The sequence below is a fragment of the Diplotaxodon limnothrissa genome, linkage group LG17 (genome assembly GCF_057381915.1).
Source record: "Diplotaxodon limnothrissa isolate DT_005_m linkage group LG17, D_limnothrissa_male_GT1.1, whole genome shotgun sequence".
In the NCBI taxonomy this organism is placed as follows: Eukaryota; Metazoa; Chordata; class Actinopteri; order Cichliformes; family Cichlidae; genus Diplotaxodon; species Diplotaxodon limnothrissa.
The window spans coordinates 14,102,945-14,247,123 of record NC_140612.1 but is presented as its reverse complement, the minus strand read 5'-3'; the positions used below and the strand labels follow the sequence as shown (position 1 = coordinate 14,247,123).

At 40.9% G+C, this 144,179-nt stretch overlaps 4 protein-coding genes and 1 pseudogene across 5 annotated transcripts; 2 read left to right on the top strand and 3 right to left on the bottom strand.

Moving 5' to 3' along the window:
- Positions 1 to 16,372: 16,372 nt before the first annotated feature.
- LOC146614725 (uncharacterized) lies at positions 16,373 to 24,289 on the bottom strand. Its single transcript, XM_085376647.1, has 6 exons — positions 23,443 to 24,289; positions 22,334 to 23,079; positions 21,482 to 21,859; positions 19,535 to 21,229; positions 18,587 to 18,617; positions 16,373 to 16,467 (listed from the first exon to the last, which is right to left on the bottom strand). The coding sequence occupies exons 1-6, from the start codon at positions 24,287 to 24,289 to the stop codon at positions 16,373 to 16,375; spliced, it is 3,792 nt and encodes a 1,263-aa protein (XP_085232773.1).
- Positions 24,290 to 39,841: 15,552 nt separating this feature from the next.
- LOC146614724 (uncharacterized) lies at positions 39,842 to 42,681 on the bottom strand (annotated as a pseudogene).
- Positions 42,682 to 51,271: 8,590 nt separating this feature from the next.
- LOC146614723 (MARVEL domain-containing protein 3) lies at positions 51,272 to 59,249 on the top strand. Its single transcript, XM_085376334.1, has 4 exons — positions 51,272 to 51,334; positions 51,740 to 51,833; positions 56,826 to 56,938; positions 58,062 to 59,249. The coding sequence occupies exons 2-4, from the start codon at positions 51,742 to 51,744 to the stop codon at positions 58,718 to 58,720; spliced, it is 864 nt and encodes a 287-aa protein (XP_085232460.1). The 5' UTR covers positions 51,272 to 51,334; positions 51,740 to 51,741; the 3' UTR covers positions 58,721 to 59,249.
- Positions 59,250 to 61,378: 2,129 nt separating this feature from the next.
- On the bottom strand, positions 61,379 to 83,662 carry LOC146614722 (PH domain leucine-rich repeat-containing protein phosphatase 1-like). The gene is made up of 17 exons (XM_085375877.1): positions 81,796 to 83,662; positions 75,468 to 75,664; positions 74,657 to 74,782; positions 72,618 to 72,766; positions 70,172 to 70,318; positions 68,167 to 68,394; positions 67,626 to 67,828; positions 67,484 to 67,544; positions 67,287 to 67,382; positions 65,792 to 65,947; positions 65,473 to 65,673; positions 65,037 to 65,199; positions 64,591 to 64,721; positions 64,384 to 64,500; positions 64,080 to 64,274; positions 63,757 to 63,994; positions 61,379 to 63,162 (listed from the first exon to the last, which is right to left on the bottom strand). The coding sequence occupies exons 1-17, from the start codon at positions 83,369 to 83,371 to the stop codon at positions 62,017 to 62,019; spliced, it is 5,130 nt and encodes a 1,709-aa protein (XP_085232003.1). The 5' UTR covers positions 83,372 to 83,662; the 3' UTR covers positions 61,379 to 62,016.
- Positions 83,663 to 85,230: 1,568 nt separating this feature from the next.
- Positions 85,231 to 140,762, top strand: LOC146614721 (tensin-3-like). Of its 2 annotated transcripts, XM_085375630.1 has the most exons (27): positions 85,231 to 85,340; positions 89,849 to 90,022; positions 90,607 to 90,657; positions 90,741 to 90,863; positions 90,973 to 91,037; positions 92,436 to 92,519; positions 92,779 to 92,891; positions 93,771 to 93,831; positions 93,927 to 94,002; positions 94,599 to 94,728; positions 94,957 to 95,022; positions 99,429 to 99,533; positions 104,193 to 105,140; positions 109,043 to 109,170; positions 110,337 to 110,445; positions 110,532 to 110,600; positions 133,505 to 133,652; positions 134,214 to 134,647; positions 136,370 to 136,453; positions 136,601 to 136,729; positions 136,968 to 137,063; positions 137,296 to 137,373; positions 138,444 to 138,521; positions 138,614 to 138,782; positions 138,878 to 138,946; positions 139,748 to 139,777; positions 140,148 to 140,762. In XM_085375630.1, exons 2-27 carry the CDS (start codon positions 89,873 to 89,875, stop codon positions 140,287 to 140,289), a joined length of 3,735 nt encoding a protein of 1,244 aa, XP_085231756.1. In that variant the 5' UTR covers positions 85,231 to 85,340; positions 89,849 to 89,872; the 3' UTR covers positions 140,290 to 140,762. The 2 variants fall into 2 exon arrangements, with proteins under 2 accessions (XP_085231756.1, XP_085231759.1); XM_085375633.1 differs by lacking the exon at positions 110,532 to 110,600.
- The last annotated feature ends 3,417 nt before the right edge of the window (positions 140,763 to 144,179 follow it).

Here is a 144,179-nt window from a genome sequence, read left to right as displayed (position 1 = left end):
AAAGGACAAGCTGGTGAACTCTGGAGTGGACCATCACCTCACTACCTGGATCCTGGACTACCTCACCGACCGACCACAGTATGTGAGGACTCAGGGCTGTGTGTCGGACAGGGTCGTCTGCAGTACGGGGGCCCCACAGGGAACGGTTCTGGCTCCGTTCCTCTTCACCATCTACACTGCAGACTTCTCCCACAATTCCACCCAGTGCTTCCTGCAGAAGTTCTCTGATGACTCTGCAATAGTCGGCCTCATCACTGATGGGGACGACAAGGAGTACAGAGGTCTGACCCAAGACTTTGTGGACTGGTGCCAGCTGAACTACCTCCAGATCAACGCCAGTAAAACCAAGGAACTGGTGGTAGACTTCCGCAGGCACAAGCATTCTCCACTGCAACCACTGAACATCCAAGGTATGGACATTGAGGCTGTGGACAGCTACAGGTACCTTGGTGTTCATCTGAACAATAGACTGGACTGGACTCATAACTCAGACGCCCTCTACAGGAAAGGGCAGAGCAGGCTGTACCTGCTGCGGAGACTCAGGTCGTTTGGAGTGGAGGGCCCACTCCTGAAGACCTTCTATGACTCTGTTGTGGCTTCTGCTATCTTTTATGGCGTGGTCTGCTGGGGCGGCAGCATCTCTGCTGGGGACAGGAAGAGACTGAACAGGGTGATCCGAAGGGCCAGCTCTGTTCTAGGATGCCCTCTGGACCCAGTGGAGGTGGTGAGTGACAGGAGAACGGCGGCTAAGCTGTCATCCCTGATGGACAACATCTCCCACCCCATGCAGCAGACTGTGACAGCACTGAGCAGCTCCTTCAGTGGGAGACTGCGGCACCCACGGTGTGGGACGGAGAGATTTCGCAGGTCTTTCCTCCCCACTGCTGTCAGACTCCATAATAAAGACTTTAACTGATCAAGCACACACATCCATACATATGCAATAATACTAAGTGCAATAATCCTTTCTGTCATCGTTGTATTTTTACTCAGTTGTATATAGTATTTGTATTTGTATTCTATTTTTATCTTATTGTATATTTATTTTATTTTATTCTACTGTATATAGTATTTTATTTTATTCTATTCTGTACAGTTGTGTACTGTATTTATTCTTATTGTATTCTAATTTTTGCCTCATAACTTTTGCACTGTCCACTCCTGCTGTGACAAAACAAATTTCCCACGTGTGGGACTAATAAAGGTTATCTTATCTTATTCTCTTTCAAAAAAGATAATCTTTCACAGTGCAACTTTCTTTCAAACAAAGGACACAAATCCAACATATGCCCTGCTCCACAAAACAAGAAAACCTTGGTCACAACTGAACCACTCTCTTGCCTCAACACTGGCCCAATCTTCCCTTCCACCTTGGCCACTGCAGCAAAACTACTCTGCTTAGCCTTAGGGTAAAACTGAGACTTACCATTCCTAGCCTCCTTTCTGATGGCTGTCGGAGGATCCTGTATATCTCCAAACAATGGGTCACTTGCGATCTTAACTTGCCTTTCGACAAACTCAACAACATCGCAAAAAACCACTTTACGTTGAAACCTCTCCTGCAGATCGCAGACAACATTCCTCCACTTATCCCTGAGCTTATAAGGCAACTTTTTTATAACTGCTTGCATATTAGCAGAGACATCCAACTCATGCAAGGACTCAACGTCTCCCATTGCATTACAACATTGCCTTAATAAAAACCCATATTCCTGCAAAGCCTTCACATCATCAGATTTTATAGGTGGCCATTTACTGACCCTTTCAATGTAGGCAGCAGCAATTTTCAGCGAATTGCCAAAGTTCTCCTGGAGCAAAGATTTAGCTTTAGCATATCCATACTCAGCAGGCATATACTGACAGCTTCTGACCATTTCTCTTGGATGGCCTCTAGTGTATTGCTCGAGAAAATATAAACAATCCTTAGCACTGTGAGCTTGACTCTCCACCATGTGCTCAAAAGCTCTCATAAATGTTTGATATTGTAAAGGATCACCATCAAAGAACTGAATGTCACGCCTTGGTAACAAAAGCAGAGACTGCTGCTCAGCCAATAAAGTTGTAATTTCATTCTGTTTCTTCAAAACTGTGACTAGATGATCATGACCCTCACCACCTTGCACTGTATGTGTAAGAGGTTTTGATTGTGCGTGAGACTGCGACATCATCTGAGTAGTTGAAACTGCACCTGGAAATACTTGTGGCTTCGTCTCTGACTGTTCCAATGAAACGACCTTAGGCTGAGAAATATTTTTAACCTTGGGCCTTACATCCAATACATGCGCTTGATGATCACTTGCATCAACACCCTGATATGGTCGCTCTGGCAACACAGGTTTGAACGTCGGAGCATTAGGATTTAAGACACCTAAACGCCCCTGCTCTCGTTCTAAATACGAATTCATTCCATCAGATTCACCATTAACAGCACTTGAGACTCAGGACATTTCAGAAGCTTTTAAAACATTCACCTTTGCTGCTGAGGCTGCTATTTCAGTTTCTAAGTCAAGCAGCTCTTTTCTTTTCTTAAGCTGTATTTCTTGTTCTTCCAAAGCATGCTTTTCTTTCAACAACCTCTGTCGAACAAGAAGGGCAGCCATGTCAGCTTCTGCCATTATGCGTGCTGACAAGGCAGATGAAACCATTGAGCCACTGAGTGATGATTTGCTTTTCCTACAACTTTTGTTTGCAACATTAGAGATGCTATCACTTGGATTAACATCATCTATCGCAGTACCTTTACCAACATTCCCTGCGTGCCTAGAAGCACCAGAACCATTTCCAGCAGGTAATACATCAGAGGAATCAACACCAGGTGGATTTAACTGTGGCAAATCAAGCTCAGACACCTGGTTTTTGCTCTGAGGGTTTCCCTTTGCATCTTGAAGCCATTTCTTTATCTCTTCCATAAACTCGGTATTATGTGCTTGCACACTTATGAACCAAGCAATTTACTTTTTCTTGCTCTTCTTGAGGAAGCAAAGGAAGCAAGGTTTCATGCAGATGAGTTGCCTCATTAAGCAACACAGACAAATTCTCTAACTGAGCCTGAACAGTGGAAACATTATCTTCAGATTGCTTTAACTCTTTAATAACCTTTATGACCTTTTTAATTTTATTAATCTTAGTGTGATGTTCTGTTTGAAGCCTTTCAATCTGATTCTCCAAAGCATTAGCAGTTGGTTTTGGCTGTCTTTTCTTTCCATCCACATCACCACATTGTATTAATTGGTGTGTCTCCATTTTTTTCAAAACATTACAAAATCCAAACGCTGAACTGCACCTATGCCACGCAGCCTCATTCCAACACATCAACTTGATGACATTCCCTTCAATAAACCTTGGACACACACAATTAACAGGAGCAATATCCCCTCTATCTGCCTATTAAACCTAACTAACTCAACCTAGTCTTCCGTACATACTAGCGGTGGGTATTTATGTACCTCCATACCGTCAGCTGTGAGGAAGACAAACTGGATGCGTCTAACAGCATCACCATCAACACAGGAGCACCACAGGGATGTGTCCTCTCGCCACTGACCTAAGTTGAAGAGCCCCCGAGTTGGCTTGATTTCTATATTGCTTAGAATTAAGATTATTTTTATTTTTCCAATTAATGAGGACTTTTTTTTTTTTTTGGCAATGCATAGTGCAGTGAAAACCATGTGGGCTATATTCTTTTCTAATCTAAGTTGCCCAACAAACACACTAAAGGGGAAGTTGGAATGTTACATTTCAGACACTTTGATAAGTCTTCACATATCTCACTCCAACAATTCTGAGCTGGTGGACAGAATCAAAGAGTGTGGATGTAATTGTCCGGTGTATTGGCTTGACAGTGTGAGCAGTTGTTGGAGGACAAAAAGACCATTTTGAACATCCGATAACCTGTATAGTGTACTCTATGTAATATTTTGTATTGAATTAACTGAAGACCGGGCTTTGTAATTAAATGAAAGGTTTTTATGCATACCTAAGTGTAACCATGATTTACATCAGCCATTGGAATGTGCTTGGTGCATTGGTAATCCTCTGTGGCATCCAATTAAACTCCCAGAATGCTAATGGGCAGACAAAGGCAGTCTTCGCTTTATCCTTCTCCTCCATTTCAATTTGGTAGTATCCTGACTTGAGGTCTAGCACTGAGAACCACTTTGATCCTGCAAGTGCGGAGAAGGTGTCTTCCAGTTTAGGCAGAGCATAAGCATCTTTGATTGTTTGCAGATTGAGTTTGCGGTAGTCAATACAAAGACGTACACTGCGGTTCTTTTTGTGCGCAACCACAATTGGAGAGGCAAATGGTGAGTCGGATTCTCTGATAACTCCGGAGTCAAGAAGTTCTTGCAGGTGTTTCCTTACAGCATCAAGATCTTGAGGATGAATTGGTCGTGGTCTTTGCTTGAAAGTGGTTGGATCAGACAATTTGATTTGGTGTTTAACTTTGTCGGTCCTGCCAAAATCCAGATTGTGTTTGGCAAATACTTCAGGAATACTGTTGAGCTTTTAAACAATGTGTTTTCTCCAGTCTGAAGTTAAAGGGGAATCTCCAAAGTTGTATTGTGGTTGAGATGGAGGTAACGACTCTGTAGACTGGTCTGAATAATGGATGTGACTTCCTGGAAGGCACTGATTTCTGCAAAGATAGCTCAAGCTGGAATGTGGATTTCATGGTCAGACTCATTACTCACTACAACAGTCAGAAAACATGGCCAACGTTGAGGTAAGTCCACAAGGCAGGTTTTTACCATGAGTCCACCAGGCAGAGAACTGGAGGTGGGGTGTTCCAGAATAACTGCTATCTCACCTTGGAATAGCCTTGTGATAAGGCATCCCTCAAGGACAGTGGTTTGGCCGGGAGTAATGGTATGTGGTTGGTCTGACTTTAAGATTACAGGAGCATACTGGTCATTTAAATTCTGGACATGGCGGAGAATTTTATAAACTGCAATGTAACCGGAACCAGTTGGCAGGAATGACTGCTCAGGGTGGGTATCACAGTGTTTGCTGTAAGCAACATCAAGAGTGTTGGTGCCAACAAGTATCATTGGGTATGATTGCTGGACATCAGGCACGACAAGGACAAGTGTATCTACATCAATGGATGAACCAAGAAAATCAGCTGGGAACGTCATGTTAATCTCAATGTATCCCAGGTAAGGTACGGCTTGTCCATTTGCTCCTTCTACTTCCAACAGATCATTTAGTGGTTTCATTGGGTGGTCTGAAAGATAAGTATTATAGAAGGCATAAGGAATGGTAGTAACCTGAGAGCCAGTATCAAGAAGACAGTTGAAATGGTTGCCCTTGATTTGAATTTGTCCTGTGCTTTTGGTCCCCACAAGCCCTTTTGGCAGCAATGGAAATTTGTTGTTCATTATGGTATCCCAGAACGGTTGCACAGTGACCAAGGCCCTGACTTTGAATCCAGAATCATCCGAGAGCTTTGTGAAATGGCTGGGATCCACAAAATAAGAACCACTCCATACCATCCAAGAAGCAATCCTGTTGAACGGTTTAACCAAACATTACTGGATATGCTAAGAACACTGACAGCTCAACAGAAATGTCATTAGAAAGATTTTGTAAAGCCCCTGGTGCATGCATACAATTGCACAAGAAATTATGTTACAGGTTTCTCACCATATGAGCTCATGTTTGGTCGCCAACCTCGCTTACCGGTGGACTTAGCCTTTGGACTACCCCTTGCCAAAGAAGGATCAACATCCCACACACAATATGTGGAAAAACTAAAGTCCCACCTGGAAGAAAGTTACAAGCTGGCCATTGAAAACTCAGAAAAAGTGATGAAACGTAACAAAAACAGATTTGATAAGAATATCACTGCATCACAGCTGAATGTTGGAGACAGAGTTCTTGTGAGGAACGTGCGGGTAAGAGGCAAACACAAGCTTGCAGATAAATGGGAGTCATCTGTGTACATTGTAGTGAAGAAAGCCGGCAATCTTCCTGTGTATACAGTTCGACCCGAAGGCCAAGACAAGCCCCTGAGGACTTTACATCGAGACCTCCTACTGCCCTGTGGGTATTTACCACCTTCTGAAAATGAAATGCTTACTAAGCAAAAGGGGAAAATGCCTGTGTTACCTGTGTCTCCTGTACATGCTGCTGCTGCTGCTGCTGATGATGACAATGACAAAGGGGAACTCATCTCATACCTACCCGTTCCTTTCTTTGCTGAACCTGTCACATTCACAACAACCATTGACTTACCCAATACTCCGCAATCTGTTCAAGTTATCGACCAGCCAGATGACCCTGTAGTATTGGCTACAGAGGAAGCGAACACAGAGGAACCTATACCTGTACCTGTTGAAGAGGAACAAGTTATTGATAACGAAACCTTGGAAGCTGGCTTTGAGCCAGTTGAGCTTGCAGAAACCTCTCATGATGAAGAAAGTCTATCTTCTGATCCAGTTATTCCAGAACCATCCAGTAATAACTTGTCACAACACTCACCTACTGAATCAGAGCCTCTGAGTCCTGAGGCAGAACCGCCCTTAAGGCACTCAACCTGCACCAGGAATCCTCCTGATCGGCTGCAGTACATCAAGCCTGGTAAGCCTCTGTTAAAGAGTGTTCAGACCTTTCTGCATGAGTTAAGTTCTGTCTTCTCCTTCGCTCTTCAAGACGATGAAGAAGAGGATACGATGCCTTCACACCTCAGCCAACCAGTCATTCACTGCCAGCCTAGTCCATGTACAAGGACGTCCATGGGATTGAGGGGGGGGGGGGGGAGTGTAACCATGGTACCATCTGACCCCACAAGACAGAAACCTGTCTTTGGGGGGGGGGGGGGGGGGGGGGGGGGAGTGTAACCATGGTACCATCTGACCCCACAAGACAGAAACCTGTCTTTGAGTGAAGATTTAAGGTGACAGGAAATATAAATAATATAAATAAATGCAGCTTGAATCTTTACTGAAGCTCAGTATTTGAAACAGAGTTCATTCACTGTTGTAATAATGATTGAAATTATAACTTTAATATTGGCCATATTATATGTACATTACCAAAGGGAGATGACTTTAGTCTCATGAACAACATTAGCTAATTGTTATTTACTAGCTAATCTTAAATGACTGTTCAGTACAGAAGTGAAGCCCAATAATCATGATTTCACAGTCCCTTGGTCTCAGCCTCAGATGCTTATCAAATCAAAGCTCATGTAGAAACAAACAAACAAATGAACAAAAGATTTTTCCTTCATTTCTGTCAAACAAAGCTGTATGAAACGTTTCCAGCTGTTAGTGTCATGGTTGCTAGGCAACCTGGGCAGACGGAGGCTAGACCGTCCCATTTCACAAGCCTCGCACTTCCGGCCTTAGCGGTCTTTGCGTATGCGGCCCTGGTGGACCGTTAAGGCTGCGTACTTTAAGGCTGCAGACCCTGAATTGGGATACAGCCCTGGTTGGCGTTCTTGTCAGATATTGACAAATTACAGACTACATACCAGTTGACAGCGTGCAATAACCCGGCCGATTCATTCACCTTTACACCCTCTCTCAATCGACTCAACGGTGAGTTATTTGTTTGTTTTGTTTTGTCACAATTAATGAAAATACGGAGCCGCGGTCGCGCATTCTAAAACGCCGGTAAGCTAATGCTAGGCTAGTGACAGTAAGTGCAATTACTGGTTTGATTTATTGAATATTGTTGTTTTTGTTTATTTCACTATGGCCGAATGTTGAATTAACGTATCAAGAGTTGAGCGAGTGATTTTATTTTTGTAGTTTTGTCCGTTTTGGATGTTTTTTGTTACTTTTCTGATTAAATGCCAAAACGGCCTATGAGACTTTTGAATTGAGTTGAACTCCCTTTAGATTATTGAACTTGTTGCGCAACACCTGTGATTAAATGTGTTAATTGATTAATTTTGGATAATGTTTATTAGCTTTGATGGGACCCATGAGAATGTTTTTGTATAATAGTATTTTGAATGAAATTCATTATAAGATGACTATAATATGTTATGATTTGTTTGGTTATTGGTTTATTGATTGTTGTATAAAATATGGCATTATTTGACTTTGTTATTTATGGATTTATGGATTTTGTTTTATCATGGCAGTTGTGACCAGGAGATATTTTATTTTGTATTCTTATGATCACAGTTATAATTAGAAGTATCAATCATTAATCATTTACCATTGTGGAATCTGATGACAGTATAATCTTTGTTTTATATCTATGGTAATCTGAGTAAAGATTAATGTATGCAGGTTATCATCATTGTAATCAAGTCTCAAATGGTATCCACAGCATTGTATTCACCGTCCATAACTGGAGGGTCCAGCAGGACCTTGTTCTAATTCATTTGCAGGCCTACATCAGAACATGCACATAGAGAGTTATGTAAACACGCACGTTCACCCTTATTTACACAGGGAGGTCATGTCAGGACATTCTCTAGTTGGACACACAGGCTCACAGAACTGCACAACATGACATGTCACACACTTGTTTTTCTCTAAAGTATCATCTGATGTTTGTATAAGGAGAACTTTGGACTATGGGGAGACTGTTATCATTTCCAGTAAGGTCTAACTGTGTGATGTCATCATGGGTTATATAAGGATGGGGAACGGTCCACTCTTTGGAGATTGTTGCTGTACGTCAGTCTTCCCATACTTCTGGTTCAGAAGTGTGTAATAAAGATCACTATTCTGACATCTACTGAGACCATGCAGTCGTTTGTCTTCTCCTCAAAACTCGAATCATGACATTTCTGGTGCCGAAAACCCGGTTTGGGGGGAGACTAATGGAGCCTGGCTGACGGTCTAGTGGTGTCAGACGGACGGCCGGGAGGCCGACTGAGTGATGGGCCCCGAAATAAGAGAGGTAAGCACCGCCTGTTGAGTAATGTCCAAAGGTGCTGAATTGGAGGAATTAAGCTAAATTAAATGTTCACTCAGTGGGGCTTCTGTTCTGTCCGGGGTGATCTTGGGGTAATTAGTGTTAAAGGTAGGGAATAGTGAACTGAGTAAATGTATTGCTGTTTATTTTGAGAGTGAACTGTTGAGTTAAGAGGTTATGTGTTTAAGTCTATACGGGTCAGCTCTGGAATGTGGATGTGCTGCTAATGTTTGCTTTGCTGTGTTAAGAATGTGTGAGGAGGGTGCAGTAGAAAACAGACAAGTGACATGAAAACAAGTAATAATAACAAATAACTAATTTGGGGACAGTTTGACAGAGCTCACTAACTGGCCACTAGGGAGCTCTTGGTAGGGATACACAAGTGGAGTAACATTGCCCAAAGGGTGAATAAAACAAATTGTGGCAATAATAGTGATTTAATGATCAGAGAAATCCTGAACATGATACTTGTCTGTTGTCCTGAATCTTTTATTACTCTTATGATTTGTAGGTGGTTGTAAATAAGCTGTTTACTTTAACAGGTTTGCTTTTTAGCTGAATTGCAAAATATAACTAGAACGATTAATTGAGACTAATCGCAACTAACCTGAAACTGAGGAGGTTCTATATAAGGAAGAATTAAAACAGGTATAAAGTGCATTTGATCTTTAATTGCAGGTGTGACCATGAAGATTTTTGGTACAGATTGCAGGTTGTTGCTCATTATTGAAGTGTGCTCATAAAGGCAAAAGCTATATAGGGGGTCTATGATTTGGTTTGTGTTTTAATAATTTAGGTATGGCAAAATTAAAGGTTTCTAGACAATTTAGGGAACGAGTGAGAAGCATAAATAGATGATCAGAAACTGAGTACTAGACTTAAACTTAAGTTAGAATTAAGAATGCCCAATTTGTTTGAGGTCTGTTGTTCACTTTTATACACACATTGCAAATGTGCTTATAAGGAGCTGGCACTTAGTCTGTGAAGGTCAAAAGCTTCATCCGACAACGGATCGGATTGATATATTGGAGCTATTGACTTCACGTGCAGAGGGTTAAGTGCATGCACGCTTACACACATAGGCATAGCATAGGATTGGAATAAACAAAGTCAACAACATTAGGTTAGGAGAGCCAGCGCAGGAGAGGTGTTGGCTTTCTGTCTCTTGCAGAGAAGGGAACAGACACCAGACGGGGACACGGAGATATGGGGACCCTTCACAGCAACTGGGGTCAAGTGTCATGGCCTTGGGGCTCCTTGAGAAGATGGATCCCATAACCACAACAATAACCAAGAAGGGGTTGGCGAAAACTAGGAACACCAGAGACCAACGAGGTTCGAGAGGCTTTTGGCAAAAAGGGGGACACGGCGGTGACAACGGACATCAAACACACAGATCTTTGTTTGAAAGTGGGGCAGAATAATCCCCAGATCTGTGTAACGACTGAAGGGTGGTCTACCCCGGAAGTCGAAGAAAGAAGAATCCGAGGACGTTTCTTCACTCCAAGAGGAGGTGGTAAAGGGGCCTGAAGCGTGACAGGCTGAAACTCGAGTCTGAAGCTAAAAGAACAGCTGGGTTGTGGGAAAATTGGAAAACAACGGAGGTGTTGGGGTTGATAAGTGTCATAACGTGTTTGTTTGGTTTGGAGACAAATCCTGGTGTGAGTTGGGCTGGCAAGCCAGCCCAAAGAGGAGGAATGTGACCAGGAGATATTTTATTTTGTATTCTTATGATCACAGTTATAATTAGAAGTATCAATCATTAATCATTTACCATTGTGGAATCTGATGACAGTATAATCTTTGTTTTATATCTATGGTAATCTGAGTAAAGATTAATGTATGCAGGTTATCATCATTGTAATCAAGTCTCAAATGGTATCCACAGCATTGTATTCACCGTCCATAACTGGAGGGTCCAGCAGGACCTTGTTCTAATTCATTTGCAGGCCTACATCAGAACATGCACATAGAGAGTTATGTAAACACGCACGTTCACCCTTATTTACACAGGGAGGTCATGTCAGAACATTCTCTAGTTGGACACACAGGCTCACAGAACTGCACAACATGACATGTCACACACTTGTTTTTCTCTAAAGTATCATCTGATGTTTGTATAAGGAGAACTTTGGACTATGGGGAGACTGTTATCATTTCCAGTAAGGTCTAACTGTGTGATGTCATCATGGGTTATATAAGGATGGGGAACGGTCCACTCTTTGGAGATTGCTGCTGTACGTCAGTCTTCCCATACTTCTGGTTCAGAAGTGTGTAATAAAGATCACTATTCTGACATCTACTGAGACCATGCAGTCGTTTGTTTTCTCCTCAAAACTCGAATCATGACACAGTCGAACGCTGTTAAAATTTAATATTGAATTTTAACAGCCTGTTGGCTAAGAAGTAGTGTTGAAACCATATCCTGGGTAGGGTGAACGCAGTGGCGTCTCTAGAAAATCTTTTTTGGGGTGGCCAGGTAGGGGCACAGATTTGGAGAAGGGTGGCAGATGTAATTGGCAGATAATGTTAAACAAAAATTCTACCAACCGTTAACCATAATTCAATAATCCTATAAACCTAATAACTGGATGCGCTTTTAACTTTTATTAGAATGAGATTTTCACCACTACAGTGAAAAGTGTTTAGATACTGTGTTGATAAAGTACAAGAGATACAATCAGTGCTTTGTCAGTTTATTCAGCATTCAAGGACAAGTATTTTTACTGACATATAGTGCACATATGTTTTGGGCTAAAACATTTTTGAACATTAAACTACAAACATTTTTAACATACAATTGGCAAATTAGCCAATGCAATGCAAAACTTATTTAAACTTATTAAAATATACTGAACTTTTAATAAGACTCTGTTACATGTTAAGAAGACAAGAAGTACAAAAACATTTGTGAACAGCAGCACTTGTAGTTGCAAAATATTTATGTTTTGAAAGAGAACATTTACTCAAGTACCTACTCTATGCTTCATTAAATATTATCAATGACTTAGAATAGGTAGATCCGCCTGTTACGGTGACGGGTGGCAAAACGTGTTACAAAGTCATCCAGGCTTAATGATCTTGCCCTTTTCCTCTCAATACTCAAAACTCCAATATTGCTAAGCCTCTCATCAGTCATAGTTGTTCGTAGATGATTTTTTCTAAGCTTTAGCACTGAAAAGCTACGTTCACAAGTAGCACTGCTGACAGGTAAAGCTAAAGCTATTCGACATAAATGAAAAAGCTGATGAAACACCTCTTTGTAAGGCTCTAGGAAGGTAGTAAACCCCAAAATACTGGAGAGTTCATTCCCACACCCTGCTCTCCTTTGAACAACCTTTCTAGCTTGATACAGCTCATGTTTGAGGTCTTCAATATCACAGTCATACAGACCAGCCAAGCTTACAACTATTTCCTCTGACAAAAAGCTCTTACTCTTGGGGTTTAGTGCCTGTATACCCCGCATAATATCACAATTGGTCTTGTTGAAGCGCTTCTCCATCTGTGCATGTACATGGTTAAGAATGGGGTAAAATACTTCCCTCTTAAACTTGTCCTTGTCATCCTCCTTACACCTGTGTTGCCCGATTGGAGAATCTACAAAATAACCCTTTAGCCTGAGGCTCTCTCTCTGCATCCTTCTCTTAACTGTCTCAGAGGCAACAGTACACTGTTCTGCAATATCCATTGCGTCTTGCCACAGCTCATCAAAACAGGATTCACTTCTATATTGGTCCAAGGTGTCTTGAAGTGCATGAATTAGGTCTACAGCCTTTGCTAGATCAAGAGATGGAGACTGAAGTACATCAGAAAGCAACTTAATTTCCCCTAGAATTTTTCTAAATGTGGATAAATTGCCAATAAATGTGAGGTCAATTTGTGCCAACAGACCCCGTGCCTCCACTGATCTGTCACCTGTCACCAAATAATCCCCAAACACCTAGTTGTGCACAAGTCTGTAAATGATTCTTTAAATCAGCTGTGTTGAAGTATGGAAACATCTGAAACCAGGAGGACCAGAACTGCACATCCCTACATTGAACATGGCACAAACTTTGGTAATATTGATGTATAAAGAACAACACTGGCTGATGATGAAATGCAGTCAGCTGGCATGGCGACACTGCCAGTATTAACCTGCAACCAAATCTGCAGCTCCACACAGCAATGTTACGACTTGGATTATATCTTATAACTAATAACTCTTATGCTAGCTCCCCCCAGTAGCCTACTGAAATATTCGGCGGTTGCAATAATTCTTTAAGTGTTATTTTTTCCTTGGTATTCTAATTTCCTATGCGACCCATATCCGATCATGCTATGACAGTGTGAACGGCGCAAATCCGATATTTTCAAATCCGATCTGGGTCACTTTCGTATGTGGTACTGAATCCGATACATATCCGATGTTTTAGAAAGCGACTGCTGTTTGAACGGTCAAGTCGCATTAAATCCGCCTTTTACGTCACCGACACAAGACTGAAGCCAATTATCAGCGCCCGAGAAGACATCGCGAACGCTTCCTAGCCATCCAGTGTAGATGTCAGTGAAACTGTTGGGAAGACAACGTAAACATTTTATTTGTACTGTATAATCTGCAGATTCTGACAGAAATCTGCAGCTATCCTTTGAAGCACCGCTCCTCTCTTAAACAGCAATAAGGATCATTATTAGGTTATTTACATTATTATGTAAATAACAAAATAACTTAAAGCAAAAATTGGGAAACGTAAAGTCCGAAGTCTTTATATTAACGGCCATCAGTCAAACAATACTGTTTGTTCTTGGTCTAAACAGAGCGCGTTGTGTGTGACATCTTCTTTTGCGCATGCGGGCCGCTTTGAGCGTTCACACTAGAGTGCGTTTGCTGTCGCATTTTATTTGTAGTGTGAACGAGGAGACAAAAAAATCGGATTTGATCAAAAAATCGGAATTGAGCATTAAGACCTGCAGTGTGAACGTAGCCTAATTCTCCATATTCTTTCGCTGGAAAATAGCTTTCTGTGGTGCCGTCTTTCTCCTTCCTTTGCCGATGCTGCATTCACTTACACTCGGATATCTGAGCTTCACTACGAAAACGTAATCGTACATTTGATATTTAATTGAATTTTATTGTTTTAGCTTCGGGGTGGCACCTGGGGTGGCCAGTCTGGTTGGGGGGGTGGCCTGTGCACCCCCCAGGCCAGCACGCTGGACATGCCATTGGGTGAACGGTCCCCTCAATGGTCTTCTCATAGGGGTTTTCTGAATCGCTCTTTGTCTGGTCCCTTACCCAGGGCCAATTTGCCATGGGAGACCCTACCAAGGGGGCAAAAGCCCCCTGCCAACATAGCCCCTGTGATCCCTGGGACACACAAACCCCTTCACCATGATAAGCTTTATTTAAAAAATGTGATTCATTTACAAAACTACTGGTTTAAAATAACATAAAACAAAAATTGCAGTTAAAAATAACAGTTAATAACATGACAGCAAATGAGAGGGGCTATGATTGTGCTTGCCTTTCAAACACAAAGACAGGATTGTATTTTGTATTTTTTTTTCTGTGTTTTTAGGTTCCTCACACCTTTCAAGAGCTACTAACATTAAATTGTATGTTCTATGAATGTTTTAGGGAGTCTGCCCCTAAGTCACCAGACACTTTGTCAGAGCTTGCATCACTGAATTTTCCTTCTCCAGATTCAGAAGAGTTCCACCTCCTTTGTGGCCTATTGCTAATGACCTTTTCTTTGTCGAAGCCATCCATCCATCAGCTGCTGACCTCTCTCCAGCGGAGTCTCCTTTTTGGTTTCCATAATGTTTAAATTATCAAATGATTACTATTAAATCACGTTCTTTTGAATTCTTTTGGCGAAAGAGAAAGACTGAACTCAGAGTGGTAAAGCTCAAAAAAATCTTTATTTTTTACATTTCTGGAAATGGAGACAGAACACACATGCTCAGGTCTGAATTTTCTGCAGCTTGTGTCTGGTTTCCTGTGCAGCTCTGCACTAAACTTCCCCTTTCTTTACTTCCCCTTTCTAAAGTCTGTTGCCAGATCGACCTGTCACCCTCTGACCTAGTTGTTTCTTATGCCTCTATTACAAAGTACAAAAGGCAATATAATCAGAAAATAAGCATTAAAAATATATATTTATATCGTAACATTACATAAAGTTTTATGTACTTAATTTTAAAAAGGGGGAAGCCATTCAAATTCTGAAGTAAAAAAAGCTAAATGAACATTCTCCAAGTGTGGTGATTTCATATTTATTTATCTGGGATGTTGAAAGACTTTTCTGCTTGGTTGCAAACCTGCCTAAATTCATATTAGTTATTACTTCCATTACAACAATTAATTTTGGTTCTTGTGACATGATATACTACTATGTGATCGATAAGCATTTAGGAAGCTTATTTCCAATCTTATCAACCACTCCAAGCCCTTTCGACTTTATAAAAAGAAACAAATAGTTAGTGCCTGTTAGAACCACTAAAGATCCGAGGACAACATAACTGAAACCTGATAACTAGAAACAGAGATTATATTCGTTTAAAAAGAATATATAATTCAACACATCCCCCTTCCTTTTCAATTATCAAAATATGTATATCTATTAGGGAAATGTACTGGTAGTTAGAAAAGCCAGCAAAAAAACATTAACTTTCTTAATAATGAAATATTGTTGAATAGTGTGAAATATATCACTTCATTAAAGAAACTTTGAAATATCTTATAGGTACGGTAATTCATGTAGAAAAACAATTGGTTGCATTAATAGTTTTATTAGGGTGAAGAGAGTAAAAGTCTACATTTAGGGGAAACAAGAGTATCTCATCTTAAATAACATATGGTTAATATATTCTGTAATTTTATAAATGTTAAAAGTGGGGCCATGTGTTACCATCAATATGATTGAGAAAATTCAAGAAAATAGTGACAGTCGTGACAATCATAACATTATACAAAACAAATATACTGCCATAGCTTTCTTTATTCCCCTTGCCATCAATGGGATATTTTCAAAGCAAAAAAACTAATCCCATCATACTGTCTGTTGAAAACTTTATCATGGTCATAGTTGTAATCCTTTGGCTTTTTTTGGTGTAATTACAGTGACTAGTTTTAGAAATGCTGTCAGTGAATCACATATAACAAAAATCCCAAGTAACTAGTTTGGTTGTCTATTTCTGTATGTATATTTCTGTTCCTATTATTGCACTATTACATTTTTTCAAGACATTTGTATAATGAGTTTAATAAATAGATAAATATATTTGTGGGTAAATATTAAATAGATATTACACTTTATAAGTCACAAGGGTAATTGTTTGTTAAATAGTTATCCATGCTAAGGTTTACCCAGCAGGTTTAACCTTTTACTTACATCTGAAGTGAATGAAACTTAAATCCCAACTAAACAGGAAAAGAAGAAGTAAACAGTAAGATAAAACAAAAAAATCATCCTTTCACAGTTTTAGTGTTTTTATGGGGTTTCCATCCATGATTTACCATTTAATAGATGGTAAAGACAAAGAGTGCCACTAATAGAGGGATTACATTCATTCTGACAGAGGATGCGTGACTTGTTGTCGTCGTGGATGTTATAGCTGTTGAAGGCATTTTAGTGGTTGTTGTTGCAGCTGTTGTCATGGTTGGAGCAGCTGTTGGTGGTGGTGGAGCTGCAGTTATTGTTGTTGGAGCAGCAGTCTTTGTGGTTGGAGTAGCTGTTGTTGCTGGAGCTGCTGTGGTTGTTGTTGGAGCAGCAGTTGTTATGGTTGGAGCAACTGTTGTTGTTGTTTTTGTTGTAGCAACTGTTATGGTTGGAGCAACTGTTGTTGTTGTTGTTGTTGTAGCAGCTGTTGTTGTTGTTGCCACTGTAGTTGTGATTGGAGCAGCTGTTGTTGTGGTTGGTGCCACAGTTGTTGTGGTTGTAGCAGCTGTTGTTGTGGTTGGGGTAGCTGTTGTAGGAGCAGCAGCTGATGTTGTGGTAGCAGCAGTTGTTGTGGTTGGAACGGTTGCTGTTTGAGCAGCAGGTATAGTTGTTGTAGCAACTGTTGTTGTGGTTGGTGTCACAGTTGTTGTGGTTGGTGTCACAGTTGTTGTGGTTGGAGCAGCTGTTGTTGTGGATGGAGAAAGTGCTGTTGTGGTTGGAGAAGCCGCAGATGTTGTTGTTGTTGCCACTGTAGTTGTGATTGGAGTGGTTGTTGTTGTGGTTGGTGCCACAGTTGTTGTGGTTGGAGCAGCTGCAGTTGTTGTAATTGGAGCGGCTGCTGTTGTTGTGGTTGGAGCGGCTGCTGTTGTTGTGGTTGGAGCGGCTGCTGTTGTTGTAGGAGCGGCTGTTGTTGTGGCTTGAGCAGCTGCTGTTGTTGTGGTTGGAGCGGCAGTTGTTGTGGTTGGAGCGGCTGTTGTTGTGGTTGGTGCCGCAGTTGTTGTGGTTGGTGCCACAGTTGTTGTGGTTGGTGCCACAGTTGTTGTGGTTGGAGCTGTGGTTGTTGTTGTTGGAGCAGCAGTTGTTGTGGTTGGAGCAGCTGTTGTAGTTGTTGGAGCTGCTGTTGTTGTGGTTGGTGCCGCAGTTGTTGTAGTTGGAGCAGCTGTGGTTGTTGTTGGAGCAGCAGTTGTTGTGGTTGGAGCAACTGTTGTTGTTGTTGGCGCCGCAGTTGTAGTGGTTGGAGCAGCAGTTGTAGTGGTTGGTGCCGCAGTTGTTGTGGTTGGAGCAGCTGTGGTTGTTGTTGGAGCAGCTGCTGTTGTGGTTGGAGCAGCTGCTGTTGTGGTTGGAGCAGCTGCTGTTGTGGTTGGAGCAGCTGTTGTTGTGGTTGCAGCAGCAGTTGTTGTGGTTGGAGCACCTGTGGTTGTTATTGGCGCAGCAGTTGTTGTGGTTGGAGCAGCAGTTGTAGTTGTTGGAGCTGCTGTTGTTGTGGTTGGTGCCGCAGTTGTTGTAGTTGGAGCAGCTGTGGTTGTTGTTGGAGCAGCAGTTGTTGTGGTTGGAGCAACTGTTGTTGTTGTTGGCGCCGCAGTTGTTGTGGTTGGCGCAGCAGTTGTTGTGGTTGGAACAACTGTTGTTGTGATTGGAGCAGCTGTTGTTGTGGTTGGAGCAGCTGCTGTTGTTGTTGAAGCAGCAGTTGTTGTGGTTGGAGCAGCTGTTGTTTTGATTGGAACAGCTGTTGTTGTGGTTGGCGCAGCAGTTGTTGTGGTTGGAACAACTGTTGTTGTGATTGGAGCAGCTGTTGTTGTGGTTGGAGCAGCTGCTGTTGTTGTTGAAGCAGCAGTTGTTGTGGTTGGAGCAGCTGTTGTTTTGATTGGAACAGCTGTGGTTGTTGTTGGAGCAGCAGTTGTTGTGGTTGGAGCAACTGTTGTTGTTGTTGGCGCCGCAGTTGTTGTGGTTGGCGCAGCAGTTGTTGTGGTTGGAACAACTGTTGTTGTGATTGGAGCAGCTGTTGTTGTGGTTGGAGCAGCTGCTGTTGTTGTTGAAGCAGCAGTTGTTGTGGTTGGAGCAGCTGTTGTTTTGATTGGAACAGCTGTTGTTGTGGTTGGCGCAGCAGTTGTTGTGGTTGAAGCAGCTGTTGTTGTGGTTGAAGCAGCTGTTGTTGTTGTTGGAGCAGCAGTTGTTGTGGTTGTAGCAGCTGTGGTTGTGGTTGGAGACGCAGTTGTTTTGGTTGGAGCAGCTGTTGTTGTTGTTAGAGCAGCTGTTGTTGTGGTTGGTGCCGCAATTGTTGTGGTTGGAGCAACTGTTGTTGTGGTTGGAGCCGCTGTTGTTGTGCTTGGTGCCGCAGTTGTTGTGGTTGTAGCAGCGTTTGTTGTGGTTGGAGCAGCTGCTGTTGTGGTTGGAGCAACAGTTGTAGTGGTTGGAGAGGCTGTGGTTGTTGGAGCAGCAGTTGTAGTGGTTGGAGCAGCCGTTGTAGTTGTTAGAACAGCTGCTGATGTGGTTGGAGCAGCTGTTGTTGTGGTTGGAGCGGCTGGTGTTGTGGTTGGAGCAGCTGTTGTTGTGGTTGGAGCAGCTGTTGTTGTGGTTGGAGCGGCTGGTGTTGTGGTTGGAGCAGCTGTTGTTGTGGTTGGAGCGGCTGTTGTTGTTGGAGCAGCAGTTGTTGTGGTTGGAGCAGCTGTTGTTGTGGTTGCAGCAGCAGTTGTTGTGGTTGGAGCAGCTGTGGTTGTTATTGGAGCAGCAGTTGTAGTGGTTGGAACGGCTGTTGTTGTGCTTGGAGCAGCAGTTGTTGTTGTTGGAGCAGCTGTTGTTGTGGTTGGTGCCGCAGTTGTTGTTGTTGGAGCAGCAGTTGTAGTGGTTGGAGCAACTGTTGTTTTGGTTGGAGCAGCTGCTGTTGTTGTGGTTGGAGCAGCTGTTGTTGTTGTTGGAGCAGCTGTTGTTGTGGTTGGAGCAGCAGTTGTAGTTGTTGGAGCTGCTGTTGTTGTGGTTGGTGCCGCAGTTGTTGTAGTTGGAGCAGCTGTGGTTGTTGTTGGAGCAGCAGTTGTAGTGGTTGGAGCAACTGTTGTTTTGGTTGGAGCAGCTGCTGTTGTTGTGGTTGGAGCAGCTGTGGTTGTGGTTGGTGCCGCAGTTGTTGTGGTTGGAGCAGCGTTTGTTGTGGTTGGAGCAGCTGCTGTTGTGGTTGGAGCAGCTGTTGTTGTGGTTGGAGCAGCTGTGGTTGTTGTGATTGGAGCAGCTGTGGTTGTTGTTGGAGCAGCTGTTGTTGTGGTTGGAGCAGCAGTTGTTGTGGTTGGAGCAGCAGTTGTTGTGGTTGGAGCAGCTGTGGTTGTTGTTGGAGCAGCTGTTGTTGTAGTGGTTGGAGCAACTGTTGTTGTTGTTGGTGCCGCAGTTGTTGTGGTTGGCGCAGCAGTTGTTGTGGTTGAAGCAGCTGTTGTTGTTGTTGGAGCAGCAGTTTTTGTGGTTGGAGCAGCAGTTGTTGTTGTTGGAGCAGCAGATGTTGTGGTTGGAGCAACTGTTGTTGTTGTTGTAGCAGCGGTTGTTGTGGTTGGTGCCGCAGTGGTTGTGGTCGGAGCAGCTGTTGTTGTGGTTGGAGCAGCTGTTGTTGTGGTTGGAGCGGCAGTTGTTGTGGTTGGAGCAGCTGTGGTTGTTGTGGTTGGAGCGGCTGTTGTTGTGGTTGGAGCGGCTGTTGTTGTGGTTGGAGCGGCTGTTGTTGTGGTTGGAGCAACTGTTGTTGTTGTTGTTAGAGCGGCTGTGGTTGTACTTGGAGCAGCTGTGGTTGTTGTGGTTGGAGCTGCTGTGGTTGTTGTGGTTGGAGCAGCTGTTGTTGTGGTTGGAGCAGCTGTGGTTGTTGTGATTGGAGCAGCTGTGGTTGTTGTTGGAGAAGCTGTTGTGGTTGGAGCAGCTGTTGTTGTGGTTGGAGCGGCAGTTGTTGTGGTTGGAGCAGCAGTTGTTGTGGTTGGAGCAGCAGTTGTTGTGGTTGGAGCAGCTGTGGTTGTTGTTGGAGCAGCTGTTGTTGTAGTGGTTGGAGCAACTGTTGTTGTTGTTGGCGCCGCAGTTGTTGTGGTTGGCGCAGCAGTTGTTGTGGTTGAAGCAGCTGTTGTTGTTGTTGGAGCAGCAGTTTTTGTGGTTGGAGCAGCAGTTGTTGTTGTTGGAGCAGCAGATGTTGTGGTTGGAGCAACTGTTGTTGTTGTTGTAGCAGCGGTTGTTGTGGTTGGTGCCGCAGTGGTTGTGGTCGGAGCAGCTGTTGTTGTGGTTGGAGCAGCTGTTGTTGTGGTTGGAGCAGCTGTGGTTGTTGTGGTTGGAGCGGCTGTTGTTGTGGTTGGAGCGGCTGTTGTTGTGGTTGGAGCGGCTGTTGTTGTGGTTGGAGCAACTGTTGTTGTTGTTGTTAGAGCGGCTGTGGTTGTACTTGGAGCAGCTGTGGTTGTTGTGGTTGGAGCTGCTGTGGTTGTTGTGGTTGGAGCAGCTGTTGTTGTGGTTGGAGCAGTTGTTGTTGTTGGAGCAGCAGTTGTTGTGGTTGGAGCGGCAGTTGTTGTGGTTGGAGCGGCTGTTGTTGTGGTTGGAGCGGCTGTTGTTGTGGTTGGAGCGGCTGTTGTTGTTGGAGCAGCAGTTGTTGTGGTTGGAGCAACTGTTGTTGTGGTTGGAGCAGCAGTTGTTGTTGTTGGAGCAGCAGTTGTTGTGGTTGGAGCAGCAGTTGTAGTGGTTGCAGCAGCTGTTGTTGTTGTTGGAGCAGCAGTTGTTGTGGTTGGAGCAACTGTTGTTGTGGTTGGAGCAGCAGTTGTTGTGGTTGGTGCCGCAGTTGTTGTGGTTGGAGCAGCTGTTGTTGTGGTTGGAGCAGTTGTTGTTGTTGGAGCAGCAGATGTTGTGGTTGGAGCAACTGTTGTTGTTGTTGTAGCAGCGGTTGTTGTGGTTGGTGCCGCAGTGGTTGTGGTCGGAGCAGCTGTTGTTGTGGTTGGATCTGCTGTGGTTGTTGTTGGAGCAGCCGTGGTTGTGGTTGGAGCAGCTGTGGTTGCCATGGTTGGAGCAGCTGTTGTTGTGGTTGGAGCAGCTGTTGTTGTGGTTGGAGCGGCAGTTGTTGTGGTTGGAGCAGCTGTGGTTGTTGTGGTTGGAGCGGCAGTTGTTGTGGTTGGACCTGCTGTTGTTGTGGTTGTTGCCGCAGTTGTTGTGGTTGGAGCGGCAGTTGTTGTGGTTGGAGCGGCAGTTGTTGTGGTTGGAGCAGCAGCTGTGGTTGTTGTGGTTGGAGCAGCTGTTGTTGTGGTTGGAGCAACTGTTGTTGTGGTTGGAGCAGCAATTGTTGTTGTTGGAGCAGCAATTGTTGTTGTTGGAGCAGCAGTTGTTGTGGTTGGAGCAGCAGTTGTTGTGGTTGGAGCAGCAGTTGTTGTGGTTGGAGCAGCTGTTGTTGTTGTTGTAGCAGCTGTTGTTGTGGTTGTTGCCGCAGTTGTTGTGGTTGGAGCGGCTGTTGTTGTGGTTGGAGCAGTTGTTGTTGTTGGAGCAGCAGTTGTTGTGGTTGGAGCAACTGTTGTTGTGGTTGGAGCAGCAATTGTTGTTGTTGGAGCAGCAGTTGTTGTGGTTGGAGCAGCTGTGGTTGTTGTTGGAGCAGCCGTGGTTGTGGTTGGAGCAGCTGTGGTTGCCATGGTTGGAGCAGCTGTTGTTGTGGTTGGAGCAGCTGTTGTTGTGGTTGGAGCGGCAGTTGTTGTGGTTGGAGCGGCTGTTGTTGTGGTTGGAGCAGCTGTGGTTGTTGTGGTTGGAGCGGCAGTTGTTGTGGTTGGAGCAGCAGTTGTTGTGGTTGGAGCAGCTGTGGTTGTTGTTGGAGCAGCCGTGGTTGTGGTTGGAGCAGCTGTGGTTGCCATGGTTGGAGCAGCTGTTGTTGTGGTTGGAGCAGCTGTTGTTGTGGTTGGAGCGGCAGTTGTTGTGGTTGGAGCAGCTGTTGTTGTGGTTGGAGCAGCTGTTGTTGTGGTTGGAGCAGCTGTGGTTGTTGTGGTTGGAGCGGCAGTTGTTGTGGTTGGATCTGCTGTTGTTGTGGTTGTTGCCGCAGTTGTTGTGGTTGGAGCGGCTGTTGTTGTGGTTGGAGCAGTTGTTGTTGTTGGAGCAGCAGTTGTTGTGGTTGGAGCAACTGTTGTTGTGGTTGGAGCAGCAGTTGTTGTTGTTGGAGCAGCAGTTGTTGTTGTTGTATCAGCTGTTGTTGTGGTTGTTGCCGCAGTTGTTGTGGTTGGAGCGGCTGTTGTTGTGGTTGGAGCAGTTGTTGTTGTTGGAGCAGCTGTTGTTGTTGGAGCAGCAGTTGTTGTGGTTGGAGCGGCAGTTGTTGTGGTTGGAGCGGCTGTTGTTGTGGTTGGAGCGGCTGTTGTTGTGGTTGGAGCAGCTGTTGTTGTGGTTGGAGCGGCTGTTGTTGTGGTTGGAGCAGCTGTTGTTGTTGTTGGAGCGGCAGTTGTTGTGGTTGGTGCCGCAGTTATAGTGGTTGAATCAACTGTTGTTGTGGTTGGAGCGGCAGTTGTTGTGGTTGGAGCAGCTGTGGTTGTTGTTGGAGCAGCAGCTGTGGTTGTGGTTGGAGCAGCTGTTGTTGTGGTTGGAGCAACTGTCATTGTTGTTGGAGCGGCAGTTGTTGTGGTTGGAGCAGCAGCTGTGGTTGTTGTGGTTGGAGCAGCTGTGGTTGTTGTTGGAGCAGCTGTGGTTGTTGTGGGAGCAGCTGTGGTTGTTGTTGTTGGAGCGGCAGTTGTTGTGGTTGGTGCCGCAGTTGTTGTGGTTGGAGCATCTGTTGTTGTGGTTGGAGCGGCAGTTGTTGTGGTTGGAGCGGCAGTTGTTGTGGTTGGAGCAGCAGCTGTGGTTGTTGTGGTTGGAGCAGCAGCTGTGGTTGTTGTGGTTGGAGCAGCTGTTGTTGTGGTTGGAGCAGCTGTTGTTGTGGTTGGAGCAGCAGCTGTGGTTGTTGTGGTTGGAGCAGCTGTGGTTGTTGTTGGAGCATCTGTGGTTGTTGTGGGAGCAGCTGTGGTTGTTATGGTTGGAGCAGCTGTGGTTGTTGTGGTTGGAGCGGCAGTTGTTGTTGTTGGAGCGGCAGTTGTTGTGGTTGGTGCCGCAGTTGTTGTGGTTGGTGCCGCAGTTATAGTGGTTGAATCAACTGTTGTTGTGGTTGGAGCGGCAGTTGTTGTGGTTTGTGCTGCAGTTGTTGTGGTTGGAGCAGCTGTTGTTGTGGTTGGAGCAGCTGTTGTTGTGGTTGGAGCAGCAGCTGTGGTTGTTGTGGTTGGAGCAGCTGTGGTTGTTGTTGGAGCAGCTGTGGTTGTTGTGGGAGCAGCTGTGGTTGTTGTGGTTGGAGCAGCTGTGGTTGTGGTTGCAGTGGCAGTTGTTGTTGGAGCGGCAGTTGTTGTGGTTGGTGCCGCGGTTGTTGTGGTTGGAGCAGCTGTTGTTGTGGTTGGAGCGGCAGTTGTTGTGATTGGAGTAGCAGTTGTTGTGGTCGGAGCTGCAGTTGTAGTGGTCGGAGCTGCAGTTGTAGTGGTTGGAGCAACTGTTGTTGTGGTTGGAGCGGCAGTTGTTGTGGTCGGAGCAGCAGTTGTAGTGGTTGGAGCAACTGTTGTTGTGGTCGGAGCGGCAGTTGTTGTGGTTGGAGCGGCAGTTGTAGGTGTTGGAGCAACTGTTGTTGTGGTTGGAGCGGCAGTTGTTGTGGTCGGAGCGGCAGTTGTTGTGGTTGGAGCGGCAGTTGTTGTGGTTGGAGCAGCTGTTGTTGTGGTTGGAGCAGCAGTTGTTGTTGTTGGAGCAGCAGTTGTAGTGGTTGGAGCAGCTGTGGTTGTGGTTGGAGCAGCTGTGGTTGTTATTGGAGCTGCAGTTGTAGTGGTTGGAGCAGCAGTTGTTGTGGTTGGAGCAGCAGTTGTTGTGGTTGGAGCAACTGTTGTTGTGGTTGGAGCAGCTGTTGTTGTTGTGGTTGTTGCCACTGTAGTTGTGGTTGGAGCAGCGGTGGTTGTGGTTGGTGCTGGAGTGGTCGAGGGTGAATTACATGTTGGTCCTGTTGTTATCGTACCAATGCTCTTCATGAAAGGTAGAGATTTCAAGCTTGAGGCAGCTGCACACAGGTTTGTAGATGCACATCCGTAAGCTGGGAAAGTGCTGGTGCTGTCGGTCACTGCAGATGAAAAATGTTTGTCATGATGTCATTACATATCATATTTAAAGCATTAGTTAAGACATCTTAAAAATAATTTTTCTGATATCCAGTGTTAAATCCTCCCAATTCTTTTATTCTTTGGGCTGAAGGAAGGACAATACTCGGTGTATAAATGTTCAATCAACAATGTTTTATTCCATACAATTCAACATGAGCACAAACCATCCGGATGGGGAGACATGCATGCAGAGGGGCACAGCAAATCTCAAAATGGTGGAGCGTTACCCAAAGCTTTTATAGCCTCTGTTGACCCCCACCTAGTCTCAAAAAGCCTAAACTTACATACCCTCTAACTCTCAGTGAGCCTGTATTATGACCTTGGCTCCCTGTCTTTCTGACATAGAGAAAGGTGGGGGTAGAACTTCTTTGGAATGTGGTCTGTCTCCTCCACTATCAGAAAACAAGGCCTTCTGCGCACAATATTCTCTTCTTAACTCAGCAGTATGACATGCAATGAAACAGTGTAAATCATTCACAGTAAATCAACAGTATAGGATAATATAGACATATCTAATAAATCTAATGATTTTCACAATTTCTTAATCCAGAGGTATAATGCAAATTAAAACTACATACTAATTATACTCTCTATAATATGGAGTAGGGTGTGGCTTACAGTAGTATAATGATTCACACAGTTCGATTATAGGGATAGGATAACATATGATAAAATAAGAATCTTACACCAGTAATATTCATTATTATGTTGGTTTAGTGCCTTTTGGTAAGTCATAAGTCATGGTAAATGGTAAAACAACTGATACATTTATTGTTGTCTTCTACTTTAATAAAGCCCCCAATTTAATTTTTCCACCAAGTCATATTTACCAGTTCAGACACACATTTACTTTTCCCTGCTCCAGTCTGTTGTCCCAAAATGTTTTAAGAGGGCCACCAGCATCCCTGTCCCAAGAAAACCTAATGTGAGCTGCCTAAATTGTGTGAGTGTTTTGAGCGCATAGTTAAAGCTCACATCACACCTTTACTCCCTGCTTCACTCGACCCCCTCCATTTGCCTACAGGCCAAACAGATCTACAGACAACGCAATTGCATTCCACACTGCCCTCTCGCATTTGGACCAGAAAAACACATATGTGCGGATGCTGTTCATAGACTATAGCTCTGCCTTCAACACCATCATACCATCCAGACTCATCATGAAACTCCGTGACCTGAACATCAGCTCCTCCCTGTGCAGCTGGATCCTGGACTTCCTGACAGACAGACCTCAGGTGGTTCGGATCAGCAGCATCACCTAATCCACACTCACACTCAGCACAGATGCCTCCCAGGGATGCGTGCTTAGCCCCCTGCTTACACCCTGTTCACCCACGACTGTACACCAACACACAGCTCCAACACCATCATCAAATTTGCAGACGACACCACCATCATTGGCTGCATTTCTGATGGAGATGAGACAGCATACAGGGCAGGGGTGAGAGCCCTGACATCATGGTGCCATGACAACAACCTCCTGCTTAATGTCAGCAAAAACAAGGAGCTCATTGTGGATTACGGGAGACTATAGAGAAGAAGGCACACGCCCATTCACATCGAAGGAGCAGAGGTGGAAAGAGTCAGCTTCTTCAGATTCCTAGGCATCTACATTTGCAAGGATCTGAGTTGGTCACACCATGTTGGTGTGATCACAAAAGCAGCAAGACAGCAGCGCTTCTTCCTCCGGCGCCTGAGAAGATTTGGCATGAACTCCAGAATACTTACAAACCTCTACTGATGCACCATTGAAAGTATTCTGACCAGCTGCATCACCACCTGGTATGGCAGATGTAACGCTCCCGACCGCAAAGCTCTGCTGAGGGTGGGGAGATCAGCACAGCGCATCACCAGGACTGAGCTGCATGCTTTGCAGGATCTAAATAGATAGCCCTGCATGAAGAAGACGCAGCGGATACTCTCTGATCCCAAGCACCCCAGCCTTTTCACACTCCTGCTGTCCGGCAGATGGTTCAGAAGCATTCAGAACCGCACTAGCAGACACAGGGATAGTATTTACCCACAAGCCATCAGGCTTTTGAACTGCTGACATTCTTACACCAGCTGTCGTCATGGTGTAAGGCCAATAACCACCTCCTCAACACTTCAAAAACCAAAGAACTCATAATAGACTTCAGAAGGAAAAAGGCAGAGACCCAACCACTATTCATTAATAGGGACTGTGTAGAAAGGGTGGCAAGCTTCCGCTTCCTGGGAGTCAACATAGAGGAGAACCTTTCCTGGAGTGCGAACACCTCCGAGCTGCTGAGAAAGGCCCAACAGAGACTGTACTTCCAGAGAATTCTCAGGAGGAATAACATCATACAGAGATTGCTGGTGTCCTTCTACAGAGCCACCATTGAGAGTGTTCTAACCTATTGCATATGCATCTGGTACACTAGCTGCACAGTGGCTCAGAGGAAAGCACTCCAAGGGATCATTAACACTGCCCAAAAGATCACTGGCTGCCCTCTCCCCACACTGGAAGATTTACACCCGCTGTCTTAAAAAAGCCCAAAACATCATAAAAGTTACCTCACATCCTGGCCACTCCCTGTTTGAACTGTTGCCCTCAGGCAGACGGTACAGAGCAATCAGTGTAAGGACTAATAGGCTCAAACAGCTTTTATCCAACTGCAATAACACGTCTGAATACTGCTACAAAAAACTGTCCATCACGCCACTCTTGTATTAATCTGTGCGCTGACTGAAGCATGTATGTGGGAATGTATGTGAATGTTTGTTGATACTTCTTATTAGTACTTTAAGCATTCTATTTATTTTATTATTGAATTTTATTGTTTTATTTATATTTTGATATTGTTAGGGTTGATGCATTGATTGGGAACCATTTTTAATTTTATTGTACCTGTGACAATGACAATAAAGATTCTGATATCTGACCATTACACACTCCCTACAATTACTAGACTTTACACACTGCCACTTTATATCCTCACTGCATACTTTTTGCACAACTCTAAATACGAAACTGTAAATTCTGAACAACTGTCTCAAATTCTGTTAATATTAATACTTTAGTTTTTTGTTATTTGTTATCTTTATTATTATCATTATTATTATTATTGCTGTTGTTGTGGTTATTTTCTTTTAAAATATAACTGCAGACTTATATATGTTCATATAAAGCTGAGGAGCACGAGCCAAAGAATTTCACTACAGGTAAATGTGGCTACACTGTTTATATGTACATGACAATAAAACTTGAAACTCAGACAGCAGTTTTACAGTTAGCCTTTTTTGTGCTCTCTAACTGTTGTGCGCAACACTTATAATGCATGAGGTTAATTTGATGTTCAGAATCTTTCATGTTGACATGTGAATTCTAACCAAAAAATGTATAAGAAGACAAACATGCCTGTGTAGTAGCCTGTGACAATCCAAACATGTACTCAGAGTATTATAATTAAAATGGTTTCCTTTTTTATGCACTAACACTCCTGTCACAGCAATTATTATTAAATATATTCTGTTACATTTTATTTAGAGCTTCTTATTATTTTTTAGTCAAAAGAAAATCATGAAGCTACACTGTAGATCAACTGTAGAGTTGTGGGCATTGACCATCATTATTGGTTTGCAAATGGTTAGGGAAATGCTTTGTACCTATCTTCAATATCTTTCACATAAAGAGTAATCTAAAATCTGTTTGTGTTCTGTTTGCTGAAACTCAAAATCTCACTGCAGTGACCCGAGAACACCACTAAAGGGTGTAGTTGTTTGTTTAACATTTCTAATGCCACTGGTAAACATTTTTTAATCAGAGAGAAGAACAGAGCCTGATTTTCAGTCAATTTTTATAGTGACTTTCACGTTTATGAAAACATGTAGTTACAATTTCAGAAGCCACTGTGATTCCCTTTTAGTGAATAGTGTACCTACACTGGGTGTTCTATTTTCGTGCGGGGAATACTTGTTAACTAATACATATATATAATTTCATGAACTAATTATCAAATCCTGACCTTCATCTTCAAAGATTTAAGGTACAAAATAAAATGTCTTACACATACTGATGAAATGCTTCATAATGTTGCCACTGACTAATTTTTTAAAAAAAAGAATATGTTTTGAATTTATTTTAGGTATAAAAGCCAATTTAAAGATGATCTTTGTTAAAGTATATATGATGAAGACTCACTCATTGATTGAAAGCATTGGTCCTCCACTCCCTGACACTGTATTGGAGTGTCGCACAGAGGGGTGGAACAAATGTTACATAGTCGGCCATTACTTGACTGAGGAGCAGGAGCTGTAAAAGAAAAGAGCATCATTTCATTTCAGAACTGAGAACATTTCAGCAAATATCAGAATATTGTTTCTTATTGCGTCTTTAATAAAACACTTATAGATTTGTACTTACCATCCAGAGTTTGTGAGTTGCAGTTATCTGTGTTGCAGCACGTGGCAGATGCAAGAGCACTTTGAACACCCATGTTAATTGAAAATATCTGAGAGCTCGTAACTGGACACAGGGAGGAAGATGCACATGCCTTGTAGATTTGTGTTGCCGTATTTCCAGATGAAGTAGCTGCAAATTCAAAGTGTATTTTATTAATGTTGATGGAAAGTACACATAATTTCAAAGTCATTGAAATTTACTGAAGTTTATTACATAATATTTGATTTGATATACCTTTAGTCCCACAAGGGGAAATTTCATAATATGAAGAGAAGATTACCTAAAATAGTAGCTGTAACACACATGGTCTCTGAAGAACATGGAAGTAGTGCTGTGCTTGAACACGTCTGATCTGTGCAGGTTTGACACTCAAGGGCTCCAGCTGCAATCAGGAGAGAAACAATAAAAGGATTGAAGTTATAATGAAAAATGAAAGGTTTTAAAATACCCCAGTATACTGGCATAATTAAAGAATCGTTATCTCTTTGATTTCTTTACACTGTTACACAGATTGATAAAATGCAGTTAATCTCTTTAACATGTGTGTGTGTATAAATATTTTTAATAAAGTCGACATGAAACACTACATTAAAGTTAATTTAAGGTTAATCTATTAAGGGTAATTTACACCATGGAGGCCTGCTCTAAAAACCTTCCAACATTTAACAGTTTGTGAAACTATATTTAAAATGTTATAATTTTTATGGCATGTGTAGCACCACCTAGTGTGAGAAAAGAATCTACCGCAATATGAAATCTTAAGGTGGACTTTAACTGCCAGTTATCTCTGGGTTAAACCTGTTTTCCCAATCACAAACAGTTGCTATTCTTGTTGTTGTGATGCGACACCATTGTTTCAAACATTTTGCCTTTATAGAGCCACTGTGATCTGCAAATTATAATGCAGATGTAATATCACTGGACTCATGGCTCACTTGTACTTTTGTTGTTCCTGCTAATCTGTGATGTTGATAAACCAGGTGACCGATCTGTTCAGTGAAATTATTCAGACAGATGCTTTATACTGCTGCAGCAAAACGTTATGTTTTGTTTTGTTTTTTCTTCTGAACTGAAGCTACTTAATGCTTTGCTATATCCAAGATGTATCCAATACAATGTATTGGGATTTATTTTCTGGTTTTTAAAGTGAGCTGCAGCACTCTTCATTTTGGGAAAAGCTCCCCTACGGTAAGATGATTGAGTGGCTCCAAGTTTTTTCCTGTGTCTCTTGCCTGTAGCTCCCCTCTAAAAGCAATCTTGCATCTACATATATTTGCTTATCTGAGTGTAGAACCTAAGAACACGTTCTGATTTTCCTTCACTCCAAACTTGAGAAAAGAGCTGTCTTCCCAGTTAAGGACACTATGAAGAGATACTAGTATCACATTATGCACACTTATATTACAATGAGCATAAAGAATGTAGTTACATAACACCTGTCATAATGCACCAGGAACCAACACTGCTCTTGTTTTCCAATTAGTGAATTTCCTGGAAAGTGTCTTAAATGTTTTCACTTTGTGAATAATATTTCTTAATGCAGAATGATAGAACTTGCTTTAATCCTTGCCAGATTTATGGACAGAAACAGTAAGACATAATATGGCTTATGTCTTTCCTCCTTGGCATTTTTGTTTTAACACACAGAGTGCATTTAGAAGTACCTCCTTTTACTAACCTGACATTTACCTGACAAATATTCAAGGTTGGGTAGGGGAATCATTTATAAAAAAAATTGAATCAAATTGAATTGAAACCTTTTTTTGTTAATAGGTTATTACTCGCTCCCTCAGCGACCCTACCTGGTCTGCTCATTTCTTTGAGATGTTAGTTTGGGCTCCTCCTGGCAGAACACTGTATATTACTGAAGTGAACTTGCTGGGTCTTTGCATCTAAATTACACCACACTGCTAGCAGATCACCCTGTGAATACTTCACCATAATAATTTGACCTGTGCAGGATAACTGCTCCATAGTCTATACATTAAATCTTATTTTCTTTTATTTACCTGCTGGATAGTTACTGAGTGTAACGCCTTTCCTCCACTTTGTTTAACGACTGAAGTAGAATTTCCTCTATCGATCACTTTATCCCAATCAACTCTAATTAGAAGTTAAAATAATGATCATTCTAAAGAAATTATAATTAACCTTTGGCTGGAAAAGTATAAGTGTAGCTTGAATTGGAAAATAACCACTACCTACTTTCTAGGAAGCATTTTCACAGAAATGTCCACTTCCCAGTTTTGCTCAGCATGAAGTAGAACTTATCCACTCAGTGAAATGATTTGGCGAAAGTAAAAGATTTCCACATCAGTTTGCCAAACAGATTCAGAAACAGAATTTATAAACTAAAACAAAATGTATGGCATATCTTTCTCAGAGCCTCTTGGGTTTTTTTGGTTTGGTTTTTTTTTGTTTGCTTGTTTGCTTTTTAATTGGGTGTATCACACTCATTGATCGGTTTTCTCTACATATATGCTGACAGATATTTGGTTTCCTGATAATGCTTTGAGAGAAAACTTAGTTATGTTTGTGGTGTGATGCTCATGTAGTTACCTAATCTTGTAAACTGTTTGGATGTTCTTGGAAAAGGACATTTAATATCTATATAAAATAAACTTTAAGGTTTTATTTTTCTTTTATTGTAAAATTTAGACTTTAAATGTTTAAATTAAATCCTGAATGATAAGGAAAAGAGCAGTTACCTGTGCTGGAGAGTGCCCAAAGGACAATTAGAGCAGTCAGCTTCATTGTGATGAACAGGTCAGTTCTGCAGATTAGTTTCCTTGGACTGTGATACTAAATCTCAGGAGCACTCCCACACTTTATATACTGAACAGGTGAGCTCAGGATTGGGTGTGTTTACATTTTTACAGCATGAACATTCAGACATTCATCTCCTCTTTTGTCAAATCATTCTGCTAACGCACTTTACCACACCCTGTGTTCAATTGTGCATTTAAACAAAAAGGGTACGCAACAGCTTTTTAATTTCTAAATATAAATGAATGAGTACGATTTCCTATGATGCGTCACTGAGCCTTCATTTTCTCTTTTGCAATGTAAATTTTATTTTTATTTTCCGTGTTTTGCATTTCTTTATTCACTAAATTAATATGAGTCCATGATTACTTGTCATAGTTGTAAAAACCTGTAGAGTAAGGAATGAATAGTCATGGTGAGATCTTTTCTACATCACACTACATGAAATATTGCACAGCATTATTTTAGAAATCCCTCAACACCTTTTGAAGATTTAATGTACATTTATGTACAGTTTAACATACAGATGTATTTATTCCTCACTACTGTTTTCTAAAGGCTTAGTACAGCAAACAAAGTTTTGGCTATAATGGCACTAGCCATGGATGCTTGTCTGTCCCGCTGTAGTTAGTGTAAACCCATAATCAATGCAAGTTTTTCACTGGAGCTACAAACAGTCAAAGCTTATATGCAAACACACATCCTATGTCTATAACTTACAGAGACAGTGTGAAATCAAGTTTCAATTATGCTCTTAATTTATCATGATGCTTTTCCCCCCTCATGATTAAATGCACTGCTATTCTTGTTGTTGTGATGCGACACCATTGTTTCAAGCATTTTGACTTTATAGAGCCACTGTGATCTGCAAATTATAATGCAGATGTAATATCACTGGACTCATGGCTCACTTGTACTTTTGTTGTTCCTGCTAATCTGTGATGTTGATAAACCAGGACAGAGGTGTAAAACTACTCCAGCAGCAGATGTGGCAGCAGTTTCTCTTTGAGTATCACATTATTATTTGAAGGAACTGCACTTTTACTCCATTGCTGTAGTTAACTATATATTAGCTCAAACATTTCTGTTTTATTTTTCATAAACTGAAAAGTATATTTTGCACTTTGTTCATTTTGCTAATAACATGTTACTTTGACAGTTTGCACACATCACCAAGTACAGATGATACTGTGACTCTAATAAAAGCTTAAAATATTTGAAAGTATTTGGTGTAATAAGTTAAATAATAGCAAACACGGGAATTGTTATTCTCACAGCACAGTTCTGCTTTCTGATGACATTGCTGCACCCTCTCTTGTTGAGGTATAATCTATTTATATCTTAATAATAGCATGGTGGAAATCAAACATAAGATATTCTTTGTATCGGGTCTGCGTGTGTGTCACAGGCACACACACCCCTGACCTAGGCACGTCATGTTTTGTTTTGCTTTTTTCTTTTTTTAGATTTTGGCTTCTGTTTTGTGTGTGTTTTGTGCATCTGTAAAAGGACAACAAAGAGTGTTGATTTTCATGCAGAATGGTTTTATTTTAGATTCTGGTTGTTCTTGTTGTTCAATAGCTGTTTTCATGAAACTCTTTACTCTTTGAACTGAAGCTACTTAATGCTTTGCTACATCCAAAATGTATCCAATACAAAATATTGGGATTTATTTTCTGGTTTTTAAAGTTAGCTGCAGCACTCCCTTACGGTAAGATGATTGAGTGGCTCCAAGTTTTTCCTGTGTCTCTTGCCTGTAGCTCCCCTCTAAAAACAATCTTGCATCTACATATATTTGCTTATCTGAGTGTAGAACCTAAGAGCATGTTCTGATTTTCCTTCACTCCAAACTTGAGAAAAGAGCTGTCCTCCCAGTTAAGGACACTATGAAGAGATACCAGTATCACTTTATGCACACTTATATTACAATGAGCATAAAGAATGTAGTTACATAACACCTGTCATAATGCACCAGGAACCAACACTGCTCTTGTTTTCCAATTAGTGAATTTCCTGGAAAGTTTCTTAAAGGTCATCTGGATCCGGTCTTTTATCAGTTCCCAGAGTCAGAACCAGACACGGAGAAGCTGCATTCAGCTTTTATGCTCCTTATATCTGGAACAAACTCCCAGAAAGCCTCAGATCAGCTGAAACACTCAGTTTATTTAAATCCAGGTTGAAGACTCACCTGTTCTCAGCTGCATTTGAATAAAGCACCAAATCCACACTTTTAAGCTTAAATTTCAAAACTTACACTAACTACTGATCTTATCTATTTCTGATTTTATCTGCTTTGATTTTATATACTGTTTTGTTTGTTTGTTAAGCTTAAATTTCAAAACTTACATTAACTACTGATTTTATCTACTGTTCTGATTTTATCTGTTTTGATTTGATATACTGTTTGTTTGTTTGTTTGTTTGTTAAGTGGGTTTAGAGCTCTGGGTAGCTCCCCAGCTGGGTCTAGACTGGGTCTAGAGAGTATTTTAAATTCAGGGAATTTAAAATAGAAAGTAGCTCGTCCACAGAAGGACTGGTAGCTCCCCTTACGATGAGGGTTCAGATCGCGCGAACAGGTGTGGGATTAGCGCTCTGGGTAGCTCCCCAACTGGGTCTAGACTGGGTCTAGAGAGTATTTTAAATTCAGGGAATTTAAAATAGAAAGTAGCTCGTCCACAGAAGGACTGGTAGCTCCCCTTACGATAAGGGTTCAGATCGCGCGAACAGGTGTGAAATGTGTGTGTTTAGTTAGTTTGTTTGTTTGCTTGTTTTAATCAATTTTAAATCATGCTTTTTATTTGTTTTTGTTTCTAATGTCTCTGTAAAGCACTTTGAATCACCTTGTTGTTGAATTGTGCTATACAAATAAATTTGCCTTGCCTTGCCTTGCCTTAAATGTTTTCCCTTTGTGAATAATATTTCTTAATGCAGAATTCCTTGTATTCTGGGGCCTCTTGATGTCTGTGGCCTGGATCTCCTCCATACCTGCTTCATGCCCTGGGGGACGGGGCTATGGCTCCCCTCACTCCCTAGCAGATCGTTACATGGAGAAACCTTTGGAATACAAGCATGCTGATCCACACAGACGCGAACTACACCTTTCTTGGCTGCTGCCTTAAAGCACATTGTGCGCTGTCTATCTTGCATGCTGCACAATAGCGTTTAATATTTAGTATCTACTGTTATCTACTGCTAGCTAGTTTATTGTGATGGTGCTGTATTTATTATGTTGCTCTTTTTTTTTTTTTTGCGTTCTCTTCTGTTTTTTTTTTCTCCATACAGGTGATCCAGGTGTTTTGTTTGTTTTTCTTTCTTTCTTTCCCCCTTTCTCACCGTCTCTTCTCCCCTCTGTTTTTCTTTCTCTCCCTCTCTTTCTTTCATTCTTTCTCCCTGTCCTATCCCCCAGTCATGTCTGTCCCATTTGTAACAACCGAAAATAAAATAAATATATAATTATAATAAAGGTCAATCAAATGGACCAATATGGCAAGGCCATGATGATCCACTTGGTAAAATAAATCCGCTTGGAATCTTTCTTGGCCTTAAGACAACAATTCTGATGGCTAAAGATCCAAACGGGACACAAAAAAAAGAAAAAAAATGTGTTAATTGATTAATTTTGGATAATGTTTATGAGCTTTGATGGGACCCATGAGAATGTTTTTGTATAATAGTATTTTGAATGAAATTCATTATAAGATGATTATAATATGTTATGATTTGTTTGGTTATTGGTTTATTGATTGTTGTATAAAATATGGCATTATTTGACTTTGTTATTTATGGATTTATTGATTTTGTTTTATCATGGCAGTCGAACGCTGTTTAAATTTAATATTGAATGATAATTTATGTTTTTGACCTTGTTTAGGTCAGGTTTTCTTTTTCTTCCGCGATCACAGCCCTGATCAGCGCGGAATGGCGAGCCACCCGGCCACCGTTGCATTGCGGTAGGAATCGTGAACCTATGGACTGAGTTTGACTGTTGACACATGACCTATCACAGGTCCATGGAACTAAACTAAATCTCATACTGGACTAAACCTCATCCCACCTCCGTTTTGGAACCTAATAAGCTGTTTTGTATTGTCAACATTATTTTTGTTTATATATATATATATATAAGGGGTGCAACGATACACAAAATTCACGGTTCGGTTCGGTTCGATACTTTGGTGTCACGGTTCAATATTTTTTCGATAAAAAAAAAATGTTCCTGACTTTTTTATTTGTCATTTATTAAAATTATAAATATATATTTTAACTCAAAAGTACAGTTTTTAAATTTAACCCTAACCCTTGTGCGTGTTTTTTATTTTGACAGCGAATGCGCACCTGCGGACCACTTATGTGCAGCCCTGGTTATTTAGCTCGTCATATTGCAGCCACAGAAATTCTTTTGTCCATGAAACCATAAAGCTGCACTTTCTTTTTGCCTTATAGTCTGATTTGTCATAACTTTTCCGTTTTGTGGTAAGCTTTTCTTTGGCTGTCACTTCTTCACCCTGACCTGTCTTATTTGGCTCAGCAGAACTAAAATATATATCCTGCTGCTTTTACACACGCACTCACATAACGCTCAGCGATTCTCTGCGCGATCAACCTCTCACATGTTTAAGCTTGCTGCGGGGGATTTCACTTGTCATGTTTGCGTAGTAAGCTAACGATTGATAAGACGATGTCAGAGGAATTGGTGCACAAATTATCATCACTCACAGATCAGTGCTGCAAAAGAATGCAAAAGCACTGACATATATTTTTCCTTCCTACAATAGCCCGACGGGCAGGGTAGAGATAGATTTTGGTAGCCCGACTGGAAATATCGCTAGCCCCGGGACGTTGGGGTAGCGATATTGCGAGCCCTGTATCTGATTGAGGAATCACTCATCTTTGGAAAAGAGAGTTTATTACAGAGAAATGGCTCTTTCCAAAGTAAAAGCTATACTATACGCTTCTTCTGGGCTATAGTCTCAGCAGCATATTAAACATATCAGGTCCCCATAAGGAGAATCATGTGCTAACGGCTGTCTAAATGACTCGGGTAAAGTTTGTAGCATGCCTGCTTGTTGTTTTTGTCTGCTTCCACTTGTCTTTGCACTAGGATGATGTCGGCGTAAATGTGCAGTCATATTCGTTGTGTTCCCACTAGTGCTTTCAGGTTAATCTCGTTGAAATGACCTTAACGCCACAACACGGCAAATCTCCGTTAACGAGCTACCCCTGATCGCCAGGTGCTCTTGGGCGTGCATGGGGCTGGACAGCCAACACGTTAACGAGCTAACTGCGCTAACACACTAGCTCCCACCCATGTAATTGAGCATTGCATGGCACATCCAACATACTGTTTTACTTTAGTCCATGACGCGCTTACCTTCAGGGTCATACGTCACATAAAAACCAAAATAATTCCAAACGCCAGATCTGAATGAGGGTGGGGGAGGTTCAATTTGCCATGTTGCAAGGAGAGCTTAACTTCTGTCTCGCTAGCTTGCCCTGCGTTCTTCCTTCTGACAATGCTGTCTGTGTTAAGCGCTCAGTGGATCTGCGCTCGACAGTGCAGCCTAGGCGGAGTAGTCGAACGCAGATTCACTGAGTGCTCAACACAGACAGCATCGTCAGAAGGAAAGTTGATAAAATAAATTACAAATTTTGTATTGTTCGATACATATGCGTACCGAACCGAAAGCACTGTATCGAATGGTTAAATATATATACGAATATCGTTGCACCCCTAATATATATATATATATATATATATATATATATATATATATATATATATATATGAAGAAAAATCCGCTTCCCATTTTGTAATAGGAAGTGATATTGATTCATCTGTTTTAGAAAACATTCTGTATAGTTTTGACAGTAATTTGGGGGTTATAAGAGCAAGAAATTGTACCACACTTGGTGGTGTTTGTAAATCAACTTAACCAGGTTTATATTTCTTTTTTTTTTACTATGGATTTAATTTGTTGATATTCTAATAATCTTTTTCTGTTGATCCCATATTGTGTCATCTAAGAAGGTATGTTTTAGCCATCCTGAGATAAACTGAAGCTGTTGGCTAGGAAGTAGTGTTGAAACTATATCCTGGGTAGGGTGAACGGTCCCCTCAATGGTCTTCTCATAGGGGATTTCTGAATCGCTCTTTGTCTGGTCCCTTACCCAGGGCCAATTTGCCATGGGAGACCCTACCAAGGGGGCAAAAGCCCCCTGCCAACATAGCCCCTGTGATCCCTGGGACACACAAACCCCTTCACCATGATAAGCTTTATTTAAAAAATGTGATTTATTTACAAAACTACTGGTTTAAAATAACATAAAACAAAAATTGCAGTTAAAAATAACAGTTAATAACATGACAGCAAATGAGAGGGGCTATGATTGTGCTTGCCTTTCAAACACAAAGACAGGATTGTATTTTTTTCCTGTGTTTTAGGTCCTTCACACCTTTCAAGAGCAACTAATATTAAATTGTATGTTCTATGAATGTTTTAGGGAGTCTGCCCCTAAGTCACCAGACACTTTGTCAGAGCTTGCATCACTGAATTTTCCTTCTCCAGATTCAGAAGAGTTCCACCTCCTTTGTGGCCTATTGCTAATGACCTTTTCTTTGTTGAAGCCATCCATCCATCAGCTGCTGACCTCTCTCCAGCGGAGTCTCCTTTTTGGTTTCCATAATGTTTAAATTATCAAATGATTACTATTAAATCACGTTCTTTTGAATTCTTTTGGCGAAAGAGAAAGACTGAACTCAGAGTGGTAAAGCTCAAAAAAATCTTTATTTTTTACATTTCTGGAAATGGAGACAGAACACACATGTCTGAATTTTCTGCAGCTTGTGTCTGGTTTCCTGTGCAGCTCTGCACTAAACTTCCCCTTTCTTTACTTCCCCTTTCTAAAGTCTGTTGCCAGATCGACCTGTCACCCTCTGACCTAGTTGTTTCTTATGCCTCTATTACAAAGTACAAAAGGCAATATAATCAGAAAATAAGCATTAAAAAAATATATTTATATCGTAACATTACATAAAGTTTTATGTACTTAATTTTAAAAAGGGGGAAGTCATTCAAATTCTGAAGTAAAAAAAGCTAAATGAACATTCTCCAAGTGTGGTGATTTCATATTTATTTATCTGGGATGTTGAAAGACTTTTCTGTTTGGTTGCAAACCTGCCTAAATTCATATTAGTTATTACTTCCATTACAACAATTAATTTTGGTTCTTGTGACATGATATGTACTACTATGTGATCGATAAGCATTTAGGAAGCTTATTTCCAATCTTATCAACCACTCCAAGCCCTTTATAAAAAGAAACAAATAGTTAGTGCCTGTTAGAACCACTAAAGATCCGAGGACAACATAACTGAAACCTGATAACTAGAAACAGAGATTATATTCGTTTAAAAAGAATATATAATTCAACACATCCCCCTTCCTTTTCAATTATCAAAATTTGTATATCTATTAGGGAAATGTACTGGTAGTTAGAAAAGCCAGCAAAAAACATTAACTTTCTTAATAATGAAATATTGTTGAATAGTGTGAAATATATCACTTCATTAAAGAAACTTTGAAATATCTTATAGGTACGGTAATTCATGTAGAAAAACAATTGGTTGCATTAATAGTTTTATTAGGGTGAAGAGAGTAAAAGTCTACATTCAGGGGAAACCAGAGTATCTCATCTTAAATAACATATGGTTAATATATTCTGCAATTTTATAAATGTTAAAAGTGGGGCCATGTGTTACCATCAATATGATTGAGAAAATTCAAGAAAATAGTGACAGTCGGGACAATCATAACATTATACAAAACAAATATACTGCCATAGCTTTCTTTATTCCCCTTGCCATCAATGGGATATTTCCAAAGCAAAAAAACTAATCCCATCATACTGTCTGTTGAAAACTTTATCATGGTCATAGTTGTAATCCTTTGGCTTTTTTTTGGTGTAATTACAGTTACTAGTTTAAGAAATACTGTCATTGAATCACATATAACAAAAATCCCAAGTAACTAGTTTGGTTGTCTATTTCTGTATGTATATTTCTGTTCCTATTATTGCACACTATTACATTTTTTCAAGACATTTGCATAATGAGTTTAATAAATAGATAAATATATTTGTGGGTAAATATTAAATAGATATTACACTTTATAAGTCACAAGGGTAATTGTTTGTTAAATAGTTATCCATGCTAAGGTTTACCCAGACCCTTTTTCTTACATCTGAAGTGAATGGAACTTAAATCCCAACTAAACAGGAAAAGAAGAAGTAAACAGTAACATAAAAAAATCATCCTTTCACAGTTGTAGTGTTTTTATGGTTTCCATCCATGATTTACCATTTAATAGATGGTAAAGACAAAGAGTGCCACTAATAGAGGGATTACATTAATTCTGACAGAGGATGCGTGACTTGTTGTCGTCGTGGATGTTATAGCTGTTGAAGGCATTTTAGTGGTTGTTGTTGCGGCTGTTGTCATGGTTGGAGCAGCTGTTGGTGGTGGTGGAGCAGCAGTTATTGTTGTTGTAGCAGCAGTTGTTGTGGTTGGAGCAACTGTTGTTGTTGTTGTAGCAGCAGTTGTAGTTGTTCGAGCAGTTGTTGTTGTTGTTGTAGCAGCTGTTGTTGTGGTTGATGCCACGGTAGTTGTGATTGGAGCAGTTGTTGTTTTGGTTGAAGTAGCTGTTGTTGTTGTTGTTGTTGTTGTTGGAGATGCAGCTGATGTTGTTGTTGTTGCCACTGTAGTTGTAATTGGAGCAGCTGTTGTCGTGGTTGTTGCCACGGTAGTTGTAATTGGAGCAGTTGTTGTTTTGGTTGAAGTAGCTGTTGTTGTTGTTGTTGTTGTTGTTGGAGCAGCAGTTGTAGTGATTGGAGCAGCTGTTGTTGTGGTTGTAGCAGCTGTTGTTGTTGTTGTTGTTGCCACTGTAGTTGTGATTGGAGCAGCTGTTGTCGTGGTTGGTGCCACAGTTGTTGTGGTTGGAGCAGCTGTTGTTGTGGTTGGAACGGTTGTTGTTTGAGCAGCAGTTATAGTTGTTGGAACAACTGTTGTTGTGATTGGAGTAGCAGTTGTAGTGGTTTGTGCAGAAGTTGTAGTGGTTGGAGCAGCAGTTGTTGTTGTTGGTGCCACAGTTGTTGTGGTTGGTGCCACAGTTGTTGTGGTTGGAGCAGCTGTTGTTGTGGTTTAAGCAGCTGTTGTTGTTGTTGAAGCAACAGTTGTTGGAGCAGCAGTTGTTGGTGTTCGAGCAGCTGTTGTTGTGGTTGGTGCCACAGATGTTGTGGTTGTTGCCACAGTTGTTGTGGTTGGAGCAGCAGTTGTTGTGGTTGGAGCTGCAGTTGTAGTGGTTGGAGCAGCAGTTGTAGTGGTTGGAGCAGCTGTTGTTGTTGTTTGAGCAGCTGTGGTTGTTGTTGGAGCAGCTGTGGTTGTGGTTGGAGCAGCTGTGGTTGTTGTTGGAGCAGCAGCTGTAGTGGTTGGAGCAACTGTTGTTGTGGTTGGAGCGGCAGTTGTTGTGGTTGTTGTCGTTGGAGCAGTTATTGTGGTTGGTGCCGCAGTTGTTGTGGTTGGAGCTGCAGTTGTAGTGGTTGGAGCGACAGTTGCAGTGGTTGGAGCGACAGTTGTTGTTGTTGGAGCAACTGTTGTTGTGGTTGGAGCTGCAGTTGTTGTGGTTGGAGCGCCTGTTGTTGTGGTTGGAGCAGCTGTTGTTGTGGTTGGAGCAGCTGTGGTTGTTGTTGGAGCAGCTGTGGTTGTGGTTGGAGCAGCTTTGGTTGTTGTGGTTGGAGCAGCTGTGGTTGTGGTTGGAGCAGCAGTTGTTGTTGTTGTAGCAGCTGTTGTTGTGGTTGTTGCCGCAGTTGTTGTGGTTGTAGCAGCTGTTGTTGTGGTTGGAGCGGCAGTTGTTGTGGTTGGTGCCGCAGTTGTTGTGGTTGGAGCAGTTGTTGTTGTGGTTGGAGCAGCAGTTGTTGTGGTTGGAGCAGCTGTTGTTGTGGTTAGAGCGGCAGTTGTTGTGGTTGTTGCCGCAGTTGTAGTGGTTGGAGCAGCTGTTGTTGTGGTTGGAGCAGCAGTTGTTGTTGTTGGAGCTGCAGTTGTAGTGGTTGGAGCAGCTGTTGTTGTGGTTAGAGCGGCAGTTGTTGTTGTTGGAGCAGCAGTTGTTGTGGTTGGAGCAGCTGTTGTTCTGGTTGGAGCAGCTGTTGTTGTGGTTGGAGCAGCTGTGGTTGTTGTTGGAGCAGCAGTTGTTGTGGTTGGAGCAACTGTTGTTGTGGTTGGAGCGGCAGTTGTTGTGGTTGTTGCCGCAGTTGTTGTGGTTGGAGCAGCTGTTGTTGTGGTTGGAGCGGCAGTTGTTGTGGTTGGTGCCGCAGTTGTTGTGGTTGGAGCAGCTGTTGTTGTGGTTGGAGCGGCTGTGGTTGTTGTGGTTGGAGAAACTGTTGTTGTGGTTGGAGCAGCAGTTGTTGTGGTTGGAGCAACTGTTGTTGTGGTTGGAGCAGCAGTTGTTGTGGTTGGAGCAGCAGTTGTTGTTGTTGTAGCAGCTGTTGTTGTGGTTGTTGCCGCAGTTGTTGTGGTTGTAGCAGCTGTTGTTGTGGTTGGAGCGGCAGTTGTTGTGGTTGGTGCCGCAGTTGTTGTGGTTGGAGCAACTGTTGTTGTGGTTGGAGCAGTTGTTGTGGTTGTTGCCGCAGTTGTTGTGGTTGGAGCAACTGTTGTTGTGGTCGGAGCGGCAGTTGTTGTGGTTGGAGCGCTAGTTGTTGTGGTTGGAGCAGCTGTTGTTGTGGTTGGAGCAGCAGTTGTTGTTGTTGGAGCAGCAGTTGTAGTGGTTGGAGCAGCTGTGGTTGTGGTTGGAGCAGCTGTGGTTGTTATTGGAGCTGCAGTTGTAGTGGTTGGAGCAGCAGTTTTTGTGGTTGGAGCAGCAGTTGTTGTGGTTGGAGCAACTGTTGTTGTGGTTGGAGCAGCTGTTGTTGTTGTGGTTGTTGCCACTGTAGTTGTGGTTGGAGCAGCGGTGGTTGTGGTTGGTGCTGGAGTGGTCGAGGGTGAATTACATGTTGGTCCTGTTGTTATCGTACCAATGCTCTTCATGAAAGGTAGAGATTTCAAGCTTGAGGCAGCTGCACACAGGTTTGTAGATGCACATCCGTAAGCTGGGAAAGTGCTGGTGCTGTCGGTCACTGCAGATGAAAAATGTTTGTCATGATGTCATTACATATCATATTTAAAGCATTAGTTAAGACATCTTAAAAATAATTTTTCTGATATCCAGTGTTAAATCCTCCCAATTCTTTTATTCTTTGGGCTGAAGGAAGGACAATACTCGGTGTATAAATGTTCAATCAACAATGTTTTATTCCATACAATTCAACATGAGCACAAACCATCCGGATGGGGAGACATGCATGCAGAGGGGCACAGCAAATCTCAAAACGGTGGAGCGTTACCCAAAGCTTTTATAGCCTCTGTTGACCCCCACCTAGTCTCAAAAAGCCTAAACTTACATACCCTCTAACTCTCAGTGAGCCTGTATTATGACCTTGGCTCCCTGTCTTTCTGACATAAATCTAATGATTTTCACAATTTCTTAATCCAGAGGTATAATGCAAATTAAAACTACATACTAATTATACTCTCTATAATATGGAGTAGGGTGTGGCTTACAGTAGTATAATGATTCACACAGTTCGATTATAGGGATAGGATAACATATGATAAAATAAGAATCTTACACCAGTAATATTCATTATTATGTTGGTTTAGTGCCTTTTGGTAAGTCATAAGTCATGGTAAATGGTAAAACAACTGATACATTTATTGTTGTCTTCTACTTTAATAAAGCCCCCAATTTAATTTTTCCACCAAGTCATATTTACCAGTTCAGACACACATTTACTTTTCCCTGCTCCAGTCTGTTGTCCCAAAATGTTTTAAGAGGGCCACCAGCATCCCTGTCCCAAGAAAAACTAATGTGAGCTGCCTAAATAACTATCACCCAGTAGCACTCACATCCATTGTGTGAGTGTTTTGAGCGCATAGTTAAAGCTCACATCACACCTTTACTCCCTGCTTCACTTGACCCCCTCCGTTTGCCTACAGGCCAAACAGATCTACAGACAACGCAATTGCATTCCACACTGCCCTCTCGCATTTGGACCAGAAAAACACATATGTGCGGATGCTGTTCATAGACTATAGCTCTGCCTTCAACACCATCATACCATCCAGACTCATCATGAAACTCCGTGACCTGAACATCAGCTCCTCCCTGTGCAGCTGGATCCTGGACTTCCTGACAGACAGACCTCAGGTGGTTCGGATCAGCAGCATCACCTAATCCACACTCACACTCAGCACAGATGCCTCCCAGGGATGCGTGCTTAGCCCCCTGCTTACACCCTGTTCACCCACGACTGTACACCAACACACAGCTCCAACACCATCATCAAATTTGCAGACGACACCACCATCATTGGCTGCATTTCTGATGGAGATGAGACAGCATACAGGGCAGGGGTGAGAGCCCTGACATCATGGTGCCATGACAACAACCTCCTGCTTAATGTCAGCAAAAACAAGGAGCTCATTGTGGATTACAGGAGACTACAGAGAAGAAGGCACACGCCCATTCACATCGAAGGAGCAGAGGTGGAAAGAGTCAGCTTCTTCAGATTCCTAGGCATCTACATTTGCAAGGATCTGAGTTGGTCACACCATGTTGGTGTGATCACAAAAGCAGCAAGACAGCAGCGCTTCTTCCTCCGGCGCCTGAGAAGATTTGGCATGAACTCCAGAATACTTACAAACCTCTACTGATGCACCATTGAAAGTATTCTGACCAGCTGCATCACCACCTGGTATGGCAGATGTAACGCTCCCGACCGCAAAGCTCTGCTGAGGGTGGGGAGATCAGCACAGCGCATCACCAGGACTGAGCTGCATGCTTTGCAGGATCTAAATAGATAGCCCTGCATGAAGAAGACGCAGCGGATACTCTCTGATCCCAAGCACCCCAGCCTTTTCACACTCCTGCTGTCCGGCAGATGGTTCAGAAGCATTCAGAACCGCACTAGCAGACACAGGGATAGTATTTACCCACAAGCCATCAGGCTTTTGAACTGCTGACATTCTTACACCAGCTGTCGTCATGGTGTAAGGCCAATAACCTCCTCCTCAACACTTCAAAAACCAAAGAACTCATAATAGACTTCAGAAGGAAAAAGGCAGAGACCCAACCACTATTCATTAATAGGGACTGTGTAGAAAGGGTGGCAAGCTTCCGCTTCCTGGGAGTCAACATAGAGGAGAACCTTTCCTGGAGTGCGAACACCTCCGAGCTGCTGAGAAAGGCCCAACAGAGACTGTACTTCCAGAGAATTCTCAGGAGGAATAACATCATACAGAGATTGCTGGTGTCCTTCTACAGAGCCACCATTGAGAGTGTTCTAACCTATTGCATATGCATCTGGTACACTAGCTGCACAGTGGCTCAGAGGAAAGCACTCCAAGGGATCATTAACACTGCCCAAAAGATCACTGGCTGCCCTCTCCCCACACTGGAAGATTTACACCCGCTGTCTTAAAAAAGCCCAAAACATCATAAAAGTTACCTCACATCCTGGCCACTCCCTGTTTGAACTGTTGCCCTCAGGCAGACGGTACAGAGCAATCAGTGTAAGGACTAATAGGCTCAAACAGCTTTTATCCAACTGCAATAACACATCTGAATACTGCTACAAAAAACTGTCCATCACGCCACTCTTGTATTAATCTGTGCGCTGACTGAAGCATGTATGTGGGAATGTATGTGAATGTTTGTTGATACTTCTTATTAGTACTTTAAGCATTCTATTTATTTTATTATTGAATTTTATTGTTTTATTTATATTTTGATATTGTTAGGGTTGATGCATTGATTGGGAACCATTTTTAATTTTATTGTACCTGTGACAATGACAATAAAGATTCTGATATCTGACCATTACACACTCCCTACAATTACTAGACTTTACACACTGCCACTTTATATCCTCACTGCATACTTTTTGCACAACTCTAAATACGAAACTGTAAATTCTGAACAACTGTCTCAAATTCTGTTAATATTAATACTTTAGTTTTTTGTTATTTGTTATCTTTATTATTATCATTATTATTATTATTGCTGTTGTTGTGGTTATTTTCTTTTAAAATATAACTGCAGACTTATATATGTTCATATAAAGCTGAGGAGCACGAGCCAAAGAATTTCACTACAGGTAAATGTGGCTACACTGTTTATATGTACATGACAATAAAACTTGAAACTCAGACAGCAGTTTTACAGTTAGCCTTTTTTGTGCTCTCTAACTGTTGTGCGCAACACTTATAATGCATGAGGTTAATTTGATGTTCAGAATCTTTCATGTTGACATGTGAATTCTAACCAAAAAATGTATAAGAAGACAAACATGCCTGTGTAGTAGCCTGTGACAATCCAAACATGTACTCAGAGTATTATAATTAAAATGGTTTCCTTTTTTATGCACTAACACTCCTGTCACAGCAATTATTATTAAATATATTCTGTTACATTTTATTTAGAGCTTCTTATTATTTTTTAGTCAAAAGAAAATCATGAAGCTACACTGTAGATCAACTGTAGAGTTGTGGGCATTGACCATCATTATTGGTTTGCAAATGGTTAGGGAAATGCTTTGTACCTATCTTCAATATCTTTCACATAAAGAGTAATCTAAAATCTGTTTGTGTTCTGTTTGCTGAAACTCAAAATCTCACTGCAGTGACCCGAGAACACCACTAAAGGGTGTAGTTGTTTGTTTAACATTTCTAATGCCACTGGTAAACATTTTTTAATCAGAGAGAAGAACAGAGCCTGATTTTCAGTCAATTTTTATAGTGACTTTCACGTTTATGAAAACATGTAGTTACAATTTCAGAAGCCACTGTGATTCCCTTTTAGTGAATAGTGTACCTACACTGGGTGTTCTATTTTCGTGCGGGGAATACTTGTTAACTAATACATATATATAATTTCATGAACTAATTATCAAATCCTGACCTTCATCTTCAAAGATTTAAGGTACAAAATAAAATGTCTTACACATACTGATGAAATGCTTCATAATGTTGCCACTGACTAATTTTTTAAAAAAAGAATATGTTTTGAATTTATTTTAGGTATAAAAGCCAATTTAAAGATGATCTTTGTTAAAGTATATATGATGAAGACTCACTCATTGATTGAAAGCATTGGTCCTCCACTCCCTGACACTGTATTGGAGTGTCGCACAGAGGGGTGGAACAAATGTTACATAGTCGGCCATTACTTGACTGAGGAGCAGGAGCTGTAAAAGAAAAGAGCATCATTTCATTTCAGAACTGAGAACATTTCAGCAAATATCAGAATATTGTTTCTTATTGCGTCTTTAATAAAACACTTATAGATTTGTACTTACCATCCAGAGTTTGTGAGTTGCAGTTATCTGTGTTGCAGCACGTGGCAGATGCAAGAGCACTTTGAACACCCATGTTAATTGAAAATATCTGAGAGCTCGTAACTGGACACAGGGAGGAAGATGCACATGCCTTGTAGATTTGTGTTGCCGTATTTCCAGATGAAGTAGCTGCAAATTCAAAGTGTATTTTATTAATGTTGATGGAAAGTACACATAATTTCAAAGTCATTGAAATTTACTGACGTTTATTACATAATATTTGATTTGATATACCTTTAGTCCCACAAGGGGAAATTTCATAATATGAAGAGAAGATTACCTAAAATAGTAGCTGTAACACACATGGTCTCTGAAGAACATGGAAGTAGTGCTGTGCTTGAACACGTCTGATCTGTGCAGGTTTGACACTCAAGGGCTCCAGCTGCAATCAGGAGAGAAACAATAAAAGGATTGAAGTTATAATGAAAAATGAAAGGTTTTAAAATACCCCAGTATACTGGCATAATTAAAGAATCGTTGTCTCTTTGATTTCTTTACACTGTTACACAGATTGATAAAATGCAGTTAATCTCTTTAACATGTGTGTGTGTATAAATATTTTTAATAAAGTCGACGTGAAACACTACATTAAAGTTAATTTAAGGTTAATCTATTAAGGATAATTTACACCATGGAGGCCTGCTCTAAAAACCTTCCAACATTTAACAGTTTGTGAAACTATATTTAAAATGTTATAATTTTTATGGCATGTGTAGCACCACCTAGTGTGAGAAAAGAATCTGACCACTCGATGCGATCAGCAATATGAAATATTAAGGTGGACTTTAACCCCCAGTTATCTCTGGGTTAAACCTGTTTTCCCAATCACAAACAGTTCACGTGATAACAGGTTGTGACATCCACATCACAAACTGAACAAAGTGTTAAGCCATCCATCAAGATGTCCACACTGAAAGAAATGTCCACTTCCCAGTTTTGCTCAGCATGAAGTAGAACTTATCCACTCAGTGAAATGATTTGGCGTAAGTAAAAGATTTCCACATCAGTTTGCCAAACAGATTCAGAAACAGAATTTATAAACTAAAACAAAATGTATGGCATATCTTTCTCAGAGCCTCTTGGGTTTTTTTGGTTTGGTTTTTTTTTGTTTGCTTGTTTGCTTTTTAATTGGGTGTATCACACTCATTGATCGGTTTTCTCTACATATATGCTGACAGATATTTGGTTTCCTGATAATGCTTTGAGAGAAAACTTAGTTATGTTTGTGGTGTGATGCTCATGTAGTTACCTAATCTTGTAAACTGTTTGAATGTTCTTGGAAAAGGACATTTAATATCTATATAAAATAAACTTTAAGGTTTTATTTTTCTTCTAAATTTAGACTTTAAATGTTTAAATTAAATCCTGAATGATAAGGAAAAGAGCAGTTACCTGTGCTGGAGAGTGCCCAAAGGACAATTAGAGCAGTCAGCTTCATTGTGATGAACAGGTCAGTTCTGCAGATTAGTTTCCTTGGACTGTGATACTAAATCTCAGGAGCACTCCCACACTTTATATACTGAACAGGTGAGCTCAGGATTGGGTGTGTTTACATTTTTACAGCATGAACATTCAGACATTCATCTCCTCTTTTGTCAAATCATTCTGCTAACGCACTTTACCACACCCTGTGTTCAATTGTGCATTTAAACAAAAAGGGTACGCAACAGCTTTTTAATTTCTAAATATAAATGAATGAGTACGATTTCCTATGATGCGTCACTGAGCCTTCATTTTCTCTTTTGCAATGTAAATTTTATTTTTATTTTCCGTGTTTTGCATTTCTTTATTCACTAAATTAATATGAGTCCATGATTACTTTTCATAGTTGTAAAAACCTGTAGAGTAAGGAATGAATAGTCATGGTGAGATCTTTTCTACATCACACTACATGAAATATTGCACAGCATTATTTTAGAAATCCCTCAACACCTTTTGAAGATTTAATGTACATTTATGTACAGTTTAACATACAGATGTATTTATTCCTCACTACTGTTTTCTAAAGGCTTAGTACAGCAAACAAAGTTTTGGCTATAATGGCACTAGCCATGGATGCTTGTCTGTCCCGCTGTAGTTAGTGTAAACCCATAATCAATGCAAGTTTTTCACTGGAGCTACAAACAGTCAAAGCTTATATGCAAACACACATCCTATGTCTATAACTTACAGAGACAGTGTGAAATCAAGTTTCAATTATGCTCTTAATTTATCATGATGCTTTTCCCCCCTCATGATTAAATGCACTGCTATTCTTGTTGTTGTGATGCGACACCATTGTTTCAAGCATTTTGACTTTATAGAGCCACTGTGATCTGCAAATTATAATGCAGATGTAATATCACTGGACTCATGGCTCACTTGTACTTTTGTTGTTCCTGCTACACGTTATGTGTCTGTGAGCGCGAGGAGGGAGAAAAAGGTACGAGCTGTCGTCGAGGAAAAACGGGAGCTGGAAGCATGTAAATATAATAATAACCACTGCAGCCAAGAAGAGTGCCTGACGAGCCCAGTTGTAAGTAAGCTGTTAAGACTCGACTGTACACCGTGTTCGTGTTTTCCTCTGAAACAATAAGCTCCGTTGCAGCAGTCTTTCAACGCCTCTCTCTGTCTCTCGCAAGAAAAGTTGACCCAGACAACAAAGTAAAGCTATTTTTCGGCTACGAGCCGACAGGGACCCCGCTGTATTAGTCAGAGGTCCCTTTACTACAGTTCGGAGTCGCGGACCTTCAGTAATACTAATAAATCACACAGCAATAGGACATTCATGTTGTTGTAAAAAGCATGATAATATATTAAGAAATCCAAAGTATTCAGAATACGTTACTGTCATTGAGTAACGTAACTGAATACGTTACAGAATACATTTTGGGGCATGTATTCTGTAATGGAATACATTTTAAAAGTAACCTTCCCAACACTGTATATTAGGAAAAACTCTGAAACTGCTCCACCAGCATCAACTCACGCACTGCTGCAAAATTGGTATTCTTGATACGGACATGTGGACACTGTTCAATCATATGAAGTGCAGATGTTTTGAAACTGTGATTCAAAACAGCCATCTTACCATGACTAATTGAGGCTTTGTTCATATGGGAACCTGGATGACCTTCAGGCCTATGAAAAATGACCTGGTGCTGTCAGCATGTAGCTGGCCACTGAACCCTTTCATGCTGAAAATGAAAATGCAGGACAGAAAACATGATAAAACCAAACAATTAGACAAAAACTAAACAAACCACAAATAGAAAATGGTGCATAAAGAAGATGTGTGTCTGAGTGTGTGCGTGTATGTGATACTCAATCATGTGTGATAAAAAGCATCCTATTATTAAGATATGAAAAGAGGTTGTCAATGCTTTCAATTCAATTACAGCAGGTGAGGCAAATTCAGAGACAACACTGTGTTAAAAACAGTCCTCTGGCGACTAACTAAATTCTTTGAATTCTTTCACACTTGCTCAGCTGGAAATGCAACTGAGTTAGAGCTTCATTGGTGCTTCATGATCATTCTTGAAACCTCGTACTAAGGTTATACCCGTGTCAAAGCCTGAAACAATAAATGCTAAAGTTTGAATTATTATTTTAGGTGTAAAATGAAGATATTAGGAGAAAAATCAAGAAATCAGAACGCACACACCACATTTTAGGGCCACAATATGACACTTTCTGATTTTCTATTTATTTTTAAATGTTTTATTACTAAAAGATGATGAAAACAATGGTGTGTGAGAACACAGTGATATTTTTAAATGGTAAGCAAAGTTAAATTGCCCACATAGTCTACGCTTAATTCAAACTGTGTAAATAACTGTTGCAAAAGTGCCTTTATTTCTTTTTTGTGCATTATAATGTATAGTCTGATATCTTGTGCAGTGTAAAAACAGATCGTTTAGTGCCCCCTTCTGGCAGATCTACGTACGTACACGTAGATGGAGACGACAGCTTTTGGCCAATGGTGTGCCGCTCGACGTCACCGCTGCAGCGTGCTGGTAATGAAAGGCCAACAACACCCCCTCAAACAGTGAGTAAACAGAGGCTTCTGTGGCGTGAGAGACGGCGCACGAAGCTCGTAGTAGCTTTGACCTCATACCAGAAACTCTTCTGTTCACCTGTTAGTTCCTCTTCCGCCTCCGCCTCGTAGGGTGGAGTTGTTGCTACCTGGATTCTGACAGCAGACAGAATAACTATATTTGGATTCAGTAATGCTGTTTCTGTCTGAAGTGTTTTTTATCGACATTACAGTAAGTTTGTCTTTGATAACGCTAATTGAATCAGACATTTTGGCTACTTTGCTGACGTATCGCACAAGCTTGGCTTTGGTTTGGAAGTAGTACCTGCTCTTCGGGTGCTTGACGGGAAATTTAAGCTTTCATGTAAAATTACACGCTTTCTCAGCCTAGTTTTCATTTGTTAGTAGTTTTCATAATTTTCACTTTGGGGGGACTCTGCGTCAGTTGTAGGCTATATTTCCATGCCAACAGGAGCTAAAACATTAAAGCGTTTTCTTTTTGTTCTTTTCTTTTTCCTGTTAAAGAAGATAAATAAAAACCTCTAGAGTCATACGTTTCATCCTGTAGTATGCGGGACAGTTTTCGTGCTTTTCAAACGTCGTTTTTGTGTTTAAGTGTGCCACTTTCCGTCAGCAGGAATGAGCCAGCAGCCGCGATCAAACCGGGGGCACCGGGAGAGGAACGGAGACCACCGGCAGCACAATGGCGACCGGTCAACACCATCCAACAGGTGCGCACTGCGTTCACCGTTGTTTTAAACCCAGACTGTGAAGTGAGGGCGACTGGGGCAGTTGTCTCACCATGTAATTCCTCAGATCAGAAACTAAATACACTTATTCCGCACACCCTCATTAGGATTCTCTCTGACCGTGGAAGAAGCGCAGGTACTTCATTTCTGCAGAAATTCCCAAGGACAAAACAAGTTTTCAGTTTCAAGTTTTGAATGCACAGTGTTTTTTTCCTCCCTAAATCTGGATTTAAATCTCCATCAGTAGTACTTTAGAGAACAACCATGTTGACATAGGTGTTGCTGGGTAAAAGATTGTAAACATGGACGGCATATCAGGGACACCTTGTTTGTCTGTATTGACATTTAAAAATTAAAATACTTGTTTGTATCAAACATCACGTTTTACATGTGTTAAAACAGTATCAGCCTACATACTGACATACACAAAATAAATGTCACTCTCGCTCCATATTTATCAAGCAATATAACATACAGATGAGGATAACATTATTAACCCCCCTCTATCAGTGTTTTTTTTTTTTTTTAATGGAGTGAATTTTCAACACAGCATTTTTAAACATACTAGATTTCTTGAGAAAGCATAGATTATACCTATTTGTGACACACGGTCACATAATTATCTCAAGAAACAAAACAACAATAACCAGGGTCAATATTGTTTGCCCCCTGAAACACTGACCTTTGAACTGCAGCACAAACCTCTGCTGTGCAATGATGTGCTTTAACTGTATAATTCTCAAAACATATAAAATCATTAAAACTGAGACTTACTGTCCACTTTAAACTTCAGCCAGAGTGTGAGTTGTAAGCATAGTGCAAAAAACAAAAGAAATCAGTTTAAACTTGAGGGGAAAAAAGTGAATGTTCAGTAAGGAGCAGATGGATTTACAAAGTTATCACAGTGTTTCCAAGTGTCAAGAATGCAGTGAAAAATATGAAATTCAGAGAGAGCCACACAGTACAGAACAAGCCTGGCAGAGGTATGAAGTGAGCGACTTCAAAGACTCTGGAAGAAAAAATAGTGAGAGATCTGTGTGAAGGGCTCGGAACAACTGCCAACACTAGTAAAAGACTAGTAAAGACCAAGCTGGGAATTTTAAGCTCAAAGAAGACGATCAGTAGAACCCTGCAGCGGAATGGACTGGCAGGTTGCAGATCAAGAAAAACTAAACTTCTGCAGAAGATACACCTTTAAGCCAGACTGAAGTATGCTGGGGAAACCTGATGAAAGAAAGATAAAGATGGCATAAAACCCAAAGAATCACAGTGGTGCAAGTGTTAAGCTGTGGGGATGCTTCGGTGCATCTGGAACTGGGAGTCTAGTCAAGGTGGAAGGAATCATGAGGAAAGAAGGATATAATGAAAATTTCCAAAGAAATCCTCAAACATCAACAAAACTGGATCTGGGTCGTGGCTTTGTTCTCTAACACAACATCGACCCAAAATATAATTCACTACTGTGAAGATCTACCTCCGGAAGACTCAAGTGAATGTTACTGACTGGCCTGCATAAAGCCCTGAGTTGAATCTAATTGAAAATCTGTGTGGTGAACTGAAGACCAACAAATCTGGAAGAGCTTGAGAGATTCACCAATAAAGAATGAGCTGGGATGGCTCAGCAGACTGAAGAAGCTTCTCGGATGAGAGGTGAAACGTCTTCAAGCAACTTAAAGAAGTCCAGATGCTTTTCTTTCCAAGCTCCTTAGACTACTACAAACAACTGCATGCTGTTATCTAGCAAAAAGGAAATGACTGAAATGACTGATATGACTGATAGTACCAAGGGGAGCTAATAATTTTGATCCTGGTACGTTTTGTATTTTTGTGAAATAAATCTTTCTGTATTTCTATTTAAAATATTGCAAGTGTTCCAAATAAAACCAGGATGTTTGGAAAAACTCTTTCAAAATTCCTTGCTCTTTTTAACAGCACTTAGGAAATTCTTAAACAAAAAAAAAGACATTTTCATAATAATTCTTGTATTTGTACAGACAGAAAATATCCCTTTGACTCTTTTGCTTTTGAATAGACATGTAAAGATGTCCATTTAAATTAAATTATGAGATGTTATTGTAATAATTTGATTATTCACTTGTTTAATGTTTGTTTTTTTTGGGGGGGTTAAGCGTTACAATTGTGACCCTCAGACTTCTTGCGTCAAAATGAATGTTGTAGTCTTGTCCTTATTAGTGAAAAAATGTAAGCTGTACTGTTAGCACAATTATTTACATGTCTTTTCATCAAAAGATAACATGTAGCCTGTGAGTAATGAAGGACACTGTAGAAAAAGTTGCAGCTGCCCTCAGTCTTTTCTACTTCTACCACTATGAATGTGGCAAGGGGAGCCCCAGAAGCAACAGAGGATTGATATTTTGTTGTACGTCTGCACAAATATTTAACAACAACAAAAAATCATAAAAACGTTTTTGTTTTTTTTTGTTGTTTTTTTTTATAACCAGCTCAGAAACATTCAAACTGACCTTAATAGGAAACTGGACAAGCTTAGACGTGTTCATTCTGAAGTTTGGAAACGTTTTGTTTAAAATGACTTTAACCCACTTTTCCAAACTTTGTTGAGCCCAGTCCAAGAACTTGAAAGAATTTTTCTTTTGGTCATGGACCAGACTTTATTAATCCCTATGGGCTCTACTGTGAGTTAGAGTTTGCAGTCTTGTTATAATTGATGAATCTTTTGCTTCTGGTTACATCAGAGTACAACCCAATGCTGCTCTCAATTCTCACTTGCTGGTTTCATTACAGTATATTATTGTATTAGTAAAGCAATCCCCAATTTACTCATGGTTCAAGCCTCAGAGATGTAAGGTTTTCAGAGGAACACTGACTTGTAATTCATTATTGTTATATTGCTTTGTTCCTTTTTTTTTCTGAGTACTTTGTCCACTGGTGCCATAAAAATCTGAATTCCAGTACTGAATCCAGAGTTCATATTTGGCAGTGTATCAGGACTTGTTTTCAGAATCTTTATTGTCATTGTCACAGGTACAACGAAATTAAAAATGGTCCCCGATCATTGCATCATCCCTAACGATATCAACATATAAATAAAACAAAATTCAATAATAAAATAAATGGAATACTTAAAGTGCTAATAAGAAGTATCAACAAACATTCACATACATTCCCACATACATGCTTCAGTCAGCACACAGATTAATACAAGAGTGGCGTGATTGGCATTTTTTTTGTAGCAGTATTTTTTTTTTTTTGTTGCAGTTGGATAAAAGCTGTTTGAGCCTATTAGTCCTTACACTGATTGCTCTGTACCGTCTGCCTGAGGGCAACAGTTCAAACAGGGAGTGGCCAGGATGTGAGGTATCTTTTATGATGTTTTGGGCTTTTTTAAGACAGCGGGTGTAGATCTTCCAGTGTGGGGAAAGGGCAGCCAGTGATCTTTTGGGCGGTGTTAATGATCCCTTGGAGTGCTTTCCTCTGAGCCACTGTGCAGCTAGTGTACCAGATGCATATGCAACAGGTTAGAACACTCTCAATGGTGGCTCTGTAGAAGGACACCAGCAGTCTCTGTATGATGTTATTGCTTCTGAGAATTCTCAGGAAGTACAGTCTCTGTTGGGCCTTTTTCAGCAGCTCGGAGGTGTTCACACTCCAGGAAAGGTTCTCCTCTATGTTGACTCCCAGGAAGCGGAAGCTTGCCACCCTTTCTACACAGTCCCTATTAATGAATAGTGGTTGGGTCTCTGCCTTTTTCCTTCTGAAGTCTATTATGAGTTCTTTGGTTTTTGAAGTGTTGAGGAGGAGGTTATTGGCCTTACACGATAATGACAGCTGCTCCACCATGTCTCTGTATGCAGACTCGTCATCCCTGGAAATGAGCCCCACCACGGTGGTGTCGTCTGCAAATTTCACAAAGAGGTTGCTCTGGTGGAGAGGAGTGCAGTCGTGTGTGTAGAGAGAGTAGAGCAGTGGACTAAGCACACAGCCCTGGGGTGAGCCAGTGCTGAGATTTAGGGCTGAGGATGTGTGATGGCCAACTCTGACTCTCTGTCTACAGCCCGAGAGGAAGCTGTTGATCCACATGCAGGTGTTGTAAAGAAGCCCCAGGTCTTATAGCTTGGCCACCAGTTTGTGTGGAAGGATGATGTTAAAAGCTGAGCAGTAATCCACGAAAAGCATTCGCACATAGCTCCCATGCTCTTCCAGTTGTGTTACGGCAGCATGGAGTGCTGTGGCTACAGCGTCTTCTGTGGACCGGTTTGCTCTGTAGGCAAACTGGTGAGGATCCAGGCTGCAGGGCAGGGCTGCTGTGATGTGTTTTACCATTGTTTCTCACTTATCTTTCTAATTACTGCCTTTTCACAGTAGTTGTCAAATTGTGATTCACTCTATTTTAGTATAGAAAAGATTTATATTATTGTTATACTTGGAGACTATTAAAAAATAACAATAATTATTAACAATTAGTCTTGTTCTCAGAAGCAGCTCGGAAGGAAATTTGGTACCTGGCTGACATCCCTGAGTCTAGTTCTGCTCAAAGTTTCTTCCTATTAAAAGGGAGTTTTCCTTCCCACTGTCGCCAAAGTGCTTTCTCATAGGGGGGGTCATATGGTTGTTGCGTTTTTCTCTGCATGTATTATTGTAGGGTCTACCTAACAATATAAAGCACTTTGGAGCAACTGTTGTTGTGAATTGGGGGTGTATAAATAAAACTGAATTGAAATTAAATTAAATGAGGAAACTACATGCTGTAGAAAGGTCTGTTGAAAGCTCCAAAACAGCATTAAAAGCACCTTGTTTTAAATTCATTTTGTCAGTAGGGAAAATATTCTATTTCTGCAGTTAACCATGTTTATAATTTTGTTATGACATTTAAAATGTCTGAAAAATGGACTCAGGCGGAAAAAGGCTAAAAACACATGTTCCTGTCTCATTGGCCTTTCTGTCAGTGTTTCAGATTAGTTGGTTGATGATTTCCTTCATTGTTATCTTTTTCAGGTCCTCCTCATCACCCCCATATTACCCCCGAGAAGCTGACTCACATCCAAGTCATGCACGGGAACGAGTGAATCACAGTGACTCCAAATGGAACTACATTTGCTCCAGAAGAGGTAGGTCAGGATGTCCAGTACTGTGCAAAAGCCTCAACTCTTTATAGTTTGCTTGGAAAAAACAACAGTGATTTATTGAAACATGTCCAGAAGTGTATATGGAAATACAGTATATAAGACGAAACCAGTTTGTACAAATCTAATGAGCTTGAAAGTCAATATTTTGTTGAGCACAAATATTGACTATTATATACTATTATATACTATTATATGTCTGTAAAATTGTAACCAAATTTGTAATAGATTGAACTAAAGAAATGGTTTCTTTCTATAAAAAGCATTCCTGTGGTATGTTAATGTCCAACTTAACCCCCCCACCCCCAAAACCAACAACTTTGAAATACCTTCCGAAAGCCCCTGGAAACTATTGCCCAAGAGCACTTTAACCTCCTAAGACCTGAACAAAGAATGACGTGATTTTTATTTTTTTTTTCTGAGAAAAATGAGATCCACATATCAGGACATTCGTAGTATAACGTCCCCGTATGTGGATATCAGGCCCTTGTAGAGCAAAATTTAGTATTTTGGTCGAGACAACCCAAAGTGTGATGTCCACGTATGTGGATGCCAGGTTAAACATTTAGAGAAAGTCTGGCTTCTTGGAAGCAAAGTATGACGAAATGAGGAGTTGCTCAAGAGCTCTGCACAGTACTGTATGTGTGAAATAAAACTGTAGCGTCTAATGGCGGCCTTGAGTTTCAGTGTACTTCATTCTTTCTATGAAAACTGCACTGACCGGTTTTCATGTGTTTACTCAACTTTGTTTTCAGAGGTTAGGCAGAGGAACACTATTCTGGGAAGCTGGGAACTTGAAATCAGAGCCTCACAGATTAGTTTTCTCCTGTGAGAACACTAATAAAGACCTCAAATGTACAGCTGAAGTTAGGTCTCAAGTCAAATAAAGTCTAAGTGCCACCATTATAGTTCTCTGAAGCCCATTTGATGCATAACAGCTTATTGATTTTAGATCAAAAATTTCAGTACTCGGGAGAAAAAATCAGGAAGCTAAAAAGTTCAAATGTCAATAACTAGAAGTACAAGTAAGAAGAAGAATAAAAGCAAGTATGAAAGATTGATTTTTCTGTAAAATGAACTCAAATGCCTGTTCTGTGTGCTGACAAAGGTATCATCCTGATCTGCGCTGTGCTGACCAACGCCCTGGTCCTCATCTGTGTGGTCGCAGCTCAGATGGTTACGTCGGGAATGTCCTCGGCAGCCAGCATGGGCGGCTTCAACCTCAACTCCAACATCAACTTTGAGGGTACTGAGCTGCAGAAGCTACGAGAACTAGACATGCAGTATAACCAAATGAGGGCACCAAGCATCTATGGCGGCATCCCCTTCAGCCTCACCTTTGGAATAGTCTCACTGCTGTTTGTGGTGTCTGGGAACAAACCCCCCCACCGGATGTCGCGAAAGCTCCTGTTTGGAGCGCTGGTCTTTCAGGCGGTGGGCGCAGTGGTGTATGTGGTGGCTGTCGGCCTCTACCTGCACTTCATGATCAAAGTCAACTCCACAGATGTGTGCAAGCAGCGGGAGATTCTGTATTCGCGGAACGGCTACACCTGGATGAACTGTAACGTGAGTGGGGCCGATGCAGCTGTGGCTCTGTTCGGACTCATCACCGCCATTCTGTACATTGCTGGCACAGTGCTCACTTTCCAGACCATTCAGCACGTGAAGCGTTACCTACAGGAACAAAAGCGGCGGGAAGAGGAGAAAAAGCAGGATCGGAACAACCCACAGAGGGCTCCGCTGTGGGCCGAGACCACATCTGTGTGAGGGAGACTTGTGTACTGTGGTTAAGGGGACACTTTAGTTTCTGCTACAATGACATCTGAACTGATTCAAAGAGGATTGGCTCCAAATGTGTAAGACTGACAGACGGATCACAGGAAACATTTAAACTTACAACTCTTCATCGTCTCCACATGGACACAGCTACTTTGTAGTATAAACTACTTCTGTGTTACTGCCCAAAAGTGACTGTGGATCAGGGGACATAAACAGTACAGTGAGGTAGCACTAATGTGCTGCTGTGGCTTAGTTGGATAAAAAAAAAAGAAAAATCTTGCATAGCTAGAATACATTTGGGATTAAAACAGTACAGTTGAACACTAAAACTAATGTATGACAACTAAACCTGCCTAGTACTTAGTGAATTTAATGTCGTTCCCTCAGGCACTGTAATACATGGATGAATATTAAAGCTTTTCCACTTATGGAGAGAACTAGAAAATAAAGTGAAGACTCAGCCATCATTCATCAGCCCCACATATTGTTAGTTAGCTCAGAAAATGAAATGTATTATGTTGGCTTTTTATGCACATTCCCTCTCATTTTTGTCAATTTTTATGTAGAAGTTTTTGTATGTGTCTTTAAAAAAAAAAAAAAAAAAAAATCTTCTATCCAAATGTAACTTTGTTCTCAAATGTGTCAGTTATCTCAGGTAATGCTGAACATGACCGGCTTGTGTAAGTTAAATCGCTGAGTAAATCTTCAAATGGCCTGTTTTACTGTTGGAGATAGTTTTCTAATAGTAACATGTACACTGCTTAATGTTTTTTTTTTTTCTACCAGTTTGCAGCATTTTATCTACTGTAATTAAACAGACTATGATTCCATTTAAAAGCTGGATCGACTGTCATTAGGGGGCAACAGAAGTCTGAGCGCCTGTTCTGCTGTTTGTGTTCCCCTGTTCTGTGCCAGCCATGACATCACTGCTGTCACACAGTGGAGCGCACACATACAAAAGGACAGCAGTGATGTAACTGCGCTGACAACACAAACTTGTCAAAATTCCCCAGAGTGATAAAATGACCTGACTTCTAAATTTACCATTTTAGACAGCCTGATCATCACAGCAGCACTAACAAATTTCTTCTTTTGGTTATGCTCTTTTAAGTTTGGATATTCTGGTTGCTCAGCTCTGCCAACATACCTGTTTTAAGATAATAATAATGATGATAATAATAATAAGGCTGCAGATAACTTATTTTAAATATCAGACTGAAATAATTAGCTGACAGGAAACTGATGGACAAGCAAATGTTCTCCTGCTCCAATTTCCTGTGTTGTCAGCAAAGGGACGTGATGAAAAAAAAAATATATAAAGCTATTAACAATTAAATATCTAAATTATATATCTAATAAAAAAATCGTGAGGAGCATTTTCCATCTTTAAAATGAAGGAAAAAATGTGGTAGACAACAGTAAAAGTCATTTCACCTCTAGACAATTATTGACTTAATCTTCAAATACACTGTGACCATGTATCCTTGGGCAAGATACTGAATCCTGAGTGACCCCAATGCATCGGTGTGTAAATGTAAGAAAATGAATATAAAAGCATTGCAAGTAGGGCTGGGCCATATAATACCGTTCACGGTAATACCGGTATAATGTTAGGCAATGATAAAATGAAAGATCGCGATAGAATATGGGTAAAACGCGCATGCGCAGTGCCTTTGTTTTCATACGCACATGGCGGAAAAAGCATGGTGGCGACGGAGAATGAGAAGGGCGGAAGCAGATCGTTGAATGAAACGGATGAACCAGAATTTGTTTGTAAAAATGCTGAAACTTCAGTGGTGTGGAACTGGTTTGGCTTTCGTCCGTCAGATACTCACCAAAGCACAATTTTCAGTAGAACATGCAAGCGGGCCGTCGTTATCGGAAAAGAAGGGTTAGGGATCGGAAAGGAAATCAGTGGTATCGCACATCACTACATTACAGCTACCGTAGACAGGCGCCTCGGCGGAGTAATATGTACTGTGCTTCAACATAATATTACCGTATTGTGACTTTAAGTTTTGTGGATATTATACATTGTTATGCTCAGGATATGTCAGCCAATTTCCACTGGAAATGCCTTTAGTCAGCAAGGAATTTGCATTTGCACTGATACATTTTTATATAGCTTTAAATGCACATAAAAAAAACAGCTGCTTGATTAAGTGAAAATACATTGATGGGGTTTTTTTTGCACTAATAAAGTTGTGGAGTTGTAAAGTATTTTGCCTCGCGTCAATGTAGTCAGTTATATCGTTATCGCAAATTTTCAAATATATATCATGATAAATATTTTTGGCCATATTGGCCTGCCCTAACTGTAAGTGTGTGTGTGTGTGTGTGTGTGTGTATGTTTGTGTGAGAGAGAGAAATTAGGTGAATAAGGCTTGTAGAAGAAATGCACTACAAGTTGAATTCTGGAAATACAATCATTTCACCTTCTCAGTGCAGCTATACACATACACACGTTAAATTAATTAAAAGAAATGAGTGAGCATGTGTGGACTGTATGCAGGTGACAACCGGAAGTTCGAGAAGCAGATGTGTTTTAATCTTATTACATAAAAACATAAAAGTGATACTGTGTGGATGGTTCTGAATGAGCAAGATTTTAACAGATAAACCCAAGTCCGACATGTTTTGGTTATCTGAAAACTTTATTATATAGCAAAAGTAGCTCTCTTGTGCGGTTTGCTGAAAACTGTAACACTGTTTTGAGAACATTCATTAAGCTGTCAACCACTGATCAGCATGTAGCCACTGCAGCACCACTAGACTCTGCACACCCCGAAAAACAAACATCTGGAATATCAGCCTTCACAAATAATCATCTTTTCTCTCAGAGAACATTAGCACGCTTCAGTGACGAGGTCACTTAAAAGTATTCAACTCCTAAGGGAGTTAGTCCAACCGTTTTGCTAACCCCAGTAACTGTAAGGCCATCAGCCATGGCGAGCAAGGAGAGAAACAGTCTGCTCTAAGACAAAAACAGACAGGTCCGACTCTAAGTACCAGTGAACATAAAATCAATGAGGCTAACACAAAGCAAAGTGCTTCAAATCAAAGATGTGGAACAAATGAATTTACAGGTGAACATTTCATCAACATGAGTGTTAGAAAAGTTTCATTGGTTTCAAGGTGAAGTAAACAAAACAAAAGCTGTAAGGAAACAGTGTCAAAGCCGGGTCAGAGTATTCTGAGGTCTTGAGTGAACTTAATGCTGAGCTCGTTCACAGACTCTGTGGTCTTGTGTGAAACAGACTGACTCCAGTTGTGGAGAGCAGCTGTCAGAGGGGTGTGAGGAAGTAGTCTGCAGGATTCTGGTAGTTGTGTGCTTGCTGGCTGTGTGTCTGTAGCTGCTGTTGCTGTTGCTGGATGATCTGCCGGACTTCTTCTTCCAGCTCCGGGGGAATGATGAGCTGATCATCGGGGTCTGGCTGGGCAGGGGCGTTGAAGTAGCCCCCCTGCTTCTTGACAGGAGCATCGGCAGCCTCCTCAATGAGGTCCTGGTTCCTGCCTTGACAGGCCACAGAGCCATTACCTCGAGCCTTCCGGCCCAGAGTTCCTGACCGAGCCTCCCCACCGAGGTAGGGAGAGGAGGGCGGGACGGGGGAGGCAGATGGGGAAGGGAAGGCCAGAGGCAAAGACTCACTCTGCAGCGTGACAGGGGGAGGGCTGTCTGTGCTTTGCTGAGACTGAGCACAGTTGTGTCGTAAGAGACAGTGGACGTCAGCTTCCACCTCCACACGGCTACCGTTGGAGAAGACACCAGCGATGGGCTCCTCGTCCTCGCTGTCAAGCCCGTTATCAGACAGTGCTCCAGAGAACTGCCTGTGGAAGCTGCTCCCCCTACAGGCGGGCCTGTGCGTGCCAGCTCGCCCCGGGAGGTTCGGGTGAGAGGTTGGGGGTTCAGCCTGCGGCAGCGGTTCCTCCGAGGACGCCGTTGATCCCACCTCGCTGCTCATCTCAGATGTGCTGAACTCGCTGCTCAACTCACTCACTGTTGCTGAGGAGGTGGGCGGCGGCTGTGGCAGCGGAATGCTGCCATCACTGCTTCCCGAATAAGGATGTAAACCGGGCTGAGTTGCCGGGCCAGGGCTGGGTGGTGGCGGTGGCGGCTCGCAGAAGCAGCAGCATTCTTCAGTGATGCTGAGCTTCACAATGACGGCACTGAGGCTATCAGAGCAGCCGTAGCTCTGAGCCAGAGTCACCAGCTTCTTTGCAGCAGCCAGAGCATCTGGTAAGTTCCTTACCGCCTCCACCGCCTCACTGGGCGACAACATGTCCCACAGTCTCCGGCTGCCCAGGAGAAAAAACTCGTCCTGCGGGGTAAGCGCCACCGTGGAAACATGGGGGTGAGGTGTCACTGATGGGCAGAGGAAGGAGTAACCCATAATCCTGGTGGAGTCTGTTACGCCGCTCACTTTGTTATCCTGCAGGGAGGAAAAGGACAAACAGAAGCATTTGTATTTCCCCCCCGGAAAAAACTCGACAATAATGACATTTATTTATGGTTTTGTAGGGTTGAAAACGGACTGCTGACTGTTTCAGTAACAAGCTGTAAAACAAAACCAATATTCTCTTGTTCCAAAGTTAATTTTTCTTTTTGTCTGTTTAGATTCAGTGTTTGTGTGCTCTATATTGTTGGTCTCACCAAACTAAATGAATTGAATACAGTTTACTGTCAGTTATTTTAAAAAACATTACAAAACAGTCTGTGAATAGATTCGCCCCATCAGTAGTCCAAAAACTGGTGTGGTTTAAGACAGAGAACAGCTTAAGCCAGACAATATTTAGCTCCATTAAATGGCCAAAATCTGCCTTTTTTCTTATTTTCTATTATCCATTTATATACTATAAGCATGCAAATTCTGGCTGTTCATATTAACCATGGCTAAAGTTTCAAATATGCAAAACAACTCTATTAGAGTCCAAAAATACAAATATGGAGCTGGAAGTGAGAATCACAGGTGTCGATAAATGGACTTGTTTCAGCACTTTGTGCAGCATATGAAACGTGTCGTTACCTCAGTGATAATAGCGTTATGCTGCCGAACCCTCTGGTACTCGGCCTCGTCTTTGACAGTGTGGATGTGTGAAAGTTGCATAGCTTTGCCATCTCGGCACAAAACAGCCTGGCACCTGCCAACGTTGGCAGTTTTCAGAGTGAAGCAGCCACCATGCTCACTGGACGCTACCGGGTCATGTCTGATGTGACACAGAGCTGCTGACCCGCCCATCCTCTGGCCTGCTGTGCCCAGTTTCCTGCAGGAGATGGGCACACAACATCCTGAGTGAGGTGAGGCTGTTTTCCTTCCAAATCACACATCGTTTGGAGGTCAGTGTTTACCTTTGCATGGTGAGGAAAGTGTTGATGATGTAGTCCTCTTGCCTCTGGCCCCTCTGAAGTTCCTCTGCGAGCACATCTCCCATGGTGCACTGCAGCAGATAAGGCACCTCGACATTCCTGTCTCCATCAAAAACTCCATACAGAGCTTCATGAATGCCGCAGAAGCTGTCCAGAGCCAGAGCAGCCACACACAACCTGAGAACAGCAAGAAGGAGGCAGTTTAGAACAAGAACAATGACACAAAGCCAGAGATGGGGCATAAAAAACAAAACAAAAAAGGCTGAAGCATCAAAGAAAGACTGACTTGTTTTTCACTCCAGAGGCCTCCGTGTAGCCATGACTCCAGACTGCAGGGACTCCTTGGCTCTCACTCACACAAGGAGCTGAAGGTGAAGGATCCACCCTCAGACATCGGATATTACTACAGAGAGAGGGAGAACAGGACAGGTCAGGCAGTTGCTCTTTTATTCCCAAGCTCAGGTGGTGGTGTGTTTATGCGAGTGAGTCATACTTCAGGTGTTCCAGGCTCTTGTGGTCGAGGCTGAGTCGAGGATTTCCTGTGAGGTCGAGCTCCTGGAGTTTTGAAGGAAGGATCTCTGGCAGAGTCACCTCAGTCAACTCATTGCAGCTCAGATCAACACACTGAAGAGAAACACAGTGTCAGTCCTGACATGTGCACACGAGTCAGATTAAATTAAGTGTTTTTGTCTAATTTATCATCTTTTTCCAATTTGTTTTATAAACTGCATAAATTCAATTTTCTTTTTGCATTTCTTTTATTTTCTCTTTGTTTCTGTTCTGTAACGCTGGATAATCTATCCAGCATTAGCATTACCACAGCTACCTCCTCCTCTCAAATAATACTTCTGGCAGGTAAGCATTAATTCAGTGAGTGGCATTAGTACACTACAGCTACCTCCCTATTACTAGGTGAAAAAGAGTTAAGTTAAGATTTACCTTAATCTCAGGCAGCTGGAGGACTTCAGGGAAGGCGCTGATACAGTTGGAGTGGGCAGAGAGCGTGTGCAGGCGCTGACAGTTGAGAATGGTCGTGGGCACCGCTCTCAGCCTGTTGCCACTCAAATCCAGCTCCTCCAGCTGCTCCAGTCGAGCTAGTTTACTGCAGGACGTGGAGGTAAAAAGGAGTAATCATGACCTGCACCAAGGCTCAGATTTTATACAGGATGATGAAGGATGTGTACCATTTACTTAGGAATAGAACACCTTGTAAAAGCAAAGGAATGTGGGAATTGGTGGTTAGAGGTGGAGTGAGTGAGGATAGTGGAGCGGAAATGATAAAGGAACCCTACAGTTAAATCTAACATGTCCAGATGTAAAGAAGCCTTTATGGTCACATTTTAAAGCTCAGTTTATATCAGGTGCAGTATTTCACCTGGCAGTGAAGGTTTGCAGCTGGTTGTAGGCGAGGTGAAGCACTCTGAGGTGGCCGTGTCCAGTCAGAAGAGAGATGCACTTGTCAGTCAAGCTGTTATTGGTCACGTAGAGCTCTTGTAGGCTGCTGAAGGCATCCTCTGATAGGCTGGCTGCAGGGAGGTTCTCCAGCTTATTGGCCGACACATTTAGGTATCGCAGGCTGGGAGGAATTTCCAACAGAGGGTACAAATTTAGTACAAGATAAATAACGGATACATGCTGATGGGAAGAAACACACAAGAAAAGAACAAAAGGAGGGAAGAAAAAGATGTGTCCACCTCTGCGCTTTGATGAACAAGTTGTGTGGGAGCTCAGTTAGATGGTTGTGTTGGAGGTCCAGGACTTCTAGCTGTGATCGCTCCAGCCTCTCATCCAGCTGACACACATCGTTCCAGCCTGCCAGCAGCTTTCTCAGGCTCCCACTGGACAGCAGCCTAAACACAAACAGCACAGCCAACTCAGTGTGTGTGCTGTACATCTGTTAGTGGGACCACCATGCTGAGCACCATCTGATTTCCCATGGAGGTTCAATGAGTTCACTTTGTATTCAATTAATCTATGCTTGAGATTCATGTAGCTGGAAACTATCATCAAGCATGAATGAACCCAAATAACTGTGATTGTGAATGCAGGATTACATCATACGAATGAAAGACAATCTGTCTGTTCATCCGTTTTTCACCCATCTCAACAACTATTCATAAGATCTGCTTAACACTTGGCAGGTGTGTTGCTCTAGGTCTGAATAAATGAAGTGGTGATTTTAGGCCAGACTTGATGAGCAGTTCTCATATTATGGCTGAAAGCACAGTGTTCACACTGTGACTGCTGCCTACTCCACTCTGTATGTGGAGAGGCAGGCACACACACACACACACACACACACACACACACGTTTGTTTTGCTACCTGTGTGAAGACATTCACTGATAATAATGCCATATTTACCCATAATTGCAATCATCACAAATAAGTGCAAAATAACTAATCTAATATAATTCTAATTAGAAACTTTAAAAACATGTTTTAACCCTAACACAGGCCCCTGAAGAGGTGTAAAATTGGAGCTGACAATTTTTTTTAAAAGTTAAAACTTCCAAATTTTGAGAATTCCAATCGGCAAAAATGTAAACTGGTTCTCACAGAAACGCTCAAGGCGCTTTATTTAAATGCATCATTTTGATATCTTTGGTTTCCTGTGATAAAGGCTCTAGCCACTCATGTGGTTTGGATGAAAAGAAAACTGGAACCCACAATCTCCTCATTCTGCACAGCCACGTTTTAAACAAAGTAACGTGCACAGACACACAGACACATGTAGTCAGTGGATCCTTTTAGCTGTCCTCCTTTCTAAACAGTAACTTTATGATTATTGTATGTGATACATTTAAGGGGCACGTTTAAATTGTAGCTAAAAATGTTAGGTGATATCCCTCATACAATTAATCAATCAATATCATACAGTTTCACGATTTGAAAAAAAGAACTGCCTGAAAGAGATGTAGTTTTGTATTTTTTCATTAGTTTTTATTTTCAGTAATAACTTTCTTCAGTTTAGTTTAATTTTTGCAAGCTTGGTTCTTAAGTCTTTTTAAATGTAATTTAATATATTTTAAGAACCTTACCACAGGCACATTGAAGATCAAGTAAGTTCCAATGATGCATTATTATCAGCTGTTACGTCCAAGCTGCTTTCCCTCACTTTGATTTTTGTCATTTCCCCACCTGTTCTTTCATGAAAAGCATAAGAATCATGTGTCTGTGCGATGCTCACCGTACAGGCAGCTCAGTGACACAGTTATGGCTGATGTCCAGCACTTCCAGTCTGCTGCTCTCCCACACCCAGTCGGGGACACATCCCAGCTTGTTCCTTTAGGAAAACAAACAGAGTCAGCACCCAGCTTACAACAAGCACATGTTCTGTTCTTCTAGATTGTAAATAGGACAGTGAAGTATTCTTAGTTTTTATACCAGGATAAATCCAGCACAGTCAGATTCTCTGGAACAGGATGCACCTCCAGCTGCTTCAGCTCTAAAAACATAACACAACTCTTTATGGCACGAACGTCTTTCTGGATTTAATATCTCTCTAGAAAAAATTAAGTGGTCGTACTGTTGTGTGCAGCATGCAGGCTCTTGAGGGCGTGGCCACAGACTCTGAGGAGGGCAAGAGTGTTTCTGTCACAGCGGAGGAGCTCCAGCTTGCAGAGAGAGCTGACATCCAGCTCGTCTAGACCTGTATCCCTCAGGTCCAGATGAACAATGTGGGCCAGCTGCTCCACATCTGCCACTGTCGCCTTCTGAAGCTGGTTCAGCCTGTTCGAGGCATACAGCACAGAGAGGAACAGAGAAGGGGGAAGTAAAGGAAGAGGGAAGAAAGGACCAGAAGAAACAAACACTTTAACCTCTGACCCGTTTCACATTTCAGAACCTGAGAAGAAGTTGTTAGGCATTCGTAGTACGACTGACCAAAATAATTAACCGACAGGTTCCCTTCCTTCACCGTCTCCGTCTTTATTTTGTACTTCAAAAGGCTAAATTAAACCTTTGTTGCCATTTCAAAGACCACCAAACATGAAAGGGGAGTCATGCAGAACTGCAGTATTTGTCATTGGCAATTCTAAAAATGTAAGCTACTGCGCGGACATTTTTACCTGAGATCTATGTAGCGAGCAGACAGCCACTGCAGGCCAGCCAAGTCCAGGACAGAGAGCTTGTTCCCTGCCAGACAGAGTCTCTCCATCCCTCCAAGTTTCTCTAGGACAGGGGGCACACAGCTGAAACAATTGAAGGATAAGCCGAGGTAGGTCAAGCCCTCCAGAGAGCCCAGCTCCACAGGCAGTGAACTCAGAAGGTTACCGTCCAGGAGAAGAGTCTGCAGGCTGGCCAGAGCCAAACAGAGGGAAGGGCATTTAGTCGTGATTACAGTTTTTCTCAAATGCTAAAACACATTTCACAAACGTTACCACCAGGTCCCCCAATGTCCAAACACAACACCCTTCTCTAAAGCTACATAAACACAACCACACCTTCCCACTGCAAAACTCAAACTCCCACACCAATAGAGCAGCTCGAAGCTGTCAAAACTGTAAACACTATACACAGCATTACACACTACAGCAAAACAATTGAAAACACAATGCTCAATTTGTGAGAAGGTTCTTTGTTTCATAACTGCCAATGCACATTTTAGAAACTATACAGTAACGGATCGTCGTAGATCTCTGCAGAGGATTAGGCATTTAGATTTGTGAGTTTCATATGAGTAGTATAAATCTATAGAAAATCCTGCATGTACGTACACTACTGTAACACAACTCAATGCAAAAACAGAATCTATTGCACACAACAGTAATCTTGAAAACATGAACAGGGTGTGAAGTTTTTTTATTTACGTTATTCACACCACACACACACCACAATCACTGTGCGGCATCATGTCGCTGAGCTGTTGCTCGCATCTCGTCCGTAATGATGGTGCGAGGTGGTCTTGCTCTCCCTCCTGGACCTTCTCCTCTCCCATGTTGGCCTTCTCCTCTTCCTCGTTGGTCGCTCCTCTTCCTCCTCTCATTTGAAATCCTCTTCCTCATTGGCCTGCTCCTCTTCTTCCAGGGCCAGCTCTTCTCCCTCCTCTGCATCAAATTCCTCTTCCCCTGACTCTGCCTTCATCCATTGTGTTTGTTTGGAACCTTCAGCATACTGTGCACTCTGAACTTGCTTTTACATGTGGGTACAGCATTAGCAACAAGTGTCTTCAATTTTGAGTCATTGTGTGTAGTGAATGACGCCAGGTGTGTTCCCTGTGTTCAAAGATTGGTGACTGTGGCAAGCATTTTGCATCACATGGGCTTTCATTTGAGAATATGAGCAGAGTTGTTTTGCAACATGTGTTTTAGCAAGGAAAAATGTGTTTAGATTTATGAGTACAGAGGGTTGTGTTTTGTGAATTGTGTCTTCATGTGACATGTGTTTATGGTACTGGAATATGGTGGCTACATTTAGTAAATGTGTTTAGACTACTGGTCATTTGGGTTACAGGATTGGCTTTTGTGTTTTAACATTTGAGAAAAACTGTAATACAGATACTGTGTGTAAAAAACATGTTATGCAAATATAGTGTTAAGAAAAGACTTCAGACACTAAACAGGACTCTGACATTTTTGTACTGACTTGTCTGTAAGTATAAACAAGCTTAATTTGGAACTTTTAAATATTACTTTATATTCAGTTATGGAACATAGCTGAGTATTTTACATTAAAAGTAAAATACTGTTTCCAAATAAATGCCCCGATTCCAAGTTAGACATAAAAATTGTGTTTTGCCTTTTGAAATTCCTAGAAAATTTCAAAAGGAAAAAAAAAAAAAGCCAGCATATGCGCAGAAACTCCAAGCTCCCACATCACACAGAGACACTGTTAGTGTCACTGTGTACTATGGGCACTTGGACAACACCTCTAGATTTCTACGACAGAAGTCTGGTGCACAGCCAGCTGTTCGCTCAATAGAGAGATGGATTAATCAACGCTGATGTACCGTAATGGTACTAACAACAACTCCAAACTGATGTCTCTGTCAGCAAAATGCAGGTCAGTGAGGACACATCCCATTTTAGGCTTCATTCTTATGAAACTGCAAACCTTGGATCGTCATTTACTTACTTGTGCATTGTTCCTACTTCTGCAGGCACGGAGGAGAGACGATTTCCAGACAGGTTTAGCTCCGTGAGGGAGGTGATGTCACACAGGGCCAGAGGAAACTCAGACAGAGCGTTATTTGACAGACTAAGGCTTCTCAGTTTACAAAACCTAAAGAAAAGGGGAGAGAAAGAGAGAAGTATTCAGCAAGAGTGTGTGAGAGAGGAGGGAAGGGCAAGAGGAACAGGGCCAGACAAAGAGAGACAAAGATATTCATCTCTGTGCTATAATAAGACTCTGGCCTTCTTTAAAACACAAAAAACACACACAGTGAACAACTATTACTTACATAACACCTGCCAGATTAAAAAAGTAAAATCAGCACAGAAGACGCTAATACAAAGGTTCAAGGACACAAAGTATCAAGTTTTCAACAGAACAATGCAGCCTGTGCTTCAGGTAAGAAGCTTGTGTATATTGTTTATATTCATTGCGCTCTTCTCCTCCTAATCCAGTTCACAGAGCAATCAGAGTGAAAGGCTGATCCAGGCCCACATTCTTCTTAGTTAGACTCACCCGCCCACCACAGCAAGGATACAGTCCTTAAAACACTGCATGATATGCATATGCTTGTGCCAAAACAATGACGTGTAGAGATTGCCATCAGGCAAATTTCAGGTTTTGATGTCATGTTGCCTTGACAGGCATGGATGCAAGAAGCCAAAATAAAGGCAGACAGAAAGGAAAACGAGGCTGTTCAGATGAATGCTGCTAATCTCTGACTGTACATAATAGGTTTGTCAGTGCTGGTCACTTTACTTACCCACTTTACCATAAAACGTAACGCTGGTCACTTTACAAGACAATCTGCAGACAGTTTATGCTAGAAGTGTAAGCTATATTTGAGGATCAGGGCATTTTTACTTATCTATGCAAATTTTGTACCAAAACTTAAGAAAATAGAGATTGTACTGTCTCATACTGATGTCCTCATTAGCACAAAACTATTACTAAACACTTTTTTAGACTACACCTGCACTACTGTCAATTCTGAAAAGACGCACATGTCAAAAACAATGTGCAACCCCTGTCGTTGTCATTTTTATCCAAAGTGAAAAGTTTTCGTGCTCTACGTCGCAAATCAAAGCTTACAGAATGGTCAAATATCTTTAAAATTGCTGCCAAGATAACAAAATGACACAAGGACCAAGTCTCAGTTGCTGAGAACACGTCTCTTTGATGCTCAGCGTAAAGTGAGAACATCTCTAGAAACTAGGAATGCTTTTATCTGCACAATAAGGTCTAAGTGATTTTCTAGAAATAATGAAAGGGCATTTCCAGATAATCAGTCAGTTTGTGGTGTTATATGGATCAATCCATTATTTAAACAGAGCAAGCTCAGGAGCAGCACACTACCATGGCAAAGTACAGTTGGGGAAAACAACTTTTTGATTCCCTGCTGAGAGTAAAGCATTATACAATTACCTTATTCTGAGTTTTAGTCAGTGAGTTTCTTTTTTAATTGACGTTATAAAAACAAAACCTGCTTTTCGTTTTTCTTTTTAAAAATTCAAAATAAAAACAGCCTCCAAAAAAACTATAACGGAATAAAGCAAGGGACTAAAGAGCGAGGCAAATTTTATTAGTGTTTTCCTGATGAGTTTACAGTGCGAGTTAATAGTGTTTTATCTGTTCAGCTGATATGTTAGATCTTGCATCTCACTGTGTAAACAAACTTTAAAGTTTGGTGCTTTCTCTGTGATTCATGAAAGCACCAAACCTCACTTTCCCACTTCTGCTGTACATGATAGCAGAAGCGAGAAATAAATAAGAGAAACTGATGAAAACTTCCATGATGAACCAATTGAAAAGTAATTAAGAAGTAAATGTAATTCATATTCAAGACCTGGAAAGTTTTTCCTCCGTGATACTAAACGGGTTTCAAGACCTCATAATCAAGCTTTTGTAAAAGCTTGTTTGTACACCAGGAAAACTGTGCAAGACAATTTTGCAAGACATTATACTTAATATTTTGTTATGAAGGTAGTGTGGAAAAAAGAAGCCAGAGATAAAAGAAAGTCAGAGAAAGACTGCTAAACCTCATAAAACCGTGACATCAGCAGCTGACGTCGCCTAATCTGACCTGGAAAACACAGAGAAGCCCTCTACCCGAGAGGCCAGACAGCTGACGTCAAATCTCTCATCACTGCTGCAGCTCTCTTTTAATCACTCACACACACCCAAAAACCATCATGCTTCCACCACCCATGGATAACCATGCACGAAACCACACACACACACACACACACACACACACACACACACACACACACACACACACACACACAAAAAGAGGTAACTACACAAAATGTTTACTACCAGATCCTCCCCGTGCCATATCATTAAACGCACAGGGAGAGACGTACTCTGAGAATCGGTGTGTGCAGGAGAGCTGATGTGAGAAACTGACCTGGTGAGTGCTGGAACACCTTTGTGAGGGGACATGAAGTTGTTTTTGAGGTTGAGGTGGGTAAGGTCCTGGCTGTAAAACAGCTGAGCAGGCAGCTCCTCCAGGCTGCAGCATGACAGGTCCACCGAGTTCACCCTCTGAGAGGCGATCTGAGAGAGACAGAGAGAGAGAGAGAGAGAGAGAGAGAGAGAGAGAGAGACAGAGAGACAACAGCCTTGCAGTTACTTCCATCAAACTAGCCATAATCGGGATCCATTAAGTTCATTTCAGACTAATTTTTATTCTTTGACTCTATTAAACTAGTTTTACATAACATACATACACTCAAAGTCTTCAATGATCCTTATTTTCATTATAATAGGTCTTGGTGCTGCCCTTAATCCTCTGTTTTCAACACACGCTTTTAGCTCCTCTGCTTTTCAGCTAAGTTTCTTCCCATTGGCTACCCCTCATAAACAGAAAGTTTGAATAGTGAGTGGGGCTGCTGTGCTTACAACCATCTTTGTGCCTGAGATGACCATATTAGGAATATTTACTGAATATTTAATGAATATTTACTAAAGAAAAAAACAACAACAAAACAAAATGGTATGAAACTGTGTGAGTATTTAGGTTTACAGATGGTGCAAAATGCAGCTGCTCGCATTTTAACTAAAAATGGAAAATTTGAGCACCCTGTAATGAAATCCTTTCATTGGCTACCTTGTCAGGTTCGAGCAGATTATAAGGTCCTGCTGCTCACCTACAAGGCTTTAAATGGTTTGGCACCTTCATACCTCTCTGATCTTTTGCACCTTTATGTTCCATCCCGTGCTTTCCCATCCCAGGATTCTGGCCTTTTAAAAGTTCCTAGAGCCAGAAAAAAAAAAGACTACTGGGGAGCGTGCTTTTTCTTTTCGTGCCCCATTTTTGTGGAACAACCTCCCTCAAGATATTAGGCAGGCATGCTCTGTGGAGGTTTTTAAAGCTAAGTTGAAGACCCACTTGTTTACCGTATCCTGCATGTCTTGATTCTATGCCATTTTGTTTTTTAAAATTTTTATTGCTTTTAACTTTTATTATGTTTTGAACTTGTTATTGTGTTTTTAACTTGTACGTATCACTTTTATTTATTTATGTCTTCATTTCCAAATAGCTGTACAGCACTTTGTTTGAAAGCGCTTTATAAACAAAATTATTATTATTATTATTATTAGATCACATGGATTACTCGTACACACACTAAACTCATTAAATAAATTCTGATATTGTAACAGTAACAATGGTGTGACAGGAAATAATGAAAAGCAGAATCGTCCCATTTAAAGGAAACATTCAAAAGCCTTTCAAAAACGAAAGCAAGGTGCTCGTACAACACCAAAACCGGTTTTGTGTTACTGGAATTATTTTTCCTGTTTACACAACACTCAACAAGTATGTCAACTATGAGGCTAATGCTCATATTTGTCAAATGAGTTCATAGATTCATCTTTGACTCCTCTCATTCACGTGCTTAACTGTCCTTTGAGCATGTAACTGAGACACGTGTTGCTCAAGATGGTGATCACTGTTTGGTGGTATGTAAGTGTAAATAGGTCCGTATGACCCACAGAAACACTCTGCTAACCCTAACCCTGTAACATCTCTAAACCAGATTCTGCCACTATATATTAATGAAATTGGAATTATAGAATATTTCTGGAACCAACAAGCATGAGCTGCAATGCTTAAACATAGTCTACTAGTCACATAAATCCATAGTTTCATACTGTTTTAATCCTAAATTCAAACCTTAAATTCACACAGATAATGATGTATTTTCTTTAGAAATGTGGACAGAGTACACATCCATAAGTTTGAAACGCAATATCCAGTATTATTCTTTAGCAGAAGAGATACTAACACAAAAAGGCAATTCTGCACTTGAGAAGCTTTAGATTTACACTTGCATACAAAGCACATAGCAAGTTACTGCTAGTAACCAGTACAGACAGAAGCAATGATGACAGCAAATTGTTTAAATGTTCAGATGTGCCTCTGACTACAATTGCACTTTGTACCTTTGAGGCTGTCCTCTGCCAGCGGAGGTTCTCTGTGTAGGAGTCATAGCTGATGTAGTAGGTCTGACTCTGGGGACCAGCTGAGCTGAAAGCCAGACAGTGGCTGTGTCTTCTCACTTCCTCCACCTGCATTAAAAATTACATTTATTGAGTATCTATCTTTCCAATGACATTCTCATCATTCAAATGAAATGCAGCCCTAAACCATTACAGAGCCTCCACCATGTTTTACATATGGCTGTAACTGTACCTCTCTCCTGAACTCCAATTTAAACCAAAAATCTCAAATATGGATGCGTCACTCCATACCTTGTTGCCACCGATATCCCGTCTATATTTTTTAGGATATTTTCTCCCTGTTTCCATCATTAAAATACCTTCTTAACAGCCACTCTTCCACTGAGACTAAGGAATCACCTTACTGATGAAAAAAATACCCTTTTACACTTGTCACACCTATGGGATTTATTTTTTTGTAGATTCAATTGAAGACATGGGAACCAATGATGTGTTTTTGCAACAAGTACTAATGCCTAAAGATGCAATATAAACTTGTTTCTTTGGCAAGTTGTCTATTATGTGTAGAAAACACTTTTTAAGCTTGAATGATTCATTAGGTCAATATTATCCAAATCTCAACAAAGGCTTGCAGTTAAGCTAGAACGAAGACCTAGGAAAGAAGATCCTGATGCAGCAGGAACAAAAAGACCTCTGGTCTAAACCGCAGAGTATTTTTGTCCCTGATAAACAGATACCCAGCCACAGTACTTGCTTGTTGTGTGTCAAAGACATGAAACGTCTCACAAAGTACCTTTCCTCCGATGAGAGGGAGGATGTGCATCTTGCCAGTGTGGGCATGCTTCACAGACGAGACAATGAGGCAGGTTCCACTCAGAGTGACCTGACGTTTTGACCAGCGGTTCACAGGCAGTGCCAGCTTCCCTTTCCGCACGTTAAACACCCCGGACAGCTGCACGCGCTCAGAACCTCCCACACTACGAGGTTTACCTGCGGAGGGAAAGAATACAGTATGACAGAAACAGACTTTTCATAACAGCATTATAGAGGTTACTGTATTTTTTGTTGTTGTTTGCTCTATGGGATTTTGTGAATCAACTCTCTCTCAATGGTCTTCTCTTTCACAAAGTGAGAGCTGCGTGGTTATGTAAGAGAACTGTAGCTCAATAGCCTGTGGGCTGGCAGAGAGCAGTCACTCAGTCATCATTTGTTACATTAACCCTTTGCTGACACAAATTAGCTTCAGTAATGAATTGGAGCTGACTTTTGCCAGTATAAGCCAGAATACATTCTAGGTCTTTTAAAGCACTGACTACATTGTCCAGGGTTTTTAAATTCTTGGAAACTCAAAGTTACTTTATATGCTCTTACCAGTGAATAAGAAAAAGGGAGACACATGAAGAGTCTGAGCCACTGAGAGGCCTGAAATCAGATTACCTTGTTATGTAACGTCCTACAATGCCAGCACCTACATCCTCCCTACTGCCTCCTCCAGTGACTTACACACAACATCACCTAGGTTTCACCGGCCCTAGCTGACTCATCAGTAATGCTTCAGTGAACCTCAGTGCTTTAATGGTACTGAATGAAATCTGTAAAGTGCAAAGGATTTAAATCTGTCAGATATAGAGTCTTAAACTGAATCTTTTATTTTTTTGTTAAACCTATTTTAGACTCTTAATTCAAGCATGCAAACTAAACATTTGGGCTACTTTTTCCAATTCAGCTTCACGCACATCATGATTTATTGTGTTCTAACATATCATAGAATCACTGTATCATCATGTAAAATATATCTTATGAATTACTCACTGACTCCTGCCCTTGCTGGAGATTATATTCTTTATCAAATCATTTGAAAATCATTTACATCTTTAGACCTCAATATTCATATTGGATTTTTAAATCACCAAACACTGGCATCAATTTTAAAAATCCTATATCAGTGCAATATCTTCCAATTGTATGCTTTCCATGATCAGCACTAACACTGAGGTTTGTATCTATTACAGCAGGGTTAGGCAACCTTTCTGATGGCAAGTGCCATTTAAAATTTCCTCAGAAGTCAGTGTGCCATATGATTGCATTAGCAATAAATTTAATAACGCGCTATATGAACAGTTACACACTATATAGAACCACTTTATAGAATTATATTTGTTCGCAGATGTTGGCAGCTATCAGTGAATAGTTATCAGCTATTTTGAAACAAAAAAAGACACCTTTTACCCATAACAAGAACTCCATAACAGCAAATGAACTGTACAACAGAAAATACAAATGCTATTTATGGTCTCCTCATAACAATGATAAGAAAAATAAACTAAGCCAATATGACATGTCTGTTAATACAGAGACACACATGTTATGTGATCTCTGGTCTCCCACTCAGAGACACAGGTCTCCAAGTGTCCAGCATCCAGACGGCTACCTGAGGACACTCATGTGAGAGAAAATCTGCTCACAGATATGTAGAGCCAAATACCGTCAATAACGCCTCTGCAATGTTCTGAAGAAGGTCAAACTTGTCAGGTAGTGATGTTCAGCAGGTGAAAATGCAAGCTCCATGAACACGCACAGCTGTGGATTCCAGCTGCTTCGATGTCGCATTAACTGGCATTAACTCAGCCAGTTAATGCGAGACAAATCCAGCTGCTCATTAAAGATTGCTGGTTTGTTCAGAAAATCAAACATTGGTCCACACACCTGAAAGTCCCAAAAATGCATTGTGTCTCGAGTTTACAGATGTATCCGTGTCTTTCCGTGGTGCTGATGCTGTGCTGAGCAGAAAGCTCCTGAAGCTTTTGAAGTGTTGGAATGTGGAAAGCTAACAACGTCCCTCTCACCAGTAGGCTAAGTTATTTTTAGCCAATTACAAGTTGAATCTGGTAGTTTGGGTTGTTAGCTAATACCGTCATTAAGAAGAGGCACAACTAATGTGTCTATGCGAGCTAATTTGCGATGTGCACCGCTGGCGCGGCCATTTATTTTTTGATGCACCTTCTCAGATTAATTCACTGCGTGTTGTGCCCAGGGCTGGACTGGGACAAAAAAAAACAAAAAAAAACAGCCCGGCTTGACTAAAGACCGGCCCACCAGGTATTAAAGCCATAAAGCCTTTGAATGAAAACAAATGCTGTTGTGACAGTGATGTACAATCTTGTTGGTATATGTATGATTTCTATACATTTTACGTCAGATAAAAACTTTGGTTGTAAGCTTCAGATAATTATTTATCAGACATTTTAAATGAGAATAAGAAAGTATTTCTTTGTGCCCCCCTTTCCCTGTTAATGCCCAACCTTGTCCCCTGGCAAAACTTTGCTAGACCCGCCCCTGCACAGTTACCAGCTGTCAGCTACTTAGAAAAGGATCCTGGTGTTATTTGTCTCTCAGAAACAGTTCATAGCTTCCGTTCAACTCATTTATGTCACCTAAAAGGTAAACCTGTTTCTCCATCACCTGTTCTGCTCTGATGATTCAGTAAGGACATCTCCTGGTTTCATCTTCATGTTTCCCTCTCACCACATAACCAAACCGATATCATGACCAGCAGCTTTACAGCTGTGGCTCCAGCAAAAATCAGCTGATACTAGAAATTAATATTAAATAAATTCTAACAACAGCTGATCAAGCGTAAACGTGCTGCTGTTTAGCGCGACATCCGGCAGTTTCTTCTTTCTGGCGCAAAGTGGGCGATAAACAAACAGGAGAGAAAAGCCGATCAGCTGATCATTGATCAGTTTCATGATTAAAGTAGCAACAGCAGAGAGAGGGGGAGAGAATGAGAGAAGAAGAGGCAGCTGTGCAGCGTAACGACAGAATAAATCCACCTTTGTGTCTTTTTCCATCCTAGACAAACCCTTCTCAGATCATCACGAAACACGTAATAATTTCTCTGAATGCGGGACGATTCCGTCTTTTTACGGGACGGTTGGCAACTCTACTAACTAACCTTCTGAATAAAATAAAGTTCACTATCAGTAACATCATAGCACCGACCCAGCTGTATAGAAACTCTGTCGTGCTAGCTAGTACGCAGTATGAGTTATTGTAACTGACTGTAAAAAGTCAGCACAACAAAAATAAACTCCACCTAAACTTGGTTTATATCTGACCCAGATAAACTGCAGGTCATAACTTCTTACCTGAAGTTCAGTTCACCTGACACTCGGACCGGCGGCTGCCTCGGGTCTCTCCTCCTCCTGCCTCCCCTCTCCTTCATCCACCTGCTGGCCTCCACCACTTACTAATGTTACTGAATCTGTGGAAGCTCCGCGATAGCCACCACCAAACAACTGAGTTATTTTTACACACCAATCCACCACGTTTCATTGTTTATACCGTTACCAAAAAAAAATAAAATAAAATCATCGGCCCACCGAGCAAATGCCCGGTATGCCCGATGGCCAGTCCAGCTATGGTCGTGCCATCAGTTAACCCTTCGTGTGCCAACTGTGGCACGCGTGCCTAGGGTTGCCGACCCCCTACAGTATACCAAAAAAAGGGGAGGAAAATCAGCACACCTGGAAAGCTAAAACCAGAATCTCACAAAAAGAGAAATAACAACAACAACAACCCTGAAAAAGTTGTCCAGAACTTCACCGTCACTGTATCATCTGCAATTTAAACTGATGGAGCAATCAGTTTTTTCAAATCAAATTTTATCATCCATCATCAGTTGGTTACCAAACTCTATACTTTTTAACGGTACCAACTGAATTACGTCTCTACCCTAATTAGCAGCAAAATTTTAGTACCAGTACCATCTGATGGAGAATGACACCATGATGTCACTTCTGAAGTGTGGCGAAATCAAACAAAAACACAGTGCAATAATGGCAAGCTGAACGCCACCTCAGGTGTTATTACACTTTTCAAAACCTGACGCAGACATTTGTAGTGCAAAATGCAAAGCTGGCCATGGCAACACACCTAATCTGAGGAAACTCAATTCATTTGCCATCTGCAAAACATTATATATTAATATTATAACATATGTTCTTATTATATATTGTAAAATACGTTATGCTTTCAATGGAAAAAGATTATATACTTAATTTGCTGCTTTACACACCAAACATTTCAGTTTTCTGCTAAATATCAGATGAAACAGGAGCAAATCCCAGAGAAGGTGGAGGCAGCATGTCTTGAATATTTAAAAAAAATTAAAAAAAAAAAAAAAAATTTAAAATAGCTAATATTTTAACATATCATTCAACATTACTTGTGTTTGAAATCATTTAGGAGACTGACATATAATTAAGATCTACTAACATGTCCTTTTCCCCTTTTCTAAATTCTGCGCATTTCCTCATTACAAACAGAAACAGTGAGGTCTGACTCTGCAGACACCAATGGTGCACTGAAATGTAGATAAGCTAGAACCTAATAAAGGAGAAGAGTTTCTCTGAAAGTGAAACAGAATGTTGAAAAGAAGACAGCCAAGAGTTACTATAGTTCATTTCATTAGCCTGCAGCTTTAGAAGAAAAAGATCTGTGTGAACTGTTGGGTTTAAACTAACAAACCTTATGATTGGTTGGTAAAATTGTTGTCATTATTGGTAGATTGATCAGTATCTAGTCCAAAAAATAATATATAATTAACATAAACATGAACACAATGAACAGAGCCCAGTTTACACTAAACAACATTGAGGAATGTGCATTGTGTGTGTCCACCCTTTCCTAGGCGGAGGAGGTAAGATGTTGGTTGTTAATACACACACACATACATGCCCTTTCCGTCCGTCTAGTTCTCTGAATGGGGAACATCCTGTCTCTCATGAAGCAGGCAACAGCCACACCCTACTGATGCTAGACCTCAACTTTTTCTTGCTTGTGTCCAAAAAAAAAAAAAAGCATCTGACATCCTGAGCCACCTCTCGTGTCAAGTTGCTGAATTTTAGCCAAATCTGGATAAGAGTTGTAGTTTCAAGTTGGAAATGCCACTAAGACATTCAGACTCAAAAAAAAGGCTGTAAAGTCTGGGAGAGTAAAGCTGCGACCTCTGGATGCTGCAGTTTGAGGCTGAAGAGGAGCCTGCAGCTGCAACTGTCTCAGAGGTAGCCGAAACACTGAGGAGGTGAAATTTGAGTTCCACTAAGGTCACTTTTCTCTTAGCGTAAGCACAACGTGTCAATGTGCATTTGGCTGCTGGGATTTCAGATGAGTCAAACTTCTTTGGCTCAGCTCGGGACATCAGAATTAACCAACTCGTGCTGTGCAAACACATACGGGACAACAAAACAAAACAAAACAAAAAAAAAAACGTAGAGCAAAAATGTCCTCTCCTGAATTAATAGAAGGGCCCTCACTGTCAGCTGCACAACTCTATTTAGTGTTATGTTACTACTGTGAGACATAAAAGGAGAATGACGGGCAGGGGAATCTGTCCAGCTGCATTTTCAGAGTGCAGAGAAACCAGTTTTGTAGCATGTCACGAGTGTGTCTATGAGGGTTGCAATGGTATGTGTAATGGTCTATTTAATTATTTATTCTTTTTTGGGAGGGGGGGGCTAAAATATAAGGAATTTTAGCACATATCAAAGTCCAATCATTTCCTCCCGACTCTTATTTTGCAGCCTTTGCTGATGAGGTCAAAAATGAGGTCAAAAAACAATATCCAGCAATGCTAATCCCATAAGAGTCCCTGTTTTTCCATCCTCTTACCATGACAGTGGACAAAACAGGATCTTTTATCAATAACAACAACAACAACAACAACAACAACAACAACAAGAGGAAGAGGGAAGAAGACAAACTGATTCTATAATGCATCAGGATTTGGTCTTTGCTGACAGAGTACACCTGTTACCTCCAGATGTGTCTCCCTGCCTTACCCAGTTTACACGCACAACACAGCTTATTGTGCTGCTGGGACAATTGAATCCACTTGTTTAACGGTCTGAATGACCAAACATAATGACAGCACTCATGGTATGGTGAGAACAGAAGAACAATGACTGTGTAGAGACAAGCCAAGCACAACTAAAGTGGCTTGCATTAGTTTGTGGTGCTCTTACATCTAACACTGCAGGATGTTTTAATAAGAATTGGGACAACTGTTGTCTTTACTGAGAGAAGATGCCTTTCCTTCTCACTAAAAATAAAGTGCTCACCAAAGTAGAAGCGGATCAGGCAGCCAATTTCAGGATTCATGCCCTCCTCCTGCACTCGCCATGGATCTTCAAACCCCAGATTAGTGAGGTACTCATTTAAGATCTGCAGAGGTCTTTCATCATCCCCAAGCCGCCTCACAGCTCCACCGTGCAGCTGGATGTAGAGGGCCGGCATTGGGCTTATATTGATGGGCTCAAGCCATCCTCTGCTCCCCCCAGGGACCTCTTGTTCAGGCTGGACAGAAGCTTGGCTGGTCAGAGGGCGAGCCTGTGAGCTGCTGGAGCATTTAGAAGGAGGTTTGATTAATATGTGTGTATCTGTGTGGTCACCAGCCCCAGCTTCAGTGTCAACACTTGGTCTTGCGGATTGGTTTGAAGTCTTGGGGATGTCTGAGAGAGAGATAGCTGAATGTGAGGGAGAAGAGATGAGGTCTGTTTCATCAGAGGAGCTCTCAAATGGGTCAGGTCCCTCTGGAGCGCTGTCACAGTTTGGGCTCAGCACAGAAGAGTCGGTGCCCAAACCCAACCCATTGCTGAGTGAGTCCCCGTGCTCCATGCTTCTTGGTCCCCCTGCACTGAAGTCCTCACAGGTGCTGCTCTCTATGTCAGAGCCTGAGTAGACTCCATAACAGTCTCCAGTACTCAAATCCACGCCAATGTCATTCAGGTAGACCTCAGATGAAGAATTACTAGCAGTTTTGTCATCAAGTAGCAAGTTAGAAGGCAGTTCCACATTTTTTGTGAGTTCATTCTCCTCACTTTGGAGATTTTTAATATCCACACTGTCACTGAGACTTTTCATGTCATCAGCATGGCCATTAGTATCTTTACAAAGATCGTTGAGGTCACTTAAAGCAGTAGGTTTGCAGTTAATTCTCAACACAGCCCCAGCTTTACTTCCTTCGAGCTTACAGGCTACCTCTTTAGAAGTAGTGTCCACTGTACACAGCACTGGTCGCGGGTAGGAGGGCGTGAGCCAGTCGTGGACGTGAATGCAACCCCGCCGGAGGTCCGATCTCACCCATGTTTTATCAGAGGCCTGAAGCTGCTTCGACTGCTTCTGTCGGAGGAAGGTTTTTCGATCAAGACTGAGGGTACTCAGCGGCGAGGATGAGGGAGCTGGGCTGGCCGCCTCCGCAGAGGACGCTCCGGTCGAACCGGTGGTCGGCGGAGCCCCCAGAGACAGATTCCTCTTGTGCCTGTGCCGCCTCCTGCTCAGCATAGAGTTTACCGAGGTGGAACTGTTCACCGATGTCAGACTGTAAATGTTGGCCGTTTTCACAACGGACATGGTTGCGTTTTTGGCCGCTCCACCGATAGCGTTGGCAACTTGGCTTTGATAAATCCCGTTCCTTATCGCAATCTGGAGAAGGGAGGTGGCCGCAAGCCCCTTCCCGAAGAGTTTCGCTTCTGCGCCTCCTCCGTCATCCTCCCCGATAGATGGTCTCTTTCCAGAGTGCTGCGGCGATAATCCGCTTGGCTTCACGGAGTTACTGTCACTGCTAGAATCAAGTGTTCCCTGCAGTGTCGAAGAAGACGAAATCGCTCCACACTCGTTTCCCTTCACACTTTCCATTCTGTTAGCTTGCAACAGCAGCGTAGAGTAGTTAGCAGCAGCCCGCAGGTAAACGCTAGCAGTTAGCTTAGAGCCGCTAGCTCGCCCTAGTCACTGCTGGCTGGTAAACGTAAACGGCTCAACATTAGCTTAGCATACTAATGTACAGCGCAATTGCTCTAAAGAATTAGTACGCTACATCTCCCCATGACATCGGACGCCCGTTAGCTCTCTAACGGGAGCTTACCGGCTGGTGGAGATGAGAAAACGCATTTCTAGCTGGTCGCCATGGAAGCTGGCGCGACCACCACTGTACAGACTGCTCACGAATGGTCAGAGGCACACCGTGGACAGGGCGGGGTCTCATCGGATATGAATTATGACACATTCGCTTGCTACCAGAATGCTCGGAATTTTCCCAGTGAACGTACGAAAAGCTTCACGATCAGTCAACGTAGTTAAAATAACGGGGAAAATCCTATTTTCTCCAACGCTGGCTTTTAAGGAACAAAAAAGCCTGACAGTTAAAGCTCTACACCACACCCTAAACCTTTAATCCCGAAATTACGAAATATTTACTTGGCTTTATGTAGTTTTTTTTTTTAGTCTAATACAATATGGAAATGAAATTATTTTTAGAAGTAAATATTTGTAAATCTATTATATGTTTGAGGCTTTGTACAAAACAAGCTAGGGATTAAAGGATCTGACAATATTTTGAAGACTATCCAAAAGAATACAATCAGCAGACGGACAAAGAGGGGAATTGATTGCCAGTTGCAGTTCTTATATGATTTGCAGAAATGTTTTCATCTAATTCACTTTACGATCCGCTTCGTAGGAGCCAGTGAAGGAAACATAAACTGTAGCTACATTAGTTGATTTTGTGTTAACACGCCCGGCGTGTTAATTTTCAACAGTAAAAGTATCTTTTTACTGGTATTAATGATCTTTAATTCTTCAACACACATTTATAATTGTTCTGTCGATGATATTTGTGTTAAATGCCGTACGGGTCTTATTAATCAATAACCCGTCATCTGGCGCCATCTAGTGGAAAATGGACGTTATTATTGAGATATTGCCGACACTATGTTATAGTCGTTGTACTGTTTTTTTCATTATACATATTGTCCTCCTAACCCCGATTTACCATAACGATCAGTGATCAGTCTCTGGTAAAGCACTATGAAATGCATTTAATCTGTATGAAACTGCCTATAGAAATAAATTTGTTAGTGTCCAATAGCACCAAAAATATGTGTTTAAAATGCTATTGCAGTAAAATGTAAGCATCCACTGAAGTAGCCACATCAGTGCTAAAACATTGTGCTATTTATCTAGTGGTGGGTCTTGCATACATTAGATTTAACATTGCAACTGTTCAACTGCATGCAAAACAGTCATTTTTCACCAACTATTGAGTTTTACAAGTCAAATCAACCTAACTCAGTTTATTTGTATAACCCATTATCACACATGAAGGTTCAAAGGGCTTGGCAGACATAAACCATACAAGCAACAATTTAAGAAGTGACGTTACAAGGTAAATCATATCTTAGAGGACTCTGTTTCTCCACTCTCTAGTTTAAAAAAATGTGAATAGTTAACATTGAAATGTTGGGAGATTATGCAGTAGATTTGAATAGAGTTACCCTGGAGTGGAGATAACTTAGAACAAACATTTTTGTCAGCTCCCATGTGTGTTGCTGGCTGTTTTTTTTAAGAGTACTGTGATTGGATTGTTCCAGCTGTCTTTTTCACAAACAGGGGTGGACACACAGTGAAGTCACACTGCAGTCCAACAGAGGGCAAAGTGCAAGCAGTGCTGTAACAGTGCAGTTTATCACGCTCTCTCTTGCTCTCCGTTCCTCCCTCCTCCCACCTCCTGTGAAGTCTCTCTCTCACACGCACACACACACACATGTACACAGACTTTCACTCATCAGGCTGTACATTTGACTTCTTGTTTGCAGCACCAGAGGCCGAGGTAAGCCTGTTCCTGTTCTCTCTTAACACGTTACAGTAAGTGTGCGGCAGTGTTAGCCAACATCCTGCTTTCCCGTTTGAAAGCTTTCCTTGAAATCCAGTAGCCTCTGATGCTGGTCCAAATCTCTTTAGTGGTAGCATGTGATGGATGGTAAATTCAAAACGGGGGGCTAGGATTACCACTCCCACGCAGATGCAAAGATTAACCCACTGACACATTAAGACACTGAATCCCAGGAGACGTGTTTCCACTGGGCTTTAGTCCGTCTTAAGTCATTTAATCTTATATTAAGTCTTAAAATCTTGCCTACATTGCCAGTGGGGCTGTGATAATTCCACTCATTTCCATTGCTAACAACTTGCTTTGAGAATTCCTTTGAGTGAAGTGACATGATTTTGATACAAATGTTGCTGCAGGATTCAATTCAGTGTATCTCTGGGTTGGGGTGGGAGAATGTGTAAGAAAATAAAAAAATCTTTGTGGGGATCAGTTGGACTAAATGGAGATTAGCTTAAAGCTCAGGACAAAGGAGACTTTAACGGAGAGCACAGAATTGGACAATAGATCCTGACCACCACAACCATGGTGGGACATCGCTGTCAATTTCACTTGTGTTATTTTGTGAAAACACTTTCAATTTCAAACAGCCCGTTTGGCTGAGTTAACAAATCAAACCCTGGCTCTGCTCCTTCTGCATTTAAGAGGGAAGTCTTTCGCTTGTGAGGAGAAAAATAGAGAAATAAAGATGGCTAATCCATTTTGAAATGCCTTCCTTTAAAAGGGGAAAGAGAGGCTGTAATTGGATGTGACCAGTTTGGGCTCCCTATGGCAACATGTGTATATGCATGTGTGCGGTTAAGTCGCACACTTCCGTTTGTTTTGCTTCCACAGGCGGAGCGCGGACAAATTTAGATTGCAGCAGTCTTAAAACGTTGGAAAAACAGCCCAGAAATACATCATTGGAGAGCAGTCAGTCATTAAGAGTGTTTACCCAACCCTGTCAGAAAGGGCTCACTCGAAAACAGCAGTGCAACAAGTCCAGTTCACAGACAGTTAAGATTTAAACCACCATGCTGTATATGTATGCGTGCATTCTGAGGCCAACGGGTCCCTGAGCACAGATGTGTAAAAGCCCCCCCTCCACCCCTGCCCCGCAGTCTTTTTGGTGTGTGTAGTAGTTTGCAGTAGTTTAATGATTCTTGGTTACCTTTATGGCTGAGTAGGTTTTTTTATTTTTTTTATCTATTTATAGTAATTTTGTAACTATCTGATTTGTATCTCATTTTAAGCATTAGCTATCTCTTTTTAGTCCTTTTTTTGTCTTTGTGTTGTTCTTAGTCTGTCTTTATGTTTTTGCGTCCTCTCCCCTTAGTTTTTGGTACTCCGGCTTCCACCCGCAGTAGAAACACATGGAGTTAGTGTGGTTACATTAATTGGTGACTCTAAATTTCCCACAGGTGTGAATGAAAGAAGAAAAAAAGTCGTCTGTCTCTAGGTGTTGGCCCAGTAACAGGCTAGTGGTCTGTCCAGGGTGTACCCCACCTGTTGGCCTGTGGTACCTGAGATAGGCTGTAGCAGCCTATTGCTTCTCTTAAGTGGTTTTGTGTCTCTTTGGAGTCATTTCGCATCAATGTCAGCTCATTTTGCATCTCTTTGCAATTTGTTCATGTCTGTTTGCACTTATTTTGCATCTCTCTGCTGCCATTTAGTCTTTAGAGGCTACAGTAAAGCTGTCAGCTATCCTAGCATATTCATTTCTTTCATTGTTGAAGAACTCTAGATTCTCAGGTTCAGTCTTGAGCAGCTTGAGGTTTACAAATCCTGGTCCTTTGCCAGTCTTTTTTGCTTACTACACTCAAAATTGGAGACAACATAATAACAAAAAAACCCAAAAACTGTATCATTCTCCAAAACGTCCTGAAGACTTTTTTTTACGCAGTTCTTGGACACACAACATAACTTAGAGCTTAATTTTTGGCAGCTAAATTAAAAAAATGTAGTTCCTTTAATGACGCAGGCTGCTGCTGCAGTAGATTATTCCTGTATGTTGTTTCAATGAAAATGCCTGTCTCTGTTTACTTTGCTGTGGTCACATGGTCAAGATAAAAGCAGGTCAACCACTGCTCTTGTCACACTAATTTCTCTTCTACTGTGTGTGGGTATCACTCCTCTAGATATCAGAGATGGGCAGTAACGCGTTACTGTAATCTGATTACTTTTTTCAAGTAACGAGTAAAGTAAGGGATTACTATTGCAAAAACGGTAATTAGATTACCGTTACTTTCCCGTAGGAACACTGCGTTACTAAAACCGTGATTTTTTGCGAGAATGTCTCACGACAGTGACGTAAGCGAGTGCGCAGTTAGTGACAACAGCTGTGTGCAGATCAACAATGGATCACATATCGAGTGCGGGAGAGAGTATGAGCGTGCAGCGTTTAAAGCGTGGAAGTACTGACCTTACTTTGAGTTTGATTCCATAAAAAGGGACAAAAACATTAGTGTCCGTTGTGCGTGGGAAGAAAACTTCTTTTTACAGCGAAAAAAACCCCTAAACTTCCGAGCAAGCACTGAGTGCCCTATCACGTAATGGGAAATTCACAGAGAAACTCGCGGATTCTTCCATTGACCGCGGCACACCTGCACCAGGGTAAACCTCCGCCTACCACAGTCCTGCTTTACAGGTGAAAATAGAGCAACAGGACCGCTGAGTCTTTGACTTTATTTATTTTCTGCTGCTTGCATCTATTTGAAAGACTGAGTGTAAACACAAAACATATTTTATGTGCTGGAATGTGTAGAAAATAGGTTTAAATGTTAAACTAATTTATTCAAGTCAGAGAATGTTGCTTATAGTTTAATTTTTGTTTGATGCATAAAGTTAAAAGAATAAAACTAATAAAACAAGTTAAAAAAGAGACTTTTCCATTTGATTACATTTTGTATGATGGATTATGCAGAAAAAGTAGAATTGGGCTGAAAGATCTATCGCTTTATCACCTCTTCAGGTTGTAAATGGTGTTTTTAAAAAGTAACTAAGTAACTAAGTAATTAATTACTTTTGAAAATAAGTAATCAGTAGAGTAATGGGATTACTTTTTTGGGGAAGTAATCAGTAATTAGTTACTGATTACTTTTTTCAAGTAACTTGACTATCCAATGGATTTTAAAGGGTAGACCTTTTATTTCTTTGTTCTAATTTTAATATAATTTTGTATGCGCAGCTTTTCAGCTTAACTTTTCACACTTTCACAACTGACAATAAAAATATTATATATATATAAACATATATAAACACAGTCAAACGATACCTCTCTGCTATTGCTTTTAACATGTTTTTATATATATATATATTTTTTGCACATTTTTGTTTTGAGTTCTTACTATGAAACGGCACATTCATTGGTTGAGCATGTCAAGGATGATTCTTCTCTGAAATTCTTGGAAATTCATGAAAATTGACATAATGTTCTCTCTTTGACCTGAAAATAACAGCAAAACCCATAAACTTAAAATATTTACTGAGGTCGTAGAAGATGGAAGCTGCCTTTTTGTAACTACAGGTTATATCCACTTATCCACTATATCACTGTCAATAACTTTAAGTGATGAAGAATTCTATAACTTATTACAATATTTGCATTAATGTGACAAAATTTTGATTTGTGACTTGCTGAGTTGTTAACATTATATATGGTCTAAAAATGGCGTCAAAAGTAAATGTCTAAAGCATGTTATTAAGGACAGAAAGCTACTTCGACATTTTATACTAATGTTACATGTGTAATATAGTATGAATATTAGTTGCTGTCCACATAGTGAAGTGTTAGTTAGCAAAAAGCATTTTAAGTAGTAAATCATCAGGTTCAAAACATTTATTTATACACTTGAAATGGATATCAACATGTTTAAAAACTCTAAGAGGTGCTACTGTCTTTCTAGAATTATCATTTTTAGTACCCACTTGTTCCTATTTTAAAGAGAAACTGAGTGAAATGACTGACTTTGTCAGCTAAATAACGGAACAGAAAACAAAGTAGCATAGCTAGTCAAAAGGTTCCTGCTGATATGACTTTTCTTTTTTCGAAATATAGGGCCAGTAATGCTTAAAACTTAAAAAAAGACCTTTGTCAAGCTGTTCCAGTCATGAGACTGAAAACAGCTCAGCCACATTTTCCATGTCTTGTCAGAATCAGTGTTTTCAGGTTTAGTGCTGATGAGTAATGAGGTTAAGATTTGGTGTTTGTGGCTCATTGTTAACTCTTCTGTGGTTGCAAGCTCAGTAAGGCTTCCGGTGACTAAGCTTTTGGTTGTCCATGACCTTGCTTTGTTTTAGCAACACATCATGTAAAAGGCTTTGTAAGACTGATCGCATTTCAACTCAGTCTCATGTTGTGTAAGCTGAAATGCAGAAGTGCAGCCGATGTGACACAAGCAAGTCTCACTTCTCTAAATTTTCTTCAGCTATTCTTTTTTTCACCTTCTGTATCACTACTTGGGTCTTTGCAGGCAACTGTGTGACTGAAACCAACTATGGAGGAAGCACATAGAATGGATCTGACCTACATCACTGAACGTATCATTACCATATACTCCCCTCCTGGGTGTCCAGAGGAGATCTATCTGCAGAACCTATGGGAGATTATTCCCATGCTGCAGTCCAAGCATGGACAAAACTACATGGTGAGACAAGTAGATGAGATAAAGGTAGCTAGAGAAATTTTATTTTTAAAGGTAATTGAAAAGCAAACCAAACTGATTCAGAGATTTGAGAGACAGTGGCCTGCTTTTATAAAAAATTAAATATAATTTAAACAATTATGACGCTTCCCGTTCGTACATTCAGTTGTTTTACTAATTTCTTTATTCCAAAACAATATGGAAAGCATCAAAACAACCACATAACACAAATCAAATGCATACTATGAGAAACTTAAAACATTTTATTTAGTTTATCATTTTTCTCATTACACTCTTCCTTTCGTTGTAGTATAATTTGTCTTATGTTTGGAAGTCTTTGTTTTCTGTCCTTGAATCACTGGATGTTTTATAAGTTACATATAGCTCTATATTAGGATAAATATTATAAAAGTTCCTTACTTGACCTTGCTTCCCTAATCATCATGTTCCTCATACCTAGATGCAAACATTCAGGTAACTGTAAGGTTAAATGTTAGTTAATAAATGTTAAACCACAGAAAAATCTTGTATGCAACCAGCAGAAGTGATTGATTTATTTTATCTCATGCAAACAACCCTTTTTTCAGCTCATCAACCTCTCCCGGAAGCATGACACTGTGAGCAGACTCAACCACAAGGTAATTCTAATGCACTCAGTTTAAATGTCACAATGTAAAACTGTAAGCAGGTACTATAGCGCAACTGGGGCTTTTTCCGTCAGGTTTTGGACACAGGATGGGTGGATCTCTTGGCTCCCAGCCTGGATCAGATCATCAGTGTGTGCACAGCAATAGAGAACTGGCTGAACGCCCATCTAAAGCATGTCCTCGTGTTACACTGCAGGGTAAACATCACTGTAGTCACTGACACTGGCATGTTCTCTAAAGGCATTTGTGCGATGTACGTAAGCACCTAAATTTTATTTATCCTGATCCTTTGACTGTTCCTAACAGGGAGGAAAAGGTCGATTTGGAGTTTTGGTGGCATCCTACATTCACTTCACCTCCATCTCAGCCAGGTAACACTGAATTTTTAAACAGCAGGGAAAGTTTCTGCTGTGCTGGATATTGGTTGTGCATTGGGACTAAATAACTGCACTGCCATTATGTAAAACAAAGCAATATCACATGGCTTAGGTCTCATCTTACACTAGTGTCCTTGGGGTGGAGTTAATATAAAGGGATCTAGATCACCCTAGTCATCATACTGGGTTCAGGCCATATTTGTTTATAAAATGTAGCCTGCTGTCAGTTTTCGAGGTTTTTCAAAGGAGTTCATCCTACAGCAAGATAATAGGCCAGGGGTGGGCAACTCCAGGCCTCGAGGGCCGGTGTCCTGCAGGTTTTAGATGTGTCCTTGATCCAACACAGCTGATTCAAATGGCTAAACAACCTCCTCAACATGTCCTGAAGTTCTCCAGAGGCTTGGTTGCCCAACACCGGTCTAGGCTTTATATGAGAGAAGTGTTACACATCTCCAGGGTCAAACCTTAAGTTGGTTTTTGGATGAACTAGAGAGAAGGGAGAAACTAAGCAGGACTAAAAAAATTTTGAGACCTTCTGCAACAGTGTTAGTATAAACTTTTTTGTTTCATTTTGGTGTTTGGCTTCTGAAATAAATCAAGAAACTATGCACGGATAGCTGGATCAATAAACCGTCTTTTAAAATTTGGGATCAGGCCTAAACACAGGCCTCTTCTCTTCTTGGGAGTATAACCTTACATTTTGATACAGATATTGAAGTTTTGCAAAGGATTCATCCTAAATTCTCATAAAATGGACTTCTCGGAGTGATGCAAAAAGAATATTTTCATATGTTGTTGTGTCCAAAAAACCTTTCAGGCTCTGGACTTCACATGTTGGTAATGTTATCTCTGATTACATCAAAGTGCAGGAAATGGAGCTGTGAAGTATTGCGCCAGTAGTGACATTTAGTGCTGGACATGTTTGCAGATCAAAGAGTGCTGATTGAACAATAGACAGAGGGAATAGTGGCTGATCTGCTGCGTGTCTCCACCAGGCAAAGGGCAGCACGGCTGACAGTAGAGACTTTGAACTGTGATTATGTTTGATTTTTGGGCAGGGATCCTGTTTCTGTTGGACACCAGTGAATACATTTACACCGACTCTGAGCAAACACAAGAGCCTTCATAGCATCATCATATAGCTTATGTGTGATTTTATGGTCCACAGCTGAACTATTAAAATGATGTCCTTGTTTTGCCACATCTTATTATGGCATGTTGGGAAAGTTCAATTTGAGGCAAATCACTAAAAAAATGCAGAAAAAGAGGAAACTTCAGACACGTTGACAGTGCATGTGTTCCATACTTGAACACCTCACTCTTATACATATATATATACACACATCAACATGAAACACTAGAACATTATCTAAAAATGTGTCTGTCTCTCAGTGCAGACCTTTCCCTCGACCATTTCGCCATGAGGAGGTTCTACAATGACACGCTCTCTGCTCTTATGACCCCTTCACAGAAACGGTAAAGATTTACATGACTGATTCCTGGAGGTCAAAGTTCAACTGTGGTTCAACTCTAAACCTCTGCTCTGTGACCAAAACATCTGCCATTGACCTCAGATCGCATGCTCATTGATCACCTGATTGACCGTTTTGTGAAACAGTTAACATAATAAAGCTACTGAGAACCAATGGAACCAGGGAATTCAGTGAAAATCTAACTATACTGTCTTCCATTTCTAATAATGTTATAGATACAGACTTTCTTTCTGCTTTTTCAGGTATGTATGGATGCTGGGCAGCATATTAAAAGGCAGACTAAAGATGTCTCCTTCTCCATCTTTCCTGCTCTGTGTTGTTCTTTATAGTCTCCCCAAACTAAGACCAGATGGAGGTAAGCAGCACAAACAGGTTTGGCATTTTAGCTCATGCAATCCTGATTTTTTTCTCTTTTTTTTTTTTTCAATTAGTTGTGACCATATATTTAACCTGGGATAGCTGGGATAGCAAAGCTCATTTGTAGTTCACTATAAGATTATGGGACGCAGATATGAGCTGATTAAAAACAGACTTAAGACACACCCCAAAAAACTGAATGTACAACTCAACAAGGTAAACTTGTGCATAACTTTATGGCTTATTAAAATTAAAACAGGTGAGCTAAATAAACATTGAAAGTGAAAAAGTAGTCATAGGAATCAAAACCTTTTTTTTATACCAGTCTGTTTATTTCAGCCATTTTGACATGAAAATCTATGGATTTTTTGTTTTGGAGCGAGCCTCAAGTGGTTATTTCACCAACTGCAGTTTGTGACATTCCCTTGCAATGTAGAGGAAGGAGAGATGTGATTTGAGCCTTTATGAGCCTAGCAAGATACCCATTGTTTTAATCTAGAGATCCTCAACACCTCGATCAGATCTTTACACATAACATGACACAATTTCAAAATTCAGCAAGGTAGTGAAAACCAAGGTGAGCCTTGCATGTTATTGTAACAGAAAATGAAAAAAAAAAAAAAAATCTGTAAATGGATTCTTAGGGTTCTCTGAGTGTTCCTAGTGTAAGGCTGTGTGCCCAGCCTGTACACCAAAGACTGCTGCTGTCCACTGTGAAGTGCTTGAAAAGTGACGGTCTAAGTCTTTACCTTGCTATATAAAGTGCCTTGGAGTCACTGTTGTTGTGAACTTGCTTTATCTGTCTATCTTTAGTCAAAGTTTTCTTAAACTACCCTGTTTAACTTGAATTATAATATCTCTGTTGATGTTGTCTCAGGATGTTTCCTGTTCTTGAGGGTCTACCAAAGTCTACAAGCTGTTTGCACGTCTCCAATTTAGTAAGAAATACATAATCTACACACAGTAAACACAGTAACCGTGGAGCTTACATAAAGCATAAGGTACTAATATGTGCATCTCATGTTCATCTCAGCCATGTTAATGCAGCTGAGACAGATCGCCTCTACATTGTGCTTCAGCCCGCTCAGCTGCTCAAAGGGGACATCATGGTGAGTTGTGATACTCTGTATATTTTGATTTTTATCAGCTAACTGATGAGCAGATGTTTACACAAGAGTAAGGAGCTATTGTTTAATTTTGTAAACAATTTTTTGAACATGTGTTGATTTTGAATTTTTCATTCTTCAAGAAATATGAACTTTCATGAATGAAAAGTTTATTAAAACTTTTCACCTGAATCGAATGCTCCCCTGTGGACTGATTTTTGAATATCTAGCCCCATGTCTAACCCCTCCGGCACTATTACTACTACTACTACTAATAATAATAAACATTTCTGTAATTGGAGGACACATCTGTGTTGCATTATTTGAATATTGCACTTGCAGTTATATGTATATATATATGGTTTTAATGGTTTATTTGTGCATCTGCATGTATGCATGAGTGTACATTTTTTTGCTTGAGCACCAACAGGACAAGTTAAACAGAACTGACCATTCTGTCTAATGCCAGACCCAAATCTATCTTTGTTTTAATCTGCCTAAATTTTAAATGTAACTTTTTAAAAGTCTTTACAAAAAAAACGAACAGTCATGTTTTATTTTTTATTTGTTTTTATTACCGTCTCACTGTCTGTTTGTAGGTGGTTTGTTATGACAAAAACAGCCGGTCAGCTAGTCGTCAGGTCGTCTTCCGGCTCCAGTTTCACACGGGCCTCATATGTGGACATGCCCTCACTTTCTCAAAGGCGGACCTTGACTGTGCCAGAGAAGGTATTTATGACCTGCTACCTCAGCCTACACACTGCCAGGTGCAGTCTTAGTGCAGCACCACTATCAAGCTTAATCAGTAACTGATAAATCTATCAGCCAGTCTGCTCTCCATCTACCTGAACTAACCCTGGAACCATATCAGCTCTGCAGGTGTGAAGGGCACATGGAAATATGCACAGAATGCCAAGTTAACTGTCCAGCTCTCTGATCTCTCCCTTAACATTCCAGATGCCCGGTTCCCAGAAGATGGAAAAGTAGAGCTGCTATTCTCTGAAAGTCCTGAAAAAATTGCAGGTAGGCTGTCTCTCACAAAAAACTTTCCTTTGATGTGTTCTTCAGTAAAGCTTGTATATGCATAATCATAATTTTGGTTAAAATATGATGCAGGTGTTGCAGTTTCTGGTGGATATTAAGAATTCTCATTGAGCCAGCTAAAGTCTTTTGATCCTGTTTAGAAACATAAAACATTTTTATATACTCCACCACTCATTAAAAGCAGATCGTTTGGCAGCTGCCATTTGTAGAATAACTACAGTACTGTTCAAAACTCCTGACCCACTCCTCATTTCTTTATATTTTTTTACGAAATAGAAAAAAGATGCAGCGCTTTATTGAAATATTTGCACAAGTATGGAAATACAGGATATAAGGTAAAAAACTGAGTTTGTGCAATTCTAATAAGCTTGGAAATCAATATTTGCTATGACAGCTTATTTTTCAACGCAGCCTGAGCTCTCTTAGGCAAGCTTGGGTGTAATTTCTTAAGTAGTCTCCAGGAATAGTTATCCTCTTCAAGGACATTCAAAGCTCTTCTTTGAACGTTGGCTGACTTCTGTTCTCTGTCGAGATGAACCCACACTGCTTCGATAATGTGGAAGTACATTATCGAAGCAGTGTGGGGAGGCCAGCCTGGGGAGGCCAGTTCATGACTGAGAATATTCAGTTTTTCTATCCAGGTATGCTTTTACTCCACTGGCAGTGTGTTTGGGGTCATTGTTGTGCTGAAAAACTAAGCTGTTGCCAATCAGATGCTTTTCAGATGATACTGGATGGTTGATCAAAAACAGCTGGTGCTTTTCTGTTTTCATATTTCCATCGGTGTTGTCAGAATCTTCAACACCACTGGCTGAAATGCAGCTCCAAACCATGACAGAGCCTCCACCAATGAGTCAGACTTTCTCCTAAAAACGTTCTAAGGCTTTCAGATGCCTGGAAAACTATTGCTCTAAAGCACTTTGGCTCCTTGGAAGGAAAATATAAAGCAATACTATATACCAAGATACATTGTACTGTATCTTAAAAGAAATGTATTTGCAGGTCTCAAGCGAAAGATTTCTTCTTCATATAAAACTTGATCTGACTCACGAATGTACTAGTGCCAAGTTAACGCTGCATGACAGTTGCCCTAGAAGAGCATAGACATAGTGGGTCAGTACCGCACATGGGTATTAGTGTCAGGGTAGAAAGAAATTACTCATATGAAAGCATTACTCATACACAGATTCCTAGAAGTCAAGCATACTGTTAGATCAAGTCTAGTCTAGCTCACCTGCACTGATTTAATTGCCAAACCACATTTGCCTTTTTTTTAAATATATATATACTTTTGGCTCAGCTTGTACCCTTGCAACGGATTTCACAAATAAATAAATGCTATATCACTTTAGCTTGCCCACAGTTTCTGTGTGCCTTTAAGCAACTTTGCAACTCAGCCCCACTCCAAATTTGGAGTTGAATAATTCTGGAACAGCACCAATAACATTAGCATCACCAGCTCCTTGTTCACTGTTTGCTGCAGTCTTTTAAATTTCACTGGCCTAGTGATGGAGAAAGTGAGATGAAATATTTGGTGTCTTACAGAAACAGAGGAAGTTTTTTTTTTTTTTTTAAATAGTATTTGATTGCAGCCTTTATTACAGGCATTTATAATTCAGGTCACAGAACACACTGCATATCACCACACTAGCTATGAGAAAATATGTCTTGCTACTCTTTAAATCAGTAATAAGATACAGAAAAGATTAGATTAGATTGTTAATGCCAGATCCAGAGTCAGTCTCGGAGTCATTACTCCAAATAAGTGCACATTACACATTAGTTATTATTGTAGTAATAATTCTTTACTAATTATTACGAACTAATGTGTTAAATTATTCAGTTACTTCCTGGAGAAAGTCATTTCTTACACTACTTTAGTGTTACTCTGTAACAGGACATGAAATGCGCCGTTGTATAATTATTAGTTAACAGTACAAAAATTATGCTAGAGTCCCACACACTGACACAAATCTCTATCCTGAGGATGAGGGCGCACAAGGTCTTTCTTTTAGTGTTTCTATATCAACACAAACCCCAACAGCAAAGTTGAAAAGCAGCACAAAGAGCACTTCACAGCCATCCTCACAGCGACTGTACTGGAAATGGTAGCAACAAAGTCCTACTGCTACCTGTTACCTGTTTGAGTTTAGGTGATAGCTGCTTGTCTGGGGTCAGCATACAGCTTAACTCTTGAATTAAATTGATAATCCAAAAAACATGAAAGATATACTCTACTGTGATATTCTTTTTTCATATATTACCAATAAAAGTAATAAAATAGTGGAATTTTACAAAGAACATATCGATGAGAGTTTCCATGTTAAGTTAGATAGTAACTCTGTATTATTACATTTTTAATGTTTAAATTACTAAAAATGAGTAATCTTTGTGTTGATTGTGCATTTTGTTGTGTAACAGCTCTTTGCTTTTGTATATGTGTTTGTGAGCTGTCATGAAGTGTGGAATCAGAAGAATGCAAATGCGGTAATGCGGTAACCAGCAGATTAAACCAAAAACTAACCTTTAATTAAATCTGTAATGCAGTAAAGCAAATGTCCACAGAGGGAAAAGTCAAAATCCAAAATTCTGCAGAGAACAGGGAGCAGATGAGGAGAGCTTAACAGATGATCTGAAAAAGAACAACAGAAATTGGCTATAAATACACAATTAAAGGAACCAGGCAGGGTTGAAATTAATCAAGACAGTGATGCAAAAGAAGCAAAAAAATGCAAGACAGAAGACTACCTAAATAAAAGAGGAAGTGAAATAGATATAGACAGAGACAAGAACTTTATAGAATGAATAACCTGAAGGCCCACACAGAAAAAGCACTGAGGGAACAACTTAAACAACTTAAACTCTAGCATAAGGACTACATTAAATGTATACTTCCAAGCGTTCCTGCAAAGTCTCACAATTTGACAAGATGAAATCCAATGGTGATGATAAAACAAGACACTTAGACAAGTATTGCAACCAGCTATACAACATGCCTACTTGTAATTTGTTTGATTGTTGTGTAGCCCTTGATGACATATAGATAACCTTTTAGAGTTTTCATTTTCAGTTTTTCAAGCATCAGCGCTGCCATCCAAACAAACTATGTTTAGTCATTTGCTCCAGAGCTGCAGTTAGCTAGTCAAATCACATTATAAATATGTTCCAAGAGGAAATGAAAAAGAAAATGAGCTCTGTGCTGTGCTGTACAGTTAGTAAAGGATTGCTAGCTTTGCTCATGCTAATGGCTAATAAAAACTATGCTAGATCTTTTTTGGGGGTGTTTCTATGGCAATCATACCAGCAATGATATGCCCCAAAATGTCACTTATCACACCCATCTTTAAGCACTGAAATATATCTATCATAACTTAACTTCAGTCAGCTTGGCTTACAGACTGGTCAGTCAGCAACCTAATGGCAACATTTGGACTTTGTTCTAAGTTTTAAAATGGTTTTCAGTAATAGCTCTCCAACTTTGCTTTGGATTTTGGCCAATTTTCTATTAATTTTAAGTGAAAAATAAGTGGCAACAGGTCCTTTTGGAATTCAGGTTCATGACAGTGACCCCAAACACATTGCCAGTGCAGTAAAAGCATACCTGGATAGAAAATCACCCAATGCAACACTGTCAGTCATAGATTGGCCTCCCCAGAGCCTGGACCTCAACATTATCACTTGAAAGTGAACCCAAGATCCAAAGAAGAGCTTAGTAATGCCCTTCAAGATGCCTGGAGAACTACTGTTTTTGTCTCTCTGCGGTACCCCTCAGATATTCTGACTTTTATTTTCTTGTTTGGTGAAAAACCTTGAAAAATCCAAACATGTAGCCTCTCTAATTGATGCAGCAAGACTATATTCATATTATTTGGATTAAAAGGCTGCACCAGGCTTCAATGTGTCTTTAATTCAAGCAGACAAGACAGGAGTCAAACTGAGGAATAACACACTCTGACACATTGCCTGTGAATGAAATGATCGGTCAGCCAGGTGGGGGCAGTGTTGGACACCACACCGGCCAAACTGGCCATCATCAACTGTAGTCACACTCCTTTCCTCTCAACAGGAAGCAATACACAGAGATATCACTCTCTCTCTCACACACACACACACACACACACACACACGACAGGAATTTGGATTGTAGATACTGTGCACACAGGAAAATATATACAGCCGGACTCACAAACACACACATCCAGACACACAGATCTTAATGAGCTGATAGAAATCAGAGTCTAACCCAAAATAAGGCTCACAGCAATATTTGAAGCAGATTTGCTGCAGGATCGGCTGTTGGGGATTTGCCCTAACACCAGTGTTTGAGTTTGTGTGTCTTGTTGTTGTTTCACTGACTCCTGACCAGCACTGTTTGTCATGTGCAGGCAGAGAGCTATGGCACAATGGACGCTCTGTGACAGTGGACTATGACACCTTGGACCCTTTGGTTAGACGAGACTCTTATCAGGACACATCTTGTCTAGAAACAGGTGAGGTGTATTTTAATATTTCTTAATCAGAAATTCCCCACATTCTTCTCCTTCTTTCAGTTTCTTTTCCTGTTTTTTGAATTTCTGTACTTCCTCTGAATTTATTATTACCCAGGGTTGAACAGGATAACATTTTATCTGAATACCCCTTTTGGGAGATCGATTAGCTTGTCTTCACTGCTTTAACATAGTATATATAAATACAACAAGAAAAAAACAATAAAGCTATGTCTGTGATAGAGAAATAGTCGCAAAATAAAAGTAAAAATAAATACATTTAAAAAAAACGTTACACACATCTAAGCAGGTAGTGAACCAGTAAAGATGCAATTTCCATATGGGCAGATAGCTTTAGTACCTGCTTTACAGCCACCCTGTCCAATGTTACAAAATCTAGGATTACATAATCCCTCTATATCGTGCTCATGTTCACACAAAGGCTTTTAGTGAAATAAAGCAGACCAGTATAAAGCATAAAAATATCTGGGTTAACTTTGTCCAAAGTGAGAATTTGTGATTTATATTATTCACCCATTCACACACCTTTGTACAAGCCCTTGTTTCTACACCCAAGTAGAGCGTTCACACTCCAATGGACACAGCAGAGAGCTCTTTGGGATTCAGTATTTTGCTTTGGGACACTTCGGCAGGTAGACTGGAGCAGCCAATGATCAAACCACCAACCTTCTGATTAGTAGATAACCCGCTCTACCTCCTAAATACAGCCACACCAATAGCAATAGCAATAGCAAAGACTGTAAAGAATATTTTTGCGTTGAAAAACAAATGCAAAATAAAAGCTTACAATTGGTGAAATAACCCTTTACTAGAGCAAGCATTATAGTAATGCTCAAGTAGCCTACTAGGGAAGGACAGAGGTTTAAAAAGTGATTGCAGTAGCTCTGTATGCAGCCAGAGTTAAGCCAGCTTCCCTCGACAGCAGCCAACTGCAGCCACAATTACAGCTACTAACAGTAATTTAAAGCAGTATGCAAGTATCTCAGGAGCTTTATAAAAATATCCTGTTTGAGGTTAAACAAAAGTGATCACTTTCATTTAATCTGTTTTTAAGTAATGTCCAATGTTAGATTTCACTGGGCAAGGACTGGTGGCCTTGCTTATCCAAATGGAATGGTGTAACTTTGTCTTGTTACTTTTTTAAAAGAAAACTTCTCTGACTTCGATGACCTCCCCTTCAATATTATATCCTTTTCCGTCTCCAGCTTTTAACACAGCCCATACTATTAAATTGTGTACTTGTAATCCTTTTATGGCTATCTGCGCCTCTACCATGTGAGTTGAATCTTCTGCAAAATAGAGACCCCCTGTATGCCATATTCCTGCCAAGAGCCTTTTCCCCAAGGGACCAATGTATGGTGCCCTGATTTGTTGATATCAAAAATGGACTAGAAAAGTATTTTGTTGACATTTGCTGAAAACTACTGGAATATATCAGAGATACCCTTTAAATAATATTTATCTCAATTTGAAAGAGAAGGTGATGTTTGCTGTCTGAAGGTTGTGCTGAAAATGCAATTAAGAAAGTGGTCCAAGGAACATAGTTCTTCCAAGCAATCTGGAGATGGAAGAGACCACGCCTGGCAAATTTGCATCAAGCATATCTTTCGAATTTAAGGTCCAATCCCAGAATTTTTTACAAGGTGATGATATGTCAAATATTTATATATCTGTGTGTGTTTTGTAGCTTTTTTGGTAACCTTTCCATTACAGTACCTTTGGCTGTTATGTAGTAGTTAATACCCTTAGATCCCTGAGATTGCTGTGGCCAGTCTTGTGGGTAATTGCCTGGTCATCAGTGTGACAGCTTACAACTGTTGTGGTCACAAAGGCCTCTTTGACATTCCTGGGAACGGGTGTAACGCCAATCTTTGAGAGCGCAGCCAGACCAGAGCTGTGTGTTTTGGAGGCGGGTGTGGGTTTTTAAAAATTTTTTTATACATTAGGTGGAATAAATGTTCACACACAGGAAATAAACAATACAAAACAAGACCTCAAAATCGAGACAGCTGAAACAATCACTTGTAAGTGGAAGGTTAAGGCTTCGGTTCCAGCTGTTTTGCTAAACCTGCCCATGGTCAGCCATGTAATTTAGATAGAGCTTTTACAAGCGGCATGTAAACACACATAGACACACGCTCACATGAATGCAAACAAATAGGCATTACACGTTACACATAAGCGTAATGAAGGTGCAATGCCAGTTAGCCGCACAGACACTTGCAAGAACATTGTTTTCAATCACAGACGGTTCTGCTTTGCCCTCCCACACACTCCTCCTCACTTTATCTCCTCATCTTCTTGTACTTTCTCCCTTCCTCTTGTCTCCTTTATCTAATCTCCTATCTCACTCTTTCTACCTTCAAGTTCAAGTTACAGGTTGCAATTTGTCCAATGTGTCCCCATCCCCCTTTTCCAGACAATCTCTCCAAAGCCCGCCTCCATGTTTACATTCCCCTCTCCATATTTGGAGAGCTCAAGGTCCTTATGCTTTGTTTGCTTTTTGTTTTTGTTTTTTTGGTGTGTGTGTTTTTTTCCCTTGAAAGTGCAATATGTGTGTTGTACACACTTTTCCACCTGTGTGTTCGTGTGTGTGTGTGTGTGTGTGTGTGTGTGTGTGTGTGTGCGCGCGCGTGCGTGCGTGCGTGTGTGATTGCAAGTCTAGTGAATGATCCACCCTTCAGTTTCCTTTCTCTCCAGTTTCCCCTTTGGACATAAAAATGCATGAGTGCACTCTCTCTCTGCCTACCTGTCGCAGCCTGGACAGGATGCAGGGGGGAGGGCAAAAAAAAGGAGGCAAAGCAGAGCGAATTACGTGTTGACGGCAAAGGCGGGGATTCATAGTGCAGGGACTGAGTGCAAGAATGACATGAGAGAGGGGAAAGAGAGAGTAGGAGGGGGGACACTGGAGAGCTCTTAGCACCTTAAGAGAAAGAATGTTCTTTGCTTGTCTTCCTGTGGCAGCCTGAGAGACAGTGAGGACTACAAACACTGTAAGAAGAAGAGAAGCTAGCCTAAATCTTTTTTCACTTTGCTTTCACTTCCATCCTTTTCATTCTACCCTCGTCCCTGTGTCTCTTTCCATTCTGCTTGTCATCTGTTCCTGTTTTCCTCTTTCTGTGACTCGGGTGGTTAGGCTTCAGCAAAGCATTTCCATCCTGTTTCTAGTCTGCAGTGGGGCCAGTGAAAGTTTACTCCTAGCAGTCGAAAAAGTAAGCTCGACTTCATTTATTTATTTATTTACTTCTATTAAAGTGATGAAGTTCTGTAAATTGTGGAGTTATGCAGCATGTTTGGAAACTGTGTGCATCTCTCTGTGAGAGAGCTATTAGACCAGCTGTGAGGGTTTACCATGCATGTCTGGTATTTGAGTTTTATTGCCTCTCTGGACTTAAGAGGCTATCTTCATACAGCTCTGGTATGCACTGTACGTATTGTTGTATTTACTATACAGGGCAGTCCTGTCGAAGTGCAGCACCCTATTTTGGAAGATAACTTGCTCTTTTAGTTATACAGCACTGTTTAGTTTTCTGTGTTTCACGGATACAATGTGCAGATATTTTCATTTGGTCTATAACAATGTCAAAGACCTAGCTTACTGTCATATGATATACATTGTTTAACAAATTTATTAGACTGCTTTTATGTTCTAACCATAAATACTTTATACATAAAAGTATGTTTAAAGTATTGAAAATCTAATATGATGCTATATTAAATACTTTAGTGGTTAATCCACCAGCATGGATAAGCTCTTAAATCAAAATAATATTTTTAATGCTAAAATAAAACTACCAGTAATGATTGTTACACTGAATTACACTCATTCTGTATTGCAAAGCACTCTTTTGTTGTGAAAAGCGCTACCTGAATGAACCTTACTTACCTAATTTGTGACTTCTCAGCAAAGTATAAAACATGAATTCAGTCATTATTAGTTTTACACAGGATTTCTAACATATTAGTTTTTTGTTGTTTTTATGACAGGTGGTCTAATGAATTTGTTAAGCACCGTATATGACAAAAAATAGCAATTTGTCCCATTTCTGAAGCTATATCATTGCAGGAATTGCAGGAAGACAAATATATTCTCTTGTTGCTACACCCAGTTAAAGGATAGAAAAGCTGTGTGCGTGACCATGCTATCGGTTGTATCTGACCCAAGGTAGACGTCTATGAAAGACACGTCCTTTGTGTGACACATGCATCTACCAGCAAACACAATGGGGCTCTGTGTTATCTCCATGGAGTGTGTCTGCCGTAATGAGTCATGTACAGTAGTTGTGCAGGCACAGAATCACCGGTAGCAGGAATATGTTCAATTCCAAGGTGCTGTTTTCAGCTTTAAATACAGTTGTCCGAGTGCAGCTTTGACCATTTTATGCTGAAATATCACATCTGTGTCCTCTGATTGTGCTGCTGACGTAATACAGTTTAGCAATTTGAAAAAAAAATCTGCTTCAAAAGAGGTAATTAGCCAGTTGTCTGTTGTACTCTCCTGTAATGGCAGTTAAACATTAAGAACTCCAGTGGCATAAAAAAGTCAGAAATATGAATGCCATATTATCTCTGACTAAATTACTTTCTATTTTATTTTGCTTTAAAAAATTGATGGTATAATTCTGTTTCATCTACCCACAGCTCCCCCCCATGCCCTGGACCCTGGAAACATTGTTTTGAGTGGCAGAGAGAGGAAGACGAGTAGTGAGGAAGGAGCTTCATTCCCTTTAACTACCTGCAGTGGTAGTTGCAGTGACCGAGCTCCATCTGCCAGCAGTGATTCTGGCTTGTCTGTTGCCTCACAGGGGCTGACTGGAGCCAGACTGAAGAGAGAAGCCAACCAGGACAAGTGCACCCAAGCAGGGAAGCTGGTCTCTGAGGTGGACTTTGAGCTTCCTCAGCGTCTTCAGGAAGTCATGACTGAGCTGGCTTCAACTAGTGGAAGAAAGGAGGAGATAGCTAGAGATGAGTCTGGATTGGGACACACAATCAATGGAGAGGCTTCGTCCAGCGAGAGGGAGACTGACATATTGGATGATGAGGATGAAGCAGATAGTGGTGCAGTTCCTGCTCTAGACATTCCGAACTCAAGTAGTATTTGCTCCCTCTCGTCCGAAAATCTGCCCAAAACTCAGAATCTAGCCCAAAGTGAGTACTTGACGCACTCCTGGGTACAGCAGCAACAAAAGGCTGCTGTCAGTGATAACTTCATTACAGTTGATGGGGATGGGAAGTCGAGCAGGATAAAGAAAGGGAGGCCACCACCTCTGGCTGCTCCAGACACTCCACCTCGAGGACTCAGCAGCAGGGAAGCAGTGCAGAGAGGGCTGGTGCATGAGAATGATGCACATATCATAGATAAAACACAGAACATACACTCTGCTAATACCACACAAACGTCAGCTTGTCAAGAAGACGAACTAGCGTCTTTATCCACAGACATTGATGAGTCCATAGAGCAGCTCAATCAGCTGATTCTGGATTTGGATCCCACCTTTGTTCCTGTTCCTACCTGCTATTCCCCCTTAACTCGCTCTGCTTCCCTACACAGCAATGGCCTCAGCAACAAGGGAAGAACTCATCAGTCAGGTAAAAACAAACACAATGCATGGCACATCAGCTATTACAAGTAATATATTCATCAATGAATGGGAAGCCTCAAATTTTAGCGATTCCTCTCTTATATCCGAGATATCTCCAACACCAGAGGGACATTTTAGAGGTCGACATTTGTGTGTTGGAGTGAAAGACCACCACACAGTTGTAACTATGTTCCCCTAAGGATTAATAATAATAATGATAAACTTTATTTATAAAGCACACTTAAAAACCAAGGGTATGCCAAGGTGCTTAACAAGTAACATAGATTAAGTTTAATATATTCTGTGAACAAATAAATGGAAATTCTACTTATTATACACATAGAAGTGTGGCGAATACTACTATAAAAGTGAAAAATATTGATTAGCATCAGTGTTGACTTTAACATCTAACCTGATCAGAATAGGTCATTTTATAAAATTGTTCTCGAGATTCTTGGCAATCAGAGGACAAATGATGGACGTCAGAATGATGGATAAAAACAATTTTTAAAAAGCCAGATGTAGCAAATACAATACACATTTGTTCGTGTTGTATGAAAAGAGAGAAGGGTGAATGGGTGTGATTGGGTGAATGTGGCATGTTGTATAGAGTGCTTTGAGTAGAAAAGCGCTATATAAGATTCAGTTCATTTACCATTACCACACCTGTGAAAATTGCTTGTGGACAGATGAAACTTGTATTTTATATATCGTTAAGCTCAGTTCAGTCTGAACACATGGAAGCTTTTATAACCCTGCCTGCAGTGCCGATGCACTCTTTGGTTGTGAGCTACATCTGCATTTCTTACAGAAGGTGTGTTTGTAAGTGTATTTCCTGAGAAGGAGGAAGCATTTGATTAAACAGCCTTACATATTCTTGCTATGTAAGCAGTGTAAAATCAGGCCCTCACTGCTTGCTATGCAATGATGTGTTTGCCCTCCAGTCTGTCTTATTTTGAATGGAAATATACAGAGGCAGAAATAAAAGGTTACATAAATAAGGTATGTGTGGTTACAGACATACTCGACTTCTTGCCAGTGAAAGAAATCAAAACAATCCTTTTTCATAATTTAATTTTATCAAAATTCAGTCGGGAATGTCAGATGCTCTTGGATAAAGTTAAGATATTATACATTTGTCAGGAGACAGTTTAGTCTTATTGCAGATTTAGGACTAAGGTTTACTGATTTACTTGTCGTTAAATAGTTACAGACTTTGATGTGGCCCTATCCCCACAGGTTAACTCAGCAGACTACTTGATGGGTGCGTAAGTTTTGATTGGCTTGTTTATATCTGGCATGCTTAACTCTGAAATCTTTGTGTAATGCAATTGAAAGTGGTTGCACAGAGGTTGAACGTGCAACACCCTCAACCGCTATATGAGCAGATGGTTGCCGCAATTACTTGCAATCTGAATGGGAAAGAATTCAATGCATTTACCAGCCAACCACTGAGTTGGTAGTCATCTGTGGTCAGTGGGTTTTAAGTGTACAAGTGATGTTATCATCCACCAGTGGTTCATGTAAGACCACCCCAACACTTGAGCGCTTGCAAGGTTGACAGCTCCTAAATCGTTCATATCAGTTCTTAAAATGTATGTTTGTAGCTGATGAAGTGTATCAGTAGGCTGGAGGTTGATCTGTAACTAACACTTCACTTGCTTAATTACTGTGGAAATGTTTCGAGGTAGGAACGTGTGAGCAATCAGGAATGCTTTTGAAGTTGCGACACAACACTTTGCTGTCCTTCTCCCTCTCATCATCTTCAGAAGAGAATAGCCCTCTCACAAACACGGTGGGCACGAAGTGATACTCGACACTGCTCCCTCGGCAGCCCCGCCGGTGTGTGACAGACAGTAACTGGATTAGTTTCAGTTGGTCCACTTTAGCTTTGCTTTCATGTGATTCTGAGATGATGAATACTCACAGTGAAAGCTGAGCTCACAGTGTTCCTTGTCACTGTTTATACATGAATCCACAACTGAGGGTGATCTCATGTACAGTATATCTGTATTGTGACTCACATCAGTCTGTGGTTGCTGTGTTATGGTGTGGTTTTGGTGATTGCTGTTGAGTAAGACTGTTTTATAACTTACAATAATCCCAAAATATTTGCCCAAGTATAGTTTTAAAAAAAATCCGCCTTTACTTTGTGGTCACAATTGCATGTAAAAATATTTTTCTTCTTTGGTTGAAACATATAGAACTGTGTGTAATCTACTGATGTAATCTCCACAGCATAAAACCCTGATTTCTGGACTCAGTGTCAGTGTTCTGACTGCTGTAATTCATACCTAGAAGGGATCATGCTGTGGTGAGAGGAAGGAGTGTACTCAGTGTGTACTAGTGTTACTAAGCAATGTTAGCAAGCTGCAGACAGTGCTGTAAACATAAACATATAAATATAAAGATACAAATTATAGAATTTAACTTTAACAGTGCCTGTTTCAGTGAAAACAACCATGATCCTTCTGTCCCCCCTTTCTTTAGCTGTAGATATGCTTTTTAATGCTTCGAAGTGATACATTTTAATATGGGAACCTATGGGAATTGACTCACTAGGACAAAGACCCCAAATGAGTGTCTGAGCCCACAAACTCATCAGGAAAAGTGCTTGCAGAGGTCAAGACAGAAGCTATCACCATTGGCTTTGTTTTTGCAACTCGGGAATTGTTTCTTACTTCTTTTTTTTTTACTTTTTGTGTTCTTTAATGTAGACATTCCATGAATGTCAGTTTGTGGCACTACCACTTTGACTTTAAATATCTGTCAACAAATTTGGGTAACTGATTTATAGTTATAATATTTTATTTAAAAACCCCAAAACAGGGATACAATCCTCTATTACAACACATGAGAGAAGAACCTAGTGAATGGTTGGTTGGTGGCGTGGGTTGCTGATGAGTTTTGCACATGGGGAGGCAAGCGCTACCATTGTGAACAAAGCTGTGGAGTTAGATCAGGTTTTGCAAGACTAATACTTTGTAAGACTTTAAAGCTGTTCATTGAAAGAACCAAGCAGTGCTGCCTTTTTGCTCCATCCAGATGTGCGTAGGTTGGATGTTGTTGTTTCTTAAAGTGATGTGATTTCTGGAACTGCAAGGTTAACCATAAGGAAAGGGGAATGCGCTAAGCAATAAGCCGATGGTGAGAGGCTTCATACAGTCTACATTTGGTTAGTCAGCTCAGGACGTATCTAGTTGTTTTTCTAAGCTGTGTGCACTCAGCGAGGCCAATACTAAGCTAACTGTTGCAGGCTCTTAGGATGATTTAAGTTACAGTAATATTGTAGTTATCTCATACTTCCTTATCAATTGGTTGACTTTTGGTTCTTTTTGAATCTTTAGCTATCAACTATACTCTCTTCATAGTTCCATACAACAAATGTTGTACTTACTGAGAAAGATCATTTAAGTATTTCTGATGTTAGATAAGATCCAGCTCAGGGGGCTATCCACTCATATTTGAAAAGAGAACAACTGATTGTTTCAGCAGATGGTTTCCAGAGAAGCCGCCCCGATGTTCCACCATCTGGTCACAGTGAAGTCTTGCTTAGTCATATAAGCTCTGCCCTTGTGATAGTCTCCCTGCTTTGTTGATACATGTATACTAATAGAAGCTTTTTGTCAGAGGCAACACGTCAAAGAGGAATCACCGTCATCAGCTTTTCTTTCTTAATTTGCAACCGGTCAGAATAAAGTCCAACTACTGTTCAGTGTTGTTTGTATTAGAATAGACAAAACTTTAAGCATATGCAATGGAGAAGAAAAAGGAATGACTGAATTTGAATCTGTGGTTGACTGCATTTCAGATCATAATCTGACTGACTGTCTGTTCTCTCCCTTTCTTCCTCACACACCACTGCCCTCCCCAACCTCAACCCTCGTTATCACTTTGCTTTCCAATCAGGTTGGATACAACAGAAGCAGGTCACTGATGTTACAGATTACGCTGGTCATCATAGTCCAGTATGGAGAGAGGGTGGACATCAGAGCCTAAGGAGTTCCCCAGGCTACAGTCCTTCCTTGCCCTCTCAGGTAAACACACTTTTTAGGTTTCATTTTAGTAAAATATATACTACATACTGGGATATATCTGTAAAAACAATTTTATTTAAACCTTAATACATAAAATAACACATAAAATAACAACACAGCAAACCTGCCAACGATCTAGCCTCAGTTAAGAAGCTTAATCTGAAATGAGATGTAAGCTATGGTAAGTGGGTTATTAGAAATGTAGCATTAAATGAAACAGATAAACTATCAAGAATAGAGCTAAAATATTTGAGCTATAGCATTAGCTAGTGTGACACAAAGGTAACATCACGTTAGCTTTGCACATTACTATAAATGGAATATGCAAAGCTAAAATATCACCAATGGAACTAAGCAAAAAGCAGCAAATCATCATCAGCTAATTTGAAACAATGCAAAGAAAATATTAGCAGTGCTAGAGAATCAGCAAATCTAATACAGTAGGTCAAAATCAAGCAGGGGTAAGCTAAAAGCATGAGCAAATTGGCTATAAAGCTAACATTGCATTGGATCATGCATAATCATCTGCTTTCAAAAAGCTACATTCTTTGAAGTAATCACCCTAGAAACATGCTATAAATTTTAAAATGCATGCCTGAGTAAAAGTAGTCAATGTGTCTCCTTCTGAATGCAAGGCATATGCCCAATCAGTAGTCAAACTCGACCCATTCTTTTACAAGCACGTCTGGGGTTATTCCAGTGGCTGTGGTTGTTATGCTACATGCTGGCAACCGCATAAAATGCATGAATGCCCTCTTTCCAAAAGTACGTGTTTCATTCGTCACTAGTGAACGGCCAAATTACCCATGTTTGTGTGGACAGGGCTTTACTAGATGTAGCACTTTCAATTTTGTTACAGAGAAGGAGATAAAGAGATCCTGATTGTGAAACAATGTCTACATCTTAATGTTGATGTTTCTTTGTCTTTGCTCTTATTTTTATTATTATTATCAGTCTTTTAGTTTTGCACTCAGTCTTACAGCTGGGTGGAATGAATGGCCCAAGTGTTTACACCAAAACACAGGCTGCAGCCACACACAGATCACAAGACTGATGTCTGCTTGTGTGTGTGTCTTGTCATCTTTTAAGACTTTGTGGGGAAAAATGGGCTTTTTACTTGTCTCCCCTTTTTCATACCTCTTTCTTACTTCTTTCTTTTTAAATAGCACGGACATCTCTATAAATACAACAGTGTGGACTATCAAGGACGGACAGTTAGCTCTGACATCGTCCCTCCCACTCCTGCCTTCCCAGTGTCTCCTCCAACGCCTTATGGTAAGAGATCATGTCAGAATGAACACTTGTGCTCGTGGGTGTGTTCGCATTAGCAAGTCTTATCAGTGTTCTCCTTCTCTTTCCAGTGAAACATTTCTCAGAGTTTTCCCAGCTCAGGACAGGCAGGCAGTTTGACCAACACAGCTTGACACAAGGTACATTTTGCCAGGAGTGTGTGAGAGACCAAAAACATAGATGAGTGTGTTACTGACAAAAGCACTCAATCCAAACACTTGAGCTCCTGATTGCTGTTGGACAGGGTTCAAGAGTTGGCTGGAATGTCCTTCTGGCATAGGATACCAAAAACACACACTCATACACATACCTAACCTATGCTTTGTTGCTATTAGCTGCATATGCTGGCATGGCTTTTGTTTTTGGTCATTTGTGTGTGGTCAGGGTAGATATATGCCTGATTTCTAGACCTTTGTCTTCATTATTTTCATCTATGTCTTTATATTATTTACGGTAAACCAAAAGGATTTCGATATCTTGTCATGCTGGATATCCGCTAATAATAGTTTCTCGGTAACAGAGGAAGAGACCACTGCTGGCAGGATGTCCACTCATGTCCTGTTCTGGGAGGGGACAGGGGGAGAGGGGAGGGTCTTTTGTTGTTGGGACATCCTGCTTAAGAAGGTGCGTACCACATAGCTACTGGAGGAGTTTATTGTGCTGTCAGAAATGAGTAAAAATGAGCATTTAATCATACTAAGGCAACATGGTGATGTTGTCTCAAGGCCAATCGCACATTATATGTACAGGTAGGGATGGGTACCGGTGTCCGGTGCCATGATGGCACCGGTTCTGACATAAACGGTAGTAACCAGACCGAAAAGCAGCGCACATTTCGGTGCTTTATTTCGGTGCTTTTTTTTCCTGAGCTGTGATACACTTCTAGCCAATCATTTTACGTTTCCCAGGATAGTAGGCGGGGCCAGGTACGTACGTTCAGTTAGAGCAGAGCTACAGATTAAAAATGTCCAAGGCGAAGCGGTCAAAAGTCTGGTTGTACTTCACAGCAAAATATGCAAACTCAGCAGCCTGCAACAAGTGCTTTAAGCTGATACTGTGATACTGTCAAAGGAGGTAACACCTCGAAACTGATGAAACACCTGGCGACGCATAGCGTTTTTTTTAAAAGCCGAGAAATGCGCCGTATTTGATAGCTTGCTGCGAGACCTCACACTGTGCACGTTGGGTGGGTTGCCAGTTATCGGACCCGGAGCAACATCCCCCAAAAACCCGAAGAATAGAGTCCTGGCCCCTAGCCCTGCCAGTGTAGCAGAAATGATGAGGATGATGATGGCAGCAGCCGTTCTTCTCTGCGTGAGTAGCTAAATGTTGTTCGTGTGTAATTTACGTTGAGTAGGCTAACCACGTTATTACATTAATGCATGTAAGGTGAACTAGCAAACATCATCATAGCTACATGTGGCTGTCCTCTTGTTTGATGGCAGATACTCCTTTCACCCTGGACAAAAAGGCTAAAATGACCAAAGAAAAAGTGGGAAACAGCTGAACATGAGAGGTTTTTGGACAAAGTTTGTGTTTTTTTTCCCATTGTTTAAGCACTGCTTCCAGCCAAGAGTGATACCATATATGCCCCATAGCTGCAGAAAAGGCTAACATTGTTATCTTTTTACAAAAAAAAAAAAAAACAAAACAGCTGAACATGGGAGGTTTTTGGACAAAGTTTGCGTTCTCCATTCTTTAAGCACCGGTTCGAGCACCGTTTAAGCACCGGCACCGTTTCAAAAGTACCGATTTGGCACCGGTATCGGATAAAACCTAAACGATACCCATCCCTATGTACAGGAGTTGCTCTGCTATTCAAAACTATGCTGTGAAGCTCCTGGTGCACAGTTCTTGTGCTGATGGCAATGGCAGAGGCGGTTTGGAACACTGGTTGCAATGGTGATATCCTATTATAGAGATAGTAATTAAAGTGATATTTATGGTGGCATTTTGCATTGTATTGCAGGCAGATTAGTTTGAGCTTTGAAACAGCGGGTCTGCCTGTTTATTGTAAACACGTTTTTCAAAGCAGAGCGGCAGCAGGATGGAGTAATAGCTGCTGAAAGAGTAATCATCAGTTATGTAAAAAAAGGCTTTTTTTTCTCTTTACTGCATGGATGAATTAACAAACAACACCAAATATCTTTCGCTCGGGGATCAGACAACAGTTTCCTGTTCCCCAACTTAAAATTAAACTGCAGTCTGGGAAAGAGTTTGCCTTGTCTGGACAAAACAGTGACGTACCACATTTGAAATATTTTTTTAATGTTTACAGTCATTATTGTAATCACAGTCTGACCTTAGGCTACTGCTGTGGACAGCATCAGGCAGCTAAAAAACAACGGCGCACCCAGTCAGACACACTAACGCTCCAGTAACGACTACCGAGGTATTCACAATAGGGCTGCCACAAACGATTATTTTGATAGTCGACTAGTCACCGATTATTTTTGCGATTAGTCGACTAATCAGATCATCATCCGTTGAACGTAAAAGTACAGCTTATTGAACCAGCAGCATCTGCTCTTATATAACTATCATTAGCTTACAGCTTTAAGTGTTTAAGGTCTGTGCTAACTAAAAATAAAGACAAGATGATAGTTAATTGAATTCTAATTAAATGTGCAGATTGTTTCGGTGGAGTTTAATAAACTCAGCCGATTTACTCAGGAACAAATAAAATACTGAAAAAAGCCAAACAATAACATTTTTAAGTTATCTAAGTGACTTGTATATGTTTAACCTGAGTAGGGCGGTGGGTTTGAAAACGATCTGCCGGGAGTCCGGTGCTCTCATGGCCCCCGGCTAGCTATCGAGCTAGTGGGTAACAGACGCCTCCGAAAACGTCGGAGCGCTTTTGAAAATATGTGGTGTCTTGATAAACTGAGCAGATATTTGAGGTTTCCACAGCTACATTCTCGCCTGAAAATATGTTAAACGTTTATTTTGTGACCCAGAAAGAATAATAAGAGTAATATTAAAACTAACTAGCTGCCGCCATTGTTGACAACTGCGCTGGGCCGCGCTATGAATTCTGGGACACAGTTTCTTCTTCTTCGGGGTTTAACGGCAGCTGGCATCCTTGTACATGCAGTGCTGCCATCTTCTGTTTCAGTCCGTTATTACACTCTTAAATCCTGCTACTTATTCCTGCGTCCTTTGTGATCTTACAAAGCTTCAAATGACGCGTCGACTATTAAATCAGTCGTCGACGATTTTGATAGTCGACGTAATCGTGACTAGTCGACTAATCGTGGCAGCCCTAATTCACAACAGATCCTGGTGTGTCATATGTGCTGGTATTTTTATGAAGCTCGTAGAATTATAGTGTACATTTTAGTATTCCAGTGAATTTGATAGACTTTTTTAAAGTCTACTCTAATTTGAGTCTAAAAGGAAAACTGAGTTTATTAAACTAACATGTGAAAGTTCTTTTTATTTAAATAAATATAAATTAGGGGGAATTGTCTTTTGCTTCTTTGCCAAGAGTTTAGTGAGATGCTATTACTCATTCTATATCTCTGGAGTTAGAGGGCAGTTAGCACTTGAGCAAAAGTATGCAAAGATAAAAAGCAGCTACACATAGGCAATATAGAGTTAGACAGATAATAAACCAGAATATGAACTTGAAAGTCTTATCTAACCATAAAAATGATCTAACTATAGTGTTTCTCATTTCCTAATAAAGAAAAGACAAAAAATGTAAAACAAAAAAAACATGTGAAACAGGTAAAGCAGTCACAGAATTTGCCAGTTACACTTAATGCATTTACTAGCACCCTAGTAGCACAAAAGCCAAATCTAAAAGTATAATATAAAGCAGAAAACAACATATTGTTTATTTCTTAAAGGTAAATAGCCAAAAGAGAAGAGCTGCTGCATCATAAACCTGAACCAAAACTATAAAGTTGGGGACCATACCCAGAAATGATAGTAGGGTAAAACACATGATAGAACTAGGGTTGATTTCTGAGTTAGGTGGTAATTATTCAAACATTGCATATAACATATGGGATGTTGTTATAAAAAGTGTTTTAACCAGTCAATGCATTGCGTATATGCTACTATATGAGTGCCTACAGAGATTTCTTACCAAAACAGAGATACCCCACACATGCTATATGCTTTAAGGCTGTTTAGTAACAACACTAAGATTTTTAAAATGGATAGCAGACTCACATCTAAGCCTTTGGGAAACCAACATTACAGTACCAGGCAATCATCAACCTAAAGATGAACTCTGCTGCGGTTTCTGCACTTGTGTACTTTCATATCCTCGTGATGGCAAGCTCAAATTCAAGTGTTATGTAATGATAATTTCTGTGTGTACTTTTGTATGAATCAAAATAAACACTGATATATATACAGAAGGTCTCAGCCAGCGGAAGCAGGCTTTAGCCAAGGAATGTAGATGTAGTTACGAGCTGAGGTTTAACAGAGTCAGATGGTTTGCTCAGATAGACACTTGACTTTCTGAACCTCAGGGGTGAAAGGTCGGGAGCAAGTCAGAGGGTATAGCACAGAGGGGAGCACGACCTCTTCAAACGGTTGCTTTTTGTTGTGCTTAGTGAATAGGAGTGAGCTAAAGGGTCTTTAGCTAAATATTTCAACGGTCATTGTGTAGACATGCAGTATAATGATCCAGATGTCAACAAAAGACTGAAAGTTGCCTGTAGTATGCACAGTGTCATGCAAAATAGCTTGCATAATGAATAATGTGATAATTTCACTCACTACACATGTGTCTCATAGAAGTTACGATTATATACAAGATGGATATACAAAGCAACTAAAGTACTTTGCTTAGTTTGTCACACTTGGGGTGTCCCAGTGCATCTCAGCTTGGAGTCTGATAGTCAAAAGAAGACTGTTTTCTCATTTGAATTTATATTTGGCCATAAAACTCCACATTCTTCCACATGGAGAGCAACAGCAAGATCCCATTACAAAACAGAGCAGTCATCACTGATAAGAGATATGACAAAGATTAAATCATTAACACCAAAAAGCAGCTGGAGGTGGGTTTCAAAGTGGCTTGCAAGCTGAGCTTGAGTGACTATGCAGCATGCCTGAGCTAATGCAACACTCGATAACTCTTTTTGATGCTGTTTAAGGCGTGTGTAGATGAATAACTGAAGTCAGCAATTCAAGTCAACTTCATCTCTGTAAATGTTACAGCAGTGTATAGCAAATTGAGCAGTAAAACTAGCATGCATTTTACAAATAAAAAAGGAAAAAGAAAAAACAAACAATGAAGATAAAACTAAAATCCATTCCATCTCATTTCCTGTCAAAACCAGGCATGCAGCGCATGCTTCATTTCAAGCAAAAGTAAACACAATTCAATTCATCAGGAGCTTTATGGTGTAATTTACGAGGTGCTAAGATTAGACACATGGCAGGAGACGCTGTCAGTGTGTCTGCATGCCTTTTCCTTTGCATTTGTAGTGAGCAGATGGTGGGAGTGGACACACATGCCCTGACAGAGAGCTCATAGAAAGTCTTCAAACCCCACCACCACCTCCTCTCTCTCTATGGTCCATAAAAGGCCACAAGTGACCTCTGACCCCTCTGGTATCCACTCTGATTGGGGGAAAGTGCTCACAGTAGCTGAGCAGGAACAATGCTCAGTGGTCAGTAAGAGGGAGGGAGTGGGGGGTTGGGAGGGCGGGGGGGATTCCCTACCTCTTCTTTCTTCCTCCCTCTCTTTTCTGTCCCTCCCTTCATACAAACCCAGAAGTTGTGCGGAGTCACAACACGCCAGGAACAAACAGGGGAGCTCATTTTTCCATCTGGGATACGAAAGGAATTGGGCATGGCAGCGAAACTATCCAGCCCCTGAAAACACACACACACACACACACACACACACACACACAAGAAACCTCCAGTGAGTTGAGTTCACATTGCTTTGTTGCATACAGAAGTGAAAAAAGGGAGAGAGAGAGAGAGAGAGAGGGAGGAGGAGATTCTTGGTCACAGGGAGGCTTTCATTCACACAGTGAGGCAGAGCGTAGTAGAAAGAGATAGAGGTTTTTGGAACAGGAAGGGGAGATCCTGGAAGTTTGGGGGTAAACAGGAAACCTACAAACAGGAGGACAACTTCTGAGAGTGTCACCGTCATGACTGCATCTCTTGGTATGTACGTGCACACACACACATATGCCAGAAAGCCTGAATGATTGTGTATGATTGAATAGTTTTGTTCACAAGTGTGGGTACACACCGGCTGCAACCACCTACAGTCATGATACACCGGTGAGCTTTTAACAGGTTTCCTTGTGTTCTTTATTTTTATTTTCTCAGTTTTCCTTATATTCTGTCTCTTGTTTATGAAATGTTACCTCTCCCTCAGTCCCTCGCAGAATTTTTAAGGAGGCGCACATGCAGAGAAACACTTCCCCTCTCTTCTCTCTAATCCAGGTCTCTGGTATTAGCCAACACTTCCTGGAATTTTTCCTTTTTCATCCACCCCCATCCCTCCTTAAAAACCCCACATTCTGTCTCTTTTTGTGCATGAAAAAACGATTTAGCGTGCAGCCCGTCTGACATCTCACACTCGGTGGGATGGTGAGGTGGTTTGTTCCATTGCCGTGTTCATGATGTCATCCCTTTAAAGGCTATTATGGCCTGTGTTGTGCAGTCATGGAGGCTGATGTATTGGTGGTTAACCGAAGGAGGTCCCGTTTCCCCCTTTTTTTCTGCCCTACTGACCTGGGTTGAACTGAAAAGTCTTTGAAGATTTTCATTTTTTTTGGGGTGCTTATTGCTCCCAGCATTCCCCCGGGATGTCACACTCAACAAAATAAGCCACAAGTAAACTTCAACTTTATTTTTCCTCCAGGAACAATCTTTGTCTTGGTTTTAATTTCTAAGTGTTGAAGTCAGGTTTTGAACTTGGAGTAAGTACAGCTGGTCTTTTTGATATTTTTATAATACTGGATAAATGAAATTGCAAAATGGTGCATCCTTTGAATTTGATGCATTTTACCGCTATTTCTGGACATTTGATAAGCAAAAATATATGAAAAGCTTAAGGAAATGAGATACAAATTTGCAAAACTGGTCACCAGGACTTCTTCAGTGCGGTGGAAATAATAATAATAATAATAATAAACTAGAAAGCGAAAATTTCTGAAGAAATTTTAAGTGTGCCTATGCCGCCGCTAATCAGTATAGTTTGCCATTCAAACGGCTACAGAGAGCAAAACTCAGCAGAGCAGCCATTCTCCACCATGAACTATGGTAAAACCAAACACCGCTCGCGCCTCACAGATGACAGCTTACAGTTTTGTGTAAAGATGAGGTGACTTCGTACAGCCCCAATTTGTAGACGCTGTGCGCAGAGGTTCATAAGCAGACCCGACAATGTTTGCATGAACACACTTTGAAGCATTACGTTATGGACCACTTTTCACACATAGTTGCTGTACCCACACAGCCGGCTGTAGCTTTTCATCTCATAGCCCGACACATACACAAAAAAAAAAAAAAAAAAAAAAAAAGCAGAGAGAGCACAGACTTTACACCTGAGAGGCGTGATTGCAGATGCCGCTGAGGTGGGTCCACCTCCCCTGCAGCGGCACTGCAGACCACGCCCTGCCACACACATCAAACACGTAAAATAAATATTTATGCACTTTTCATTCACTTTTTGTTTTTTGTTATTTTTACACAGTGTTCTGAATGATTAACAATGGTCTACAGCCAATCTTGTGTATTATTATACAAACTTTGGTTGTAAGATTCAGATAACTATTTAATAAAAGCTAAATATTTTATATGAGAGTAAGAAAGAAAAGTATATCTTTGTCTCATACTCTCATCAGACAATACATGAACCTCTCAATAAACAAAATATATGCTCGGCTTAAATGACAAACCGCTATTTTACACAGTGGAACACTTATTTTTAAACAAAACCAATGCAGTTCGCCACTGACAGTGCTTACCTTTGCACATCACAGTAAACACTGAACCAAGATGGCGCCCACGCGAACGAGAAATCTGAACTACGGTGTCCTGCAGAGGACAAATGGTCAAAATTGCTAAAATTTACAACATATATGCAGCTCAACAGCGACACCTTGTGACTTATTCCAGTCACTACCTTACATATACATAACGTCTTACCTGACATTCAGTTCACCGGACACTCATACTGAATCACCAGCCCATATAAATAAAAAATAAGTCCAGCAGCCAACCAAGAGTCATCACGAAAGACTAGGGGTGACACGACAGCGTGAGCGGGCCTGGGTGTCAGCCAGCCCAGCCTGGGTGTCAGCCAGCCCGACCTGGGTGGCAGCCAAGCCGCGCTAGCCAGCTAGCCGGCTAGCTGCCATGCGGCGGTGAAACGAGAGCGTGAGCCGGCCTGGGTATCAGTCAGCCCGGCCTAGGTGTCAGCCAAGCCGCCCTAGCCAGCTAGCTGCCATGCGGCGCTAGCAGTAACATCGTGAGAGATATGGGACTTCTTGATAAAATATGGGACTTCTTGATAAAACGAGCAGATATTTGAAGTTTACACCCCTACATTCTCGCCTGAAAATAGGGGAGGCTGTCATAAAGTTCAAAATCAGTAACTTAGCGCGCACAGCTGTATAGAAACTCCGTCGTGCTAGCTAGCACGCAGTACAGTTATTGTAACTGTCAGCACAACGAAAATAAACTACACCTAAACTCGGTTTATATCTGACCCAAATAGAGTGCAGTTAATAACGTCTTACCTGAAATTCAGTTCACCAGCCGCCTGCTTCTCCTGCATTGGGTTTCCCTTATCCACGATTGAGCTCCGCGTTAGCCACCACCGGTCGATCGGTGTTTCTTTCCCCGCATACGAGGGGAAGAGACATATACCGGTGGCTAACGCGGAGCTAGCTAGCCACCGGTATATGAACAACTCAGTTATTTTTTCCACATCGACCAGCATCATCGGCCCATATAAACGAAAAATAAGTCCAGCTAAGACAAAGACTGTTTGCGGAGCGATCGGGGGTGAAAGGAGTTAGAGACGCCTCACTGAAAGCCAAGCCTGGGTGCTTTTGAGCGAAGCGGCGCCGGCTAGCCGGCCGGCCGAACTAGCTAGCCGGCCGGCCGAACTAGCTAGCCGGCCGGCCGAACTAGCTAGCCGGCCGGCCGAACTAGCTAGCCGGCCGGCCGAACTAGCTAGCCGGCCGGCCGAACTAGCTAGCCGGCCGGCCGAACTAGCTAGCCGGCCGGCCGAACTAGCTAGCCGGCTAGCAGCAACATCGTGAGAAATCTGTTGCTAATATGGGATGTTTTGACAAAACGAGCAGATATTTGACGTTTACACACCTACATTCTCACCTGAAAACCGGTCGATCGGCGGCCGCCTCACATGTTTCTTTCCCCACATATGAGGGGAAAGAGACACATACCGGTGGCTAGCTAGCTCCGCGTTAGCCACCACCAAACAACTCAGTTTTTCCTCATCGACCAGCATCATCGGCCCATATAAACGAAAAATAAGTCCAGCTAAGACAAAGACTGTTTGCGGAGCTATCGGGGATGAAAGGAGTTAGAGACGCCTCACTGAAAGCCAAGCCTGGGTGCTTTTGAGTGAAGCGGCGCTAGCTAGCCAACATCGTGAAAAATCTGTTGCCAATATGGGATGTTTTGACAAAACGAGCAGATATTTGACGTTTACACACCTACATTCTCACCTGAAAATATCTTAAAAGTTTACTTTGTGACCTAGAAACACAAATAAGAGGAATATATTAAACCAAGTGGCAGCCGCCATTGTTTGACTGGTAGAGGCGTGCTTTGAATTGTGGGATATGCAGTTTTCCACCAAGCATACACCCTTGCCGTTACCGTAACTATTCAATGCTTCGTGCAACCTTAAGAATTCCAATGGTTCCTGAAAGCACCGACGCTGTGCGCGCCGTTCATATTGTTGTCATTATGGTAATCCAAATACGGGGACATACCACTAGAGTGAGCCAACACACCACAAATTAAGTGAGTGAGCAAACACACCACAAAGTAAGTAAAGTTTCACTTTCGTTCGTTCCCATTCATTTGAATGGGCAAAAACTTGCATTAAAATATTCATATTTAAAAAACTATAGAAGTAATAAACACCAAAAGTCATAGCACACCATTCCTGATCCAGCCGCACAAAATGATATAACATATATGAAGCTTGTGTCAGGCTGAAAAAGGAAAATAATAATAATAATAATAAATCCGAGCAATAGTAATAAGTGTGCCTTTTGGCATAGGCACACTTAATAATCCCTGCTTTGCAACAGAGAAGGAAAGTTAGGCACAGACATAACTAGAGAAGAGTGGCACATTAAAAGAAAATCACCTGCTTCATTATCAAAATCACTCCTTGAGTAACCCTTTTATGAAATGGGTGGTTTCTTTGCCATATTTCAGGCCAGCTTGTAGAACAAAATGGCTGAGTTTACATCAGAAGTTAGTGAGGGGGATCTCTGCCTATGCAGCTATCCTAGAAAAAATATTCTAATTATCATCAAACAAAATCTTTATTTATATATACAGAGGTGTCAAAACTGATCATTGAGGGTACTTCTTTATGGTGGAAAGAGTTCAGGTCTTGAGTGTACCATATGCCTCCAGAACAGCTTCAGTGTGTCTTGACTTGGATTTTCCACATCTCCATAGAGAAGTGATCCATCATTTTACTGCTATAGAGTTTTTCCAAACACAGTGGTTCACAGTCTCCCATAGGCAATCAACTATGTTGAGATCCAGTTTTATGATTCACATGATTTGGATTTTCAGTGAGTCTTTGTTCCTATATGAACAGGAGGCATTGTATATCGTAAAAGAGAGCACTACCTTGGGCACAGAATAAAGGTGATCCCTCAGAACAACACTGGGTTGATTTGTAGTGCAGTTTTGGTTCACTTGTCCCTTCAGGATAGACAGGAAACTGCCCCCAACAGCATGATGACCAGATCCCTAAATAATAGGGGTCAAAAGGGTCACTGTTTCCCTTTATTTTGTTACCCACCTGTGGTTAATGAAAACAGTCCAACATTTATGGGTAAAGAGAGATAGTATGTCAGGCGTAGGCAAAGAACAGGTGTAATTCCATTACAAAATGTTAAACTGCTTTAAACTGCAGACAAGAGTAAAATACCAAAAGCACAAAATGTCTTGATAGAAACATGAAAACTCAACACCACAGAGAAAGAACAGCTACAAACTAACAAATAAACAGAGTCATCTCTCTATGACGATTGTTATGATGCTGTTATGGTTGATGCATTGGTAATTGTTGGCATGATGTCAACACTGCCCTGTAGTCAGGATAAAAGTGAAAGAAGTGGTTTCAAAGTTTTTGGCACAGTGTCTTTTCCAACGACTGCACCAGTCTCAGGTTTTGAAATCCATCTCCACCAGTATCCAGACATCATTGCCAAAACTATGTCGCATGCAACATTTATGCACTGCTTGGGAGGTGGGTTCTTTTCTTTTTGTTACCACTGGCAACGTACAAAAGTCTCTTGCATGACATGCGGAAATAAAAGCCACAGCCACAGAAATGGTTGAGTGTTATGGTGAAGTGGATGTGTCATGATGTTTCCTCGATGTTGCATTCAGAATATGTTTTTGCTGCCCTCAAATGTTCAAGTATTCTGACTTTAGCCCTTTTACTGTGTAGAAGCTTTTTCAAATACTAATAACTATAACAAGTAGCTATTTTCAGTTAATTAATTCTAAATAATCACCAAAAAAGTGTATTCAATGAGAATTTGACACTATTAAGTAGTAAGAATTAAGTACTATGGTTAAAGTAGAGCAATTCAAGAATTTTTTTTCGTTTATTACCATACTGCACACTAAAATTAAGCACTATCACTAATCACTAAGTTTTTTGTTTGTTTTTTAAATTTTCAGTTCAGTTGTATTTACATAGTGCCAAATCACAAAAACAGTTACATAAAGCATTTTATATGGTAAGGTAAAGACTGGACAACAATACAGAGAAAACAGAAAACCCCAACAACTAGATGAGTCCTGTGAGCTAACACCAAACCGACCACTTGCTGCAACCAGTTGGGGCTGAAGGAAGGAAGACAGAACAGGACTAGACAAAAATATCAAGGAATCTGAAGATAGTTGTTGTTAGCATAAGTAGCTGCACAGTGTCAATAACAGGTTCAGAATTTAGAGAAGTTTAAAAAAAAAAGCTCCATTTCCCTATGGGACAAATTTATTGACAAAGGCTGCTCAGAGACACTGTGCAGATGTTTGACTTTTGCTGTGGCGCAGGAAAGCAAGGGCAAAGATTGAGAAAATCAAACCACAAGATGGAAACTTTTGACAACAGAGCAGACAGAGGGCCTGTTCAGGACACAGGCACCAAGATGGAAAAACCGAAACAAGGATTTTGTTCCTCCAACCATTAATCAACAACTGGTCCGTGTTAAAGCTCTGGCTATGTGAGACTAACCAGAGCATACATTGTCTAGCATGCAAATGCTGATGATGCAATCATTTTTAGTACATCTGCACTTTGGAACCATATGACAAAGCAGGAAGTATGGAATCTATAGGCAGTCCATATGATATGATCTTTGCACAAGGGTGGAGTTTATGGCCAGATTTGAACAGGGTAAGGTTTATCTCTCAGAAGAACTAAACAACGATATAGACTTATGGAGCAGCAGAAATGCTCACAGAAGAGGACTTACATCCAGTTATTTTGTATTCATTATTTTGCTGTAACTATTATTTCCACACAGACAGATTAAAAAAAGTGCAGCATTTTAATTACTTGTTGTGTTAAATTTGAATTTAATTTGAATTAAACTGAATGAATGGCTGTATTAGACTTATCAACATGTCTATTTGACCTACAGTGATTTGAGACAGAAAAAATAAATTGACAAGTTGTTTTTTAGTTAGCATGTCTCCACTGTGTTAGAAAGGCTCCAACATGTGATTACTTCTCCAGACGGGTCAAGTTTGAGGAATTTCACTTGAACTGATCAAATATCTGGGTTGTTTACATGCTTTACTGATACATAGAATACTGATATTCATCTTCATCTTGAGGGAGCTAAAACTGAATAACATGAGCATGTGATGATTGATTTGCATAGTTATGTCATTATATTATGAGTGAAACCATAGCACTGAATCTGACTGTGGTCCATAAAATCATTGTCATCATGACAATGCCCTAATAAAAGCCCGAGCGATGGTCTAGTCCCTTCAAACACAGTCTTGATTACTGGACTTTATTTAAGAGATAAGATAAGATAAGATAAGACTTTATTGATCCCACAGCGGGGAAATTTTTGCGTCGCCTCAGCTCAGGTACAGATATATGAAGGAAATACAAAAATACAAATAAGTACAATCAATGAAAAAAGTAAGATAATACACTATATACAATGGTAGCATACACAGTATGTGATTATGGATATAGTTGGAAATATGGAAGACATAAACTATATAGCTTGGAAGGTCATGGAAGGTCCATTATGCATGAAGTGGTGACCGTGGATGTTCACAGTGTCCAGTGACTTATGACATCGTGATAGAGGAGTTATAGAGACTAACTGCTGTTGGGATGAATGATCTGCGAAAGCGCTCCTTCCTGCAGCGAGGGTGTTTCAGTCTCTGACTAAAGGAGCTGCTCAGCCCACTCACATACTCATGCAGTGGGTGATGTGGGTTGTTCATGATGGATGTCAGCTTTACTAACATCCTCTCCTCACCAACCACCTCCACAGACTCCAGGGGACATCCCAGCACAGAGCTAGACCTCTGCACCAGTTTGTCAATCCTGCTCCTGTCCCTGTCCGTGCATCCACTCCCCCAGCAGGCCACTGCATAGAAAAGGGCAGATGCTACCACAGTGTCATAGAATGTCCTTAACAGAGTCCTGCAGACTCCGAAGGACCTCAGTCTCCTCAGCAGGTGGAGTCGACTCTGGCCCTTCTTATACAGGACGTCTGTATTTGTAGTCCAGTCCAGTTTATTGTTGAGGTGAACACCCAGGTATTTATAAGAGTCCACTATCTCAATGTCTTTCCCTTGGATGTTCACCGGTGTTGTAGGGGGTGACTTCCTCCTGAAGTCTATGATCATCTCCTTTGTCTTGCCGGCGTTGATTCGGAGTACGTTGGTCTCACACCAGCCAACAAAGTCACTGATGACCCCCCTGTATTCCTGATCATTCCCGTCTGATACGCATCCAATGATGGCTGTATCATCTGAGAACTTCTGTATATGGCAATCGTCCGAATTATAACAGAAGTCTGAAGTGTAAAGGCTGAACAGGAAAGGTGAGAGAACCGTGCCCTGTGGTGGCCCCGTGCTGCAGATTACCACCTCGGACACAGTCATGGAGCCTCACATACTGTGGTCTGTTGGTAAGGTAGTCGATGGCCCATGCAGTCAGCTGTTTGCCTACTCCGGCTCCCTCCAGCTTCCCTCTCAGTAGTGCGCGTTGGATGGTGTTGAAAGTACTGGAGAAGTCAAAACACATGACAGTGCTCCCCGCCTGCTCTAAGTGAGAGAGGGATCGGTGTACCAGGTAGATGACAGCGTCATCCACCCCAATTCCAGAATGGTAGGCGAACTGCAGGGGGTCCATCTCTGAGCCCACCAGTGGCTGAATGTGGTGCAGGATGAGCCTTTTCATGGTCTTCATCAGATGAGAAGTCAAGGCAACAGGCCTGAAGTGGTTGGGCTCCCTGGGGTGTGCGATTTTTGGCACCGGAACCACACAGGAAGTCTTCCACAGTTCAGGAACCCTCTCCAGGCTCAGGCTCAGGTTGAAGATGTACAGGGCCACCTGACAGAGCTGCTCTGCACAGTCCCTGAGCAGTCTGGAGCAGATTCCATCCGGACCTGCTGCCTTCCTTGCCTTCGTCCTCTTGAGCTGATTTCTCACCAGTGTTGTTATGAGAAATCTGTTGTTACAGTGTTGTTATTCGTCACTCCCTCTCCTTTGCCAATTTACTGAGTTGATAAAACTGTCAGTCTGAACACTAACAGAGAGCAAAGGAATCTGTTTCACATACAACCTCCTACTAGTTTGCCCTCCCCACAACTTGGACACTAAGTTTCTGAATAGCTGAATGGGAGGATGAGGAGGAGGAAGGAGGACACCGCAGAAACTCAAATTGATTGAGTTTTTTTTTTCCAAGTAAGGCCTTACCAGACAGCTGATTGCATTCTGATTTAGGGCCAGGTGATACCAAAGAGAAAGCTGCATGCCCTTCTCTCCCCAGATTCAGACAAACAGTTGATCCGACTGCAGAAAAATGGGCTAAATTTGTTTAAAGTTGCTTTTGGAGATACTTTTGGCAGCTTATCATCTTCATTGATGGTTAGGTCCTGGCTAAATTGCCCATACAGTAAGGAGACTTAATCATAATTGTATTGTTCAGTTTAGAAAATCAAGAAAGAAAAACAGAAGCAAATGTTTTACATGTGCCAGATGAGTTGGATGTGGATCACGTTGGTTGCTGGCACATTGCTGTGGTTGTCATTTGAAGAGAAGAAACTGACTTGTCTACAAACACTGATCTATAGTGAAAACTGCAAAATGAACAGCAGATTGACACTGTTTGGCTTCAAAGCCCATTAGCTAACTTTTAACTTGAAGGCAAATCTTCTACATTTCCCAAGTGCTACTACTGCTCGTCTAGTAGTGAGTGAGTGTTTGGCGACAAACATGAAAAATTATAGGCAACCATTAAAATCTGTTAGCACCAGAAGCAAACATTAGCAGGTTTTTAGCACAGCAACCAATTTCTCCCAATGAGAGTATATGAAACTATATACTGAAATTTGGCTTTTAGATAAAAAGCAAAACATAACAAGAGCCAACTTAGCAAAAACTGACTTAAAATACATCTAATGTGTGTGGAGATTCTTCACAGAAATATATTAAACAAGCTGAAAAGATATTTTCATCATGCCTTCTGCCTTTCTTTTAGAGGACAGACGTCTTGTTAGAGATGTAGTAATTGTCACGAGCTGAAAGCAGGGACTCAAGCGCAGAGCAGGTTGATGTCTCAGAACACGATTTATTTACACACCCGTGCAATAATATATACAGTGACGGGAAATTCAGGGTTCCAGGGGATTAGGGGAAGGCTCTCTCTCTCTCACGCTCGCTCACGTCCTCACACACGTTCGTACCGCGGGGAGGTCACAGGTCCGGGAAGATAAGCTGGAACAGGGAAAGGGAGACATCACTTCACAAATCACGAAGGCATAAAGGTGTAAGACCACGGGAGCTGGAAAGGTAGACTAACGTCAGTAGCGCAATCATCCCGCGATGAGAGGATCTGTGACCCAGCCTCAAATAGAAGACGGATAATCAGCTGATCGCCAACAGCTGTGAGAGCCAAGGGCGGGAGCCAGCTGTGAGCTCCGCCCAGGCAGAGAGATAGGGGGAGAAAGAGAAAAAAAACACAAGTGTAGCCTTGTGAGGCCGGCTGGGCAGGCACGGGGACCATGACAGTAATTGTTGTTCCTTCTTCTGTAATGGACGAATACTCCTCAATTGGAGAATTAGCACCAGCAGTTTTTATTCCCCCAACCTAAACATCATCAGTTTGCAGATGGAAATGGTGATTCATGTGCTTTGTTCAATATGCTTTAAAAATTTGCTGTAGTTTTTGCACATATATACCATCCATTGTATGTAGTCTGTAAATATTTTTGATAAATTACAAGAGGTTTGGTACTTACATATGCAAATGTTACTTTGAACTTATTTAATAGATTTGCTGTTGATTTCTAAACAAATGCAGATTTCATTTTGTCTTTTAAGTGATTGTAAGTATTTTGCTATTTATCATCAAAATTCGACTGCATGCTGTCAGGTATCGATCAAATAGGCAAAAAGTATGAGAAATGCTGTGTACGCACAGAAAAAGTCCATCTCTAAGACCTCAGCATATTTTCAGCCTTCCTGTTGCACACTCGGAATTGGAGTTGTTTATAAACAGGAAACCAGTACTTAAATCATCCAAAAACTCACGTTGGCAGATTTATATAGAAATTAAGCTTCAACTCGGGGTTTGACTTGTTCTCATTAAAATTAAGGTTTCTGCTGTCAGGGCTTAACTTTTAAATTCACCGGAATGAACAAGAACCTTACTTAAGCTAAACTATTTGTGACATTATTATTTCTTCATAATACATAGTCTCACTAGGTATATGGGTAGCAGCAGGTGTCTTCCTCCCCCATTGTTTCTCTGAGAAGCTGCAGTCTGTGATCCCAGTGAACAGCTGTACTGTAACATACTGTGAAACTCCAGACGTGCCAGCCTAAGTCTGTGTGTGTGTGTGTGTGTGTGTGTGTATGTGTGTGTATTGAATACTTGCACTCTGCATTCCTGTGGTCAGCATGCCGTTTCTCCAGCAGAGCTGCATGCATCCTTGTGTTTATGTATGTGCGTAGGCTCAGCCTTCTCTGCTAATAATGCACCACACAAAGTTCTTCTTTGTCAGATAAAACATTAGCCCGCTGTATCTTACCTAATTTATTCAGCAGGCTCTGCAGTCTGAGGAAAATATAATCTCCAGATCAGGTTTTATTTTATTGAATAGAATTCATATTTGTTCTAAGCAAGAAGGTATACAGTACACGCATTCACAGTCTGATCCACCTAACCATCACTCACTGTGATCAGAAAAGTGTGTGTGTGTGTGTGTGTGTGTGTGTGTGTGTGTGTGTGTGTGTGTGTGTGTGTGTGTGTGTGTGTGTGTGTGTGTGCATGCGTTTGGAGTTGGAGGGGTGGAGGTGCTTGGCAGTTGTGCCCACATGGGCTTGTGCCATTTGGAAAATGTTTTGCATGGTTTAATGGTAAACTGAAGAGGCTTTGTTCAAGTGAGAGCAAAACAGTGCACAGGAAAACGCTAAAGGAAAAAAAATCATCCTAAAGTTTCAATGCATAGTTTGTTCAGCAACTGAATTGGTTACTAACCAAGTTTAGCATATCACGCTAAGAGCTGAAAGTGACGAAATGAACAAATTTACAGTGCAACAGGGAAGGAACTGAAACACAAAATGTCATGTGAAAACTTGAGCTCTTTTGGTCTGGACCAAAGTGATGGACCCACCAATATAACTCTGGTATCTTGAGCTACTGTTTTAGGAACAGAAACATATTTTTCTGTAAATAAACTTTAAGCAGCTAGAAGTTACATGTTTCCTGACTTCTTTTTAATAAAGCACAACATTCAAAGACTAAAACTATTTTTTCTGTTCAGCAGTTCAGGGTAAATAACTGTATTTTACCATCTTAATCAAAAACAATAATAATAATAATTATTGAATGGTGATTTTAGTCAGAAGTATACTTGATTATTGATTGATTAATGTATTTAGCAAATTAGCAAAAGACCATTTTTCACCTGAACATGAGTAAGGATGACACAAGGAATCTGATTAAATCATTAGTTCCAGCAAATAACTGAGACTTCTAGCTGCCATTGATAGTAATGACTCTTGTTTACTGTGAGCGGAAACATGAACCAGTGTGAACCACAGGTTGCTGAGAGTGGAGGTTGGCTCAGCAGTTTGGATTTGACAAAGATTTTGTTGCTTTTTCTGTTTCAAATGAAGAAATGACTATCCTTCCCAAAACATCATCTTCTTCTTTTAACCCACACTATTAACATAAGTTGATGTCTTACATGCCAACACTTTTTTTTCTTTCTTTTTTTTTTTGAGCATCAAATTTTCATCATTTTACTTAAACCACCAGAGTGTATAGTATCTGGCAAACCTGGATGGTTACACTGTCCATTTAGTTTGTTGTGGAGTATATTTGACTCTAGACTTCATTGGCAACATTCAGTCCATTAATTTATACATTTTTTTCTATTGTATGTCTATGTCTGCCTTTATTTGGATGATAGCTGTGATCTTCCTGGACTTGGATGAAAGCTGTCTATCAAAATTCAGTGGACAGATGTTTCACACATAATTCCTTTCAGCTCCTCTTTCCTGGAGTTGTGTTTCTTTCTGCTTTACCTTCTTCCAAGCTTCTTTAGACTGGCAAGATTCATTGTATTGTACATTTATAAATATCATCTTCCTGCATCTTTTGCACTCAAGCAGCCTCCCGCCTACACACTCTGTTACAGTTAGCACTAAGCTTGCTCTTGTTATACCTTCTGCACCTGTGATTTAGCTTATGTTTATTTATTCAGTAGATGCTTCAAGTGAATCCATGTTGAATGAGACACAATCCAAATAAAAATGTGTTCATGCACTTCAGTCTATCCGGAAAGATAAATGCAGATTAACTCACCTTTGTTGCTTGGAAATTGTGCTCTGGGTTCTGTAGTTTCGGTGTATCCAGTCTGTTTGTATGTAATTATACATAAGGTTATATCCTATGATTTGACTAATAGAATAATACAGTTGGTCTAAGGTGTTATATTTTTGTATCTTTAAAACAACTGAGGAGATTCACCAAAGCCCAGTACTACATGAACAAGCTTTATTTTGAACTGAGAATCATTCAAACATGAACAAAGCAAAGAATCAGTAAGTGGAGAATTTTATTCTTAAGAGCATATATATATATATATATATATATATATATATATGCTCTTAAAGATACATGTCCTGTCCTGCAATGCAGTCTTATAAGAAACTTGTAAAGAAATATATTGCATGAAAAATCAGTTTTCTATTTTCATGCGTAGCACAGGTTGGGTTTTTTTCATCTTTAATTTGTACCTTCCTGAAAGTGTGTAGCTATGGATACTGTATAGCATAGCTGCTGCCAGTGAAAGGTGTAAAGCAGGCTGTGGATTCAGTCACAGAGCAGAATCTAAGGTCAGAGGTCAGGTTGGGGTCAGCTGGTGTTGCCACACGTATGGCTGTTCTGTAATTAAGCAAACATGCTGGGATGAGGGGAGATGAGCCACAGATGTGAAAAATCACGGTGAAGATAATCGACCGTGGGAACGGTGGGGAGATGAGAATTGGCTGCATTCCTGGAATCATCCCCAGAGAGGAATATAGACAGTGACTGTGGGAATGGCTGCTGCTCTCCCTTCAGTGTGTTCCCCGTAAGAGACAACGACACCAACACAGCCCGGGATTATCTTTGCTTTCTGAACTGCACATTATCGCTTATGTGTGTACATGTGCGTGTGTGTTTGTGTGCGCCTGGTTTTATTTATGTAACTTTTTGTGCACTGAGCTCTTGACCTTTAACCTTCGAGAGTTCAATTTGAGTGTCAACTGTTACTGTTTGGTGTATCGGATACTGTGTGGGAATGTGGTGTTTGTCAATAAGTACATTTCTTTACATATTTATCCATCTCATATTTCTGATACTGCACCACATTTCAGTGATTGGTGTCGCACTTATTCCTCTACAAAAACTGATTCACAGAAGATTGTTTCTTAATTTTCAGGCAACATACCAACTATTTCATGGTGTTAGGTTTTCAGGAAGAAGGGTTCACTGTTTTTCCTTCATTCTTTTAATTTTTCAAAAATAATTTAGATATTTAAATTCTTAGTTGTGCTGAACAATTAATTTGAAGAGGTCCCTTTTGACTCTAAGTATCTGATGTGGGTGCTTTTGCAATAAGTAATGATATTATAACACTAATCTATTATTTTTTTTGCATGAACTACTTTTATCTTTAACTTTTATTAGTATATTTTCTGGACTGTGATGCACTTTTCCTTGTAACATAAAATAGCATCTTTGCATATGCAAGAACCCATTTGTTTTCTCTAAGACCTGCAGACAAATAGCTGTGATGAATAAGCATTCAGATATGACTCTGTAAAAGTCACTCTGCAACACAAACAAAAGCCCTTCAAAACTCTGTAAGAAAAGGAAGCCGTTTTAGCCGAAGCACAGGTAGCTGTACCTAGCTTCTATTCAAATTTTGTTATTTGTCAGACGCGTTTAGAAATTCAGTCACCAACTGACCAGAGAAGTGCCAGTTCAAGTGGCACCAGTTTCTAGTTTAAAGCATACAAAATAAACTTTTTGATATGTTTGAAAGGAGCCATTACCACAGCAGCTGCCATTATATTGACACTTTACATTTAAACTTTAGGACATTTGTTATGCCATACAGAGTGTTGGCACTGTAAAAATGTATGTGAACATTAAGCTGTGGGAAATTCATAGCATCATGGCAAGAAGCCATAGCATTTCACTAGTGGCTGATGAAAAATACGCTCATTATTTGCTATATTACTCCTGGATTTAATTTAGAAATGTTCCTTTATACCACTATGTTTTTTGTTTGTTTTTGTTTTTTTTGTTGATATGCACCAGAATCCAGACACGGTTAGTTAATAATAACAGGACTTGTCACCCAGAGAGTTGATATTGTCTTTTAGGTAACCTTAGGAATTTAAGGACAGAGAACATGTAAGCTAGTTAACTTTAAGTTTTACTCTTTAAACTGTTGCACAGTTTATTCTGTCACACACACACGGTGTACTTTACACACTGGGCCTTATTTGTAACAAATTCTTTGAATTCATTAACTCACTGTCAGCATGTAGGATTATATAATCCACTTGAGATGATGCCGCTTGTCCAGTATGATCACAAACAAAGCTCAGTCAAAATGCCTCCATCTACCAGTACTTGAATGGAGAGAACGAGCGGAAGAGAGGAAGGGGGAGGTGGGGGGGGGGGGGGGGGGCAGCCAGCCAAACAAGGAGCTCTTTATAGTGACTGACTATTTTCTCGGTGACTCATCGTAGTTCACAGTCCTGTCTGCAGTCTGAGGAAGCCTGCCCTCATGTTTGCTGAATGACACACTGCATGATCAGAATGCCCAGTGTGGATGTTTGGAGTGACCCCCATCTCTCCTGGAACACACACACAGACACACACACACTGTCAATTCACAGAAATGTACTTTCTTGGCAGACTGGCTCCGATAACCTCTCCCTAACTCTCTTCTGTATGTGCGATTTGAGTTTTAACTGAATGTTAGTCCCGATGGTTACACAGAATTTTTTCTTAAACAGAGCTTAAAAAATGGTCAGTTTGGTAAAGTCAGCACTACCGAAACATCAGCCATGTATCCTTTACTTTTAGCTCTTTTACGTAGCAACTTAATTAAAAACAGAAGCCATGTGGGCCTGTTATGTTTTCCTCATTTTCTGTGATAGTCTGGCCATTTAGCAATCCAAGGTGATAGTCCATCCCAGCAGTACTGAGCAATTGCTAATTCACATTATCGATAGTCAACCAAGAAAAACCACAAGTTTGACCTTACCTACATCTTTAGCACAACAACTATAGACTGGAACATTTACAAATACAGTATGTATCTTGGCCAAACTGTTGTGAACTACAACCTCAGCTGTGTGCATGTGTCTGTGCAACAACGTGATTGGCTCATATATTTTTGTAGTTCAGCTGTTAATTGGTTGTCTTGGGCGAAGAAAAGGAGAGTCAGCTTTCTCTTTATCAATGCAGAATTCTCCCAGAGATTTCTAACTGGGATTTGTTGAGTGTCCAACAAAATAACCAAGTGCTGTTCAAACCTTCTGTTTGCAAAAGGCAGCCAATCAGAATAAAGTTGGCTTAAAGGTTGTGTGATCTTAATATACGGTACTGTGTGACGTGAGGTGCGCAAGATTCAGTTTAGGACAAACAAAAATTATTTTGGATCATGAATCATGCAAAGCTAGTCTACTAGAGTCCAAGAATAAAATATAACAACAGAAATCTACACAATCTAAACAAGTCTCCATAAAAGGTGAGAACAAATAAATAAATAAATAAATAAATAATAAATACTTTAATATACTTTAAAGAATTATTCCTTATATGAACAGTTTCTGTCAAACCTCAACAGGTGTGTTTCAACTCTCAGTCTATAATCCAAACAAAGGTAGGGTCCCAAACAAAAGCTTAAACAAGCACCAGTTAGCAGTGATTTTGTGGGCTAGTTTCTGGAACTACGTCGAACCCTCGTATGTTTTTTTTTGTTTTTTTTTTGGACACTAAACACAGTAGAATAGCAGTTGCTTCATTTTGTATTCCTTTTTTTTTTCCAGATTCCCGGAGTTTCCTGGACAGCATGAACCACGGCAGCAGCTCCACAGAGGGAGAGATATTCAGATCAGACGTTCCTGCTTCCTGTCAGAGGATCTTTGGCTCCATGTGCTCAGTGTCATCGGGCAGCCACCTCCCACACGCAGACAGGTACACAGACACTTCCATACCCATACTCACCGGGTATGTTTCCAACGAGCAGTTTTGAATGACCATATGAATGCTGGGTAGAATCATTTCTGAAGTTTTACAGCTGCAAATGCTGTAAGTCTCCATTCCTACCACACCCCAAAAGCACAAAGGTGTTCTTTTGAGTTCAGATCTGGTCCAGCCACAGAAGCACATTTTCATGCTCAAGGAACCAGTTTAGGATGAATGAAAATAGCCAATATAACATGATGCACATAGTCAATAACGATACATGCTAAATGTAAACAAACTGATTGTGGCTTTTGAGACATGATTGATTGGTTGATAAGAAGCCTAAATTCGCATATCTGCAAAGGGTGGGTTGACAGCATTTTAAAGGCTGTGGCTTAAGAACAGGATGTCACTCCAGATCATAGGCCTGTGAAGGCAGAAGCCAATACTTTTGGCAATATAGTGTATGTTGTAACACTTCACACTGATGCACTGCCTGACCTTGTGTTTTTCTTTTGTCTTTTTTACGTGTATGCTTTAAATTCCACATCATAACCTTCTCTCCCACAGCTCCACTCCTCCTCCAGTGTGGCACGACCATACTTCAAACTCCCTGAACTCCCCGTATCCTTCCCAGCCATCACCTCCTCTATCTCTCAACTCTCCCAATGCCCACAGTTCTCCTCATGGGCCCGCAGGGGCCCACAGGGGGAGGGACAGCACAGACTTGTCCTCATTATTGTTGGGGAATGGTGGCCTGGAGGAGAGCCTGCTGGAGGCAATGGAGGGCCTTGGTAGTTTTAACCTGTTTGGAGAGGAGGGCCTTGCTCCACTGTTGCCTGAGAAAAGAAGGGGAGGTGAAGGGGGAGAGCTTAGCTCCCGCTCCCCTTCACTGAGTGGATATTCTAGCCCTCGTAGTGGAAGCAGTCTCAGCATCCCTTTCTCATCTTCCATGACCCCTGACCCCTTAAGAGGAATCAGTGGGGCCTCGTCACCTGGAGCAGGTAAACAGTCCCACATAGATTCTCTGAATGTGTCACTGATAATTTATTTTCTCTGATCCTGACATGAACATTTCAAACTATAAAGATAGCTTTGTAAAACTCACCACCCCAAACCCAGTCTTACTATTAACAACTTTTTGAACCAGAACCACACAAATGCAGCAAGCATCCTAAACTGAAGATGACTTTCATTTCCTTGACCAGATACATCAGACTGTGCACTACACCAATTGGCTTTCTTGAACTGTCCTTGTCAAATCAAACATCCAAAGCTATCCTTTTGGTTTATTGAGCTGGGGTTGTTACAGGATATGGTAAAAACAGGAGAGATTTATATTACAAAGTTGATCCAGTGGGACATTTTATGCTTCCACCTCAGGATTGAAGGTGGATTCTAATATCAAAAGAATCTTTGTTTACATTAAAGTAAAACAGAAAATGCTTCACTGAGTTGACAACAATTAAAGGAGAAAAAAGGCTAAATGCACACATCAGGGAAAGCACCAAATAACAACAGTCACTTCAAGGTGCTTTATATTGTAAGGCAAAGACCCTACAAATAATAGAGAGAAAATCCAACAATAAGATGACTCGCTTTGTGCAAGCACTTGGTGACGATGGGAAGGAAAAACTCCCTTTTAACAGGAAGAAACCTCCAGCAGAACCAGGGCTCAAGGAGGAGTGGCTATCTGCTATGACCACTTGGAGGTGAGAGAAGAGAGACAGAACAAAACCGATGCTTTGGAAGAGAACCAGAGGTTAATAATAACTAATAAATGAATGCAGAGAGGATTGTAAACACATAGTGGGTGAGAAAGGTAGTGAAGAAGAAACACTTCTGCATTAAGGAAAAGCCCCTGGTAGCCTACAGCTATTGCAGTGTAACTAAGAGAGGATTCAGGGTCATCTGATCCAGCTCTGACTATATGTTTTATCAAAAAGGAAGCTGGTTCCACAGCAGAGCGGCCTAAAAGCTGAAGGCTCCGCCTCCCATTCTTCTTTTAAATGTCATAGGAATAGAGGGAGCAACAGTAATAGTGATCCAGACGTCTGAGAGCAGTCTGTGCTCTGTTGGGGTGATGTTGTGGTACTATGAGGTCTTTAAGATAAGATGGGCACTTCTCCTCATTTACAATGAGAAGTGTTTTTCGAAAGCTCAAATATGTCAAAACAGGCATCACTAAATTGAACAGCTAGCTAATTAAGGTGTAAGAGTGTTTGAAATGTAATAACAAAGAGCCCAAAATATATATGTATAATACATGTATAATGTAAAGCTGTTTTCAGAGTCAAATCTGGAAGACAGAATTTGTTTCATAATGATATCCCATTACTATCTGTCCAGCATAGTCACTCAGTTCAGGGAGAAAAAGCTGAGTCACTCACAGGTCTTTTGCCTTTTCAATCCAATTAGCTAATTTCATGTTCTATATTATAATATGTTAAAATGATCAAGGCTCTTTAGGAACATGATTCAAACGTGACCACATGTTGGCTGTTAACTTACCGTTGGTCACTAGTTAGGTTTTGTTATAGAAAGAGTAAGAGCAATCTTAATCTAAGTTGCAAAGTGGTGGCACCAAAAATCACGAATCAGGCTAACTGAAGATATTTTTGTCTGTGTGGCTACACGATGTGCTCACCCTTTAACTGTGAGTCTGGTCATATTTGGCTCAAAGTTGGTGTGAAACCTAACAGAGAGCTTTAACCTGTGTCTTGCAGACTCTGGCAGTAAGCAGGACACTGTGAAGTTTGTTCAGGACACTTCCAAGTTCTGGTACAAGCCCGACATTTCCAGAGACCAAGGTAAATATTGGTCTTGGACCACAGTGGTTAATGGCCACTTGTGAGAAGATAATACACCCTCGTGCAAAGGTTTCCTCTATGTACAATGCAGACTGAGTCTAACTTTAGCTTATCTCTGCTTCCTCCTTCTGTTGACCTACTGAACAGCCATCGCGGTGCTGAAGGACAAAGAGCCGGGTTCGTTCATTGTCAGAGACAGCCATTCATTTCGTGGCGCATACGGTTTGGCCATGAAGGTGGCTACACCTCCTCCAACAGTGATACAGAGCAAAAAAGGTGGGTTGAATGCCATGTTCTGCATACACAAACTTTCTGTGAGCTGCCAAGAGAGCACTGCAAAAATGATATTTAAAGGTGCAAACCTCAGCACTGTGAGTCAGCTAAATGGGAGTGTGCTTCCTAGTATTTTGGACTTTTATCACTATTTTAATTTACAGTTCATGTTAATTAAATATTAACCTTTGATGTAATTTATAGATATGAATAAACTAAGCCATGAGGCCATGTTTTGCAGGAGGAGATCTGTCTAATGAGCTGGTGAGACACTTCCTGATAGAGTGCACACAGAAAGGTGTTCGGCTTAAAGGATGCCCCAATGAGCCTTACTTTGGTGAGAAACATTTCACACGCTATGATCCAGATTAAATACCCAAGTAAAACATAACAGCCTTGACCTGATCAAAGTCTAACGACAGCTAGGAGAGCAGCATGCTTCCTCATAGCTGTTTATAGTCCATCCCAGGTCATAACAGACAAGCACCATGCTGCCCCCTACTGGTCATAACACTGGAGTGCAGCTGACTCATCTCAATAGTCATACGCATGATGATTTTTGTTGACAGGAAGTCTCACAGCGCTGGTGTGTCAACACTCCATCACGCCACTGGCTCTGCCCTGTAAACTCATTCTGCCTGACAAAGGTAACGAAATATAAATTTATATCACAGAATGGGAACACAAGTGGAGCAGGGAATCGATTACCTCAGTCAGTTAAGCACAGGATATTACAAAAGGGGCACTGCAATGAAGATGCTTTAAATACAGTACTGTGCAAAACTCCCTGACCGTTTTCAGAGCAAGTTTTTTCTATCATAAAAAGTCACTGCTTTTCCTAAATGTTTTCATTCTTTGTTTGACATCTGTATATGAAAAAGGACTTCACAAAACAGTGCAGTAAATACCTAAATACATTTCCAAATGGAGTGTAGCACAAAGAAAAATGCTTTGATACATTTTGCTGAAGAATTCATGGGCCATATCTCACACCATTACATTTCTCTCCACACTTTGCTTGGATGGAGCTGAATCTGCTTACATTTATTTCCATCTATATTTTCTTATATATTCATTTTGTTTACTTTTTCCAAAATATGCAAGACAAATATTTTCAAATTAGTTCCTGGTCTTTGAAAGTCACTCGGATTTCCAAATCATTTTATCTGGAACACGCTTGTCATAGTTATTAGGAACTGAATTTTATGAGTAGGTTTTACGTCGTTTGCAAACAGCAAGACTTTCCAAAAGGAAAACAACAACCAATTGTTGTTTTCCTTTTTGTATATTTTTGTACAGTTATGGTTACAGATTCTCCCAGCGTGTCAGTACGCTTGTATTTTTAGGGATTCATTTACACCAAACCTACCCTGAATCAACTCCATCAGTCAAGGCTGACTGTGGCCCAAAGAAAACTGGATGGGCCACAATTGGGCTAAAGAATGTTGCCATGTACAGTCTTTGTATGCTCTTTCCAACGTCTCGACATGTGACTACGATATATTCAAAAAGCCCAAACTGAGAAAAATACTTCAGTTAGATGGTTTATCCCCACGCTTCTGAATATTCACAAACTTTTACACTACCATGTACTAGAGATGAAGCAGGAGTTACGTACCTCGTGTCTGCTTGGTTACAAATGCAGTTTGTTTTGTTAACGCACTGGTGTAATTTGTGAGTTTTTTCAAGAGAGCTCATCACTATCTTGTGTTTGCAGATCCACTAGAGGAGCTGAATGACTCCTCTACACAGACAGCAACGAACTCAGCAGCTGAGCTTCTCAAACAAGGAGCAGGTATGACATTTTAAATTAATCTGTGCACACAGAATATTCATTTATTATCAGCAGAAGCTTGTCAGACTTGTTCTTTCTTTGTGCCGTTGTAGCGTGCAATGTGTGGTACCTGGGCTCCGTAGAGCTGGAATCTCTCACGGGCCACCAGGCGGTCCAGAAGGCGACCACAGTCACGCTCTCCATGGATCCGCCACCTCCCTCCACTGTCGTACATTTCAAAGTCTCAGCGCAGGGAATCACACTCACTGACAACCAGCGGAAGTGAGCATTTTTTGCACCTGCAGGCCAAACATACACAAACACACACCGATAAGAAATCTGATGTGTTCACACAGACTCTTTGTTTGACTCTGCAGGTTGTTCTTCAGGAGACACTACGCTGTCAACACTGTCATATTCTGCTCTCTGGACCCGCAGGGCAGGAAGTGAGTACTGGACACGGATAACAAAAATACAGCTTTGCACACACTTCAAGGCATCTGTGTAACAAAACAAAGAGAGGTTTCTCCAGGTTCAGTCTGTACTCATGAAGTAGGCGTCTGATACTTACAGGACTATGGCTGAAACATGGCTTTCAAACTGTGAAACAAAAGCTTCTTGGGTCACTGTTAACATCCCTTCATGACCCACTTTAAAGGCATTGTGTGAGAAACATAGGATGCTAACTGCTACTAAAGACAACATGAACAGAAAGTGTGCTTTGGAATAACACAACTAGTATAATTCCGCCATGGTAGCAGCATGGATATCAGTGCATATCCACATATGCATTTCCATAAACTGCATATATAAGATGGATATAACTTCCAAGTCGAAAATGTCTCTCAAAATGATTGAAGAAAAATACGATTTGTTATTTAATTCAGTAAGCCTAATAGTCCAACGTTACTGCGGATGGATGCATGGGAAGAATGTGTATTTTCCAAAACAGGAAACAAATTTTTAAGAATTCACAGAGTTTAAAGAATCGAAACAGACTCTGGCCAATGTTTACAGGAAAATGAGTACAAAAAAGTGAACAGGTTATATTACTGAAGAATGGGAGACGTTTCATGGAAAAGTGGTGAAAAACACATCCTCAGTTTGTACCTAAAATGTCCTTTTTCGCATCAATGAGACTTTCATTTCATTCATCAGGGTTACCTTATCTAAACTCAACTCACTGAACATATTGTGTCAAAAGCTGACACAAGTGTCATGATTTTAATTTCTTCTGTCCCAAACAGGTGGACACGAGACAGCGGCTCCACTGCAAAGTAAGTCAGCTTTAGAAAGGGTCTTCTCGTGCATGTTGTCAGTTAATCAGAGTGTGCATCATGGTTAGAAAAATCATATGAATTTCTTTTGTAAATGTACTAAAGCTGATTAAACTGTAGAGCTGGTTCTATATCAATATTAATATCGATCAATATCAGTGGTACTCATTTTTGAAAATCCAGTTGTTTTGTTTAATCTTTGAACTATTGCTAAAAATGTCAAACAAATGGAGTCTTACTGTACTTTGGTGAGGACCACAGCTCGTTTCCATCTAATCCATGTTTGGCGTTAAGTCTCTGTTCTGAGAGGTGAAAAGTTTCCCTGCTGTTGTGTAAATTTCTCTTGTGTGTCTCTCTCGTTTTCTTCCAGGATCTTTGGATTTGTTGCCAGAAAATCTCAGAGTGAGACTGAAAACGTGTGCCATCTGTTTGCTGAGCACGACCCTGAGCAGCCTGCGAGCGCCATTGTCAACTTTGTCTCGAAGGTCATGATCGGGTCGCACAAGAAGTAGCGAGAAAGAGACTTGAGCAGTGGAGTAAAGAACTTGGACTTATAGGAATCCTGCCCAAAAGGCATATAAATATGAAAAACTTTGAACCCTTACACTCCAGCGCTTTCAGCTCCTATTCCTACCTGCGGAGTACATTTGTCTTTTGCACTGCAGGATGCTAGCACCAGAGGGAGCCAAAAGTATGAAAGTCAGTTCACATTTTGGCTATTTTCTTGAAATTTTATTTTGAAACTTATTCTAAACACACTTATGACATTGATCTTGCTTGTGGCAGACAGTGAAAACTGCCCATTGTAACACACTTATTTCAAATCAAGGAATATTAGATAGTCCACACACAAACACATATTCTAAACACAATTTCAATTCTGATTTTTCTGTGTTTTACTTGTAAAAAGAGTCAAAACAGGTTTCATCATCAGCTTTTGTAAACTAATTGTTATGTTCAGTGAAACCAACAATATTTTAGCATGACAGGCAATATTTTGGTTTCCCTGTACTTAAGATGAATCATTTATGTCATGTTTATGTATTGGTTGAGATATTTATCCATTTTAAAGATGTGTCATTGTCTTTATTTTCCCAAAATATATTTGTCATATATTTTTTGTATATTAACACATATTGTACATTAGCATTAAAGGAAGTGAACTTAAGAATTTATGGAGTTTTCTTGCAAATTGTGGAAAAATACTTTGTAATGTTTTACACAGTGAGCTATTACATATACAGTTGTTCATGTGTCTTTTATTGATCCGGTTTGTGTGCAGTTATTATGCCCTAAATTTTCTCTTTGGATCTTTTGATGAATGTCGATGAATCTCTGATGTATTGTTACTGTTTCCATGTTACAAAATGGTTTTTTCCATTCAATTACTGGAGCATGTCAAAGATTAACTTTTGTTTGTTTCTGTCGCTCTGATGTAAAGCCAGAAATCGAGTGTACCGTTTCAGTCCACCGCAGCTTAACAGTTTGATCCTGAGAGCAGACACGTGTCCCTTGACAGTTTTATCTGCCCATTCAAACTCTGCCCAATCAGACATGCAGAGCTACCCGGTGTAGTGACCCCTTATGATTAAGCAAGCTGAAAGTAACTTCAGATCAACTGATCTCAGTGTCATCACATTGGCTCACTCATTTAGGTCGCAGTATTTAAGCTCCTGTAGCCTGTCTACATTTATGTATCTGCAAGCCGTTTTGCAACCCACCTTCCCCTCAGATCCTTCTTTCTAGCTCCATCTGAGTTAATCACTGTCATCCCTGTGCTGGTTTCCTCATGAGAGAAGTCTTAGATCAGAGCCATACTGCAAAATTATAATCACTGTAGGTGGAAGTGATTTAAATGGGGACTGGAAACTGGAGAAGGTGGAGTGGTAAATTGACTGATTCTTACACACTGCTTTTGTACTCATGAGCACTCAAAGCGCTTTATTTATAGAACTTGCCTCATTCACACCAGCACTTGTTTCTGTGCTTTTTCTATCTAACATTCACACTGTGATGGATGCATCAGGGAGCAGCTTGGGGTTAGTATTGTGCCCAAGGATATTTGACATGCAGACCGGAGCAGGAAGGATTTGAACCAACCTTCAAATTAGCAGATGACCTTTTCTACCTTCTGAGCTACAGCTGCCCGAGTCTGGATGAGTGTCAGAAATGTATAAAAGAATGGAAATGCCATTCTTCTTTAACTATATTGTTATTGACTAAAATTTCTTTTCTTTTTTTTTTCTTTTTTAGCAAAAACTAGTTAACTGTGATTATTATTTTGAAGTTCCTTTCAAAATTAATTCCATGTCCTTCCTTTTCTGAATTTTACAATATGATAAAATCCCACAAGAGCTTCCTCTTCCTCTCATTCTTAGGAGCAATAATAATGTTCCCTCTGCTTGGTTTAATCAAGTTTTAATTTGGTTTTTAACACTTTGAGAATGATTGAGTGACTGATCAGAAACAGTTGCGCAGTAAAAAACTATTAAATAAGGTGATTTAAATGCCATTCACTATTTATTAATATTTCTACTAAGCCTCCTTATGGATGAGTTGAGCGCATAGATGAATATATTTGACCGTTGTTATAAAAAAAGGAAGAGCAATTTTTCATTGATGTATGTAACCCGAATTAGTTTAATTTACTTATTTAACTAGAAAGAGTGTGTTTGGTGTATATAATGTGAAAAACGATGTTCAGTAATTTTGGGTGAGGATTTTAAAAACCATTGTGTAGTTTGCAGCATTGTCAACAGATGGTAGCAGTCAGTCGCCATATCTTATACTGAATCCAGAACTCTCAAGTATTGCTTAATTTTCTGATGTTTCTTGGTTTCGTTTTCCTGACTGCACTCGTTTTCATATTAGAATACTGCAGACCAAACTGAGCAGGTCCACAAATGCGCGAGGAACCACCCTCTTGAAAACCAGCCGATGCCAGTGTGTGTCCAAGCTTGTGTCTCAAGAGGATGAGGAGTATCTTTGGGACACTTGTCATAAAAGGGTGCTTTACATGCCTGTTAGGTCTCAGGGGGCCTCATAGATTGACTGATGTCTGTCTGTGTCTGTGTGTCGCGCCTTGCTTTAGGAGGCCAGATCATCAGATACCAGCTCTGAATCGGGCTCTATTCAAGTTCTTGCTCAGTGGGGAGTGCTGAGGAACTGGAAGTGGGACACGCTGCCGTCCTGCAGTCCTGCCTGGCTTGGAGGGACAGCATGGAGGGTGGGGGTGGGGGGTTGGGGTAGTTATGGTGTGTGTGTGTGTTGGGGTGGGGGTAGTTGCTGGTGGTGGATGACCTCACCATTACGGGAAACTTTCCCACAGCCTGAACACAAAGAAGGCCGTCAAAAGGTAAAAAGGATGAGAAAGAATAGAAATTTAACACAGTGTGTAAAAAAGGAGGCTGTGTCGAAGGGGGACTCGTGTTCCCTTTTCAGCAATTCAGAGATTTGGAGGCTTGATAGAGGCTCTGCTTTCACTCTGACAGGCCTGACATAGACTCTGCTCACAGCAGCGACCCTCAACCCGGCTCTCATTCCCTCTTTGCTGAGTCACCTGCCGCCATTTTGTTTCCCAGCTGGACATCTTCTTGCACTTCCTGTTGCACTTCCTGTCAGACAGCCCGCCGGCACCTGGTCGCACGGTGGTTTTCACAGTAGCCACCACCGCCGCCGCCGCCGCTACTGGACGACACCACATTCCTGGCATTGCTCGCCCCGAATGGTGTTTGGAAATCCAAAGACCAGCTTCCGTTGGGGAATGCCACCCTCACAGAGTCCCTCTCAGCCTCTGATCCCCAGCCTCGTCTCACTTTATTTGAGTTAGCTATTTAAAGCCCATGCTAAGTGTGCTGCTGGCTGCACAGGGAAGCAAACACACGCTCCATCTCGCACGGTAAAACCACACCACAAATAATCCCTCTCCTATTTTTATTTTGAGCAGGGCTGAAGGGATATAGCCTGCAGGGATGACTGGAAAGATGGGCTGATTTTGTTTATGTGTCATTTCATGATCATCCCTGGCTGATTAGACGGTATATAATAACTAAGCAGCTAATTACAGGGGGAAAAAGTCAAGTAACCAACATGACTAAATATTTAAATATTGACTTTTTTTATTTTTGTTTTTTATCTGACAGCTATGGTAACATGTTGAATAGAGATATTGTATAAGGAACACATTCAACTTAGAAATGTACAACATTGGCTTACTAAATTTTCTGATAATTCAAATGTAGAATTATATTTAGAAACTTGTCTTTAATCAGTTTGAGGAATCAAGCATTAGGCATTTTTAGTGTCCAGGTTTTACTAACAGTTCCTGCAACTGAGGACAAACAACCCGGCTGTAAATGTAAAACATTGCTAGCACTGACTCTCAACTGTCTGAGGCATCCCC

Coding starts and splice junctions, on each gene's coding strand:
- LOC146614722 (XM_085375877.1), bottom strand. CDS start 83,371: ATGGAAAGTGTGAAGGGAAACGAGTGTGGAGCGATTTCGTCTTCTTCG. Junction 67,829..68,166: donor GCTCGCTACATAGATCTCAG/GTAAAAATGTCC, acceptor TGCCTCGAACAG/GCTGAACCAGCTTCAGAAGG. Junction 64,722..65,036: donor TCCAGCTGCCTGAGATTAAG/GTAAATCTTAAC, acceptor GTTTCTCTTCAG/TGTGTTGATCTGAGCTGCAA.
- LOC146614725 (XM_085376647.1), bottom strand. CDS start 24,289: ATGAAGAGCATTGGTACGATAACAACAGGACCAACATGTAATTCACCC. Junction 18,618..19,534: donor CTGCTCCAACCACAACAACA/GCTGCTCCAACA, acceptor TGCGGCACCAAG/CACAACAACAGCGGCTCCAA. Junction 16,468..18,586: donor CGGCTCCAACCACAACAACA/GTTGCTCCAACC, acceptor TGCCTTCAACAG/CTATAACATCCACGACGACA.
- LOC146614721 (XM_085375630.1), top strand. CDS start 89,873: ATGGAGGAAGCACATAGAATGGATCTGACCTACATCACTGAACGTATC. Junction 109,171..110,336: donor GTCCTTCCTTGCCCTCTCAG/GTAAACACACTT, acceptor CTTTTTAAATAG/CACGGACATCTCTATAAATA. Junction 136,454..136,600: donor CGACATTTCCAGAGACCAAG/GTAAATATTGGT, acceptor CCTACTGAACAG/CCATCGCGGTGCTGAAGGAC.
- LOC146614723 (XM_085376334.1), top strand. CDS start 51,742: ATGAGCCAGCAGCCGCGATCAAACCGGGGGCACCGGGAGAGGAACGGA. Junction 51,834..56,825: donor CGGTCAACACCATCCAACAG/GTGCGCACTGCG, acceptor TATCTTTTTCAG/GTCCTCCTCATCACCCCCAT. Junction 56,939..58,061: donor CTACATTTGCTCCAGAAGAG/GTAGGTCAGGAT, acceptor GTGCTGACAAAG/GTATCATCCTGATCTGCGCT.